General features: G+C 40.5%; 2 long non-coding RNA genes across 2 annotated transcripts; both read left to right on the top strand.

The window, feature by feature from the left end:
• Nucleotides 1-46,162: 46,162 nt before the first annotated feature.
• On the top strand, nucleotides 46,163-74,414 carry LOC309842199. Its single transcript, XR_014299553.1, has 4 exons — nucleotides 46,163-46,386; nucleotides 47,702-47,776; nucleotides 70,399-70,503; nucleotides 74,068-74,414. It is a non-coding gene; the product is annotated as an uncharacterized lncRNA (long non-coding RNA).
• A 6,850-nt stretch (nucleotides 74,415-81,264) lies between these two features.
• On the top strand, nucleotides 81,265-100,957 carry LOC309841801. The gene is made up of 2 exons (XR_014299318.1): nucleotides 81,265-81,451; nucleotides 99,120-100,957. It is a non-coding gene; the product is annotated as an uncharacterized lncRNA (long non-coding RNA).
• Nucleotides 100,958-144,179: the final 43,222 nt, after the last annotated feature.

The raw sequence follows: 144,179 nt of genomic DNA, 5'->3' as shown, positions 1-144,179 counted from the left end.
GAACCTCTATGCAGAGCTGGTAGAAATGTAGAGTGGTGTAGCTACTGTGGAAAATGGTATGGCTATTCCTCAAATAATTATAGAATTACACATGATCCAACATTTCCATTTCTGGATATATGCCTAAAACAATTGTCATCAGGTAATTAAACAGATATTTGTACTCATGTGTTCATAGCAGTGTTATTTATAATAGCCAAAAAGTGGAAGCAACCCAAATGTCTATTGACAGATAGACATTTGTGTACATACAATGGAATGGTACTCAGATTTAAAAGGAAATGAAATTTTGATGCATGCCATAAAATGAATGAAATCTGAAGATATTTTCGTAAGTGAAATAAATGAGACAGAAAAGGAAAAATACTGAATGATTCACCTTATATGAGGTGTCTAGAGTAGTCAACATCATAGGGACAGAAAGTAAAATGGTGGTTACTGGGGGCAGAGTGGTGGTAGTCGTGAAATTAGAAGTTATTGTTTAATGTGTATAAATTATTTAGTTTGGAGAAATGAAAAAGTTCTTGAGATGAATGATGGTCCTGGTTGTATAACAATGTGAATGTACTCAATGCCACTGAACTGTATATCTTAAAGTGGTTAAATAGCAAATTTTATCTTATATACATTTTATCACAATAAAAAATGATTGTTATGTCTTCCTGATGAATCTACCCTTTTAATATTATAAAATGTCCTTCTCTATATATTGATAATCCTTCTTGTCTTAAAGTCTCTTTTCTGACATTAGTATACCTATACTAGGTTTCTTACGGTTACTGATTATATGTATTTTTTTCGCCATCCTGTTACTTTTAATCTTACTGAATCATTTTATTTAAAGATTCTTATAGACAGCTGTTTCTTACAGATAGCACATAGTTGAGTCTTGCTTTTAAACCAGACTGACAATTCTGATTTTTAATTGGTTTAGACCATATGTATTTAATGTAATTATTGATATGGTTGGATTACATCTTCCATCTTGCTATTTATTTTCTATTTGTTCCATCTGTTTACTTTTAATCTTTTTCCTGTATTCCTTTTCTACTTTCAGTATTCCATTTTATTTTACTCACTTCCCTACTTCACTCACTCTACTTTATCCACTACAACAAGCAAACCAAACAGTCCCACATCAAGGCTTTATTTTATTTTATCTGCCTATTAAGTTATACCCCCAGAAATCCTTATAACCCATTCCCTCACTGCCACTCTGCTCACATGTGACCTTGAGAGGCTTTCCTTCATCACCTTTATTTGTTCTCTCTCTTACATGACCTTATTTTTCATTACAGCACTTTCACTTTCACTTTATATTTATACTTGTTTGCTGATTTTTTTTCTCCTCAGACTAGAATGTAGGCTCCAAAGAACAGAACTTTGTCCTTGTTTTGTTCATAAATGTATCATCAGCTTACAAGAGGATCTGGCAAATAGAAGGCTCCCAGAAATATTTTTGGAATAAGTGAATTCAAAGAACATGGATATATTATTGAAAGAAGGCTATTTAATTATAATTAAAAGAAAGTGGACTCAACCTATACTAATCAACCAGATTAAAACACAAACTTTATTTAATTGTTAAGGACTGATGGCATAATATTTAAAGAAAAGAAAAAACAAATACTCTGTAACCCCTTGTTTTTGTTCGTTGTTTGTGAAGGAAACTAATCTTGAAACTAAATATTACAGAAATGAAATTATACAGGGAAAACAGAGCCAAGGAGACCAATTTTGAGAAAACCAAGATATTCTACATGATATTGAGTCTCCTAGCACAGAAGGTTATACTTTAAATGTCATTTTCCCCATGACATGTTAGGAACCCAAGGGTTCATGGAACATGTTAGGAACCCAGAGATTTGGTGAATGGGAGTTAAGGAAACTAAGCAGAATACACAAAAACTGGGGTGCCTGCGTGGCTCAGTTGTTTAAGCATCTGCCTTCTGCTCCGGTCATGATTCCAACATCCTGGGATGGAGCCCCTCATCAGACTCCCTGTTCAGCAGGGAGTCTGCTTCTCCTTCTCTCTCTGCACTCTTTCTGCTCATTCTCTCATCCTCTCTCTCAAATAAATAAATAAAATCTATAAAAAAATACACAAGAACTTACAGAAGAGCTACTCCTTTTTTATTATTAAGTTTTTCATGTTAATTCCTATGTAGTTAACATACAGTGTTCTATTAGTTTGAGGTGTACAATACAGTGATTCAACAATTCTATACATTACTTCACATTCATCATAATAAATGTACACTTTAATTGCATCCCCTATTTCATCCACTCCTCTCTACCCACCTCCCCTCTGGTAACTATCAGTTTATTCTCATAGCTAAGAGTCTGTTTCTTGGTCTGTCTCTCTCTCTCTCTCTCCCTCTTTGCTCATTTGTTTCTTAATTCTACATATGAGTGAAATTGTACGGTATTTGTCTTTCTTAGACTGACATATTTCACTTAGCCTTAGTCTCTAGCTCTATCCAAGTTGTTGTAAATCACTAGATACCATTATTTTTTGTAGCTGAATAATACTCCACTGTACATATATATCACATTTTCTTTCTATTCATTGGATGGACACTTGGGCAGCTTCCATAATTTGGAATTATAAATAATTCTGCAGTAATCCTAGGGTGCATGTTTTCCTTTGAGTTAGTGTTTTTGTATTTTTTTGGTAAATATCCAGTAGCACAGATACTGGATCATAGGGTACTTCTATTTTTAACTTTTTGAAGAACCAAGTCACTTTGATTTAGAGAACAAAATGACGAGTATGTCTGAAGATATTGACAAGCTGAAGGGATAAGCAGAACCTAAGAAGACAAATTTTTAAAGGAGTTAACAGTAAGGTCATGTATGTGGGTCCAAATAAAAAGTCAACAAACTACAATGATACAGTGTCAGGGAAAGAGGGAGGAAACTAACTTGGCAACAACTTCTGTTAAAAAAATGATTTGGGAGGCACCTGGGTGGCTCAGTGGGTTAAAGCCTCTGCCTTCAGCTCGGTCATGTTCCCAGGGTCCTGGGATTGAGCCCCACATTGGCCTCTCTGCTTGGTGGGGAGCCTGCTTCCTCCTCTCTCTCTGTGCCTGACTCTCCGTCTACTTGTGATCTCTGTCTGTCAAATAAATAAATAAAATTAAAAAAAAAATGATTTGGAGAGCTTAGCCAATGGACCCTGTATGATATGACCAAACATAAGCTAATGTGATCTTTGTTTGCAAAGATGGGTACATTGTCTGAATGAATCAAATATCTAAAACTTAAAGAATAACTTGAAGAGCATCAGAGAAAGACAACCTAGAAGATAAAGGGACTTAAACCTTGGCATGAGAGGAAAGGTTAGAAACGCTGAAAATCACAGGCCTTGAGATAGTTTGAGAGTGGAGGAGGACATGTAGGACAAAGTAGTTGCCTTTATGTATCTGAAAGTTGTTGAGGAAAAGAGGGAAGAATTATTAACCTTTTTACTCCAAGAATTAAAATTTGTGCTAATGAACATAAATCTACAGTTTAGTACACCTTGAGTCAATAAAAGGAAGAACTTTCTAGTCCTCAGCATAGTCTGAAGGTGGAATAGGATGTATCAGAGTCACCTAGAGAGGTTGCCTAAATACGCAGATTCCTAAGCCCACCTGAGAATTCCTTCCAGGCCTGGAAGGCTAGGAGTTGTATTGTTTTTAAACTTTGATACTTTTGATAGAAAACCAAGTTTGGAAACCATCAGGTCAAACAATCTTTTTCAGATATGATATGTAGTAGGATACCAATAATTGATGGGGAGGTCAAGATGGAGTTAGACTGGATTTTCTATAAAGTCTCTTCATTCCCAACTCATAAAGTGGCATTTGTCTTTGTGAATTCACTTTGGCTCAGGCCATGGCCCTGACCCTTGCAGGGTCTTAAGAACTTAAATTGGTCTTTGTCTCACATGTCCTGAGTCCTGTTAGAAAAAATCAGGACAAAATTAAATGCTGGTCAAGAAATGAGGAGAAAACCCACAATTATATATATTATATAATTATTATATTATATATAATACTCATATTATATATATAATACTCATATATAATTATATTATATATTATATATAATATTATATATAAAATATTTTATATATTATATATGAGTATTATATATAATATAATAATTATAATAATTATATAATATATTATATAATATATATAATTAATATATCCCAATATATTGGGTGATTATCATGTGTCTATATCAGTTGTAACAAAGGCATCACTCTATCAAGTGATGCAGATAATACAGGAGGCTATGTATATGTGGGGGTGGTAGGTATACGGGAAATCTCTATACCTTCCTCTCAATTGTTTTGTGAACCTAAAACATCTCTAAAACAAAACAAAACAAAAAAACCCAATGCCAGGGTGTCTAGGTGGCTCTATTGGTTAAACACCTGGCCCTAGATTTCAGCTCAGGTCATGATCTCAGGGTTGTGGGATTGAGCCATGAGTCAGGATCTACACTGAGCAGTGAGTCTGCTTGAGATTCTCTCCCTCTGCCCACCCCACCGACCTTGTGCACGCTTTCTCTCTCTAAATAAGTAAATAAATAGATAAATAAAATCTTAACAAAAGCCAATGTCTCTAAAAGCTGAAAAGAGTTAAAAGTTGTCTACCCTATACAAGTTTATCAAATCTATGTGTCATTATTTAGCAATATTTCTCAACACAATGTTAAAATTCACCAGTATTATTGATACACTGTATTGGACAAGATAAAATGAATAAATATAATTGTGGTTTCTTTAGGGTCAAGCTGGGTCAGATTAATTTTTTTTCTCTTGCAGAAGTATTTGCCTGGGAAACCAGTTGTGCTAGATCTAGTCTCACTAATGATTTTTTCCCACCACCTAATTGTCATGTAATTGATCTGTGTTTATTAGAGGATGTATGAGGTAGTGTCAAGTTGAGAATATTTACATAAGAACTATCATACTTATGAAATCTGGGCTCTCCTCACGTGACTATAGGATAAATTCTCACTTTTACCAAAACAATTAGAGTTAGAATATGAAGAATCAATTTACAAATGATTACTCCCTTGGATATAGAGAATCTAGCTGCAAGTTTAGGCTAATGTTCAAGTAACATCTACTTGAGATGCTATGCTTTTAGTAACAAATATTCATGCACATAAACCCATGGATACAGATTTAATCAGATAAGAGATTCACAATGAAGAGGACAAAATATGAGATACTAGTGACAGTATGACAAATAAGAAGTCAAACAGTTCAAGACAGAAGTGAGATACTTGTCTTCACCCCTTAGTTATTAGTTGTGTGGTCTTGGGCAAACTGCTTAATCTGAGTTCCACTTTGATTGTCCATAGAATGGGGATAAAAAAATAATATTTCTGTCATATATTGTATCAACAGAATGACAGTGACATTACCTTAATGAAGATTCAAGATTGCTCCTTTGAGTAGAAGCGTTTCTGCTACCTCATTTGATGTCTCTCTACTAAAGTGTCTACTGGATGTAACAGGATGTCAAACTGAAATGTTTCTGTGCCTCAGATATGCAGCTAAATACCCTAAAAGGAGAACAGCAGGTGTCCCATTCTAAAGGCAGCTTTCCAAATCCTTGCAGAACCTACTTAAAAAATGGCTAAACCAGCTCTGCTATATCTTCTCCATTTTATAAAGGCATCAAAAAGAATAATCAGAGAAATTGTCTGCTTAGTGCGTATTATATTCTTGGAGCATCTACCTCCTTCACCCACCAAATCAAGTGAGGGGAGATCTAAGAGAACCTCTTAAATTTGTAAGGGGGACTTTAATTTAAAAAAGGGGGAGACTGGCTTCTTTTCTACAAGTGGGCACCTGCATATAAAGTGGATTCGCTGAGTTGAAAAAAGGGTAAAGGGGCTGGTGAGAAATGGGAATGGAATATTGTCAGGAAGACAGGGAATGGAAATACTGCCCACAGTGACACTACTGTTTGTCCTAGTAGGGGTCTATGAGTTTCTTTTGGACCTTTAGGACCCTGGGAGATAGCTGGTCTCGTATCATGTGGCCAGGATGCTGACCAAGTGCCAGATGAAGGGACACCAGAAGCAGGGAGGTGCAGATAAAGAGAGGAGATTGGAAGAAATCAAGTCAGAGAGTATCTTCCTTATAAGAAGTATGCAACAGGACTGAGCCCTTTAGGGTTCAGATTGCTAAGTATACAATTTATACTAGCTTTCTATGGGATTCATATCTGCACCCCCAACAGGATCACAATAAAAGGTCGGGAAACAATCATCTCTGGTTTAGCACCCACCTGTGAAATTACTGGAACCCTACTTCCTCCAAATCCTTTCTATGGATGAAAGAAGTACCCTGAGGTCTCTTATCAAGTCTTTTGATACAGGTGACACCTACATGTCTGACCTTGTTATTTCTGCTCAGCTGCTCAGCAATGGCTTGGAGACTCCCAGGTGTCTGTGGTGTTCTCTTCTGCTATTTTCAAGTAGCTTGGTTCTGATTGTTGTTTGGTCCTGCTCCAGTGGTCTCCACAGGGAAGGGGGAAAACACTCCTCTTCTCTCCCTTGCTCTGTTCATTTCTCATATCTGACAGCTTGCCTATTCCCCGTGATTCAATATTTTTTATATGCATTTTCCTTTGAAGATAATTAGTGTCACCAAACCAAGAGATATTCGAAGTCACTCATCCCTTGTGACTACCCATAAGCTGCCTGCTCCCCTCACCCCAATTATGTCCCTTGGTCAAGTGTTGGGACTTCCACTTTTTCCTCTTCAGATGGCTTCTTTCTCCCATTGGGCCATCAACATCATCTTATTCATCCCTTCACAGTGTCTATTCAGGTGCCCTGCTTGGGCCTGTGGGAAGCCTCACAGGCCCTGGAAGTCATGTGTCATGTGTCAGCCCCAGAATTTCTATGGCTTTCCCGACTCCTTGAGTTTCTTGCAAATAAGATCTGACTGGTCTTCCTAACCAGCCTCTGGGACAATCAAACCCCACTGGATTTTTACAGTAGTATATATTCAGTTGAAAACTTGGTTTTGGTAACCCTTTATAGGGCAAACAGTTCTTGCACATGATGCTAATGGGGGAAAAGATCTGAAGAAGAGGGTGTGTGTTCACAGCATTTCAAAAAAAATTGCCTCTGTTTATTTTCTATGATGAATCATATCTTCATAATCCAGCATTACCATAAGAGCAGTCTTAAGGCTTTGCTTTCAGAAGCACCAGTAGCTGCAGGTGATTGCTAACAACCATACCCGTTATGTTGCAATATAATGAATAGTAACAGAGCTTAATAAAAGGGAAAGGGCCAAGCAAAAATTTGTGACAAGAACAGGGAAATGGAGCATTTAACAGGATTTGTTTTCAAGCTGTTATTCGGCAGATTTAAATAAATCCTCTTAAGTGCTTCAAATTTTGAGCCCTAAGTGTGCTTTAGTTGGCTTAAGACTTTTTTTTTTTTTTTTTTTGAACTTGGTACATGGGACCATCCCAGTTGCTGGGTGTGAGGAAGTCTCTCAGGCTCATGGAATGTTATGCTTCCCCACTAATTATACTACTTAAAAAGCTGTCTCCAGTTCTTGGGGCTTTTAAAGACAATGACAGTATTTTCAGGATTCAACCATTCTGAGATCAAAGTCCACATCCTGGGTCAGGCTCATTTGGGCAGTATTTCAGTGCTTAACAATCATAGATGCACTTCTCAACTATAAATTTCAGTTTCCTGTCATAGAAACCCCAAGAGTATATCTGTCAAAATGGAATATTTAGATTAATTGGGGCTTTGCAATGGCATCTGGCCCAGAAGGACCTCGTCACCCTGGGTGGGTTTGGAAGACCTCCAAGCACAAAGGTTCCAAAACCTTCTTCAGTTAGTCTCATCCTTTAAATGTCCTGTGCATTCGAGGGCTTCCTTTCCTAATTTAATTTTCCCCCTTCTAATGAAGATCAAGGACAGCTGGTCCATATCTGTATATAATTCCTTTATTCATGATAAAAAATGATTAAAAAATGAAATCCTGATTTCTTTATTTGAAATATTCCTTAATTAATGAAAACAAATGAAATCCCAGTTTCTTATAAGTTCAGTAAAAATTGCTACTTATTGAAACCACAGAGAACACGTTGTTTTGAAAAATGTCATTTGCCACTAAATCAAATTTCAAGTCTCATTGTAATATTTATTGAGCAGAGCAGTTTTCTTACAGGAAGACTGTCTTTATGGAAATTTAGGTAATTGGATGTGAACCATGGGGTAGTTTTCAGAAGAGTGGTTTTCCCTTATTTTCCAAGGAGTCCTCAGAGACCTTAGATGACACTGTTCCCTATAGTCATCCATAGAATCCCAAATTAACCCAACAACATACATGGTATGGTCCTGGTCATTTTATTAATGCTTTTAACTGGTCAAGGCTGACCTGTGAGAATTAATTAAAATAACAGTAGTGTTCTGAAACACCAGTTAAGAGAACAGCCAAATTATGTCTAACATTCCTAAACTATCCCATATTTTAATGATTTTGTAGTTTTATACATGGATAAGGTATTTAAAAGTCAACTTTTGCTTTACAATAAGTAGATGTTCACAGCTGTGCCAACTGGCTTTCTTCATACTTCTCAATTTATGACCATTCAATGAGAATAAGTTATTTCATATCTAGAGAAATTTTAATAAAAGCCTTCAGCATTTATGTCCTTTCCTCCAATGTTTAACAGATGACAGTGTATCACTCTGGATTCTTAAAGAGACAACTTGCTTTAAGCAGTATGAAAAACACAAACTTAATGTAAAAGACTAAAGTATATTTCTTGGCCAGAGGCTGAAGACAGAAAAAGATGACAACCATGTAAATGGAGGATTCATGTCCTTTTACAGAAATTTCCTGCATCTAACAATGCAGTCGAAGGCAGTGACATAAATAATTGAGTGGTTCTTACATGTTGATTGTGGTGTTAAGCTCTTTACAATATTTCATGACCCTAAGAGATAGTTATTACCTTCTCTACTTATGGCTCTACTAAATAACTGAACTTCCAGAGCATTAGTGATTTGACCAAGGTCATTCATTTAAGAAGTGGCTGAGCTAAGATTTGAACCCAAGGTATCTGACTCCAAAGGCATACTCCTAAGCCATCTGATGGCACTTCATTTTCCACTAGAGAACTCTATCAGTTATTCACTCCTTCAGGTCTTTAAAGGTTTTCCATTTTAAAACCACAAAGTCATATGCAAGCAGTTTAAAGGATGTTGAGCTCAGCCATCCTGAATGTCAAGACCTTGTCTTTCCTGGGAGATTTAGTCTGGTCACCAGTGTTTCAGAGACACGTATTAGTTGCAGCAATTATATTTCTCCATTAGCAGAATTCAGGGAACAATACCTTATGCTAAAGCTGTTTTTTTTTTTTTTAATTGCTTAGAAGGAGACTGACTTTTCCACTTATTAAAAAAAAAGCTAATGGGGCGCCTGGGTGGCTCAGTGGGTTAAGCCACTGCCTTTGGCTCAGGTCATGATCTCAGAGTCCTGGGTTCGAGCCCCGCATTGGGCTCTCTGCTCAGCAGGGAGCCTGCTTCCTCCTCTCTCTCTCTGCCTGCCTCTCTGCCTGCTTGTGATCTCTGACTGTCAAATAAATAAATAAAATATTAAAAAAAAAAAGAAAAAGCTAAGCCTTTCCCTAATATATGGGGGATTGCCCACACCCAGTCTATCTCCTACTGACCTTTGCTCATTAACAGCATTTCTTTTTATCCCAGAGGGACTGCTCCTTGTTTAAACAACTCAAATGGGGATGATGACCGAAGAGCATCTCACATAACACCAGTCTGCTAGGAAATGACTTGTAGATGGGGGTACTTAAATATATTGCCTATTTAAGGATTTTGACCATTTCTCTTTTATTTTCTGTTTGATTTTTTTGTGACCAAAAAACACTCAAGTCGTAGGATTCGTATCAACTGTAACCTAGTTCTAGAACCATTTTCAGCTTATCCTATCTATAGTTTGCTAACCTGAAAGTTCTCTGGCTCTTTCTAAATAATGCAATCCAAACAAAAATAGATCAGTGAGAAGTTACTTTATAATATCCATTAGTACCATTATTAGAGATTCTCTATATTGAAAACCACCCTCATTATTTATAAAATTTGAGGATTTCAAAATCCAGTATATTATACAATCAGGCTTACCTATAATTTCAATTAATATTGAATTCTTTAAATAAGACCCTGTAGTCTTTCCTAAATTTTGAAGTTCAACTTACAAATATGGTTGTTGTTAAAAGTACAAACTTTTTAGTAACTAAGAATCATAACTTTAAGGAATTAATTATGTGTCTGATTGACTTAACAAACTATGATCTCTTTAAACAATCAGTCTCATTTACAAGCGTGGGCATTTTAAATTGCAGCTATAAATGTAACATATTCAGTTTTCTTTTTAAGCACTTTAGGTACTTGACCAGACAAGACAAGTTTATATCTCTAATGAGCAAAACTGTCTTCCAGTCTAATAAATTATTAAACATATAAATTTAGTAAATCTAATTCTCTTAAGCATTCTTATTCTGTTTACAAACTTAGTCAAAAATCTTACACCTTCAACTTGAATCACAAGTCAATTACGTATTCTAAATTGAAATCACAAGGTTAATCTGTCAGAATCTCTATTACACCAATTCTAAATCATTACAAACACTTTAAATACTGAATATACACAGATTGTCCTGATGATTAAAAACCTATTCTTGAACTAGACACTAAAGTATTAATACTTCATCATCTGTATAATTAATACTCAACCATCCTGGATTTGGAAAGATACTCATGAAAGTTTTTTCATCTCAGATGTGGAATCTGAGGCTTTGTATGTTCAGGGTTATTCTTTTGATCTCGAATATGGACACCTGGAGCCCTTTTTAGTAGTTGTTATGAAAACGAAGACTCTAAGTTATATCCTTTAGATGAGGTTTGTGTAGCAACTCCTATCTTCTGGGTTCAAGATACGTTTTTACCTAATTGCTTCAGCTAATTTGGTTAGGTGCCAGTCTCTGCCCCCAACCAAGATATAATGAACTGCCAACAGTTTGCTCTTTATTTTCTAAATTTCCTGATTAAATTCTGGATCTTTTTCATATTCTCTTTGCCCCTCAGGGCCATAGCACTTACAGATATTTTAATGACATCTAATTGTATTCTGCATATTTCTCATACCTGTCTGATTCTCCATATAACTACAAAGACATACTAATGACAGATACATATTTGGGGGAAATATATTACAAATTGGAAACTAATTTTAGTAAATTCTTGATCAAAGATAAATGGTGAAGATCACAGAAAACTGTTTTACTCTTCCTGAATCTCGATTAATAAATTAGTTTTTCTTTCCAATTAGTTTGTGAGTCAAACTTTAAAAATCAGATATCTTCTAAGAGGCTTTTTCAGATATACCAAAAGTAAAGTAGATAAATTGGATTTCATCAAAATTAAAAACTTTTGTTCATCAAAGGACACTATTAGGAAAGTGAAAATACAACCTGCAGAGTGGAAGAAAATATTTATAAATCATGTATAATAAGGGCTTAGTATCCAGAATACACAAAGACCTCTCTCAAGCCCACAACAAAATGACAAAAACCCAATTAAAAATTAGCACAGGACTTGAATAGATATTTCTCCAAGGATGATATACAAATGTCCAACAAGCACATAAAAAGACACTCAATATCATTAACATTAGAGAAATAAAAATCAAAACCACAATGAATTACCACTTCCTACCCACTAAGATGGCTGCAGTTTTTTTTTTTTTTAATTATTAACATATAATGTATTATTTGTTTCAGGGGCACAGGTCTGAGATTCATCAGTCTTACAAAATTTACAGTGCCCACTATAGCACATACCCTCCCTAATGTCCATCACCCAGCCACCTAACCCTCCCATCCCTCTCCATCCAGCAGCCCTCAGTTTGTTTCCTGAGATTAGGAGTCTCTTATGGTTTGTCTCCCTCTCTGGTTTCATCCAGTTTCATTTTCTCCTCTCTTACCCCATGAGCCTCTACCTTGTTTCTCAAATTCCACATAACAGTGAGATCATATGATAATCGTCTTACTCTGCTTGACTAATTTTGCTTAGCATAATAACCTCTTGTTCCATCCATGTCATTGTAAATGGCAAGATTTCATTTTTGATGGCTGCATAATATTCCACTGTAGATATATACTCCCTCTTCTTTATCCATTCATCTGTTGATTGACATCTAGGCTCTTTCTATAGTTTGGCTATTGTGGACATTGCTGCTATAAACATTGGGGTGCATGTGAGGATGGCTACAATTTTTTAAAAAAATATAGAAAATGTTATGTTGATGAGGGTGTGGAGAAATTGAACAGTGGCATGTTGCTAGTGGGAATATAAAATGGTGCAGTCACCATGGGGAACAGTTTGGTAGTTCTCAAAAAGTTAAATATAGAATTGCCATATGACCTAGAAATTCCACTCCTAGATATATACCTAACATAACTGAAAACAGGTATTTTTAAAAACCCAGCTTATACCTGAATGTTCATGACTGCACTATTCACAATCTCCGAAAGATGGAAACAACTCAAAAGTCCATTTACTAATGATCTCAGGACTGAGATCAATAAAATTTTCAAAATATTTCCTATGCGACCCTCTCCCACTTTTTTGTTTAAGATATGTATTATCTTCTGCAAATGAAATGGCTCAATTCTTGTGATATCATGTCCCAGAAATACTTACATTCAAAACTCATAACACACTGAATCTTTAGAACAAGCTTATTAGATAGGAAGTATTACTATCCTCCTTTTATAAGGAGAATGAGGGACAAAGAGATGAAGTGACTTGGTCAATATATTTAGCTGCTACGTGGTGAGCTAGCATTCAAATCCAGTCCTGCTTCAAACTCCAGGTTTTAAACTAACGCTTTTCTATTCTACCTCCTAGAATCACTTATCAAACCTATGATGTTCTAGGTGAAGGAAAATATAGCCAGGGTAGTTTGTGCTCACCAAACACCCATGTGCTTTTCTATATTTTCCAGCCCGTTTTGCAGTTGAGTTGAGATCACATGACTAAGCCTGGTCTATTCACTTAGAGTAGAAATGGTATGTGTCACTTCTAATCTAAAGCAGTTGAGAACAAGGGTGAGTTCTCCATGCTCTTTCTTGCCCATCTGAAAGGCTGGAAAGGAAGAACTTTGAGCTGTTGAGATCACATGACTAAGCCTGGTCTATTCACTTAGAGTAGAAATGGTATGTGTCTCTTCTAATCTAAAGCAGTTGAGAACAAGGGTGAGTTCTCCATGCTCTTTCTTGCCCATCTGAAAGGCTGGAAAGGAAGAACTTTGAGCTGTTGGAGATGCAAGGTGAAAGCAGCTTGGAGGACCCAAGATACTGTTTTTTTTTTTTTTTTAATTTTATTTATTTATCAGAGAGAGAGGGGGGAGAGCGAGCACAGGCAGACAGAATGGCAGGCAGAGGCAGAGGGAGAAGCAGGCTCCCCACGGAGCAAGGAGCCTGATGTGGGACTCGATCCCAGGACGCTGGGATCATGACCTGAGCCGAAGGCAGCTGCTCAACCAACTGAGCCACCCAGGCATCCCCCAAGATACTGTTAAAGGAAAGTGTCTCTCTCTCCTATCCTTGAAAAGGCTACCAGACCCACATCAGACTTAGACATGAGTGAGAAATCAACCTTTAGTATGTTAAGCCATGAGTTATTTTTTACCAAAACATATCCTAGTCTCTTTTGACTAGTACAGGATTATCATTGATAAATGACATAAAAAGTCTTGACTCATGGCGCTGGGTTTTTGCAAGAGCCTCCCGGCCTCTTCTTAGTAATTGTTATGGTTTAAGTTGTGTCTCCATCCCTAAAATCGTGTGTGAAGTCCAAAGCCCAAATACCTCCGAATGTGGCTTTCCCCGCCACCCAAATAGAGTCACTACAGATTTAACTAGTTAAGATGAGGTCATTAGTGTGGGCTTTAATCCAATATAACTGGTACCATTACAAAAGGAAGAAATTTGGTCACAGAGGCACTCATGCAGGAAGAACCCGACGTGAGGATGAAGGCAGGGAGGAGAGGCCTGGAATCGAATCCAACCCGGCCCTTTCCACTGGCAGAAGGCACCCTGCCGACACATTTTTCTGTCTTCCAGCCTCCAGAACTGTCAGACAGCAAGTTCCTGTTGTTTTAAGCCACCCAGGCTGTGGCTTTCTCCTGGGGCAGCTCTAGCAAAGGAAGCAAAGGAAGATGGATACGCCCTCTCCACATGGGCGGGTGGGCACCCCACCCTCGGAGCTCTGCGGGCTGAGTAGCGCATGGCACTGCGCATGTGCAGCTTTCTTTCCTGGCTAAGTCCGTTAAGAACTACCGTGAGCCTGTTAAGAATCTTTTGGGAGACCGGATAAAACTGCTCAAATGAAGTAATAATTCCTGTTTTAAAACAAAAGCCCTTTAAAAACAAACATGGAAAGGATTACAGGGTGAACAAAGATGTTCAAACAATGATAGGAAGTGTATTAAAAATACACGGTAGGGACAGAACTGGAGACCAAGCAAGGCAATTCGAAGGTCTGAAATTGAAATATTTCACTAATAAATTCTTTACCCTGTGACAAAGGGGAGCCTGGAATGGGAGAGCTCACTAACCTCTGGGAGCTTGTTCAGACACGGATAACAAATTCAATCTTCCTGGACCAGGCAGAGGTCGAGCCCAAAATGGAATCTTTTTTTCTTTTTCCCGTTCGCCTGGGGATTCTAGCTACTCTCCTGACTGAGCTACTCTCTCTGCATCGTAAGTGAGATACCTGGGGCTGGTAGGAAAGAAGGACGTCTTCCTTATCTTGGCAGCCCGAGCTTGCAAAAGGAACAGGCTTCAGATTCCAGCCTTACAAGGGAAATATTCTGGTGCAAACAGCGAGCGGCCTTGTAACAAGTCCATACAACACGGGAAAGACCCTGCCATGTAGATCTGAACCTAAACATTGCACAAAGAACAATTTTTCTTTGAACAAAAACTAAGAAGATGGTTAACAATCACCCCCAGGTAACCCCAAGCAATATGCCTTGAATCTGAACTGAGCAATTTAGGCTCCTGTGCAATTTGCAATCTTCCGTGTTTTCCTCTCACATACCCTGAGTAGATGCGGATTAACCACTACGAAACGTGATTGGTCTTGATATTTATTTATGTAGATGGCTTTTATTGCCTCAACAGAGGGTTTGGAAAAGTGGTTTTGCTTTGGCCGTCTACCCCTCAGGGTCCCTGGCTATGCCTTTCTTCAGATACCCTCCAGCGAGGCTTGTTTAGTGAAAGTTGTAAGGAGGGAAGATATTGATTGCCAGCGGATATCACAAACCAATAACCCTGGCTAGGCAGGGCCTCTCAGGAGCAAAGGAGTTAGAACTGTGGGCTGGGACTGTGAGGGGGAGGGAAATTGTTTAAACAGCACTTCCGTTTCCACTCCGGATAGTACAAGACAGCTGTGCCGTTTTCCCGCCATGCACTTCCTTGTGCTGAGGGAGGAAGATCCGAAAAATGGAAAGAAGTCATTGCCTTTATGTCGGCATACCAGGCCACTAAGCCCAGGATATAGATGCCAAAATAGAAATCCTGTAGTCAATCAGCAACTATTTAATGAGCACATCTGTTCAATTCAGTTTGGTTATTTGTTGAGCTCTCATTTTGTGCAAAGCCGCGACAGGGGCTGTAGAGATGTAAACTTGAAGCAAATAGAGTCTCAACCTTCAGAAGTTCATGAAGATGAAAAAAATGGACATGCAGGTAACTAATGCAAGGCCTATTGCGATGGGTACCCTAACCTAATCCAATTTCATTAAGCAAATATTCATCATTTTCTACAAGGAGTGTGGAAAGACAGTAAAATTAAAATTCGGGATCACATCATGGAGAAGGTGGGGTTTTTGCAGGGCCTGAAGGGTTGTTCCTCGGCTGACCCTGCACTTGATCCCAGGTGGAAGAAATGTGCAGAGACTAAGCTGGAGAGAGCAGGACCTTGGAGGAGTGATGCAGTGGGGAGGATGGAACCCGGGATGCACGTGGGCAGAAGGGTCGTGAGCAACAGGGCTGGGCTGGGACATATACCAGAGGGGATTTCGAAGAGTGATAACACGTAGAGCTCAGCTTTGAAATAGTAGCCTGTCATTTATATGATTTGAGGGCCTGTCATTTATATGATTTGAGGGGCCCTCTTTAGGAAAAAGAATAGAAAATTGTAAATGTAAATTTACATATATAACTTAGAAATTATTTAGAATTAAAACAAAAAAACTCACCAAATTATTGGAATCTTAGAGATTTAGGTTTCCATCCCCTGAGATTTTTTTTTTTTTTTTTTGAGACAACAATGCCTACATCAAAATGCACATGACTGAAAAGTTCCCTCCCTCCCCACTAGGACACTCCCAGCATGTCCAAGACTCCCAGGAGCCTGTTCTAGCAATGGGTCCAAAGGAGTCAACCTCTTTAGCTTCACAGCAAATCCATCTGTGCAGAAGTCTCAAATTTTGCTGATTTCTTACCAGTAAAAATTTTGAGCATGTTTCCTAACCAACTGCGGCAAAGGCAATGGAGAGGCATGATTAATCCTTTCCAGGTAAGGCTCTTATCTCAGAGGGGATACTTAGATTAGCAGCATCTTTCCCTCAGCCTGAAACATGGGGTTTAAGAGGGAATCAACAGTTCCCTGAAGGAACGGAAGTGGGTGATGTTTGTGCTACCCAAATAGTATTTAAGGTCTAGACAACGGAGGTTAGGTTGGAACAAAGAGACTGGAAGGGGGAAAGTCTTCAGGTAGGAGCCCCGCTAATTAGGTCTGAAAGAATAATGTCTTGGATGAAGCTCTTGACCGTGGAAAAAGCCACTAAGGAACAGAAGGGATTAAGAACACCTGGACATTGCTATGTTCACCACCATTTTTATATCTGTAGCAGCTCAGCCAAGAGCTGAATGTGAGCCAGTCTTTAGCACACATTGGGCTGTTTGGAGTTTTATTTTGTATCTATTCAGTAACCTCAGAATGGGCCCCAGATGCTAGCTGTGACTTTTTTCCAACTCTGTGTTTGCCCACTTACCAATTCTCAGGGTAGAGCTCCTTTCCTTTTTCTTTCTCTTCCAGTGGGGTCAGTGCACTATTGTCCCTGCACATCGAGGTGGCAGAAAACTAGTGCCCTGATTTCTCAAAATGATCTCCTAGGACAATCTTATTCTCTCTTTGCAACAGTCACATTATTATTTTTTTGAATACCAGTCTCTGGTCCCCCGGTAAGTAACAGTCAGGTCAGCTTCCATAGGCAATGGCTCCCACTCAGGCCATAAAGCTTTGATATACTTAACCTAGTCTTTCACCAAAAGTTAGCAGTAAACAACTGGCCTATAAAGCTTTCGAAGAGGCAAGAGAACACCCGCTCTGTTGCTATAATTATGACTTCTCTCCTCGTGATGACCCTTGAGGAATGTAGTTAAAAAGCAGACATCCCACCTTTCTATTTTTCTCCATCTGTTTATTTTGCACAGTAAATTGCCAGCCCTGTGTTTGACGTAGGGGTAAAACACTATTGGGCCTCTTCTCTGGAACTCCTGAGAATGCAGCAAAGCACATACCCTTTAATTCCAACATCATCAAGAATTTACTTCCCACAAACTACATTCCGTCTTTTTCCCCCTCTCACGTGGCTGTTGGTATTTGGAGTAGTTTCAAGTTGTTTGAGAATGTGCTTGCATCAACAGAACCAGCAATTTATTTCTGCACACAGGGCAGAGACAGATAAATGGGAATTCTGGCGAAGTTAACCGGGAAGCCTACCTGTGGCAGAATTGTTCTTCTGGTCCGGGACGTGGTTACTTGAAGTGTACTTAATGAGGCATCATGTCCTAACAACGGAGGCCAAGAGACGAGGATCCTAGCATCATTTTGTGTGGGCCAGAACCTTCCCAGCTGAGGGCATGGAGCTTTTCTCATCACTTGAGGCCCCGTTTGGCAGTATCAGTTAAGCTGTTGTGCCTCTGAATGGCATTGAGTGGGGCAAGTTCCTTCCTCAGGGGAATTTAGAAAATGGAATAATTGATTGTGCTCAGGCACTCAGAGATTGTTGAGATGCTAATTAATTCACACATCTGCAACCATCAGTTCAGTTTTATTCAACAAATATTGTTTTTTTTTGTTTTTTTTTTTTTTTTTTTATCCTCTGTACCAAAGACCAGCATTGTGGGCTGAATACCAGAAGCCGAAGCAAGTACAGTCTTAGTCCTCTCTCAGTGCCGTCTGTGGGAGGAGGAACTGCTTACAGATTATGTGAAGGCTGCGTGGCAAACTCCCTGATAGCCTTGGGCATCGAAAAGGGGAACTCAGGATCAGGGGTGCCTGCCCCAGTCTACAGAGGGTCGGGAGAGGTCAGGAAGGCCTCAGGGCAGGAGTGGCTGCTGGAACTGGATCTTTGAAAGGAAGTGGGGTTTAGGTAAACAAGGAAGGCAAAGACTGGGAGGCATGAAACAGCATGGAGTCCCAAGCAGCCTGAATTGCTAGTGATTAGAGAGTGGGATAAAGAATGAAGCAAGGACACCTGCCTTCTGGCTTAGGTCATGATCCCAGGGTCTTGGGACCCAGTCCTCCATCAAGCTTCTTGCTCAACAGGAAACTTGCTTCTTCCTCTGCCCACCCCTCCCCCTGCTGGTGCTCTGTCTCTCTGTCTCTCTCTCTTACAAATAGATAAAATTAAAAAAAAAAAAAAAAGAACGGAACAGAGGAGGGTAGTAAAGTAAACAGAGACACGTGGTTGCCACACAAGAAGGGTGAAGTGGTCCGCCATAGGCGGTGGTTGGGGTGGGGGATTCAACTTGAGGCGAGTGACTAGTACGGTTTAGTTTGTGTTTAGCAGCTTGGGTGGAATGGATTTGAGAAGAAAGACTGAGGGAGAGGACGAGTGACACTGTAGTAGTCCAGAAGAGAGCTGATGAGGATGTGGAGAAGCGGCAGGAGAGGACAGAGAAAATATGTGGACACAGGAGGCTCAGGGGAGAGTCTAGGCTAGAGATGGAAACATGGGGTCATTACCATGTAAGCTGGGGTTAAGACCAGATTAGGCACACACATGGAATGTGTGCAGTAGAATGAGAAGCTAAATTCATTCCCTGGGGCATGCAGTGTCTTTGCATATACAGAGGAAGGGAATGCCAATGAAGGAGACACTGGGTGAGAAGAAGAATGAGAATCAGCAAAGCATGGCATGACAGAAGTCAGGTGAGTGGAGCTGGCGATGTTGTCACAGTGATGCTGAATCTTCACATCTGGCATGGTTCTGCTAAAGCTGGGAGAAATGTAGTAATTCGACTCATATTCATTGAGTACCAATCACATGTCACGCACGTGACTGTTTACAGTATTTTTAACTTGTAGCTTTCCTAGATCAACTTGCCAATGACTAGGAAAATATAAACTACCAAATTAGTTTGTTAGTTTCCACTTGGTCAAGTATTTCTCTGCTCTTTTGTTTTGCCCCATTGTTGTTTTGCTTTTCCTTCCACTTCTGCCTTACAATTTTTTTATACAATGCAAAAGAGGGCAGAGACTTCCACCTGAGCATGGCATTCGGAAGGGCGACGGCAGAGATATTGACAGCTTGTAGAGTAAATGTGATCGAATGAGAAAAGCTTTTGTTTTTTTCCATTCCTCAAAGTGAGTGGGCTGGGAAGAGATGTGAGCATTCCTCACCGTTAAACGCAACAATGGCTGTTTGTTAGCGAGCTCTTCTCTCTCTGTGTGTGCGTCTCGTTCCCATAACGCTCAGCGTAGACGTGTCCTATTCTTTCCATGTTGGTATGCGCACACCTATGCTTAATACCTGCTGACCTGACCTGAGAGGCTGAGACCCAACATACTTAGCCCACCCGTTGCGTCAGACGAGTGAACTTTGTTTCTGGTAATCGTCTCCTAATATGACAGGGAAGAACTGAGCTGTATACGGGCAGTTAGGGATGTTAGATGATTTCAGTAGTTGGATTTTATCCCTTGGCATGTCCAAGCTGTTCTTGACAGTCAAAGAGTCATCACTGGCGTGTTGATGATGAGACCAGTCCTTCTTTTGTCAACAGACTTTTGCTGAGCACCTTGTTAGGCTCACACCCGGAGCTGGGGTAACAAAGACAGATTAGCTTTACCTACAGCCTTTGAATTATTCATCGTCCAGTAAGATAATTCATACATGTCAGAGTTCTCTGTCAACTCTTAAGTTCCTTCCCTGTCCCACCTGGCTCTTTCCGTCTTGTACCTCCCGATGTGCAGATAAAAGCAAGAGGCAAGATGGTTCACGTAAAAAGCACAGCATCTGTTTAGGCGCTTGCTGGTCTCTGCCATGGTATCCTTGTTCTGGGGACTGATTTCAGCTCCCTTCAGACTTCTTTTTCTAGCACGGCTCCTGGCTCTGTTCTCTGAGTTGGCGGGCCCCAAACTGTCACGGATGAGACATTCTCGGCTTCTGTCGTGGCCTCGCAGGACCCTCCGCTGGGAGAAGTGAGTGGGAAGATTCATATTCCTGCACAAACATTAACATCAGTAATCGTACATCATATGCCAATATCACCGCATTTGAGCACTTGTAATTTCATGATGACCAATATCTTATTAATTAGTAAAAGACTTGTTTAATGTAATATTCTCAGCAATATGCCCCGTTCTCCTTCTAGCTAAGTGTTTATGTATATGGATTTGTTTTTATGGTAAAAAATCTTATAATTACATTCTTTTCATACTCTCAAAATACCATTTGGCTTAAAGAACTGATGTTTTCTCTGGTAGCTTCCACATGGCATCTGCTCAAACTACCCTTCAAATTACTGCATTAATTTGCTAAATGTTTATCTCTTTGCACTTGCCTTGTGGAAACCGATCTTTTACTAGTTCCCTTTCCCCTAAATCAGCAAAACCTCAGCCTGTTCCATCTGGCGTTATCATTGTTTTCCACTTGGCAATATGGTGTAGTGGTTATGAGCATTGGCATTAGAGTCCATAAGGCCTGTGTTTGAGTCCTAGTTCTAGAACCTTCTAGACATGTGCTCATGAACAATTTACTTCAACTCTCTTTGCTAGGCTTCTATATGTAAAACAGTAAACTAATGTTCACCTTCTTATATGGTTCTTGTAATGTGAGGAGCACAGTGTCTAGTCCAGAATAAATGTTCAGTAAAATCTTTTTTTTTTTTCCTGGTTATGTTAAAATTTTCTTGGCATAGCGATAAGCACACAGGCATTGAAGCTGGAAGCACTTGTTTGAACTATGTCACAGAAAGGCAAACCAGTTGCCTTTTTTGAGCCTCAGTTTCCTCTTCCATTAGATAGAAATAGCTATACTTTACAGTGAAATCATGCTTTTACAAAAATTGGGATAAAATATATAAAAAATAAATTTGACATGCTAAAGTGATAAATATGGCGTGTCAAATCTTGTCACAGTTTTCTGCTATGACTCAATTCCCACACCTAAAACATTCCTCCTTATCATCAATCACCACAATCTATGAGACTATTAGTACCAAAGAAAGTTTTAGTACATGTAAAAAATATGGTCTCCTTGACTGGTGTTATGTGCTGTTTACTGATCATGGATTCCTTTTCTAGTTACTTCTACCTATTTACATGTGTAAATGTTTTGATAGAAAGTATTTCATCTCTTAGTACCCTAGAGAGCTTCTGCTATCTCAACTGCTTACGTTAAAGCACTGCCGGATGTGAGTCAACGCACACATGCATTCATTTATTCAGTAATATTTGTTGTGCATCTACTATGTCTTAGGCTCTGCTCTAAGTGTTGGCAATAATCAGTAAACAAAACAAACTTTTTAAAATAAAAATATTTTATTTATTCATTTGCGAGAAAGAGAGAGAGAGGGAGAGCATGGCCAGGAACAGGGAGGGGCAAAGGGAGAGGGAGAGAGAATCTGAAGCAAATTCCACACTGAGCACAGAGATGGGCACGGGGCTGGATCCGACAAACCTGAGATCAGGACCTGAGCCAAAACCAAGATTTGGATGCTTGCAGCCACCTAGGCACTCTCAAACATGTCTCTCTCTATGAAACTTATATTCCAGTGAGGGAAGACAGACAAAAACACCAAAAAACAATAAACAATTACAAAAGTAAATTATATGGACTGTTAGCAGTTATATTGATAAGTTTTATGAAAGAAAAGAGTAAGGCAGATTGGGGATCAGGAGTCTGAGGTGAAGATGCAATTTTAACTAGGTGGTTAGCAGTGACCTCATTGAGAAGATGACATTTAGACAAACATTTAAGGTAAAAGTTACTCAGAAGCAATTTGAAGAGCGTACTATAATTTTTCCGAGTAAAACCTCAGCACTTTTTTTTTTTTTTTTAAAGATTTTATTTATTTATTTTTAAGAGAGATAGAACCAACAAGGGAAGAGGGAGAGAAACACACTCTGCACTAAATGCAGAGCCCAACTTGAGCCTCCATCCTGGGACTCTGAGATCATGACCCAAGCCAAAATCAACTGTCAGATATTTAATGGGGCCTGAGCCACCCAGGTGCCTAAAACCTCAGTAATTTGGATCCTTCCATGAACCCTGTTCTGTCCTTGCCTTACTTGGACATCATCGTAGTCCCCTTGCCTCCTTCTGGTCTCCTTCCTCCCAGCGCTGGTTCTAATTGGCAGTCCTACACTGCCATGGTGATGTTCCAAAGGATTTTTGATATTTTCCACAAGTAATATTCCCAAACCATATATCGAACTGTGTAACCTTCCTCCTCAAAGGATCCAGTTGCTCTCTATCTCACTTTGGGGCCACACTTCATGTACTCTGGGCCTACAGCTCTTTATATTTCTTTGCCTTTGCCATTATTCCTATCAGAAATACTTTTTCCTACATCTCATGCTTATTAGAAATTGTACTCATCTTTCAAGTCCCAGCTCTAAATGCTGTCTTGTTTCTGGAGCCTTCTTATGCCAAGTGAAGTCTGTTGTTTCACGCATTTCTCTATTTCCTATGCCCTGAATGCTATATGGTTAGTGGGTTAGATGGCTGCCTTCTCTTGAAATTGTCAATTCTACAGAAGATGGTTCTTACTTACTGTGGGATCTTCTCAGTGTAGTGCACTGCTTGGTCCACTGGAGACAATGCTGCTTTCTTGAATTAATCGAATTGGACAAACCACCTACCAACTTTGATCCCCAATTTCCTCAACTTAAAATAGGTTAATAACACATTTACATGAGGAATAAATAAGGATTAAATAAGATGGCATGAGATACTGTCTCATTATTTGAATGCTTCTTGTGATGGTTGGCATGTAACCTGCCTCCAATAAATATTCTATGATTCTGGTTTTGTTTTCTAGATTGTCTTTTAGTAATAACAGGGCTCCATCACCTACCTTTATACTACTTTTCATTGCATAATGGTGTCATAATTGTTCCCATTCTTTCTTTTTTGAGTTTTAGAGGAAATTACTCCTTTAGTTTTTTTGTTTCTAGATGACTTTCATATGTCCCCTCTTTAAAAAAATGAATAGCTTTTACTTTTTTAAAGCAGCGTTGGGTTCATGGAAAAATTGTGTGGAAAGTACAGAGAGTTCCTATATACTCCTGATACACACAACCTCTCCCACTCCCAATATCGTGTACCAGAGTAGTATAGTTGACGAATCTACAATGACACACCAGGATCACCCAAAGTCCACAGTTGACATTAGTGTTCACTCGTGGTGTTGTACTTTCTGTGGAATTCAGACGAATGCATTGTAACATCATACAAAAGAATTTCCTTGCCCTAAAACTCCTCTGCATTCTGCCTGATTATGCCACCCTCCTTATTAATCCCTGGCAACCACTGATTGATCTTTTCACTGTCTTCACTGTTTTACCTTTTCCACAGTGTTCGATAATGGGAATGGTACAGTATATAGACTTTCTAGATTGGCTTCTTTCATTTAGCAGTGTGCATTTAAGATTCCTCCATATCTTTTCATGGCTTGATAGCTCATTTCTTTTTAGCACAATAAGTTTTAATATAATACATTTCTAAAAAATACTGTCTTGACCCAGTTTTGAGGCCATGGTTGGAGAGACCATTCTATTCCCATTATTGAACAGTCGATTAAATCCACATCCCCTGTCATCTCACTTATTAGGCTCTCACATTCTGGACCAGGTACCAGACAACCACAGATAGCCCCTATGTCCTAGAGCCAGCTGAAATTATTAAAACATAGTAGTATGTATGTAGGTTAAAGGGTATTGACTACTAAAATTACTATTGTCACTTACCAGATGTTAATCAATGAACCAATCAATCAATCAAATATTTATTAGGCACTTAATATTTTTCTCATACTGCAGGAAATAAGGAAGTAAAAAGATGGTCACTACTTCCAACGTATTTATAGCATATTTTGAGAGATAATTTGAATAAAAATGCAGTGCTGGCTTTTTGGTACTGACTGTAAGTGCAATAGAGATTCAGGCAATAGGAGTTCATCTGGATTACAGACTTTCAGAAAAGATTCATGGTTGGATGGCATAAGAGGTGATCTAGGCCTGGAAGGTCAAGTAACTTATGGACTGGTAGAAAAGAAGAAGCGTGAAGCATCAAGTAGAACATCTTTATATTAAGTGCTTCAAGCACTGTAAACAGTATTTATTACATTTATTATTACATGGCTAATTCCTCAAGATGGCAAAGCAAGGAGCTCCTGTAGAATAGTTGATTTGAAAGATCCAAAATACCCCAATCCCTGTATAAAAATATCATTCCCACTTCTATAGACTGAGTATCATTCCTATGTTGAAATCCCAGTTCCCATTGTGATCATATTAGGAAGCTTGGCCTTTGTGAGGTGGTTATGTCATGAGGCTAGAGACCTCCTGTGTGATATTAGTGCCCTTATAAAAGAGACTCCAGAGAGCAACCTTGCCCCTTCTGCCATGTGAAGACACAGCAAGAAGACAGCCATCTATGAACCAGAAAGTGGAGTTTCAGCAGACATTGACTCTGCTTGCAACTTGGTCTTGAATTTTCAAGTCTCTAGAATTATGAGAAGTAAGTTTCTGTTTGTTTAAAAGCCACCCAGTTTATGGTATTTTGTTATGGCAGCCCAAATGGGCTCATGGATTAAGACACCTACTATCTATCTACTCCTACTAAACCAAACTATTTCATTCATTTGGCTCTAGAAAACATTTCATTTTTAAGAGACATTAGTTAAAAGGAAAATGCTTCTAAGGAGCGAATAGATGGTAATAACTTAACTACATTCTTTTATGTAGTATTTAATTTATTTACTTGACAGGTACATATTGTGTCACTACTCTGTGTCAAATATTATGCTGGATTATGGGTATAAGAAATGAGTAGGCTATACTCCTTGCCTCAGGTAGGTCAGAGTCAGTGAGAAGAAAAGACATGTGTACAAGTGATCATGATACAATGGGATTCATGCCAGTTTACACGTAAGAAAGGAGTGATGGGGGTTCTGGAGACCATAGAATAGTATTAGGCTGGACCTGAGTATGGGAGTTGGTCATGTGGAAAGTTGGTCATTTTTCCCCTTTGCTTCCCCTCCTGAACAATTCTCCACAAAGGTTTTAGGGAGGACTGAATCTACCAACCAGTTGTCTTTTTTTCTTTCTTTCTTTCTTTTTTTTTTTTTTTTAATGAGAGATAGAGCAGAGGGGTGGGGCAGAGAAAGAGAATCTTTTTTTATTTTTTAATTAATTTATTTTTTAAAAGATTTTATTTATTTATTTGACAGACTGCAATCACAAGTAGACAGAGAGGCAGGCAGAGAGAGAGGGGAAGCAGGACTCGATCCCAGGACTCCAAGATCATGACCTGAGTGGAAGGCAGAGGCTTTAACCCACGGAGCCACCCAGGTGCCCTGAAAGACAGAGAATTTTAAGCAGGCTCCCAGCATGGAGCCACAGGGAGCCCAACACAGGGTTTAATCTCATGACCCTGAGATCAGGACCTGAGCCGAAATCAAGAGTCAGATGCTTAACTGACTGAACCTCCCAGGCACTCACTATTACTTGTCTCCAGGAAGTGAGAAGAAGCCTCTGTGGTCCTTTCAAACAAGGAGAAAAAGTGTCCACACAGTGTCACAGCCCAGTTTGGGATGCTGGAGTCAAAGTGGGGCAAGCAGGGCTGCCTACAGAAGTGTCTCCATGTGATATCAGAGTTCAAGCACAGGGGGAATGTATCTGCAGGAGAAGACTGCAGCAGCCACAGTAGAGATTGATTAGATAAGTAAATATATTCAGTATAATGTGAAGCAGATTTTTTACCTCTGGAGAAGGGAATTCCACATATGGGATTGGGAAAATGAGATCGATCACTGTAGTGTTGTATTAGAATTAGGGGTTTTCAGTGTGAACTCATGATTTTCAATATGTGGAGAGAGATTCAGGAACAAATATAAGAGTATGCCTTGTTTTCATTTGTTTATTTGTTTATTTTTTTTGTTTTTGTTTTTGTTTTTGGTGTGTGTATCTATACTTCCCAAGCCTGTTAAGCCAAGGGTCACAGACCTACAGCAACAAGCACACCAAACATCCAGGTCTTTGTCTGATTCAATTGCTGGGCAGGGGAAGAACAAGATGAGTCGGCAAAATCTTGTTTTTTGGAAGCGATGAGTTCAAAGAATGAGGAGAACATGCCAAAAGGAAACAGGTTCCAGCCCGATGGGACTCTCACTGACCAATCGTGGGACAACGTGAGCATCAAAATGAATAACACTGGTAACAGATTATTTATAACCTTTTGAATAAACTAGAAATCTGTGTACTCGCGCTGATATATGTAACTGAATGAATACTTTGAAAATTTGATGAGGGAATGGGACAACTATGTATGTTGACTCATTCCTCACAAAATACTTATTAATTACAAAAGGAAGAAAAAGCACTTTTCAGTGGAGAAGCCTGGCAGAAACCACTTTAGTTAAGTAATCAATGCTAACATCACGAGAAAGAAAAACCGAAATCATGTGCAGCCTGATTATATGCAATGAGACTCGCGGCATCATTTCTCTGATATTCTGGCCCAAAGTGTAAACACCTGACTATTACCAGACAGAGATAAAGGAAGTCCATTCTACAAATCTGCCCTGGAAACTTTGAAAGTGTCAAGGTGACAGAAGTCAAGGAAATACCCAGAAACCATTCCATGTTAAAAAAGGCAATAAAAACTACATGTATTTAATGATTCCAACAGGACTCCTCTGCTGTAAAGTATGTTTTTGGGAAACTGAGGAAACTTAGATGGATATGTGGATTAGATGGTAGTAATGTATCAGTGTTGATTTCCTAATTTTGATGATTGTTTTTGATGATATAAGAGAAATATATTGAGAGCTTTAAAAATAATATGAGAGACTTGTCTGTGTTTATAGGATGTATAAACTCAAGTACTTAGGGATTCAGGAGAATATGTTAGCCCATATTCTCAAATGGTGTAGGGAAAACAGCTCTTTGTACTCTGTGTACAACTTTTCTCCAACTCTGAGATTATTTAAAAAAAAAGAGTTGGGGGAGAGAAGTGCCTATGGAGAGGCTGTACATGTTCTCAGCTACCATGTTAATGGGGGTTACTTGGATAGCCCATTGCAAACACATCTCTGGAAAATACAGCACAGATTTGCTCACAATGGCTTCATGTGCACAGCTGGGGTGGGAGTTCTGGCACTGTGGAGTCCAGGCCTGGCTTTGCCATTTAACATGGAATGTCTTTAGAGAAAGCACCTAATTTCTCTGGATGGCTCTTTCCTCATTTGTAAAATGAGGGGTTGATGTAGCTCTCTTTCAGCTCTCAACGTCAACACCCTGATTCCTGTTTTTCATGTACTATAGCTCACCACCAGCTCTGCGGTGGTCTTTGTTCCAAAGCTCTCTGTTCTCTGTATCGAGCTATCCCAGGGAGGTCTCTGACTAATGTGGGGCTGCCTGGTCTGGCAGTTTGGTCACCTTGGCCTGATTTAATTCTCCTCAGGCAGGAGAATTAGTGTCTCTGACATGCGGAACTCTAGGAAGGGAGCACACCCTGGTCTAATAGCACAGAGATGGCCTTCGAGATAAATCTATGCTCTTTTCTGGCGTGAATAATTCCAGCAGCGTGACTCGAGGCTCAATTGGGAACTGGCCACAGAGAACATTTCCTTGGAGGGCCTCCAAATATCAATTCTGGAGATGCTGGTGGAGCCAGAAGGTCGCGAGCCAGAGAAGCAACACTGGCACACGAAGGAATTCTCATCTCCTCACACTCAGGCCTGTCTGAGTTTCAGAACTCACGAGGAAGCTTTAGCAACCTCTGTCCACGCACATGCCAACCACACATAAAAATCAGTCATTTCAGTTGACAGTTTGCCAAAGGAAATTAATATGCCGTAGTGTTCTGAGAATGCTCTCTACTTAATAATAACCAGACTTAAGAGAATGAGAACAAGATGTAAGACTACTGAAAAATAAAGGGCAATAAATGGTACTTCCTATTTTTTCTTATCGTGTAAATTTCCAAATTCCAAAGGCAGAAGATTTTATATATACAATTTTACTGGGGGTCTTTCTGGTGGGTATTTGTTGTTAAGAATTAGTGATATAGGAGCACCTGGGTGGCTCAATGGGTTAAGCCTCTGCCTTCGGCTCAGGTCATGATCTCAGGGTCCTGGGATCGAGCCCCGCATCGGGCTCTCTGCTCAGCAGGGAGCCTGCTTCCCCGCCTCTCTCTGTCTGCCTCTCTGCCTACTTGTGATCTCTGTCTATCACATAAATAAATAAAATCTGGAAAAAAAAAAAAGAATTAGTATGTATGTACATCTGGGTGGCTCAGTGGGTTGGGCTTCTGCCTTCGACTTGGGTTGTGGTCTTGGGGTCCTGGGTTTGGGCCCCGCATCAGGGTCTCTGCTCAGCGGGGAGTCTGCTTCTCCCTCTCCCTCTGCCTGCCGCTCTGCCTGCCTGTGATTTCTCTCTCTGTCAAATGAATGAATAAAATATTAAAAAAAAAAAAAAGAATTAGTGATGTGTCAGGGGGGACTTGGTTTCTTTAGCATTAATACCAACAGAATTTAGAAATTTCTTGGCCAAATTACCCCAGTGCCTGGCACAAAATCGATGCTCAATAAACCTTTTTTGAACGAAGGCATAAAAGAAAGCATTAGCCAATGATGCTGATGTTCATGGAGGTGGACTCAGTCCGCTGACTATGTTTTAAAAACATTTTATAATTCGCGTTCTCCATGGGAATTCCAAAGCAGATAGAGATTTAATAAGAATTGGTTAAAACTAACAATGAATGTTTCCTGCATGAAAGGGAGAGCTTGATGTGAGAGATCTTTTTCTATTAGCTGGAATTCTGTTTCCCTTTTTATTTACTGGGCTCCAGGTAAAAGAGTTTTGGGGGTATTTCCTCCTCCAGACCCCACCCCTGTCATCCAGCAAGTAAGGGCACTGTAAATTAAATGATGCTTCTTTATGTGTGCATTGAGATTTCTTGAGTTCAGCTCAGTCCTGCCACGGGGAAGATGGCTTTTTTTTTTTTTTTTTTTTTTTTTTTTTTATAAAGCTTGGGTGATGAATAGCCCAGGATTTATTTTTACATTTATTTAGGACAATCTTCTCACTGTCACTGTGCCAATGCCATCAGTATAACTAGATGTTGCATAAAAAAGCACACACTTTGGGGAAAAAGAAAAAAGCCTGAGCTTAAATGTCTGCTCTGTCATTCACCAATTGCATGACCTTGGACTGGCGATTGAATATATCTGAGCCTTATTTTCTTCACAGGGGTGTTGTGCCAGTTAAACAAGATCATATTCGTACAGTGCCCAGCACCTAGTAGGCCTGCAGTGTTAATTTCCTCCTAGTTAATTTCCTGCAGGGCCACTTTGCTTCCCATCACCCTGGCTTTCTTGTTTCATGCCTATCCTTCCCTGTTCCCCTTTTCTCCTGGCTCTAACCTGAGACTAATAAATAATCACCAGCTTACTCCACAGTTGGACCATTCCTGTGTTATTCCATCAGGGTCTCCTTCTCCAACTCACAGGGGAGGTTAAGAGTTTGGAATTCCCAGAGGTACCCTAGGTCACCTTATGCCAGAACAGAAGTCTGTTACTTTGTACTATAATGGCTTCAGGAGAAACATGTAAACTTCCTGGGGCACCTGGGTGGCTCAGTGGGTTAAGCATCTGCTTTTGTCTCAGGTTATGATCTTGGGGTCCTGGGACAGAGTGCTGTGTTGGGCTCCCTGCCCAGCAGGGAGGCGGCTTCTTCCCCTTCCTCAGTCCCTCCCCCTGGCTTGTATGCATGCATGCTCTCTCTCAAATAAACAAATTTTAAAAATCTTAAAAAAAATAAACATGTACATTTTTAAAGTTCATATTTATGACATAAGTTCACATTCCCGCTCAGTTCACACACACCCACCTTAAGGTTTCCCCCAGGGGCAGGTTTGAATTGCCTTGGCTGGGTTTCTGTGTGTGCCGAGGGTGGAGACACCAGCAGTCAGTGCTGCTGACGTTTAGTACCATGGTCACCTCCGAACCACTAAGTGGCTGTCGCCTAGCATTAGTATCATTATATATGACTGTCTGTTTAGTTATTTATTATTATTGTTTTTTGCTGAAGTATAGTTGGCACACAGTGTTGCATCAGGTGTACAGCCCAGTGATTGGACACGTCTATACGTTATGTTACGTTCACTGCAAGTTATTATGGTCTATTTCTGAAACAGCAGTCAGAGTGCAGGGATTCTTTAAAATTTGTCAGATAATAAGTATTGTCCAGCTCGGTGTCGTCCAGGGGCTTCCCCTCTTACCTAGAACAGAAGTCAGTGCCTTACATGGCCTCGGTGCCCCTAAGGGACCTGGCTCTGCCCACTCTGTAATTCATCTCCTCATTTTCTTGCTTAGTCACTATGTTCCAACCCCATGGGCCTCTCTCCGGCTTTCCCATTACACAGAGCTCAGGTCCCAACTTAAGACTTTCCCTCTCATTGCTTCCCACGCCTGGATGCTCATCTCCCCACATAGCCAGGACATTCCAGTCTCTGCTTAAATATCACCTCTTCAAGGAGGAATTCCCCAACTACCCTGTTTATATTAAGGCCAGCTAATGAGCACTACCACTTTCTGCCTTAATCAGCTTACTTTTTCGATACATACTATTGGCTATTGTACTATTGTACTATAGTACTATTGTACTATTGGCACTGTACGAATATGATCTTGTTTAACTGGCACAACACCCCTGTGAAGAAAATGAGGCTCAGATATATTCAATAGCCAATAGTATGTATGTATCAAACATGTATTTGTTATTTGTTCAAAGCTTGTCTTTTGCTCTGGAGTGGAGGATCCCTGGAATGCAGGGATTTTATTTCCTTCCCTGCAGTAGCTCCAGAGCCTAGAATAGTGCCGGGCCTAGAGAAGGCCCTCAGTACATGTTTGGTGATTGAATGAAAAGACAAATTCATTTAGGATTAGGCCTGATATGTTCTGTGGTTTGGTTAGAGATGCACTGCGGAAATGCATTTGCTCTAAAGACATCAAGATACTACATCTTCTATAGTAAGAACAAAAACAACAACAATGTAATAGTTTCAATTTATTGAGCATTGTGATGCCTTGCTTAGTAGGAATCTACAAATTGTTTGTGAACATTCATGAGCTTATAATTTTATCACTTTGGTCTATGGAAAAATGTGCAATAGTGTATTATAAGGTTATTACAAAGAGAGTGTACATCTTTAAACTATTATACTAAGATAGTGCATCATGAAAATTATGCTCTCAGTTACTGATGTCCACAGAATGTTGTATCACAGAAGGGCCTCCTACAATTTCGGTCTTTTTCCCTGGTACGTATCCCACCAGTCTGCACTGATACCTTCTTTGCCCATCTCCTGCTGAACAAATTTAGACAAAGCATCTGGGAGCATAAGTTCGGGTTCCCAAACTTGAGTGGTAGAATGGGACAGGTCTGGCTCAAACGTATATGGCCTTGATAGGTTACTTAGTCTCTATGCCTCAGCTTCTTTATCCCTTAAAAGGGGAGAAAAATAATACCAATATCAGGTATGTAGTATGTGATGAGTAAATGAAATAATAAATAATGTGACTAGCATAAAGTCATCCTTTAACAATTGTTAAATTTTTTTTTTAAAAAGGGACCTAAGTATTTCAAATTAGGAAAGTCAGTTCTTATTCCCCCCGCCAAAATTCTTTTCTAACATGAGACAAAGAAATGCTTTTCCCTAGGATATGTATTTGTTTTTTAAAATATTTTATTTATTTATTTGACGGAGAGAGAGCATAGGCAGGGGGAGCCGCAGTCAGAGGGAGAGGGAGAAGCAGACTCCCTGCCCAGCATGGAGCCAGACCGGGGGCTCCATCCTAGGACCTTGGAACCATGACCTGAGCTGAAGGCAGATGCTTAACCAACTGAGCCACCTAGGCACTCCTAGGATGTATGTTTAAAAATCATACGAATCTGTAGAAATTCATACAAATTTGCCAATATGCAAATGTAAGATGGTGGCAGATCTCTGTTCTATAAAATGCTTTTTAATTCTAATGTACACTCTGTTCTATAAAATGCTTTTTAATTCTAATGTACACTTGTCCTCACAGCTTTCACTACAGCCAGCTGCATGACCCTAGCACCTCAGGTCTCAACCGTCGGGCGGAGTGAATGACTTCAGAATTTGTTTTTGTAAGCCATTTTTCCTGATTTTCCCCTCTTGTTTGTTTTATCTTTGTTTTTATTTTTATTTTTAGCACAATTTGTGCTAGTTACCCATGGGAAACCTGTTTCTCCCCTCTGACTGGTGTGGTGGAAGTAGTTCCAGGAGCAGTCCTAAGGAATGGCTGCTTTGCCTGTGCATGGGGTCAGTGGGAGAGCTCACTGGGAATGGATTCAGCCCAGGGCCTTTTGTGTCACTCAGAGGGAGATACTAGCAGTTCATGTCCTTTTCAACCACATGTGAAAACATGCATTACTGATCTCACCTAGGTACTAGGCCAATTACATTAGTATTCTCTTTATTTAGGATTGGCTTTTATTTGGAGGAAGAAATATATATTGTTTCAAATTGTTACACACACATACACACACACACACACATACGAATGCCCACTCACATTCACACACACACACACACACACACACACACACACACACACACACTTGAGGCTAAAGAAGATGCTGAGAGAATAAAAAAGCAAGATAATCCAAGGACATAGCCACAAAATGATCTCGAGTCAACTTTTTGAGGCAAAAATTGCTCCGTAACAAAACCTGGTCTCTCCAGGGGATATTTTATAGTCCTAGAGGAGATGTTAGTGCAGAGGTCGGCAGAAGCCCAGGTGTATGTGTGTGTGGTTGCTGGGGCATTAGGATAAAGTGAGGACAGAGCAGATATCACTCCAACAGAAATATTTTCCTATTTCTTACATATCCTCCCACTCACAATAAAATACACATCTCCAAATTACACATCAGCTGTTTTCAGTGTTTGAGACCGAATGCCTAGCTGTGATATTTTTTTTTCCCCAGCAGGAAACTAGGAAATGAGTCATAAAACATGAATACTGCCTTAAAATAACTTAGGATATGGTGATCCCAAGATGAACTGAAGTTGAGCACCAGAGGGAAGGAAGCTACGGCTCCACAGGAGAAATTTCACTAAAGAGGACTCGCCCTTTTCCACAGAGGGTTTGGGGTCTGGCTTCTTGATGCTGGGTGGGCTGTGTCATGCTGAGTCGGAATCCTGGCTGCTTCACACATCTGTGGAGTGTTCCTCTTCTCAGAAGCAGAAAGAACTGTAGAAGGGAGGCAACCTCTTTTTCTAAACCACAGGAGTCTCACACATTAGCAGGGCCTGTCATAAAGGGTTTTCAGGATTCCACCAAGCTTGAACTTGACCAAATTTAGGACTTCACTAACTTGCACACGCAAGAACGTAGGTGCAGCCTGGCCAACGTACTGAGTGGTGGTGACATGCGTAGGTCTGGAAGCTGGACAGATGGAGGCTGGAGTCCTGCCTTTGCCTTTGATTAGCTGTATTCTTGGACAACTTATTTACTTCCAGGTTGTTTTCTCTTCGGTAAAACTGAGACAATGAAATTATAAAGTCGTTTTGAGGATTAAATGAGGTAATAAATGCACAATAGTCCATGGTTAAAATAAAGTCACACTCCCTTTCAGTAACTAACCTTTGGCCAGTATCTTAACGATTGCAGGAAGGCCAGTTTTCCATTGAATCCTCTCTCCCCAAGTTATTTCTGGGAATACTGGAAAAAAAATACAAATCCTGCAAATTAAGATGATAGTTATTTCTCTGAGAGATGTCTGCTCTAGGTACTCCCTATAACCCCATGCCATTGTATACCTCATTTTTCTGGACTTGAATCAGCTAGAAAGAAACCTCAGCTAGCCCATGTAGTACAAAAAGGTGTCCCCTCGGGCGCCTGGGTGGCTCAGTGGGTTAAGCCGCTGCCTTCGGCTCAGGTCATGATCTCAGGGTCCTGGGATCGAGTCCCACATTGGGCTCTCTGCTCAGCAGGGGGCCTGCTTCCCTTCCTCTCTCTCTCTGATCTCTTCCCTTCCTCTCTCCTATTGTGATCTCTCTCTGTCAAATAAATAAATAAAATCTTAAAAAAAAAAAAAAAAAGTTCTCCCCTCTGATAGTGTCATGGCCTTCAGGAGAAGATTAGTCCTTTGGATGCATGAGAAAAGAGTGTCCTCTCTCTCTTTCTTTTTTTTTTTAAATAAAGATTTTATTTATTTATTTATTTTGACAGAGAGAGAGATCACAAGTAGGCAGAGAGGCAGACAGAGAGAGAGAGAGATGAAGAAGCAGGCTCCCTGCTGAGCAGAGAGCCTGACGTGGGGCTCGATCCCAGGACCCTGAGATCATGACCTGAGCCGAAGGCAGAGGCTTTAACCCCAAGAGTGTCCTTTTTATCCAAATGCACTCAGCTCCATCTCAGGATTCATGGTTTGTATTTCAGGGGGTACAGGTTGGATTTCAAACTCCATCACTCTTATTCTGGAGATATTTTCAGGCAATTAAAAAAAAAACAAACCCAATACACCCATGATAAACAGGATAGTCCCTTGCTACATGTAATGGAAAAATCCTGAAGTAATACTGGCTTAAACAAAATAATAGTTTACTTCCTGAAGTGGGTTTTCTAGGACTGATTTGACCACGTGTTAGTGTCAAGAGGTTCCTGTTTTTCTGTTCTGCTGTCTTCATCATATGGCTTCTATCATTGGGGCCATCTGATGGCTCATGATAGCCATGGAGCTCATGCTATTTTATCCAAATTCTAAGTAGTAGGAAGGAGGAGGGATGGAGTGAGCATGCCCCTGTGCTTATAAGGATCATTTTGCATAAATCAAATTGACCAAGAAATAATCATATGACACACGTGCCTGAAAAGGAACAGAAATATTATCTTATTAGCTGGGTACATGGTTATATGGTGATCCTATTATTAAGGAAGAGGGGAAAAGGGATCTTGGAAGTTAGCAACTAGTAATTTCTCAGACGGTTTTTCTGGCTCCCAGTTCTACTTTGCTCCAAACGTGGACCCAGTCATTCCCTTACCATTACCCCATCTCCCTGCTCAAAACTACTTGAGTCTTACTTGATGAAGTCTAATCGAGCACAGAGAAGAATAAGAAAATAATAGTACAGAGAGCCTTCAGCTTGCTTTAGATGACCCATTGAAGTGGTTCATTAAGTGGTGACCCATTAAGTGGTTCTAGAGTAGGATTTCTTGTGTCCAAACACTGGCTGTATAATAATTTGTAGCTGGAAACATTCAGTAGCTTTTTCCAAAGCTTTCTGCGATTCTAGTTGCCCAATCTGCAAAAAAATAGGGTTGATATGAATTAACATTCTAAAGGGTACAAGAGCAGACAGGCCATGACATGCTTTGGGCTGTTAGTTTCTTGTAGATACCATTCATAAAAATGTTGGTATATCCTTCCATTCTGCAGTGATAGTTACGAAGCCCTTCTTAATGTCAAAAGACCATCCCTTCTGGAGCGTCTGGGTGGCTCAGATGGTTAAGCCTCTGCTTTGGGCTCAGGTCATGATCCCAGGGTCCTGGGATCAAGTCCTGTATGGGGCTCCCTCTGCTGTGCCCCCTGCTTATGCTCTCTCTCTCTCTGTCAAAAAACAAAACAAAACAAAACAAAACAAAACAAAACATCCCTTCTACTTGTTGATCTTTATCCTTGGTTTGCTCTATTGTATCCTTGACCAGCCAGAAAACTTACATTTGAACCATTGAGTATAATTCTCATTCTTTGTGGCAAATAGAACACTTCATTTGCTTACCTTTATCAGCTATTATGCATCAGAACTATTTGCCAAAAATGAATGGCCGGAAGAGGAACAACAGAGGAGTGAAGATTCCAGAATGTGTTCTACTCTATGAGAGTGTCTGTGGCATCCAAACTCCTTGTTCCTTGGCACCCCCAGCTCTGACGTATTATCCGCAGGCAGTAAGTAGACTCTGGTGGATGGCCAATTAAATGTGTATGTTCTAAATTGTTTTATTGTGAGGAAAATATCTTAGAGAAAAACAAATATGAGTCAGTATTGTGGTCAATAACATGAAGTGAGTTAGAAGTATATAGAAAAATCACACTATTTAAGAGAAAGTCTTCAATAAATGTTCAGTGAAGACATAAAAGTGATGATATACTCTACTACCAATGGTAATTACTTTTGGGGCTTATAGGCTCTGACCCTCATGTGAAGATCTTTGCTTTGATCCCCACTGGCTTCCATGCAGGAGAGGTCACAGTGCTTTTCATATCAGACCCCCACCTGTCTCAGTCCTCAGCACGAGATCGGTGGGGATCCAAGGCCAGCATGTTGTTTCCCGGCTGACAATGGAGACTTTTATTTTCTTCAGGGCAGTTCCTAACCCCACCCAGACGTATGGTCTAAACTCTATTGTCGTGACAAGACAATCAAAAAGCTAAGAGTATATTGTTGAAAAAGTAGGCTTTTCCCAACTTAAGCAATGTTATGTGTGGGTTCTAAAATCCAGTCTAAATCTATATTTTGGAAATACATTTCTCAACAGCTGCCAAGATATAGCATAGTTAAAGCTCAATCTAGTTTATATTGTAGAAATAAACAAGACATTCACTATCTTAGTTTCATGATCATTAAAATTTATGGCAACATCCAGTTTTTTCCTCCCAAAAAAACTATGGATAGGAACTTGCTTTGCATTATTGATAGCACATTTTCCTGGTAATAATTTCAACCTTCTATTACCAAAAGGATGGTCCAAAGGTCTCTATCTGGAGAATGGAAAACTGTAAACCACTCCCAAATAGTACTTCTATTGCTTAAAAGGAAAATAAAAGTTCCTCCTTTACTGGAAACCTCACTACATATATACAGATCTAGCTTGTGGTAAACATGATAAGCACTAAAATAGTAGCTATGGTTCCTACATGCTTTTTTTTTCTAAAAGCTTTTTTTTTTTCCTAAATAAAAACAAACAAAAAACAAATAAAAAACTTTTCATGGCTTTGAATAAAGGGCTGATGCAAAATAAGTTCACAGTATTGTAATATCAACATAATGGAAAAGAAGAGACCTATGTTAATTGCAAAAGACAGTACATTACTATGAGTTTCCTTGTAGCCAGAACAAAGAAAGAAAATGTCAAGCTTTATAACTCAGAGATCTCTAAGCACACTAACTCTTCACAGGAGCAATTTTTTCCTGGCAGTGCCTTCTAGAAAATATTTCTCCAATGGAATCTTTTATAAATGACACTGAAAGGTATAGTATTTAATGTCCTTGAAAACAGATTTACAAAATTTATACTAACAGGTTTCAGATGGCTATTTCTTGTAAGAACTGAGAAAATCTGAAGGCACAGAGCTTTCGTACAACTTAAGACTATTCTAAAGGCAGCTAGGCTGATGCACTGGCCTGGACTGATGGATAGACACAAGAATGCCTAGGGAGTAGACAGATGTGGGTTCTGTGCTTTAGGTTTGCTCCCCCAAATCTTCCCTCCTCTCCAAGTATGGTGACCATTTGAGGATGAATTGTCTGTCGTGTGTATTATTTTCAGAGGGTGTGATAAAGACAAAAGGAATAATTGACAGAGTTGAATTTGACCTTTGGAGATGTCTTTATTAAAAAAAGTTTTCTGAGTGCATTGAGATACAGAGATAATGTTTATAATGAAATACAAGTTTATCTTTTCAAGTTTTTTTACTGTAAAAATACAATTAATACAATACAGAAAATTTGTTTAATCAAGAAAAACTTACTGACACTCTTATAACCCTAATATGCTTACTGTGGTGATTTTTAAAGTATATCCATAAATTCTTTGATAATCCTCCTTTCAAAAGATATAAGCTAATCCCTCTCCCCTTATGTGAAGGCTGGACCTCGTGACTTGATTCTAACAAACAGAATATGGTGGTTGTGATAATGTGGGGCTTCCAGGCCTTCATCATTGGACACATGTGGCTTCCTCCTTGCTCTTGAATCATTTGCTCTGGGGAAAGACAGCTGCCATTTTGAAAGATCATTCAGGGAGCCCTATGGAGAGGCCCGCTTGGTAAGGAATTGACACTTCCTGCCAATAGACACAGAGGACCTGAGGCCACCCACCAGCCATGTGATTGAATCCTCTTGGAAGCAAATCCTTGAATCTCAGTCAAGCTTTCAGATGGCTGCAGTACTAGCTGACAGCTTGACTGTGATCTCATGAACCACTGTGTGATTTGTATTTTTACTGTTTATTAGTGTCTTTTTGCATACAGAAGTTTTTAATTTTCATAAAGTCCAATTTGTTTATGTTTTCTTTTGTTATTTTCATCTTTGGTTATATATATAAAAAAAATCATTGCAAGATCCAGTTCCATGAAGCTTTTAACCTTGTATTTTCTCCTAAGAATTTTATAAGTTTCAGGTCTTACATTTAAGTCATGGCCCATTTTGAGTTATTTTCTGTGTGTGGTACAATGTAAGGGTCTAACTTCATTCTTCTGCAGGTGGATAGCCAGTTTTTCCAGCACCATTTGTTGAAAAGACTGTCTTCTCACCATTGAACGGTTGTGGCACCCTTGTTGAACATCATTTTATTAAAGATTTTATTTTAGAGAGAGAGAGAGAGCATGTGTGAATTGGGGGAAGGGAGGAGGGAAAGAATTTCAAGCAGGCTCCCTGCTGGTCATGGGGCTCTATGTCATGACCCTGAGATCATGACCTGAGCCAAAATCAAGGGTTGGATGCTTAACCAACTAAGCCACCCAGGTTCCCCTGAACATCATTTGACCATATATGTGAGGATGCATTTCTGGACTGTTCTATTTCTTTGGTCTGCATGTATGTCTTCATGCTAGTACCATCCTATTTTGATTACTGTAGTTTTATGGTGAGTTTTGAAATCAGGAAGTATGAGTTCTCTAGCTTTTTCCCTTCTAGGATGATGAGATACCATATGAATTTTAGGATGAATTTTCTATTTCTAAAAAAATACATCATTGGGATTTTGATAAGGATTACATTATGTCTGGAGACTGCTTTAAGACTTAACATTGTTAAGTCTTCCAATTTATAAACATGAGATAGCTTTCCATTTAACTGTCTTCTTTAATTTCTTTCAAAAATGTTTTATAGTTGTCATTGTACAAGTCTTTCACTTCCTTTGTTAATTCCTAAGTATTATTCTTTTTGATGCTATTGCAAATGAAATTGTTTTCTTGATTTCATTTTCTAGATTGTGCATTGTTAGTGTATAAAAATGCAATGTATCCTGCTTCTTTGCTTAATTTATATAATTAGTTCTAACAGGGTTTTTTTTGTGTGGAATCTTTAATTTTCTATACATAAGATCAATAATCTGTGAAGAGAATCATTTTACTTCTTTTCCAATTTAGGTGTCTTTTACTTCTTTTTCTTGCCTAATTGCTCTGGCTAAGACTTCCAGTGCTATGTTGAATGGAAGTGATGAAAGCAGGCATCTTGCTTTGTTCCCAATCTAGTCTAGCTTCTAGTCTTACACCACTGGGTGTATTTGCTTTTTTTTTTTTTTAATAGATTGCTTTTATTATATTGAGGAAGTTTCTTTCTCTTACTGGTTTTCTGAATGCTTTTATCGTGAAAGGGTATTGGGTTTTTGTATCAACTGAGATAATCATATTTTTTTCCCTCCATTCTATTAATGTGGTGTTTTATATTGATCAGTGCTCCTATATTGAACAATCCTTGCAAGCCAGGAATAAATAAATTCCACTTGCTCTTGGTGTATAATCCTTTTAATATGTTGCTGAATTTCATTTGCTGATATTTTGTTGAGCATTTTTGCACCAATGTTGACCTACAGTTTTCTTTTCTTGTACCTTTGTCTGCCTTTGGTATTAAGGTAATGCTGGTCTTACAAAATATATTATGGAGTGGCCCCTTCACTTTAATTAAAAAAAAATTTGAGAAAACTGGTGTTAATTCTTTTTAAAATTATTAGTAGAATTCACCAGTGAAGTCACCAGTTCCAAGGGCTTTTTGTTGTTATTGTTGAGAGATTTTTGACTCCTGATTAAATCTCTCTACTAGCTAGAAGTCTATTCAGATTTTCTATTTGTTTTGTGGTTGAGTCTTGGGAGGTTTTGTGTTTCCCAGAACTTTACTATTTCATCTAAGTTATTCAATTTATTGTATATAGTTGCTCAGGGTGCTGTCTTACCATCTTTCTCATTTCTGTAAAATAAGCAGAAATGTTCACATTTTCATTTTTAATTTTAATAATTTGAGTATTCTTTTTTGGCTAGTTCATTCACCTAGCTAAAGTTTTGTCAATTCTGTTGATCTTTTTGAAGAACCCACTTTTGGTGGTATTAATTTTCTCTATTGGTTTTCTATTTAATTTATCTCTGTTGTAATCTTTATAATTTCCTTCCTTCCACTAGCTCTGGGTTTAGTTTGTTCTTCTTTTTCTAATTCCCTAAGTTGTAAAGTTAAGTTATAGATTTGAGATCTTTCATATCTTTTTTGTGTCTCTTCTTACATCTTTGTAGTAGTGGTCTGGCATAGTGGTCTGGCACACATCTTTGAGTGTGGACAGCTTCCAGTTGGGGAGTGGAGATTAATTTCAATTGAGTTTCATTCCACCAAAACTTACAAGTGTTCCAAGGCCCAGACAGCTGGGATGGTGGTCCCAGACACCTGGGAATCAAGACACCTGAGTTCAAGTTTTGGTGCCGCTGCTTCCTAACTATGTGACCTTGAGCAAGGTTAAGGCTCATTTTCCTCAGTTATAAATTTATGGGATAATACTCTTTACCTTATATGGGGTATAATGAGGATACACTAAAATAGCTTTTGTCACAGTACAAAGTAAAGATATAAGGATAGTTATTATTTCTAGAAATATGAGCTTCCGAGAAGTGGGAAACTATTTCTTTTCCATCCTTTAGTAAATGAGTTCCATAGTAGCTATGATTGTGTTTAAATTACGTATATGGACCATGTATCTCTACCATCGAGCACATAATGGGCACTCAGCAAATTTCCACTGAATGGATGAACTAATTATTCTTACCTTGAATGGCAACTTGTGTGACCTTTGCCAAGTCATTCACCATCTGGATTTCTTAGCTCTGCCCCCAAGGAGTGCTCCACGGCCAGGATTCCCTTCAGGGGTCAGTTCTTTTCATAGCCAGAGCCAGTCACAACACTGATGTTGGTCCTCATCATGGGAGAGGCCCCAGGATTTCCCCGGATGCTATCCCACTGGGAGGACTGAGAACAAGTAGAAGAAAAACAAGCAAAAGGAGGCGGTGTTAGCTTGTCTCTGAATTTCTTCATCTGCTTCTTTTCATCTTTCTTGCTTCTCTAACACACACACACACACACATACACACACCCATCTGCTCTCCTCCACACAGAAAGACACGCATGCACCTCCCAAGTACCACTCTAGGGCTGGAGTCCAAAGTCTTCTCTTATCTGAAATTCACTGTGCACTTGCCCCTTGGCAGAGCCGGTGGACAGCTCAATGGGCTTCTCTAGGGCCAGTGCACACATTGCACATAATTGCCACACCATTAATACAGTTTTCCTTATTGTTATAACTGTTGGCAAAGGCAAAAGTCTGAGGAGACTGACTGCCTGAAAATCTTCGTTATGCTGCAAGAATATATATTTTTTCAAATGCAAGAATTTTTTGGATGGAATTTCAACAGGTCCTTTTGTCAACTTCACTGTGGTCAACTTCATGGCACATTTTTTTTTGAAGTCATCCCCCCCTCACCTCCCTAATGGGCCCTCAAACTCACAAAAACATTCAGGTCCATTGTTGAGTATCTGAATCTTTCTAAGTAACTAGCAGGTAGAATTACCAGGTAGTGGGCATGTTTGCTTGCAATCTGTCGGTCAGGACTGCAGTGGAGGTAGTTTTCATCTTGAGTGGCCTTGAAACCACATTTAATTTAAAGTGTCAACACAGAGTTTCTGTCTGTCTTTTGTCCTCACACCCAGGTTGTGAGTTCTCTGTTTCGGATTCAGGCTCAAAGTAAGACAGATATTTGGAACATGTGAATTTCAAGGAAAAAAATTCCCCAGAAACCCAAAATATGTAAAAGCATTTAGGCGTCATCCCTCTATCCGCATGATTTGGCTAGGTTATATCAACTTACATATTCAAGCCAGATACACAGTGTCTGATAAATGCAAGAGGAGCATTCGGCCTTTTTACCAAGCAGAGAAGTTAAACTTTGACAACTGGGTTGGGGGCAGGCAGTTATGCCGATGAGGGTCTTTTAATGCTTGCTAACACTTGCCTAGTGATCTCAGTGGCTGCTACCACTGCTAGGCTTCTTGTTTTTAACTCATATCCATTCTCGCTTAATTCCTTACTAAACTGCTTTCCAGTTCAAGACAGATTTGCCAAAGCAACAGAGCCTATATTGCATTCAGAACGTGCCTAGATTTACAGAGCCCCGGTTCAGGAACACATTTTTCCATTCGCAGAATCTGGTCTTGGCTCGCTTAAAAGTTTTGCGACTGCTCTTGGGACCAGTCTTGGGGCAAGCTGCTGTGAGGTCCAGCTGATTGCTGCATTGTCATAAATGCCTGCCCTCTTCGAAGTCCCCTTGATTGGAGAAAATTATTCCATGTTTCATATTTAAAGACAGGATCACGTTTTCTTCCTTTCCTTCTTTCTTTTCTTTTTCTTCTTTTTTTTTCTTCTGACTCACATACAGAACCAAGATGTTGGGTTCCAGAAGCCCATATGCTAATTCACAGATGGCTTTTAGGAATGATTTTTTTTTTTTTTTTGTCATTTGAATCATTTAGGTAATGTGGTTTATTTTCCATTACAGGATTAAAAAAAAAAATTCTAAACAGACATCAGTGTCATATGGTTCTGAACGATTTCTTCAGGTACTGCAATCAATGTGGTGTAGTAATGTTAGTGAGTGAGACCTAAATTTTACTATGAAGTTTTTCTTGGACTTGCTTTAAGATTTCATCTAAAGTTGAATTTTAAAATGCTGCTGATACAACAGCCGGTATTCAGCATTCGATTTGAATTTGTATCTAGTCAAGATTTAATAGATTCTCTTCCTAGGAAAAAGAAAAACAAGTATGGGGGAGAAAAAAGAGTGATGTACTTGTAACCAGTACATTCGATTAACAATTTTAAACTTGAAGTAAGTATCATCACTTTTTTATTAGGGAGGAAATACAAGAGCATGCAGAGAAAAGTGTTTTCACGTGGCTTGTCATAAGCATTCAATATCTATGTGGTTCTCATAGGTCATCATAGAAAGGACCAGACTTGAGCGGGGAGAAAAAACCCCCAACAATACTGGCAACTTACCTCTATAACATTCAGATGATTAAAAACCCTATCTTCCCACCCCACCCCTCTTATTAAGCAGCCGTCAGCAAATACAAGGTGATCCCTCTAATATTTGGTATCAAGAACAGAAAAAGTATTAGAAGCCTCACGGAGATATAAGTAAGCCTCATTGCCTAAGTCCCACTCTGATGGGGATTTCTGATAAATTCTGAGGCAGCCTGACAGATGTGTCATGATGTCTAATCCCTGTAAACACCCAGAGCTCTTGGAAAGTGGATGTTTTAAAAGAGCAAATTGGAAAACACGCTGTTTTTGTCCTGAGCTTTTTCCTTCAGGGTCCACCCTGCCCCCAGATCCCTTCTTCTGCAAAATGGTAGGAGACGGGCAAGATGTGAATCTAGACATTTAAACAGGAATAGAAGAACAGGCACTAGGTGGATTCTCTGCTGCCGAAATAAAAATATAAAGAGCATAACCTACCCAAGCTTGCCTTTCCCCTACTGAAACCCCGCAGCTCTAGCATTTTCCTAAGAAGCCCTCCTTCCGCAGAACCGGACCACAGTCCCATGCCTGTCTGCCAGAGTCAAGGAAATGCGCTCTGGATTGGAGTTGGGGAGGGCCAGAGAATCAAAGTGGGGATATTGTCATAACGAAAGGATAAAGAGCTGCCCCCTAAAGCGCCTCCCAAACCTGCTCGATGCTTCTGAGTTCTGGCCCCCATTTCTGGATTGTATAAATCTGTTCTCAGAGCGCGGCGCAGCGCCAGGCTCCGTGGAGGCCAGGAGGTGCTCTCACGGCGCCCTGCGACACCCTTGGAATTGCTCGCAGTTGTGAGGTCTGCGTCTCAGACATTTGGACAACTGCCATGGGGAAGGGAGGGAGGAAATTGGGCCAGTTTGCATTTTGTTACAGACCAGTCTTTTGGATGACAGAATTCTTTCCAATCAAAATGCCACGGATTACTCCCTGCTGTGAACTAATAGGGTGCTAATTAGCATATTTCATTTATTTACTTAACTGGGATAGAAACCATTGGGCACCTGGCCCACTTAGAATGGTTTCCTGGGGAAGCCATGAACCGCCGTTAAGTGCTACCTCAGTGCATTAAGGAAACCAGTTCACAGAAGCATAATACCACCCTTCCTGCCCCCCCCCCTTGTCTTTCTGTCCCTGGGGCGCCCCTCCCTCCTAACGCACAAAGAGCATAGACTGGGGCTTGAGTCTAATCTGGTCTGACTTCACTAAGACTCTGGAACAAGAACTACAATCTCACGACCATTTCCAAAAGCTCATCTCGGTGGATGCTTTTTGGCAACCACACAGATCCTTGCGGACTCTCTCCTGCACCCATAATGACTCTTGAGCGTTCGCGGAATCTGAGGTCTCCCCTGATCTGTTTATCATTCCCTCGGATCGAGAGCTAAACTCACAAGCCAGTGAAGATGGCTGCTGGAGTCCAGGGCCCTCTCTGGACTATTACTTGTAAAATCTTAAAACACCTGTTAACGTTTTCTTCCTTACTTTGGAAGAACTCCCTTAATAGTTCTCCTGCTGCCCTAACGTGCTTTTACATTCCATGTCTGCCAGTCTCCCTACTGGTCTATTTTCAGTTTATTCAGGGTCAAGCCATGAGCAATGTGAAACGAAAACAAAGCAGCCCAGACCCATGAAGCAAAGAGAGGTGGATCCCAATCTAGAATGACTCCAAAAAGCAATCTCACACAGTAGGAGCATCTCTCAGTAACGCGGTAGAAGTGAGTATGCATAAAACACATATATGGAAAGGTCTTGGGGTGTTTCTGCACAGACCTTTATTTACTAAGGACTCAGTTAATAGCCCTATGACCTGCCCTATTGTCCAGGCCTAAAAATCTTGGAGTTATAATGTTTCCTCTTTCCCTAATCAGTCTCTGAGTCTTGTCTTTTCTATTTCTGACTGCTTCTCAGCCACATCCCTTCTGCGTTTCCATTGTCACTGCCTTGTTCAAGTTTAGGTCACTGGTCACTTAGACACTTGCTACTCAAAACACGCTCCGTGGACTGAAGCATCAGCCTCAGTGACACCCTCAGGACCAGGAAAAACCCGAATATGCGTTTCAACAAGCCCCCTAGGTGAGCTGTGCGCACATCACCATTTAAGGATCACTTCGGTCCTGGGGACTGCTCTGCAGCGTGCTTCTGCCACCCACTTCCTTCTGTCAACATCCTCTTACTCCTTTCCGATGATGCCACTCGTCTGCTTCAAATTTTCCCATACCTCACTTCTATGTCAGGTTTTCTATACTCGCTCATGGTGGAAAATGTTTCCAGTTCATTCTAGATGACCCCAGTCACTTCATGTTTTTCTTAGTCATTTCACGTTGGAACTCAGTTGCTCGTGATTTTGCAGGCTTTACTGTTCACCTCACTTTTCCTGGCAGCAAGATTCCGAGGGAATGACACAGCTGATGGCATCACCTGGGAGGTAAGCGGCCGTTCAGGGGTGTCTGTCCCTGCTGGAGCAGGTCTTTGGACATGTTCATTGCTCCATGCTGAGCAGCCACATCCCCGTGTTTCTATACTGTTCCTGATTTTATGGTCTTTATTGCTTTCTCTTGTGGTACTTCTCTGTGACAACCAAGGAGTCTCATTTGGGCCAGCTGGCTTTCTCTCTTTTTCAGTTAATTTATGAATCCATCTTGTGGGATTGGAAAGACTTCAGTGCTTTTTTTCATAGTTGAGAGAGATGCAGTGGGGCTGCCCAGATCCTCTGTAATCTAGATGCTTCCACAGCTGTCTCTATTATCCTCTAGCATTTGTGCCTGGGCACCTGAGGCTTTTTGTATCTATCTCTCAACTCTTCTCACTTCTTCTGCCACCCAAAGCTTAACACTATGCCTACTGGCAGGCTTACCAACTAGAATAGCAGATTCCTCCAAATGGTCAGTCTTTAGGGGACACTTTCTTCACTTTTCACCTACAATCAATCAATCAATCAATCAATCAATATTGATATTTTACCAGACACTTACAAAATGCTTTGTGGATCACGAAGCTCTTTAAAATTCCCCACCCCCTCCCTCAGGTAATTCAATTCACACAGGACCCCTGTGAGGTAGATAAGATAGATATCCCAGGGTATCATCCCCAGAGGGAGAAACCTTATTTCAGAAATAACTTTCCTGGAATCACCTGATACCTTAAAAGTAGAGGGAAAAATAACCTTGAGGACTTTTGCCTCTGGACCTACCAATATTCTTGGCAAAATACCATACAGAAAACTAATTTCTAGTTCTCCCGTTCAGCTCGCAAGGTTTTTATACAGATCGCTTAGACTCTCTGCATCCCTGCCAATCACGTTGCAAAATGCTTATGAGAATGATACTTTCTGCCAGGTAATTATGATGTGCTGCGAGCCCCCTGGGAGAGAGAAAAACTGTAGGTAGCATTTGAATTTCTCAATTTCTCATATTTTGTCCAGAAATATTCTCCCACTTTATTTTTACACATTTTATTTCACCTCTTAGATATTAGGCAACCTGTCGGGAGAGGACTCTCTCCATGCTTTCTTTTACATCTTCCTGGTAGTTAGGGCAATATGGGGTAGACAGTTGGTACCTAATGAATGCATATCAAATTAATAAATAAAGAGAATCATGCTCCTGTATTTGCTGAACCATATGAAAGGCTCTATAGCTCTGTGAAGTTTGTGATATATCTTGTTGCTTTATTCAAAAGTGTCTTAATTTTAATATCACAAGCTGTTTCTTAATTTAAACCACTGGCACTCAACTTCACAGTTCCAGCTGTATCATGCCAGAGGGTAACATCAAGTGCTCTTGTTGAGGACAACATCCTTCCAGATGAAACGACTGGTAAGTTTCATGTATTTATTACTTGTGCATATACTATTTACTTATTTATTATCTGCAACAATGTATTATGCTCTCATTCGGGAGCTTCTTAGTTCTGTCCTTAAAACATAACTTAATTAATCAATGAATTTACTTATTTCCTCACTGATTTACTTCAGTCTTTCCCAGAATGCTCTTTCTGGAAATCATACCTAATTTCTCCAGACCTGATTTGAAGTTTCCATCTCCATAAAGCTTAAAACCTTTTTTGTCGGTCTTAAAAAATGTGCCTCTGTATTTTAAAGAGAAATGACTATATTCTAACATTTATAAACATTTACTATTTTTCTAACCAGGTTTTTGTGCTTTTAAGATCAGAAATGGTATGTTGCTTCTTTTCGTGGCCTACAAAATACCATACATAATTGTCTACTAACTATTTGAATTTGGTTACCTGAAACAATAAGATATCCTAATTTTACTTTTGAATATGAGAAAGATTATTTCTTGCAGGAAATACGTTAACTATCAATTAATATTTCAATCTTATAGCCTACTTCTCCTTCTAAGATTTCATCCAAGTAACTGAACTCTCCAAAAACATCAGTGAATATGTTATTTGCAAGAGAATTATAGGAAGAAGGAAAAGAAGAGTCTCTGATTTTTTTTTCCCTAGTGCCAGTGTGTTCTGGGCTTTAAGTGATAGAAAGAATTTATGCCTCACTCAAAGCTGTTGTTCACATATTAATACAATTATTTATATACCTTTCATTAATGTGTCAATGTCTGATATTCATTCTGCCCCTCTGAGAGTGTACCTACTTTCTAGAAAAAGAGTCCTGGGGATCTTATGAAGTGGTAAGACATAGCCTGACTGAATCCCCAAGTCAAGAAAATGTTCCCTATAGATAGAAAGCTACCCTTTAAACTAGACACTAGCAGTTATGAAATACATAACCCTAATGAGTATACTTAAAAATTAGACATTTTCAGTGTTAGGAATTGAAAACATTGAAAACAGGTGAAACTATCTTCTATATATTATAGAAATAAGATCCTGTTTGGCAAACAGGTACCTAATGAAACAGGGCAAACAGGATGCAAAATATTATAGCTATTGAGAGTACTGGACTAGCTCAAAGGTATAAATGGGCTGGAATTTTTCTGATTTACTCAGAGTTATTATTTGATGAAAAAAGGTATGAAGTTAGCGTCATATTCCTACATCTAGCAATCTGGGCTCCACACTTTCCAAAGGATAGAATATTTAAGCTGGTCAAGATATCTCAGTGTATCTTGGTGTTATAGACTGAATGTGTCCCTCCAAATTTGTATGTTGAACCCCTTCCACCCATCCCCTGCGCACACACAGTATATAATGGTATTTGGAGGTGGGATCTTTGAGAGGTAATTAGGATGAGATAAAATCATGAGGATGAAGCCCTCCAATTAGAATTAGTGCCCTTTTAACAATCATGAAAACTTGCATCCCTCTGCTCTCTGCTATGTGAGGATAGCATGAGAAGTCAGCAGTCTGTGACCCACAAAAGGGCTCTCACTAGAACTTGAACCATGCTGGCATCCTGATCTGACTTCCAGTCTCCAGAACCATGAGACATAAATTGCTACTGTCTAACAACCAGCCAGTCTATAGTGCTTTGTTATAGCGGCCTGACTGGACTAATACACTAGCACTTCCTTCCCGAGTACTCCCACTGTAGAATATGGTAAGCAGAGTATGAGGGGGATGCTCAGGGAAAAAAAGAAATTGGAAGACCAAAAGCATTAGTGAAAACCCACATATATCCCTCCTCAGCTTCTTTCTGGGGTTTAGTGTTCCATATGGGTTTAGAGAAAAACCAGACTATCTCCCATGAAACATCCTATCCAAGAATTTCTGTTAAATGATGATCTGCGTCCTCGGCTAACCCAAGGATTTCCTAAGGGTCTTTTGAAGGACATGTTATTTCCTACTGTATGTAATATGAGGAAAGGGAGGGGTCATACAATTGTAAGCTATAGTACTGTTAAAGGAAGTGTTGTGGTTTGAGGAGTGTGGTGAGTTCTAGAAGCCAAGGATGTGGTGGGGTTGGCTGTCTACAGGAACTGGGAAGTGGAGTTATTTTTCAAGGATCAAATTTATAATAATTGATTGTTAGTCTTAGGATGGGTAAATTAAAACTTGGGCAATTTTAAACAGTCCTCTTATGAGCTTCGAGACCTTCTAGGAACTGCAGTTGAATTTTCTGTAGCACGACAAACCACAGAAGCAGGCAGTCTCTCCATTAAGCAAGGGTGGAAGTAGCAGTTTGGTGGAGAAGAAATTTCTCTTGTAATCTTGTTTCCAACGTAGGGCTTTTCTCTAGTATTTTGAGGTACCTGATGCTTGTGAAAGTAAAAAGGAAAAGTGTTCAAAAAATGATAGCTATTATCCCATCAGTTGCTCCATCTGGAGGCACCCGTTTTCCTTAGGCTTTGATAGTTAAGGGTAAGACTGAGTAGCAACGTTTTTTCTGTCTCTAGATCATGAGGCCTGATCTACTAGCATCTAGAGTTTTAGCTTTTGGTCGCTGATATACTAGCTCCTGAAGGCCTTCATAGCAAAGCTTGCATATTCTGCAGCTTTTATGTTCCTGGACCATTGGGCAAGTGAAGAAGACTCTCCAGGAAAGTGGGCAGCATTCCCACACATCTTGGGGCTTGCCAGTGTATCATTGGCTATCTCCTGTGGGCGGGCCACAAGATATATTGCTTAGTAGTGCCACGTGTCACTTGTCCATGTGGCCAGAGAAAGACCTCTTCCCTCTCTCTGTTTCCTCTGCCTCATGGAAGGGCCAGCGTCAACTGCCTGCTACACACGCAAACACACACTGACACTGCATACACTGCATTTAAACTGGGAAGTTTAGAATGACTAAAAAATTAAGGGCATTTATTGGCTCGAGTCACTTAAAGTGAGTAAATAGGATATGTTTTAAACAAGGCTGTTACATTGTGCATCAATCATTTCACCAAACTCCTGGTTTTGTTGTTGATGTTTTCCAAACTGCCAGTGTTGGCTTTCGCCCAAGACTGCTGACTCAAAGTGCTTTGATCAGCTCCTGAGGCACTGTGCCTTTTCTTCCACAACCAGCCGGAAGTGAAAACATCTCTCCTTTCCCAGAAGCCTTCGGAGCCATCTCCTGTTGTCTCACTGGTCCAGACTGGGTCATGTGCCTATCATTGAACCAATCGCAATAGCCTGAGAGATGCAGTTCACTGATAAGATTAGGTTAATCAGGACCTTTTATAAGTATTTAAACCACCAACCATTTTTGTTATTTTAAAATAAAATACATATTGAAACTCAAACATTCTCTTCAGTTTAGAATAGTTGAATTTTTCTGAATTAGAATACAAAAGAAATCTTAATTTTCTACAAGTTCCATAAAATATTAAGTAAAGCATAAAAGACCAATTTGGTCAAATTATTTTGTAAAAAACATATTGTGAATGATGTTGGTTGAGACTACTTTCCCTGGGGACTTTGAAAAACACTTTATCAAATAGATGCCTGGTTCACCAGATATGACCTATGTGAAATCCTGCTTTGATGCTGGAGGATAAAACAGATCAAGTCTCAGAGATCCTTCCATCTCTACAATTTGAGGAAAATACATAAGAAATATTTTGTATTCTTCCTACCACAAAACAAAAAGCCAAACTCTTGAAACACCGTGTCTTAATCTTACAAGCTCCTGTCACAAAATACTACAGACTGGGTAGCTTGTAAGCAATAGACATTTAGTTCTCACTGTTTTGGGAAGTCTTAGATGGAGGCGCCAACATGACCACGTTCTAGTGAAGGCCCTTCTCCTGGTTCATAGCCAGTGCCTCTTGCTGTGTCCTTACATGGTGGAGAAGCTCAGGTTCTCTCCTTAGCCTCTTTTATTGAGCACCAATCCCATTCCTGAAGGCTTCCCCTGTATGGCCTGAGTGCCTTCCAAAGCTTCCACTTCCTAATACCATCGTCTTTGGGAGTTAGGATTTTGACACATGAATTTTGAGGGTACACATTCAGACTATAATAACACACAGCTTTTCTTTTATTTGATGACTTGACACTATAGTCTAAGATAGTAGATAAAAGCAGGAGACAGGAATCTAGGTGAACAGATTTCTGATCTCTGCTCTGCTAGGCACTTGCTGGGTTATTTCGGTTAAATCATGTCACCACTCTTAGCCCGTTTCTGTGGCTATGAAATGTAGATAATAATACTTCTTTTTGTTTTGATACCTCAAGTTGCCATGAGGATCAAATACAATAGTGTAAATGTCCTCTCAAAACTGTAAAGAAGTTTCTGCACAAGATACTTTTATTACCATCATTAATAATTGACTTCTAAATTTACCCCAAATAAATTTATAGTGTTGGTCAAGTTATTTAACATCTTTTACTATCATTTTTCCTTACCCAGATTAATCTCTAATAGCTCTTCCCACTTAGCTTTGGGATCTTTGAATTCTATTTTTTTTTTCCTAGTAGCTATTGACTACTTGTCCACTGGACAGAATGAAGGGGGCCTGGCTGGTTTATAATAGCCAGATTTGGCCAGTACTGCTGAAGGACAACTACAGCCATATCTCTGGTGGAGTTTCTTGGAATTTTAATGATAGTAATTACAACCAATGTAGAGTATTTGTTTGGTGCCCTGAGTTGGTTTATTTTTCACATGCAGGCTTGGGTGTGCCTAAGCTTATAGGTTAATTTGTGGACATACTTGCTGAGAAGCAATGGATACAACTCAGAGAACTGATGAGTAAGCCAACGGCATTTAATTTGTGGCAATTTCAGGAACAAAACTCACATGTCTTAGTCTTTATGGGACAGGATTTGTAGTTATCATTTTTTTAGTTTTAAAGAAATAGCGACTTGTTGTGAAAATGGCCTCTAAATCTAATGTGGAAGGGTTGCCTTTTTTGGTGGGAAATTTTGAACTATTTAGATGGACAAGAAAGTGAAAAAAACAGCTACGAGATTTCGGACCTTGAAACTGTGAACCATTAGGTTTGGGAATGAAAGAAATGTTACATGAGAATCTTGACTGTGTGTTCATTCGAGACAGAGCTCTTACCTGTTAATGCCTTCGACCGTAAGTACGGATTCCTTTGGCAGAGATGATGGTGATGATGACAGCTACTCCCTCACAATACCAGCAAACCCTTGTTACTTGCTTGTTTTCCTCGGGGCCTTAATCTAATTATGTGCATTCTCTCCATTGATCCTAACTCTAATTTCATGCGATGGGTACTGTGATTATTTTCTCTTTGAGCATGAGGAAGAGGAGGCACAGGGTGGTTAATTAACTGGCTCAAAAACACAGAGCAAAGAGATGGGCAGAGCTGGGATTCAAACCCAGATGACACTGAGAGCACACTTACCCAGATGGACATATACTATCACTTCATGTCACCAACAGGAACAACTTTTTACAGTTCTAGGCACGTCACTTGTTCACTTATTTGATCCTCCTTGCAGCCCTGTGCAGTAGGTACCATCACCATTACCAGTAATCATATAGATGTGAAAACTAATGGCCAGAGAGGGTGAGCTCCAGAGCTTGTGCTGGTGCTATCAGTCATAACAAAATAATACAAAACAGTGATGGAAACAACTTAAAAATAATAATAACAAGTACGTGTTGAGAGATTTTTACAAGCCAGCTGCAAAATGCTTTGTAAGCATTATATGATACTAGGTGTGTGAATAGTTCCTTTTTTTTTTTTTTTTTTTATAGGCTCTACACCCATTGTGGGGCTCAAACTCATGACCGTTGAGTCTTTGAGTTGAGACCAGGAGTTGGATGCTCAACTGACTAAGTCATTCAGGTATCCAAGGTATAAATAGTTTTTAATTCCCATTTACACAGGATGAAATCAAGACTAAAAAAAAAAAAATTAAGAAATTGCCTATAATCTCATAATTTTGAAAACTGGGAATCAAGATTTTGCAGACTGACCCCAAAGCCCATAATTTGAACAGTATTTTGAACCATGTTTGGTTCTGGATTTGGAACAGGGCATTATGAAATGTTGGTTATAACCATGACATTTGTTCATTTATTCAGGCAACAAATATTTGTCAGAACTCATGTATTGTGTACCAAGTGGTATGTCCATGGCTTCTAGGAGGCTTATAAAATAGTGCACAATATTTCCTTAACCACGGAAGGATGAAGAAATGGTGGCAAAGATGTTTAATCAAAGGCAGGTAGATTGTTCTAAGACTTGATCCCAGAAAACATTTAAATTAACTGATTTCATTTTAAAATGTTTAACAGCAGCAAAAAACTCACAAAAACACAAATAAAAACGGATCAGGGTAACTTAAGTTTAAATCCTTCTGTAAAGAGTCTCCCTTACCCCCTTATTGCAATAACTAAGTTGCTAAATCAAATGAAATTACCTAGTGCAGCATTTTGAAGCACGTGGAATAGGTTCTCCCACTATCTTGCTCGCAAAGTGAGAGCTGATTGGATAAGGCCTTGGTCTTTGCGGTGAGAAACTCGGTGGGAGCCATGAGCGATAACAAAGATAGAGCCAGTCACTTGGGGACTAGAAGTCACAGGCATCCTAGCAAAAGGGACTTTGCGTGATCAACCTTATCCTCCCTTCTCCTGTTGACCTTTTATTTACTTCTGATGTTTTCTACCTGTTTGAATGCCCTGGATTTTTCATTTCAAGGAAACTGACTTCTTGGCAGTTATTTTTCCATTTAGTCTGGATGAATGAGTCTAACTGTCTTTTTCTTCTGAATTTTAAGAACAAAAATATTCCCTGATTGTGTACCTGGTGTGAATACACAGGTTCGATTAAACTTTTGTTAACTAACTGGCTGGCAGAGTTGGGCTACCTGGTTAAGGGTGTGTATCTATCTACCTTCCTCTTAATTTCTAAGAATGTGGCATTTTCACAAGTACAATAGTGTCTTCATAATAGTAGGTTTTCAATATACACTTGCTGATTTGGAATTTAAAATTTTTAACTGGCATATAATTAACATACAATGAAATTCACACATCTCAGTTATGCATTTGATGAAGTCTGCTGATTCTTTCTAACCTATAAGTGCTGCTCCCCCCCAAAACAGAACATTTTCATCACCATGAAAGTTTGCTCATGTCTTTTCATCAAGTCCATTCCCATGTTTGAATTCAACCACTTCCTACTTCCATTGCTCGTTATTAGAATTCTAGGTCAATGAGGACATGCAGTATATTTCTGCATGGGGATTGTTTTCCGCATCTTAATGTTTTTGAGTTTCCTTTGTGTTGTTGCTTGAATTTGTACTTCACTATTTTATTACTGAGTAGCATTCCATTCTAGGGATATAATACCATTTGTTTTACTGATGGATAGCCAACGGTTGTTTCCAGGTTTTGACCCATTGGCAGTCTAGTACAATTGTTTGCGTGGATAATTTTTATTTCCTCTTGGCAAAAACCTAGGATGGAATTTCAGGTTTGCAAAGAATGTATATTTAACTTTACAGGAACTTGCCACATGGTTCCTCAAAGCCGTTGCACCACTTTACATGTCCACCACTGTGAGAGTTCCAGTTGCTCCACATCCTCACCCATATTTGGCATTTTTAATACTTTAAATTTTCTTCATTATGGTGGGTGTGAAGTGGCATCGTATTGTGGATTTAATTTGCATTTTCCCAATATTGAACACTGAATGGTGCTTTAGCCACTTGCTTATATTCTTTTGTAAAGTATCCCAGGCTTTTGGTCTTTTAAAATTTAATTGTACCTTTTTTTTTTTTTTAAGATTTTATTTATTTATTTGAGAGAGAGATAGAGATAGTGAGCGAGAGAGAGAGAGAGCATATGAGCAGGGAAGAGAGGAAAAAGCAGGCTGCCTACTGAGCAGGGAGCCCGACGCAGGTTTATCCAAGGACGCTGGGATCATGACCTGAGCCAAAGGCAGACACTTAACCGACTGAGCCACACAGGTGCCCAAATTTAGTTGTCTTTTTATTCTTGAGTTGTAGGACATGTTTATGTGTTCTTAATATATGTGCATATTTACATGGCCTTTCAAATATACAGACAATATACATACATGTTTAAAGATATTTCTCCTAGTTTGTGGTTTGCCCATTCATTTCCTTAACAGCATCTTTTGATAAGCAGCAAAGTGTCATTTTGATGAAGTCTAATTTATCAAATTTTTCTTTTATGGTTATTGCTTTTTGTGTCCTGGCCAAGATATCTTTGCCTAGCTCAAGGTTGCAAAAACACGCTCTTGCGTCTATGTTTTCTTTTAGAAGTGTCATGGTTCTGGGTTTTTGTTTGTTTGTTTAGGTCTATGATCTGTTTAGATTAACTTTTGTGTGTGGAGTGAAATAGGGACTCAAGTTTGTTATTAATTTTTCACATAGCTATCTGTTGTTTCAGCACCATTTGTTAGAAGGATTTCTTTTCCCCATTAATTTGGCACTGTGGTGCAAAATTGATTGACCTATATGAGGGTCTATTTCTTGACTGACTTTTCCATTGCTTTAATATCCTATGCTAAGTAGCACAGTGTCTTGATTATTGTGGTTCATAATAATTCTTGGAATTGGGTAATACAGGTCCTCCAGGTTATTCTTCTTTTCAAAATATATTTTGTTATTCTAGATCTATCATATCCCATCTAAGGTTTAGGATTAACTTGCCAATTGCTCAAAAAAGCTTGCTGGAATTTTGATAGGGATTGCATTGGGTAGACAATATAGGCAAACATGGGAGAATGGACAAAGAAACACTATTGAGTCTTCCAATCCATGAATATGATATATCTCTCCATCTATGTACATCTTTAATAACTTTTCTCCGCTGTGTTTCATAGTATCTGGTATAACATTTTTGCACATTTTAATTAAACTTTTCCCTAGATATTTTATATTTTTGGTAGTATTGTACATTGCATTTTCATGCTCCGATCGCTATTGTTAGTATATAGAAATGAAATTGATTTTTAATATTGACCTTGTATTCTGTAACCATACCAAATTCACTTATCAGTTGTCATTTTTTCTGGATTCATGGGGTTCTATAGGTACACAATCATATTGTCTATAACTAATTACAGTTTTACTATTTTTTTCAATAGTTATGTCTTTTACGTATTTGTCTTCCTTTATTGCACTAGTTAGAGCTTCTCATGTAATGTTAAAAAGTAGTAGTGAGAACAGTCATATTTGCCTTGTCTTCAGTCTTAACCTTTAACCATTAAATAATGACATTAGCTATGGATTTTTCTTACATACCTTTATCAGGGTGAGGAATTTCCCTATTATTCTTAGCTTGCTGAGAGTTTTTATCATAGATCAGCATTGCCAATTTTTTTTTTTCTGCTTCTACTTAGATGGTCTTTCCCCACCATTTCTTCTGCTGTGAATTACATTGATTGATTTTCAAATGTTGACCCAAACTTTCATTCTTGGAATAAACCCATTTGGTCACGGTGTGTTTTCTCTTTTATGTATTTCTGGATTTAATTTGCTTGTATTTTGTTAAAGATTTTTATATCCATCTTCAAGAAATGTATTTGTAATTTTCTTCTCTTATAAAAACTTCATCAGATCTTGATTTCAAGGTTATGTTGGCCTCATGAAATCCTCTTCTGTATGCTGAAATAAGATTTTGGTGGATTAGTATTATTTCTGCCTTAGTTATTTGGTAAAATGCATCACTGAAGTCTTCTGAGCCTGAAGTTTTGAAGTGAGAACATTATTGCACATTCAATAAAAAGTGAATTGTATTTATTTATTGCTGGGATAGCTTTCTAAGAGATGGAACAGGACATCTTGGGCATGTCTCTCCTTCCCCTGCCCTGTGCTGCCTCCAAGGAGAATTTTAACACCGCCTATATCCCTGAAGTACCCTGACTCCAGCTGATCCCTTGTCCTCCTCATGAATTGTTTTCATCCTCCTCCATACTGGAGAAGTCGCCCTGTGGCCTGAGTAAATGGATCGATCAGACTGAGAAAGGACAGGGTTTGCTGTTACAACAGGGTCAGGTGAGAAGCACCTGGGTGGCTCCATCGGTTAAGCATCAGACTCTTGGTTTCGGTTCAGGTTATGATCTCAGGGTTGCAGGATCAAGCCCCCAGTCGGGCTCTGGCCTCAGTGTGGAGTCTGCTTGAGATTCTCTCTCCTCCTCCCACTGCCCTTCCCGCTCATTCTCTCTCTCTGAAATAAATAAACCTTTCAAAATAAATAAATAAATAAATAAAATGGAAATAGGTGGGAAAAGGTGGCCAGTGTGAGGAATTGCAGGGACAATGTACCTTATTCTCATGGAGGCCTTTCCTCCAGGTAACTAATTACCAGACTTAGCAGCTTTACAACAGATAATACCTCACACCTTCTGTGAGTCAGGAAGGCAGGCATGGCTTAGCCGAATTCTCTACCTCAGAGTTTCTCAAAAGGGTGCAGTTGAGGTGTTAAACAGGGCTGAGGTCTCATCTGGGGCTCAACCGGAGCAAGATCTACTTCCAAGCTTATGTGGGTATGGATGGGATTTAGTTCCTTTCAGGAAATATGGGCCTCAGTTCTTTGCTGACTGTTGGTTGGAGGCTCTTCTCAGTTTCTTGTCATGTGGGCCTCTCTACGCGGCAGTTTCACGAAGTCAGCAAAGGAGAATGTGTGTAGAGAGTCTGTTGGCACAACAGGGGTCGCAATCGCATGTGACATAGTCGTGGAAGTGACATCCCCTCTACTTTGCCTTACATTATTATGAGAAGCAAGTCAGGTCCAACCCACTGTGAAGGGAAGGCAACTACACAAGGACATGAATACTAGGAGGTGGGGATAATTGTTAGGTAATTACTAGAATCTGTCTACTACACATGGAGCCATTTCAGATTTTCCTATATCAATTTTGTTAAGTTGTGATTTTCAAGGAATTTTTCATTTCGTCTAAATTGTCAAATTTATTGGTATAGCGTTAGTCATAGTATCCTCTTATCTTTTTAAATACCTGTCAAGTGATGTCCTTTTTTAATTTTTTATATTAACTATTTGCCTTTTCTCACATTTCTTTTCTTGATTGGTCTTCTGAAGGATTTATCAATTTTACAAATCCTTTCCAGGAACCAACTTTTGACTTTGTTGATTTTTTTTAATATTTTATCTGATTTCCTAACTGTATTGTTTTCTCTATTTACTTTCTCTATTCTCTATTTCTCTATTTACTTTCTTCTTCTTCTTTTTTTTTTTTCTATTTACTTTTGGTTTAATATGATTTTGTTTTTCTAGCTTCTTTAAGTAGAAGCTTGGATCCCTGATTTTTAATTATTTTTTATTTTTTAATAGATAAGATTTTCAAAACAATGTAATTATGTCAGTACATTCCTAGGGCTCCCGGCAGGGCTTTGGAAAAGGCCTATGATTGAGAAGCTGAAGCTTCCTCAGGCTTGCAATAATCCACTCCTTCTATTACTGCCTTTCATTTATTTTGAGAGGCACATCCCACCCCATCCCCCAACTTGTTTTAACATCTCTGGAAATGGAACATGTGCTATAAGCTGAGGCATCTTGTAATTGCTGTCAGCCAGGCAGAAGTCACGGCACAGTCATTGTTGCCTACGTGTGTGCATGACTTTGGGGAGGGCTGGCTGTTCCCACTGTCATCATTTCCGCTGAGCTGTATGCAGTTTTGTACCTACGTTGAGTTTCAGTGGTAAACACTGTAAAAAGGATTACGTTATGATTCAGCGCTGAAACCAAAAGATAGCATATGTTCAGAAAAGCAAGAAAAGCCAGTAAAGTGTAGTGTTAGTGAAGCAAATGTTGTAGGAGGACTGCTCATAATTTGGATGTTTTCCTGTAAAGCAACAACCAATTTATTTATTGTGTTTTCCCCTTTATGTATGCATAATAGTAATATTGGAGAAAAGCTATGTCTAACTCATAATTAAAACAAAAATTTTAAGTGATAAGAAGGCAATGAGCCATTGTTTAATTGGTAGTGCTTTCTTTTGTCTGCTGTGTCTTACAGTTGATGGTGACTCCAACTGATGAAATATTAGGTCATCATTTAATTCCCACATAAATGTCCATGAAGGGACCAACTATTATTATCCATTTTTAGAGGTGAGTAAATTCAAGCATGGGGTGTTAACTTGTTCAAGGTTACAGCTAGTAAGTGGCAGATCTGGGATTAGAATTTTGGAGTATGGGGCTTAGGTCTGTGCTCTTTACTGTGCATTATATTGTCGTGGTACATGAGGGAAAGGGAGAAGCAGTTTCTCTTTTGCGTTTCTCATCAATTAAAAATATTAGATTTTCCAGACAACTGTGGCCTTGTCCTTCTCTTCATTAGTTCACCACCCATGGAGAAAACCTAAACTTCTGAAAATTCAAAGCCTTCCCTGATCTAGCCTCAGCCAACTCTTGCTTGACTCACGCCCTCTAGCCACATGGAACTATTGCTTCGTGTGTCCATACCAAGGGCGTTTTTCATCCGGCCTAGCATTTAATTGATCTTCCTTTTACTATTACAAGCCTTTATCTAGTTTTTGCTTATCTGAAGTTATTCACGTTAACCCCTTGTGTAAAAAAAAGTTGATCCAGGAGGCCTAACAGCTCTAGTTTGAAAGGCCTGGTGGCAAATGGTCCCTGGTTTGCCTCTGGAAATGTGGATTTCAGGAGGGCTCCAACCATTCCTGGAGCTGATAACTATACCAATAATATGGTTTATGCTGAGCACCTGCTCTCCTTCTGAGAGTCTGGAATGCTGGTATGTTCTAGGTAAAGGATGTCTCTGTGACTACCCCCAGGAAAAATCCTGGGTCCTATGTCTCTAACAAGCTTCCCTGGTTGGCAACATTTCACACTTGCTGGCACAACTCTTCTGGGAGATTTAGGTGGATCCTGTGTAACTCGGCTGGGAGAAGACTCTTGGAATCTTATTTATGGTTTCCCCTAACCACTATGCACATTTCCCCCTTGTCAATTTCTCTTTGTATCCTTTCCCTGCAAGAGATCATAGCTGTGAGTATATGCTGAGTCCATATGTCCTCCTAGAGAACCATAAAGCCTGAGGGTAGCCTTGGGGACCCCAGGGCAACCCCTTTGCTCGAAATCCCTGCCCATGTCCTTCCCCTTCCCTCTTTACCTGGATAACTTTTTCCAGAATCTCCCCCTCATCTCCCTGCTGTATTTTTATTCTTCCTTGGAACTACTGTAGTATCCTGTGGCAGTGTCTATTACCATACTTATCATATCATTTTATAACTATAGGGACACTGCCTTGCAGTCCTTTGGGGTTTTTGAGAGCACAAACCGAGTTATATTCATCTTTGTATCTGCACATCTGTCACACCGTGTTGGTTGATTAATATTTATTGAATAAATGAATGCTGTGGCCAAGCTGGGATGTCTTCTGATTGCAGGTAACATCTGTAATAAAAATAATTGAGACAGAAGTTTGGAATGTGCTTCAAGAATTTTTTTTTTCTTTTTGCACATCTTTACCTACAGAATTAGTTATTAAATTGTTTCCTCATTCAATAGACACTTAGAAAACTTGTGTCTTTTTAAAAATTTTTAAATTTTTTTATAAACATATAATGTATTATGAGCTCCAGAGGTACAGGTCTGTGAATTGCCAGGTTTACACACTTTACAGCATTCACCATATCACACACCCTCCCCAGTGTCCATAACTCCACCTCTCTCTCCCTACCCACCTCCCCCCAGCAGCCCTCAGTTTGTTTGATTCTCTTATGGAAAAAAAGTGTTTTTATGTTAGATGGGGTTCAGGGTATTTAAAAAGAAAAGAAAAAGACTAAAGCTTGAGTTGATGTTAAGAAAATTAGGAGAGGAGTGCCTGGGTGGCTCCATTGGTTAAGCCACTGCCTTCGGCTCAGGTCATGATCCTGGAGTCCCGGGATTGAGTCCCACATCAGGCTCCCAGCTTCATGGGGAGTCTGCTTCTCCCTCTGACCTTCTCCCCTCTCATGCTCTCTCTTTCACTCTCTCTCTCTCATTCTCTCTCAAATAAATACATAAATAAAATCATTTAAAAAAAAAAAAGAAAATTAGGAGAATTAAATGTAGGCCATAGCTGTGTCCTCTGCAAAATGGTGTTAAGGATACTGTTCTAAACCCACGGTCACGACAAAAAAGGAGTCTGGCGTGATGTTTTGAGAGAAGGTACAAGGCCATTCCACATATTTATCAGTAACTGGTGCTTCATTAGTTCCAATGAAAATACATCTATCTTCTTGCGTGGATTCCCCATTGGCTAGAAACTTACACTTTTATTCTGGGACAGTTCATTTCCTGATACCTTCATAAAGGTGGTATTTAGATTTATTTTTTCCCTTCATTCATTGTTTGCTAATGCCTTACTTTTCCCTCCCACAGTTATATAATCACCTTGCTATTTTTAATACTGCTTTTCTGACAAAGCCAAGTCTAAGCTTTAACAGATACATTTCATATCTTGGAAGTTGCCCCAATGATTCACTCTGCTATGAACTGAATATATTATACATTTTTTGATTGTTCTTACTCTTAAAAAAGATATTGGGTTTCCTGAGATGTGATTTTTCAAGTTAAAATTAGAACTAGGAAAAGACACCCTCCTTGGGGGGTTTGGGAGGTAGGGCATGTGTAGCCAGGAGTGGAAGTGGTTGGTAACTCAGGACAGAAATAGTGTCAGCTAAGCTCAGCCAAAGTTGTAATTACATCTTGTATTTTCCATTCACAATATGGATGGATATGTGGTAACGCCGGGTGCGGAATTCATCAATTTCTGCATGGTTCAGTTTGTTAGGATTTAAACTGATGGCGGTCTGTCCAAAACATCCCCACGCATACTCTTCCCGGATGTTAGTGATCGTTATCCCGTGAAGGAGAAAATAGTGCTTGGGACCCTGCTTTTGGCCATATGAGGCTCAGGAATTAAATCCCTCTAGATAAGCCCTTCGTCCTTCTCTTCCTTTTGGCTTCTATACCAGAGTTGCCTAAATCATATACCATTAAAAAATTATGTCACGTGATGCACGAGTATATTATGGATTATTTATTTCAGCATAAGGAAAAGCAGATTATTTCATAATAGCCCAAATCACGGCCAAATAATTCAGATGTAAACTTGTAGAAACTCCTGAGAAAATCTTTTAAAAAACATTATTTGAATTTTGGTATTGCTCGAGCCTTCATTAATTTTTACCAAGATAAAGAGTTTATGTCTAAGTCAAGTCTATCATCCACAGGACACAGGAAAACCCACAGAGGCTAAGTAATAAAACTGCGATTGGCCATGAATCGGCAGCCTCACTCCCAAATGTGTTTGCTCTGCGCCCTGTCCTCCTCTCTCTCGCTGAAATAGACCATAGAATCTTGAAATGATCGATTTTCTAATCAGAGGCTTTTTCCCCTCTTTAAACATATCAAGTCAGCAGACTTTTGGTGACGCTTCGATTTTAAATTTTTAAATGTAAGGTTTTCTTTTTTCGCTGGATTCATGCACTGGCCCGCATTTTAGTTTTGTGATTCTATTTACCGCTACTGAAAGATCTCTAAGTGGTATATAGCTTAGTATAATCCTTCTCAGAGATATTTCTTCTGATAGAGTTTTCACTGCTTACCTTTGTACTCTTTCATAATTCCTGTCTTCAAGATGTTTCCTTTATAAAAGAAACAACTTCCTAAAATTCCGATATGGCCACATAAAATTACAGTTTCACATGGGAACAAGAGCTGAGCCAGACTTAGCAATTGAATGGTGACGCTAATACAGCATAATAGACGAGTGATGCCATCAGTCTGCTTCCTCACTTCTACTGTTTCTTTTCACTTGTTATTGCTCAACTCGGTCAAGAAGCAGGAACAAAGCCCTATTGTATTAGCATAGTTTCTCTCCTGCAGGAAAACGGCTAAACGTTCAACATCTTAGTGCAAAAAATAACTATTGGAAGAACAAAAGAATCAAAATGAGAATCTCTAACTCATGCTTGAAGAAATATTCCAGCAATGAAGTTCAAGCTGCATTATTAGTAGGAAGCCGATTTCTTTCCGACCCTAAATGCTGGTCTGTGAATTAGAAGAGGTAAAGACTATTCTAATTATTATTGCCCCCCTGCCCCAAGATTTCTTATCCCTGCCTTTACATTTCTGATTTCTTATGAGAATTCCAGCCCTCTGAGGTAGGCAGGCTGTGGGCACTGACAGCCCTGGGAAACTGAGCAGCGTCTGAACACACAATGATTGATCCTTGCTCTAATTGAGATGGCTTGGAATGAAAAGTTACCGTATGCGAAAGATGACTTATTTTCAAACAACAACCCGAACAGTCATATTTTCAAGAAGACTCGGGCTTGGTAATCATCATTTTTCTACGATTGCAATATATTCGTAAGTGTTGAAAAAAAAAAAAAAAAAAAGCCCGCACTGGCAAAAGCCTAATTGAAATGTAAAGATATGCGTCTGTTATTAGTGTAGTCAAGTTATTATTTTTCACCGCTTGTTTTATTAACATACATCTTGGGTTACATGTTGCTTTAATCTTCTTTATTAAGATGAGCTGAAAGGTCCTGTCGTTATTTGTCGTTTCGATGCCTCAGGTTCCATGTTTTGTTCTGAATTTTCTATGCCAACTTCTTTTGACGTGAAAGTGAAATATTGTTGTTTGGGTAGATGTGCGAATGGGTCTAGGGTGGGTGTTTTGTATAAAAACAATCACAGAAAATCAGTTGTGTGAGCAAATTCTGTCTTCAGGCAAAATAACACTTTTGCTGCAAATGCCATCCCACGGCAAATGTTCTCTGATCATCGCTTTCTCTGGGCTAATGTGATCCTTTCTCATCGCTTCCCCTCCCTGCCATGCCCCCCAACTCCAATAAAACTGGAAATACTATGGTGCAAATGGAGAAACGCACATACTTCTCCTTTCCAGAGGCGCTTTTATCGAAAAGGGAATACACCACAAACTGTTTTACCACTTTGACTCGGCTTCGGTAAAGAAGAAAGAGTAACTTCTCGGTTTGCAGCTGATCTGTGCTTTGGCGGTTCACGGGGCATCATGGTTATAAATGTGTTAGAAGATCCCGGGAGCCTTGCATGATTTTATTCTCTTTTTCATAAATAAGTAAAAACGCATCGGAAGGCATTCGTACTTCCCAAGGAAGGCACAATTAAAGAAAGCGGAGAAAAAAAACGAGACCTAGGATATGGACTCCGCTTTCTGCCCTGGGAAGGCAAACACATTCACTTTTCCTTGTTGTTGTTGTTTGCTTTTTGCTTTTCTCAGTCCTCTGATTGAGTAATGACAATAGTTCAGTAGGAAAGCGCACAGAAAGGAAATAATGCCCCAGAGCACATCAGTAGTAAAAGTAATTAGTTCATTGTTAACATCAGGGTGCAGTTAACAAGCACACAGGCCCTGCTTTCTGGCTAAGCTGCCACATACTAGGGGAGTCAACTCCAAAGTAAAAATGATTTTGTGCGGAAGGAAGGAGAGCGGGGGATTATAAGCTTGGAAAAGACTGAATTTGGGGGTCGGGGGTGTTTTTCAAAAGCATAATCGGAATCTGCAAATGCAGCCTCGCCTCCCGGATCTGGTCATTATGCCTCACATGTGTATTCAGAGCATGTCCGCTCAGGAGAAACACAGAGACGCCGAGAGAAAGAGAGGCAGTGAGCGAGCGCAAGCCAGCGAGCGCGGGAGACGGAGCGAAAACCATTATTATACACAGCACCTAGGGAACACGAGATCTAATTGGAGAATCAATAACTGAAACCCCATTTTAAATATTCTGCTCTATTAATTCTTTAGGTTAATAAAAACTGCCCGCATGATGATATTTTAGGATATAGATATTCAGAGTTGGATTACTTTTGACAAGAGCGTAAGGAATCTATTCAAAGCTGATTTTCCCCCCTTTTGTTCACTGAGGACCTGCAGAATCTAAGATAAAAATGGCAGTTGTCCTGAGGGCACCCTGAGGCATGTCATTAAAATCGGAATTTGATCCTCTTTTCATGGTTACTTGGGACAATCAAGCACAGGAAACCTGAAAACTCATCAGTTTTCCAAAATATGACATGCCCTTGACTTTGTCAGGATTGCTGGCATTGAGCAGCCCCGGCTATTTCAAAATCCCTTTAGATGTCACTCTGTCTTCAAGAATGCACGCCGCAGAGCTGGTGCGAGAGATGAGTCGCCGTGCCTCCTCTTGGCGCCTTCGTCCCGTGGAAGCTCTTGCTTCCCTGCTTCCCATCAAAGACAAATTCCATCTCAGTCTTCCAGCAAAAGGCCTGGGCTTTGAAAGAAACGGAGTAATTTACTAATCGCAGTTAAGGTCAATCTGAGAAGTGTTTTCAGTGTACCCACCCGTTCGGGCATTCCAGGGAATGGGTAACTTTGACTTTTACAGTTGCAGCGTGTGGTAGATCACGGGACCACGGAGAATCTCCGAGAGGACTCCTTGCCATGGAAGATTTACATGGCTTGTTGTTGGCCATTTGGTTTTGTTTCTTTGCTCTGCTTTTTTATTTTAATTTGCACTGATTAGGCTTCTTTCATTTTTTTGGTTTGAATTACGCCAAGCTGGAGACTCCACAAAACTAGAAATCTAGCCAACTTGAGTTGTGAGGAAAACGAAATGTGTATTTCACGAGGAATTCTTCAGGCACTAAAGTTCTCCTTTAACTAAGAAAGTTTCTTTTCTTTTCCTTTTTTTTTTTTTCCCTTTTTTTAACTCACAAATTCTTAAATGGGTCTGTGAACCAAGGCCTCTTCCCACCTTCTACCCTAACACTTTTTCCAGGATGAATGGTGAAGAGAGACCCCATTTCTGAGCCATATGCATTGCCTCCACCTGGGAGACATTTGAATATTCCCAGCCCTGAGGACAGCATTTTCATGCAGAAAGGCTAAAAAACTAACCCCAGGACAAACAGGAGGCTTTTCCAAGTGGGGAGCATATGGGTTAGCTATTTTGTCCCTTGCCTTAAAAATGACCTTTGCTTTCTATGAAGGTGAAAATAAAAAAGAGATTTGGCTACGGAGGTTTGCCTGCCCACTAGAGCCAGCTGCATTTTGATAGCTGTGGTCTGTTGCAAGTATTGTCAGTTCAAGACCGTAAAGGGGACAGTACGTGACAAGCTATACTATACCTTACGTGTACCATAGAATGAAGGTAGTTCAGCTTCCCTGGCAAGTCCAGAAAATTCTTGTTGTGCTTAGGTCTCACACTTGGGGTACCCTGTTGCTTGGGTAGAATTTCACTTGATGGAATTTTGATGGGTCAAAGCTGGTGTAGCAACAGGAAGTTTTTCATGAATTTCACTTTTTTGTTGTCATTCATCTGCTACCCATCATACTAAAACATTCACCTTTGGCAGATGTGCATAGGAAGAACGATTTCCACAAATCATATCATTCCACACGGCCAGTTTTTTAGAACTTTTTGTTAGACTATAGTTCCAGTTCTCAAGATAAATAAAGTGTACAAAGAAGAGGGACTCCTAGGGAGCGAGGTCTTGTGCAAATCTTTGATATTGTGTCTTATTTACCAACCGTTTCATGTAAACGAACCTACTTCTCTTTTACTTGGCTTTGGTCTATAGCTTTGCATATGTTTTCCTTCACACCTGGAATGCCTTTATCTTTCTCTTCCTCTCTACATGCTCTGCCCCCAAAATCCAGTTCTGAAATCAGCTCCTGCTAAGACCTTTTGTTGATGTGTTCAACTTGACAAAGACACACAGATGTGTTTCTCATTTTGTCATTGGTGTGATATTATAGCTCATAGTTTATCATTGCAGAAACTTTAATATATTGTAGGTGAACGAATGTGCCCCAAACCTAAAAGGAACATCTTATTCTAACACCTTCTTTTGTCTGTGTTAACATCATCAAGGAAGGGACTGCATGGACCAGTTAGACCTCCTGTGTATCTTGATGAACTCTTTTCCCGGGTGTGCCATTGGACATAAGCAATCAAGGCTACCATCTTATGGCAGCTCCGTTAACTCGCTCCGTTATGTCCTGTAGGGTGCACAATATGGTGGCTAGCGCAACTCAAAAAGTTCTTTTAGCTCCTCAAAGTAGTACTGAGCACTAATTCCCTACAAAGCACCTGTGATAACATGATAATGATAGACACGGTACTCTCTGGTGGTCACTTAGAGACTAGACCAGAGCTTGGCAAACCATACAGCCCCAAACCTGGCCTGCTATCTATTTTTTAAAATAAACCTTTGTTGGCACCCAGCTCAGCCCATTCACTTGTCTAGATATTGTCTGGTTGATTTTGTGCTCCAATGGCTGAGTTGAGTAGTTTAACAGAGACCATATGGCCCACGAGGCTAAAATATTTATTATCTGGCCATTTACAGAAAAAGTTTGTTGACCTCTGACCTAAATCTTTGCATTGTGTAGTAGGAAGACAATTACTGGCTTAAAGCATAATAAAGACTAATATAAAAACCAGACCAAATGAACTATTAAAAGATAAATTACACAAATGTACCCTCTTGGACAATTTTAAAAGGCAGCTGCTTGCTATAAATAAATATTTAGGAACTTGTATTTTCAACAGGAAAAAAAAAAAAGCACAAAAAACCAAGGCCTAGAGATGTGGGGTTATCACTCCTCAACTCTACTGAGAACAAGCACTGTTCCTGCAACTTCTTGTAAGGCAATCATTTCATGTATTTATTCAAATAAGTACTTGTTGAGGGCTTGATTCGTTCCAGGTACTGATGCCTGGAATGCTGCACGGTAAGCCAAATGGAAGGAAATACTTTACTCTCCAATTCTGTATGAGAAAGCTGAGTATCTACAATAAATGGTAAGCTAGGACCAGAACCAAATCTCCTGACCTTGCACTGTGGTCAAGTATGCTCAGGTCAATAATCATGCCTATGAGATATGCAGATTGGGAAAAACAAAAACAAAAACAAAAACATTATACAGATTCATGAAAAACATGACTTTTCTCTCTGGTGGTAAATTTATTGGTTGGTGGTACCATGTCTGATTTTCTTCATCAACATCCATATATGAGCTCACGGAAAGGGCAATCCCAGTGTGAGGCTGTATTGACATTAACTAGCTGTATGACTGTATTCTCTGAACTTCAATTTCCTCAGCTGTACAATGGGGTAAATCATCTCTAACTTGTCGATGATGGAAGGTAATGGGGGAGGGCGCTGTGCACGGAAACTGAAGATTCAACACAATCCTGAGCAGCAGAGGTATCTGGATACGGATTCTTACACAGACTAACAAATATTCATGGAGTATCTCCCGTATGCAGTCTCGCCTGATACTGTTCCTTTCCAGCTTGTGACCTGCTTGCTTTATTCCTAATTTGCTTAGTACTTTTCTTCATTGTGAAAAATCGGGAGCAGTAAGATTGGCCTAACCGAGCTGTGGTGAGAATTGTCATGAGAAGCTCGAAGCCATCCAGCTGGGCGCCTGCTCCGTGTAAGGGGTTCAAGAGATGTGAGTGTCCTTTCTTCTGTCTGTATCCTCTTGACCATTAAGGTGGTGTTACCACAGTATCAGAAGGCACATCAAGTTGTAGAAACACGAGAGGGAAGAGAATGACTGCATATCTTACAGGTACCCAGTGGAAGTGGTCCTACTTCGCAAGGTGATGGCCTTGGTGAACAGGGCATGAAACTCCATCATGATGAAAATCCGTTGGCTTGTCCCTTCCAAAAATCTTGTTTCTTTGTCCTGGTTTGAAATTTGAAGGCAGAAGAAAATCCCTCTTATCACCTTAGTCGCCAGGAGTGATGGGACAAATTGGGTATACAAACACTATGTGAAGGTCGGGTAATTATTCTAGCAAGGTGGGGGAAATATCTCAGTAGGGAAGGAAACACTCCCTTTACCTCTTCTTGATTCTGAAGCTGAAACTTCTTCTGTGCCAGTCTGCTTTAAAATCCAATGGCACTGCTGCCGGCTGTCGTCGCGTGATGTCAGAGAAGGTGCTGAACACTTAACGAATTCAGGGGTGTGTTTCCAGTGATGAGAAGTGCTGTCTAGTGTTAACAGTGTCAGTCTGAGAGAGACTTGAAGGCACAAAAACCTATGTTTATGTAGGTTCTCATTCATGTCGGGTGTTACACGTATTGCTTTTGATGAAGATGTATGATTGAGTTACTGGTTATGACATCTGTTGAGAGATGGAAGATTACCACGGGTGAAATGCGGCAGAGTAAAGGATGGAGTGTGAATGAAAGGTTACATGCACTGATGTCTTGTTTATTTGATTTAGGAGTCTGAGATAGAATTAATCTATTTCAGTTTTTAGCATGTTAGGAGAACTATCTTAAAGATATGTTTTCCCGTACATAACCGAAAGGTATCAAAAGAGGCTTCAGAAGGAAGATTTAATTCAGTTTAGTTGCACAGAAGTGTGTGCTGGGGGGTGGGGATGAGAGCCGGGACTCTGTTCTTAGAAAAAAGCCTAAACTGCTTTCACGTGTCTTATTCTGTTTCTATTCATGATACTACAGTGCAACAGGGAAAGCCAGGTTTGGTTTTTTTGTTGTTGCTGTTGCTTTTTTTTTTTTTTTTTTTTCATGAAGTTTAAATGTTTTCAGTGAAAACCCATTTTATCTGTTATTTTTCTGGAACAGTGTGACTGCAAACCAAAACCATCATCTCTGAACACAGAAATTAAAGAATGAAAGGGGCTATAAACTGAAGCTGAACAGTCTAATTTCACTGTTGCAGTTAATATGGTGAGAAAACCCTCAAAATCACGGGTATTTAAAGGGCAGAAAATAAATGCAATGTTTGACTTTGAATTCTCTGAATAGCACCTGGGTTTTGGCAGCTGAAAACGATGCTAGAATTCACAAGGAAGAACCGAAATTCTCTCAGAACGAATCATGCTCTGAATGTACGCACTTTCTTTCCCACACTGTTTGCTAATTCTACTGTGCTAAAGGGTAAGCTGGGCACATTACTGCCTCCATTTTACAGATGGAGAAAGAGAGCGGAGTTCTAGACGGTCCCAATTTACAAAGTGGGTCAGGGACAAGGTCACAAATAGAAACTTGAACCTCCTCACTCCCAGACTGCAGCTCTAGTCACTGAACCAAATTCCCTCTCTCTGGCCCATTCTAAATGCATTCGTTTATTTGCATCTGCAAAATGGAACACAAGTGGCCCCAAATAAGTGCTCCTGCTCTGGCCTGGGTTGGCTTCCCACTCCTGACCGTTCTGGAAGAGACCTCAAGACTCCTTTCTGGTTTCTTCTAGCAGGACTGTCTGCCGCAAAGTGGTCTCCCCGACCCTGAAGCCTAAGTGCTCCCTTTTATTTTGGACTGTATTATAAAATGACTAAATATTCCTTGCTAAATTAAAAAAGAATTTTTTTTTTAAAGTGGAAACAATTTTTTTTCAACTATGCATGTCTTCACTGCAGAAAATTTTGAAAGTAGAAACAAAGTAGAAGCAAAACAAAATGTCATAGTTTACTAGGACATAACTCTTATGAAAAATAAAAACATCTTGATTTTCATTTTTAACTAATTCAGATGCTTTCCCTTTTTGATTTAAAATGGAAAGCTTTTACTGTATATACGCCTGTGTGGATATGCGTGCATCTGTCTTTATAGACGTATATACATATACACATACACATACACAGAATCAAAGAAAATCTTTATTCTTTCCTACTCTCTGTTACTATGACTTTTTCTCAAATTTTCTATCCATTGATGGGAAAGAGAGGATGGTACTGCTATAAATGCCAGCCGGAGGACAGTTAAGTCAGGCAACCAACTATCCTCTTTTGAATTCCAGGGCACATGAAACCAGCCCTAATAAAAACTCCATTTTTCTTTCTTCCCCTCACAAAGTAATTTAAAATTGCATTCATTTTAGGATTTCTGTTGAAACACACAGAACCAAAGGCCTGAAACTGTCTATCGGAACAGCCTGGAATTTAGCGATGCCAGCCTTGCTCAGTTGAGTGCCTGACTCACTGGGACCACCCCCCCCATCCCCCACCACCAAGTGATATGCCAGAGGGCATAGACGAAATTTGATATTAAGGCAGACTATTGATTCTTTAGATTACCTCCTAGGGAAAATAATTATCATTTAATCTTTGTATGGGTGGATTTTTGTATTTTAAGGTCTACTTTTTTGGGGGGGCAATAAGAGAAATATTAGTTTTGATCCTCAAAGTTCTTGTCTCTGATTTTAAAGGGATATTGCTTTAGTTCTCTATCCTTTATGGTATCAATACGCTAGTGGAAATGGTGACGAATAAATCCCACAGAAAGTAGTTAGAGAAGATCAAACATAACCTTCACTGCAGACATAGACTTGCCTATTCTTTTTTACTCAAAAAAAGATCCTGACTTGGAGATGCCCTCTTCTTTCAGAACAGAAAGCCAGCATCGTCTTCTCTTCTTTCACTACTATTTACGCGAAAATAAACTTTTACTGTGTTCTATAATGGAATGCAAACTTTGATAAAGAGGGGCAGATTTAAATCACAGACCTAACTGCTTTATTAAGTATATTCTTAACCAAGTATCATTATAAAAGCATAAATAATACGTATGTTTGGTCACTGGAGAAAGAATATTAATAAATTATTAACTTCTAATAAATGAGACTGCTAAGAATTTTAACATAATTTAATCTCACTGCTGTGCATTCAGCTGTACCGTGTGAATAGATTAGTCCCCCGCTTCAGTAGTTGGGGGGGGGGGGGTCAGTTCATTTCTCAATGCCACGAGCAGAGATTCAAAGATATTTAAGAAAGATTACTCTTTGAAGTATATTTCATTTACCCTCCTTAAAACACATAAAACATGAATTTTTCACTTAACTTTTTGGTGTCTTTGAAACTTCTGAATGCTACCATTTTACCTGCAATATCCTATTATTATTATTATTATTCCAGCTCGAGTTTTCCTGACAGAAATAACTTAGTACCTCGGCTAGAAATGTTATCAGGGAAAACTTGATGCTAACGTGGCAATTGGGTAATGAGGGGTTTGTAAACCGAGTCAGAGTATGTAATTCTCCTCATAGGTTGCTCTCTCTCTAGATTTTATGACTTTAAGTACTTCATGATCAGTAAATAATAAATTCAATTTACCGGATAGAAGTTTTGTCACTTAGAAATACTCACTTGGAATATATATTTCTTAATTGGCATCAATGGCACATTTCCCAGGAAGCATAACAAAATGGATCATTTAATAGATGCCCAATCTCTCCATCCATCTATCTATCAGTGCGGCACACGATGTTTTGACTTTAATATGGTAATTATCTCAGGCTGACTTCAGAGCAGGAAGCTGCCTCCCACACAGCAGTGCTTAATTACTTTAGACTTCAGCTTGCCAAGTGAAAAATTGACTGTTTTTTTGCACATTGCATGGAATTGAAATGATTTCATTGTCATTTTGGTTGAAATACAGCCTGACATCAGCATAGAATCATGGGAAAGATAATGCAAAATTTCTCTGAAATTCTAAAATGGTCTGAAAGCTGCCTTATTTTTTTATGAAGCGGCATTTCATTTCCAGAATGTTAATGAAGATCCACTTCATCTTGAGAGAAGCAAACTTTTAGGAATTCACTTCTGTGAATAATTCCAGCGGCAACTCCATAAAGGGCAAGGCTCCTAGGTAGCTACAATTGAATGTGCACTTTGACAATTAGGGGGCAGAAGAGCAATTGGAATTGGTGTTGACATGATCAGTGGTAAAAATTGTCAGTTTGGGCATGCAGCTAATAAAACTAAAGCAGTAATAACTGCCTTATCCAGAGAATTTAAGAAAGTGCACCCTTATGCAGATTCTGCATAATACTTTTAATGTGCTGTTGCACTAAACATCGGTACAATAGAGCAGCAAAGTGAACGCAGGCTATGTTTGGGTTGAAATTTATTAGAATTTCTTTTTTTCTTCAGATTGCAGCTGCCAATCACATGCTGCTAATTGAATAATTTTCAAGATACCAAAGGCAGATTTCATGAATAAAATGTCCACAAAAATGTTGGATAGAGGGAGAAAGTAAAATTAGGAGGGGAGGCATTGGTATAATGGAGCAAATCATACCCAAGCTTTTACTTTGGCCAGAAGCGCTCGGCAAGTAGCACTGACACCTTTGCCATGTAAACCGCAGGGGAAAGTAATTAAATTTAACAGAAGCTGCCCTTGATTTAAAGCCACAGGGGAAGTAATTAAATTTAATAGAAGCCACTACTTCTAAACAAAGATATATGGTATTTCTCTCACCAAATGTTACCTTATTTTTTTCAAATGTGCCTATAGCTTCTGGTAGCCAGCTTGTAGAAACCAGTTCCAGAACACCTAATGGACAATACATGATCGGAATATTAGCGGCCATACTGGTCAATCATCTGATGTGAGCGCATTGACATTGCAGTTCCCGAAGTGGCGGAGTGCTGCGCTCTGCCCAGCCTGCTCAAAACCAACCCCTGGCCTTGCGATGGAGACAAGACATTTTGGGAAAAACATCGGCTTGCAGCATTAGGGGCAGCTTTGACGGTGCATCTGCTTCAACTGTCTCCCAACCTCCACCCCTGGGGCTGCCGTTATCTGGTTGAGCTGATTTAGTGTGCTAGCTTTGGAAGAAATAAAGTTCTCCTTTCCTGAAATGCATGCTTTGGTTATCAGGGTTCTCCGGGCCAGGCCCCAGAGGCCGGCATATTTTCTTCCACCTTAGACCAGCCCAGCTCTGTGTGAGATGCTCACTGAAAATGGTGGGGCCTCTCACCAAGCCATCTTCTCCCCAAGCCTTCTACCTGGGCTCTGACAGCCTCAAGGAAAAGGTAACTTGTAATATTTTGTGCAAGGATGCCCTGCTTCTCAAGTCATGCATCTTTGGGCTTTATCCTGAACTCATGAGGCCCATAATGGCCAGAGCCTGGGCTGCTCCTGTGTTCCTTTCAGCTTTGCATTAAAAAAAAAAAAAAAAAAAAAAAAACCATAACAAATAGATATATATATATTTGTTTTATATATATATATATATTTTTTTTTAACTCTTTTTACTTAATGGGATTGGAAGGAGTAGTATTGATGGAGGGTAAGAGGATTCGTTTCCCTTCCTAAACTTAAGATTAAGAAAACCAGAGATACCCTGCTTGCTTAGGGCCTGTGGGTGACAAAGCGGTGGAACGGGTGTGATCCATAGGAGAGGCCTCAATGAAAACTAGTTGTTGAAACAGTCTTGATCTGAATACCATGTAGTTTAGAGAGGCAGAGTGATGGACAGCGGGACCCTCTGCCTAGACTTCTTGAGTTTGAATCTTGTGCTGTCCTTCTAACTGCATGACATTGGCAAGTCGCCTTCTTGCATCTTAGCTTCATTATCTATCAGGTAGGGACAGTAATGGTATCTGCCATCCAGGAGCGTGGGAAGGATCAAGTAGGCTCCATACACGTAAAGTGCCCAGAACAGTGCCTGACACACCATAAACACGGTCTAAATGTTGACCCTTATTACATACAATATATGCTGGATTTCATTGCCCATTGATAGTAACAGTTCCGCGTCATACCCAGCAGCATAAAAGAATATCCCCCATGGTTTTATTTGAATTCCATACTCCAAACTACATTGTAAACACGGATCCTTGTATATTATGTTTTCAGTGGACTCTCTCTGCAGCCACAGTCCCTACTGCTTGAGTAGAAGAGTGATGGTGGTCTAGTTGGGAAACCGGGGTGGGAAAATGCGGGTTGGAGGTATTGAGGAGATGGAAGAGAAGACAGGGTTATCTGGGAGGTATGGCGGTGTGAGAGGTAGGCCAGTATATCTTGTTAAATCACGAACAAAAGCCCCAATAGTGCTTCCCTTTACTGTAGTGGATTATGTCAGTTTCCCTGGTTAGCTCAGAACCAGCACCACATAAGTGAAATCCGTCACTCTTCCTTCCAGGACTGAATGCAATAGTCACAACCCATTTGTCAACCATATATTTTCCTGTCATGGAGTTGTTGGGTGGAAAACCACTGGAAAAGAATTTTTCTTTGTCAGATAAACTTTTCACAACAGAAGAATGTAGTGAAGGCTTCTGAAATAAATCTAGCGGCACTGGGGAGTTTACAAATACTAGCATATTAATATACAGCTAAAATAATAATAAAAAACACCATGCTGCTAAAGATGTTTAGTATTATCAGCTCACTGCAGGAGTTTATTAGAAACTCCTGCTTTCTTTTATTAAAATTTCAATTGGCTTGGTGAATGAGATCCTATGTTAGTGTCATAAAGTGAGAAGCCAGAAGGAGAGGATATTGGCATTTAAGTGCAAATTTCATTTTAAAAACACTTTACATTATAAAAGAAGATTGCATATTGTAAATATTACATATAATGGTAGTGGTGTTAAAAGAAGTGTTAGTAATTTTTAAAAATTCATCAAATCGTCTTTGTTTATGATGATATCTGGCAGATTTTACATTTCTATAGTGAAGCAAAGTTTTAAATTTATCCCAAGATGTTTTTAGTTATGTGCACCAAACATGGTTTTAAAAAAGTTTTCGTGAAATGATGCATAAGTGTAATTTAATGGCAATTGTCGTTGGCAGTAGAACATGACAATTGCTTGATTTTATAATTAGCTGATGATTTTCCCTCCGCATTTTGGAAGCTTTTGTTAAACTAACTCGGTTTATCTGGGCAGCCGGACAGATTGCAAACCCTCATCTACGGTGGGATGCTGGGCTGGCAATGTCGTCCTAAATGATACGGAACACTTTCTGAAGGAAGCCCCGGAGTTGCTTTCCCGGCAGGAACTAACTGGTCGCTGCTCCTTTACCTGGGGGAAAAACTGGCGGTGAGGACAGAGGCAGACCAAGTCCGAGGTGCAACAGCTGGGAAGCCAAGACGAAAACCTCACTTCCTCGTCTCAACATCTGGAGCCTTCATGGAAGTGGGAAGTCTGCAGGTTTGCAGCTGCAGCCCTTTCATGACAAGTTCAGTAAATTTTACACATGGTTGCTTGCCTCGCAAATATTTTCCAGATTTAACATGTTTACAGCATTGACATTTGAAGCTGAAGCCCCTTCCTTCTTGATTAGAGCGTGGAGTACTCACAGACCGCGTTCTAACTTTATGGGGTTGGAAATCTGGGAATGGGTCATTTACAATTTTCAAACAAATCAAAATGCACTTTGATCGCTGGTCCAAGTTTCTTTAAATGCAATGAGTAATAATAACAAATTAGCCCAACATAGTTATTTTCCCCTTAAAGACGGTCATCTTTAATGTAATTATTTTATTGCACTCTAAAATCCAACCAACATATTTAATCCATCTTATTCAAAGTATATATTTTCTGAGAAGGAACATTAACTCAGCAAATTAGGTAGAGGAGAGGCTCTGTGCCGGTGTGTGTTTATGTATGTTTTTACATTCACCTACATGTTCTGGGAGACCATGCATTTATAATAAAGGCAACATTTATCTTTACCTGTATTTTCTAATTGGAATCGCTCACTTTTTAAACAAATCTTTAGGTGCATTGTATGTTGTCAAAGCAATATATGGAATATTCAGCAATATAATACTTTCAAAACAAAGAGAATGTTCTCTTGAATTTTTCAGTATTTAAGATCCCTAGTTTCAATTTTTTTAGCAGATTAATTTTACATTAACAACATCAGTTGTGTTTAACATTGATTTTGATCTGGCATCTGAAATAAGATGAGAAGTAATTTTTATTGACACAGTCTACTTTTTTTAAGAGCCATAAACATTCAGTTGACTGTCACAATGCTCCTAAGTTGCTAACAGGCATGAGAAAGGCACTCATTTAATATGATACATTTTATCATCCTCATCTCCACAAATGTAAACTCTGTTGCTTTAAACTGGATTTACTGGTGTTCAGATATATAATTCTAAGAATTTTCTTTAACACTAGTTACATTGTTGAATACAATATTTCTCCTCCACTGAAGATAAACCATGGTACATACTACATGAAAAACCCTGTCATAGAATAAACTTTAGGTTATGGTATTTCAAATACAAAACAAAAGCTACCTTTATCCCTCCAACAAAACAAATAAAAACCAGTCGCCTTGCCACTGTGGAAAAATGCATTAAGCATGTATCAATATTGCTTCTATAATTTGGAAGGGATGAGGGTGGTTTTTTTCTTTTTTGTGTGCTAAGTTTATATCGCCTCTCCCCACTCCCAAGAAATAGATATTTGCCTTGAGTAACGTTTAACACAGTCCCAGGATGACTCATATGATCAGTCAAATGGTTTGTATTGATTTTGAAATTCGTATTTGTAGAAAGATATTTTAACAAGATTTTTGAAAGGAGACAGTACCTCAAAATCAAATGCATTTGGGATTAATTGCAGAGTCAAACATCTTAATTTTAAAGAGGAGAAAGACAAGAACAAATAAAAAAAATGAAGATCTGTAATGAAAAACAGTAAAATAATTTAAGTGAATCATTTTATTAAAATGGCTGTTTCCCTATAAATAAGGAACCATAAAAAATACAATTTGTATATTCTGTTACAAAAAGCCGCACTCTAGGCAGCCAACTACTAAAATTTTATATAGGGAAAAAAAAAATGCTCCCCTAAGGAAAATGTGCATATCTGCTGTTTCTTTTTAACAAAGATTGAGATGCTTATAAAGAACTTAGCAAAATCTTCTAAAAATAAAACCCATTTCACCATCCCTCACCCCCTCCACTGTGCACAGTGTATGTGAGGGTTTTCTTTTTTCCCCATTCATGCTGAATTGTCTGATTCCAATTTAAATTGCCAGTCAGTGTTTCACAGCTTTGCACAGCACTTTCTAATTTTTTCCTCTTGGGCATATCTATTTGAAATGAAGCTTTACTGTCTCACGTAGATCTGCAACAAACAAGTGTACCTACTCGATGGTTTAATCATAACTGGCTAAGCTCAAAATAAGAAAAAATGAGCAATAAGTTCAGGAAAAATGCACGGGACACCACCAGCCGACAAAATCAAAACCCTCAGCCGAGATGCAAATGATATTTTATTATTTGAAACAGCTGCCATGTAGCGTCAGACAGTTACTCTTTTTTCACGGATTTTTCCTGAATACCTTCATGAAGGTGTGGTATATCCTTTCATGCTTTCCCTGGTGACCAAAGCTCTCCTGCCATTTACCTTGCTCCAGGTGATTTTGGGGAAATACCACAGCCGGGCATCATTACAGAGCCGGGGTAGTTGTTTAGTTGCTAATTGATTCTCAGAGGAAGCAGAATGATTCTGTGGAATGGACTCCTTGTGTGAAATCCACAGACTTCTTTTGTTGTCCCCCCACTTTTTTTCCCTACAGTGCGTCCTTAAAAATTCTTCAGTTTAAGCAGGCCTGTATTTGTGAAATTAAAACTGCCACATTTTCTGGACATTTGACTGTGAAAAACCTTTATGCAGGAGGTCATAATACATTCTGCCTTTCTTAGCCAAAAAAAGAAAAGCTGTGTCAGTTCTCAAAACTAAGATGCTTTTCTACTTAAAAAAAATAAAAAATAAAAATAAAAAAAATAATTTTTTTTTTTTTTTTACTCTGGTTTTAACGGTGGAAGAACTTGATGTATGTCATGATAAAAATTTAATCTGGGTGTTTTTGACCTGTGGTTCAAGAGGACTCACTCATGCCCTGCCACCAGAATCTCACAGGGCAGTGCAATAAATATTTGTTTTAAAATACGGTTTCATCTGTCTCAAGTCTTTACTGGGTAATCCTGTTGTTAGCATCTGTGCTGTAATGAATGCTGTGATATAATGGAAACTTTCATAAATAAGGCGTCCTTGCTTTAAAAACCGTGTGTGGTGTCGATTTTTTTACAGGTACATTATTTCTGCGAATGGGTTTATCAGCAGTACAACAACATTACAAGACAAGCTAAGCCGTAAAAAGGATTAAGTGGCGCTGTATAATACTGATTAAGTAACGGAGCGATACAGGCGAGCTGTGAGTAACCCGCGCTGCCAAGTCTTCTGAAACAACAAAGTCATAAAAGTTTACTTTCCTTGCAGACCCAACTCTTTCCTCTGGGACCCTCTCTAACTGTTCAAACATAAGCTATTCTCCAGTCACTAAATTCTGCCTAGGTTCAAAACAGTCATCAACAACAAACACCCTTTTTTGGGTCTTCCGGTTTTCATAATGCTTCTGTGATATGCAGTTTGGGTCAGCAACTGCCCCTTACCCCCAGCGTGATTCTTAACCTCTTCAGTTTCCTTACCTGTAAAAGGAGGTTAAGAAGACTACCTTACAAAATTAATTGTGAGGATCAAAGAGATGATGCTGATTAAGTCCTAAGAACAGTACCCTGCACATTTTAAGCACTAAAAATATTAACTGTTATTAAGGGAAATAATTGAGAGTTATTTTCCCCACTAATGAATACATTATGGGCAATTTTTTGTTTTGTTTTGTTTTTTAAATCTACTGAGATGGGCTTCAAGTTTTGTTATGATTACAACACAAAACAGTGGCAGGTACCCTGAGAATGTTTTCTAATGCTGCACCCTGAAATTTAAGATCAGCGCAAAAGCAAGCTTCACATACACACACGCACACATTCAAAATGCTATTTATAAATGACTTGGTGTATTTGCCCAAATAATATGTTTAATGTGAAGAATATTCCAAAACTGAGATTGACTCACTGAAGATTCTTTATCTGTCAGCTGCTTATGAGAAAGGTTCAGTTAGTTCAATTTTCACGTGAGAAATTAGTTTTAGGAGATAATTTCAGCCATATCACTTGGAATGCTTTTCACATGGGCTACAGAGGGTTATAAATTCTAATTTAATACAAGGCAAAGAAAAAAGAGGGGGCAAAAAAAGAAGTCTGTGGATTTCACACAAGGAATCCATTCCACATTGTTTTCACTAGTTTTTTCCAAGACCCCTGGGGGGATCCAACAATAGGTTATATCAAGTGCAATTAGACTCCTAAATCAGAAGCAAGTAAATTAAGACAGATGTTTATATTTCAAAAATAGTCAGCTTTCCTCATATTTGGGCACAGCTCATCAGATGTGTTAGGGAATAACAAGTCTCCCCTTCAGTGCATCACAGTTCTTTTCAGAAAACAGGGAAAAACACCTATCTGAGTGCGACTCCAAAACCTGAACACAAACTGGGTTATTCCACAATGTGATGAATGTAGATTGTGTAATTGCACCCAAACTTGGAACCCTAGATTTAAGTGTTTAAAACTTAATTTTGCATGTTGCCTTTCTGGGCTGTGCTGCAAACAGGTATAAATTGGAGTGGGGTGCCGCGGGGGCGGGATAGCAGGGGTAACAGGCTGAGGGGCACTGAGCAAGGCTTTGTTATTAGACATCAGTGTTAGCAGCAGAGCGAAACTTCTTTTGCTTGGGAAGGGCTTCTCTGCTGGGGCTGGAGAGGACTAAAGAAGGAGAAACCACGGTGGGAGTGGACAGGGGCTGGTGAGGGGGGCAGGGTGTCAGCAGAGGAACCGGTTTCTGCAGAGGAAGCAAGCTGGTGGCAGGCAGGCAGCCTGGGGAGGCAAAGCCGAGGGCGAGCAGAGGCACGCGTCCCTGAGCGTTTTCTGGAAAACTACTCTCCAGTTTCCTGTCAAAACAGAGAATAGCAGTGGAGGGACCAACCCCCGAGGACCTCTTCAGCCGAAGAGACTCCGACTTTGGAGGTATATTTTATTTTTATTTATTATCACAACACAGACTATAAATTTAAGAATCTATTGGAGTAATTTCCCCGAGGAAGAAAGCTGACCCCATTCCTACCGCCGCCCTCCTCTCCAAGTGCTAAGTGTGCCGCGAAGCATTTGGAATGCTTTCTTAGAAGTTCCAGATCATTCGACCACTCCCACTGCAGCCGGTCCCTCAGTCTGCTAATCCTGGGGCTTATTTATGAGGACAGGCGAGCAGTGGGCACGCCTTGGCAGCAGCTGTGAGGCCTGCCCCCCACCCCAGGAGACTTGGGGTAGTGGAGGTGGAGCGGGAGATAATGACTGTTTGGAGACAACCTATTGAAGCCACTGTTTGTTCTATAATAAAAATGACTCGGTGGCTCTGAGCATGAACTCTCAAAGGGAGGGTGCTGCGGGAGGCAGTCGGAGACTTTGTTTTAACCAAATGAACCAACAGAAGCTTGGGGCTTTGTTGTGAGAGCCGGCTTCATGGCAGGCCTTCCTCAGGCTTCATTTGCTCCTGAGGCACCGGCCCTGCCCCGCGGGACTCTGTGGGTGAGGCAGCTGCAGCAGAGACTGGGAAGGGCTAAGCAGAGCTCAGAAACTTCAGGGAGGGGCGGACCAGAACACAGCTCCCGGAGCCACCTTCCAGAACACACAGGCCCAAGGCACACTGTCTCTACACACGCTTTCACAAAAACAGGAGCAAAATAAGATTCACACCACACCCTAAAGGTCCAGAGTCTGAACTGTGGCAATTGTCAGAATCTGTGATTTCCCCCGAGAGACGAGTCTCATGGGGCTCTGGAGAGGAGAGGCAGAGTGGCCCCACTGAACTTGGCCCCCAGGGAGCCTCCTGGTTGCTGCACTGGAGATACCCACCTTCTCTGAGATTCCACATGCATCGAGATGTGTCTGGATGCTGCAGGGGAATGTTGGCGTCATAAACCCTGGTGCTCACCCCACAAGCCCCCACCCCCCAACTCCCCAACCTGGAATGATTTTAGAATGTATGCTGTTTGCTTACTTCAGGGAAAAGGGTCAGTCTAGGAGCAAGAGGAGGGCAAGGATAGTCCAGAACATGAGAGCAATAAAAGTGAGGTCAGACAGAATGGTAGAGTCACACAGCTTTCCTACAGGCAGGTTTCCGTGTGGGTTTTTAATACCAAACAAAAGACAAATGGCCAGTCACCCACTGGGTCACAGGGATTGCAGGCATGGCAGCTCCTTCTCCATCGGGTCTGGGGCTGGGGGTGACGTCCATCTCCTCCGTCTCCGTGCACAGAAGGCTTGTGAGTCGAGGACCCCGCCTCCCGTAGCCCATCTCCCTGAAGCCGATTCCTGGCTCGGAGAAGCTCCCTGCTGTAGAGACAGGGAGTCTTCCCCAGGTCTCCCCGGCAAGCTGCTTGGCTTGCTTTGTGTTATCTCCTGGCATCTGTGCACGCCCTGCTTGCATCTAATGTATATTTATTCTCGAGGACTAGGAGCCTCGGCAGGCCCTGGAGTTTGAGTGAATGGCACAGCAGTACTGGGGAAGATTCATTAACTGTACATTTCTAGGTTATTTGACGTGGGAGATTTTAAGCAGTTTACATGGTGAGGAGAAGGCAAAGTGACAATGTGCGAGCCTCTCATGACATGCAAATACATGCAGCCAACACAGTATTGCCGTTTATTAGATAATCAATGTGATGCCAGATTTTTCTAAAGAGCACTAGGGAAAATAAATACACAAGATAGAGGCCAAAGTCCAAGGGCCAGCACTGAGTTTTGCCCATGGCTCTGTCCTCTCCTAGGGACTCCACTCCTCTGGATGACATGTAGCTCTCTTCACGGCGACATGATGAGGCAGGGACACCGATACGACTCCTCTGAATATGAAAAATAGAAAGAAACCCCTTTTTAATCTTTGTTTTTATGGCTGCAGACATGATTACATAGAGGAAAATCAATCCCAATGGAGCACAATAGATAATACAAAGTAATTGATTGGCCTTTATCATTTTCCGTTACGATATTAAAATAACACCATAATATCAAGCGGCAGCCACTGAGACATAAAGGAAAAAAGAGGAGCTGATTATGTCTAAGGGTAATCAGGTCAGGGAAGTGTGAAGGTAAGATAAATAAGGTAAATACGCAAATGGAAAAAGCCTTGAAAGAAGCAGAAGGGAGTTGGTGGCAAAGTGTCTACATAATAGAAGGGGATCTGATGTTGGGAATATCATCACGCGGGAAGCCACGAGAGACAGCGGATTGCAGCTGTGTGATTGCGCTACGTCTCGGTTGGTGTCCCAAGCCATAGGGGCCAAAAGCTGAGTGACTTAACTTCTCTGGAAGTGCAATAATCCTTTCAGAATACAATGCCTGCAGCCTGACTGCTATCAGGCTATGAAATTTAGAAAATGAAATACGGGAAGCATTTAGCTCTCGGTGTCTCCCAGGCTCTGAGGCTACCCGCACGCCATTGTCGGCAGCCACTGAGAAAGCCTCCATTGGCAGCCAGTGTTCCAGACTGCCAGAGACCAGTGTTGCTTTGTCAAAACCCCAAACGCCATGGTTTGTGTTCTAATGGAGAGCAGCTGACCAGAGTTGTTGAGAAACATGGCATCGACAGGATGCCTAGGTACATTATTCTGTGTTCTTGCCTGTTTCATCTTTCCATACATATTTATTCTTTCCACATATATTCATACTGATTAACGCAGGCATAATTGGTATTAATTATACCATCTTACATAAAAATATGACTAAATTTTCCCAGCAACATTTTTCTTCTTTGAAAATACTTATACATAAAAATATATATACATATTTAAAATATATAAACACACATAATATATAAATATATATGAATATATTATATATAGTGTATATATATGTATATATATATATATATATATGCTTTCTGTCTGATCAATAGATAAATATATTTAAGAGCTAGTTCATTGAAAATGTACAAGATCTTTGTTTTGGTCCCAGGGTCGCTACATGACATGCTTCTAATTTAGATTTCTTAACACAGTGCCATACATGTGTTAAGCCACCGTTGCAAATAGCCCTGTAGAAGTCAGGTTTTCACATTCACACAAAACACGGTATAAAAATGTCGTGCCCACCAGAGTGGTCCAGCCCTTTGGATAAACAGTAATCAGGAATGTAGCTTACAGTGGTAGAATAAATCACTGTACAGCCTGTGAGTATTAGAGAACTGGTTAGCTGTGATACCCTCAAGAGATGTGGGAAGTAGTTGTTTACTCAGCAGAAGGACTCCAGTTACTACAGAATTTGTTCTTAACTCTCCTAAGTCCTGGGGAGTTGAACTCATTTGTTCATTCATTCACTTATTCATCCCCTAATTGAAAGCCTGTTATGGGTCCAGAACTGAACCTGGTGCTGAGGTGGCAGAGACGGTCTCAAGGGGACACAGGCAATTAGGGAGCACAGGTACATTTAAGCAAATATATGAAAAGGTCCCAGTTGATAAGACACAGGTGCTATGAAATACAGAGGAAATGGAAAATCAGGGAAAGGATTCACAGGTAGATATGAATGGGAAGGGCATTTCTAGACCGAAAAGATGAGGAAGGGCATCTCAGGCAGCATGACATTCATACAAATGGTCCCAAAGACACAGAGTGGTAATGTCTTGGGGAAAACAGGAATGGCCTGAATGGAATGCTGAGTGCGTGGGATGGAGTCGTGGAAGACTTGACAGTTTCCCCCCTACAAAACAGAAAGGCCGTAGGTGTGTTTAGGCAGGGATAGAGTCTGATTGGATTGTTTTAGAGTGATGGCACTTTGACAAAGTGTGAAGAATGGGCAGAAGTGGGGACAAGAGGAACCATCACACTGTGGAGTGAAACACTGTCTTGGGCAAAGCCTAATGAACTTACTGTGCTAAGTGCAGGGTGATCCTATTGAAACAGTCATATCACGTACATCAAAGGCTTTGGGCAGCAAGTGGCAGAAAACAAGGAACAGCATCTCATCTCCAGGAGGTTCAGAAGGTCGGGATACAGCTCTGTTTCTCAGCCATTCTCTTAGGTGTGGCTCCTGTGTGTGTTGACTGTCCTTGGCTTGGTGGCAAGATGGCCACAGCCATTCCAGAAGACTTATCTAAATGTACAACGTCCAGAGAAGGGCCAACCCTCTCTCTCTCTCTCTCTCTTGCTCTCTTTTTAATGTCTCTTTCTTTGGAATGAATAATCCTTTCCAGAAATTTCCATCAGGTCTCCCTTCATTTCATTAGTCCTATTAAGTCAAATGCTTATTCCTAATCCAATTACTGATAAAGTTTTATAACAGACTTTGGAGAGTCAACTACTATTCACGCCATGCTTTCTTTTCACTCCCTTTCCTTTTGATCTTCTTTCTCCCCTACTGAAATAACTTCTAGGTGGCTCTGTAATAAGCATGGGATGACGCCATGCCATCCTGTGTACAAACACTGCTTCATTTCTTTGTGAAGATCAAACTAAATCTGGTTGATCCCTATTCATGAGGACTGGTGAGGTGTCACCTATCCATTATTGTTCATGGTTTCCTTTCCTTCCTCATTCTGATGGATGGGAATCCTGCTATTCACACAGATCCAGAGGGTGCAGGGAACTCCTGGTCCTGAGTCCACAGTGCTTCACTGTGGTGCTCCCAGCCCAACTCTGTGACGTCTTCTCACATGTGATTTAAGGTCCCCACATTCTCTCAAAACCTGCAAATCTCATTCTCAGGGCCTGTGGAACCAAGTCCTACCTGGTACCGGAAGTTACCTTCTTCAGACAAATTCAGCGTAATTGTCTTAGTGGTTATGCAGAGTCTGTTAGTGATTGTTGGCTGGGGTCCATCTCTACCTGAAAAATTCCCTCCAAACCTTTAGGACCCAGATACCTGGTACTTTAGCTAGGGAGACAGGGGGTGTGCTGGGGCCAATGCACTTCATTTCTTCCTGATGAGCTTAGAGCCAGCCAAAAAAGACATCATTACTCAATTGTCCAACCTATAGCAGTTAAGAATTCCTAAAATGTCCTCATAGAATGCATGAGTGTATTGAAGGAGTAAACACAGCTATCTAGGGCCACCTTGAGACTTAACTGGTCTCTCAGAGGAAGTCTGGTTATCAGGGTTTTCTAGTCCTGCATATCCAATATTTCCTTCTTTCATTATCTTTGCTCTTCAAGCACAAACCCTCCCATCCCAAAACCCAAAACCAACTTCCCGAATTTATTGATTTGAGGTACTTATTAGCAGGAATGATCTGATTGATTAATTCACACGAAGCATGAACAACTGAAGATCCTGATTAAGTGATATTCTTACCTGGGCTATTGAAAATTTAAAAGAGCTATCTTCTACCCCAGATGAATCCACTTCTGATGGTGGATTTCAGGCAACATGGAGGAACGTAATTATTGGAAGAGTTGCAGGTGTGACCTCTTAAATTCACACTACATGTTAGAATAGCACCTTTTACAAACTTCTATGTAGAACATTGTATTTTAATAGTCTACTGAAGGGGCTTTCCTTCCCACAAAACAATGACTCCCTTGAGGACAAGACAATGCCTCAGCCCCTAGCACAATTCATATCACAGAGCAGCTTTGTGTTTTTGATGGCTGCTAAAAGCGTCTTTTTACAATTAATCTATCCCGTGGGCTCTGGGGAAATCAAAAAGAGAATGAAGGAATCACTTTCTTGTTTTTCATCTGTTAAATAATCCATATTTTTCTAATCTTTGACAGTATTTAAATTCTGTAAATCACCATTGTCCAATTTGGAACTGTCTTAACTTGCTCACAATTGCTTTAAAATGTAGACTTCCCATCAAGGCTTAGTATCTGGTTATTTAAGTGACCAGTTGAGAAATTCCCACAAATGCATTGGGTTTTTGTGTCAGAGCACTTAATTTGCCTCTTAGCTCCACTCCATGCCCATGTGTGTTCTTAGTGATGTTTTCCAAGTGAGATTTCTCTGAATTTTCTGTCATTTTTCTAGAGAGTTAAAGTTTTCTATTTCACCACAAGCTTGTGGTTTGGGTTTAACTTTTGAGGGGTTCATTCCCTTTGAGCTGAATAAAATTGTAAGTATAGATAGGTTCTAGGGATAATTCTCACTCATTCTTTAGCAGAGGTGATGCTCTTGCAAGGCGAACCAGCAATATCGCCTCACCCACTCACTCTCCTTGCTTAGGTCAAAAACGCTGTGTGCTTGATTATTTCATGTTATTATAGATCATTATGTTGTCTGTTCAGCATCTTTTTTTTTTTTTTTTCACCAGTTGTCCCTTCCAACCTGGTGAAAATATTGATCGCTCGCTGTTGCCTCCTCTGCCATGATCATGGGCATGTGACTCAATCTGGGTTAATCAGGTTACTCCTCTCTGCTCTTGTGATTGGTCCAGAAGTGGGAACATGACCCATACTTAGCCAACCACAGTCATCCTCACAAAGGGCTGAATTTTTAGGGAAGAAGCCAGTCTCTTTGCAATAAGCCTTAAAGATGACAGGAGCTTTGATTTAATTTTCTGGGGACTATTTTTGCTACCGGGTACAAAGAACTTGCCAAGTACAAAAAGAAATTAGAACCAAGAGATGGGTGGATGAAAGGAGGAAGAGAAAGAGAAGGATCATTGACGACCATGTCTGGGGACCTGACTCTACCAATCTTTGAAAATTTGAAAAATTCTCTTTTTTTCTGTTTAAGCTAATTTGAATTAGGTTTCTATAAATTCTATCAAAAAGACTCCAGATAAACAAACAAACATGTTTTCTTTTTCTCTATAGAAGTACGAATGATATAAGCGTTACAAGATAGAGGTGCACATATTTTTGAACAAATTAAAAATGACATGTGCTTGATGCTATAAAACATACACGATGTTATGTTACCATAATAGCAGCTTCTATAGCCTACACTCAGATGAATGTGAACTCAGGATCCAAGGACTCCTGAAGAATTCAACTAAATAACTAGTAGTTAATAACTAATTTCACATGCAATTGAGAAAGATTGAGAAAGTAAATAAACTGTGGTTCAGAACTAAAAATAAGATTATATGCAGCATAAAATTATCTAAGGGAGAGAAAGAGAATATGACAGCAGCATAAATCTTAAATCCAATTATACAGAAAACAAGGTAGGTGATTATCTCATGTATGAACTGGCATTGGTGGCTTTAGGAATATCCCTGTTCTGCAGGATGGGTACCGCTTCCTCTGAGAGCCCCTCCTTCATGGCACCCAGTCCTTACCCTTTGACCAGCAGTTACTATGCCAAACTAGAATTGCAGGCTTCCTGATCCCCAACTTGAAGATAAGCAGTTTGAGTGCAAGGGCTGTCTTGTTCATCGCTATATCCATCTTATCTAGCTGAGTGCTCAACATTTGCTCCGTTTACAAGGCAAACTGAGCACAAGGGCATGTCTGTTGATAGTGTCACAGGGGTGACAGTGCAGAGCACCCGTGTTCCAGTAGCTTTGTCCTTTGGGGTCGGCTTTTGGTTTTTCTTTATCATCTACCATCCTTTTTATGTTGACTCTTATGCTATGATACTTATAATGTTTATTATATAAGTGACTCAGCTCAAGTCCAAGGAAGAAACACAATCATGCAGCAGGACCTGGAGGAAAATTTCTTTATCTGGCTGTGGCTTTTCTCCCCGCTAGATATATGTTAAACTGCTGATGTTAGATTTGGTTTTCAAATAGAGAGAAAGAGTGTTCTAAACATGACAAGAAAGGCCTGTTAGTTACTACAGCTTAATTTCACTTAGTCCTCTTAATCTTCCTGTGAGTAGTATTATTTCCATGATAGAGTAGTATTATTTCCATTATAAGGCTGAAAATAACTTCTCCTAAAATAGAAAGTTCACAGTGAGTCAGGGTTTGAAACTAGTTCTAACTTCCCAAATCATGGCTTTTTGTACACTACTTAGAAGAGTAACTTTAATCCCAGGATTTTTCTAGCAAAGTTTAGAATAAAATAATTTATTTAGAATTATATATTCCTGACCAAAAAAAAAATAAAAAATTAATGCCTGAATCAATAAAGTTTAATTCAATTACACTTCATGTCTCAATTATCAGCAATAGAAAGGTTATGAGGAAAGCAGATTACCTGCAAATTTTATGTGGATAAAACTCATAAATAATATGTGAATAGCTAAAAGCTGCCAACACACTACACTCTTGGCTATAAAAAGAGATTGGTTATAAGTGAGGTGTGATGATTACCATGTTAGGTCAACTTACTCCTCCAGAGTTTATGGCAAATAATTATTTACCAGATGGACTTTCCCCTAAGAAATTTCATCTACTTGACTTCCTCTTTACTTGCCTTCTTTCATCATAAGGTTGAGTCTATTTCAAAATAACTTCTGGGATACTATTTGGGAGAGAAACATAGAGTTACTTTATTCCAGAGGGAAAACAAAAGATTGTTCAAACATCAGCTTAATCCATAGAATGGAGCAGAAGCACTATGTCTATTTTCCATGAGGAAGTCTGAAAGAGCAGAATAAATATTGTGTGGAAAATCCAGAAGGGACCTCTGTCACAGAGTCTAAATTATGAGGTGTTTTCAGGAAACATGCATTTTATCCCAGGTCAGGGCCAGCTGGGGTTGGAAAGGCAGTCTCAAATGATTTGACATTTCCCTGATACCTCCTGGAGGAAATATTCAGGTTCCTAGAGGGGAATGTGTTTTGGGCTGACAGCTCATGTCTATTTTCAAAGCACCATTACCTATGGCAGGTGATGAAATACTCTGTAAGTTCTGACATGGTGAAGGTTGGAATAATTCAAAAGGGTCTTGCCCTCATAGGCTGTGATTACTGCATTCCCTATGAGTCTTTACAGACCCATTCCTCATGTTGTATATACTCACACATGGAAGACCATTCACACCCACATGCATGTGCATATACACTTTTTCACACATACAGATAGTGCTAATTTCTTAATTGCACCTTTAAAAAAAAGTCTTCCAATTTTGCTCCTTTGTAATAGGGTAATATTGCAAAAATATTAGACTACGTGTTTTATTGCCTCTTAAATCTTGTTCCCTTGAAGTCTTCCACTGCCAAGGCTGAGCATGAATCAGATGATCCCTGGGAATGTGTGGGTTCGGATGTACGACCCAGAACAAAAAAATCAAACTATGATTGCTAAGGATAGAATGCATATGCTGCCCCACCCCCAACCCAGTTCCTATGTTGAAACCCTAATCCCTAATGTGGTGGTATTTGGAGAAGAGAAGAGGCCTTTGAGAGGCCTTGATGATGGAATGAGTGTCCTTATAAGAAGCCATGAGAGAGTTTGCTTCCTCTCTCTCTCTCTGCCATATGAAGACACAATGAGACAATGGCTGTCTGCAAACCAGGAAGAGGGCTCTCACCAGGAACCAGATCAGCCATCACCATGCTATTGGACTTCCTAGCCTTCAGAGCTGTGTGAAATAAATATTTGTTGTCTTAGCCACCAGTCAATGATAATTTGTTATAGCAGCCTGAGCTTACTAAATCAATGATGAGAGGGATGTGCTAGTTAAGGAGGAAGAGAAAATAGATTGTGCCTACTGCCCTATGAGGTGGCAGAAGGAGAAAAGTTGGGGGTAATGAAACAAATGGTAAAACCTATTCTGAGTGACTGGTCTGGATCCAGGAGATCACCAAATGTATGTCACAGACCTCAGTGTAGCTTCAAGTTTGGCTAGTGAGACTCAATTTGGGAATCAGTCATCAAGGAAGATGTCCTAGGTCTCCAAGAATTTTGCAGCTCACAGCTGTTCATTTCAAAGGTGAACCCAATAGGATATCCAACCATGACACACTCAAATGCTAGGTTAGTCAGCCTATTGTTGATATCTGCCATGAAACCCAGGGCTTCTCCATCCTCAGACCACGAGGGCTGGAACTTGTCCCCTATATGCCAACACCATTTGATGAAGGAAGAGAGGAAAGAGTGAAACAGTTTCATTAGGGAGTGAACTTAGAGTCAGCTGAAAAATTATCCCAAAGAAACTATGGAACCGAAGGAGCTGAAACATCTTTAATAAGCAAATTTAAAGTCAAAGCCTATTGCTTCCCACCCTTCACCCCCATCATCTTCCCAGAAGGGTAAGAGGTTATAAAAAGATTCTATTACTTGTAGAAAATAAAGAAGTTTCTTTTTCTTTGCTCATCTGGTATGTTAATTGTGACCCTCCCAACATAAGTAATACCTGCAGGACAGTTTTTGAATCGCTGCTAGGACAAATGTCATTTTCTGGGTCTGTCATTCTCTGTGTCCAGGAAAAGCATCACCAAGTGAACCTTATCACTGCACCCTGTGTCTTTCTCCTTTAGCTTCAACGGACTTCCAAGTTTGGTTAGTACTTGTTCAGAAAATGAAAAATGCCTTTTGGCCTACGTTCCCCTGCACAGATAAAGATCCTAATTGTGCCACTACAAGCTAGTACATAAATCTGTGTCAAGTTTCTCATAATATTATATCTGCAAATGAGATCTTGAAGGTATTGTTCTCCCTTTCACCTAATGACAGAACAGAACCCTTCATTGAGAGATGGTAAAGAAGGATGATTGAGTTCAATTCAGCCTGAGCATCTGAGTTTGTATATTTTAGGGGAAATGGACTCAATGAACAGACCAGCATTTTCAAACACACCAACAAAACTGGTTGAAACATCTGGAAAGATCCCTTTGAGATTGAAAACATGTGATACACAACAAAGGCAACAAGTCCATGTTTTTATAGTGTTTTCATTGCAGTGGAGAAACTGAGTTGCCAGCAATCCACAGTCCTTCTTAATACCTGGTATTATTTGCCAAGCTATGGGGTAGGGGGAAGTCTGAACAATGAGAAAATATGATGTTAAATACATAATATACACTCCTTACCCATTTAAGGGAGTCAGAAAAAATGATCAAAACATCAGAAATAATTGGATTAGGAGTTAGTAGATTTCACCCAAATCCCACTTTTATTGTGGGCTTTTTTTTCCCCCCTCCTAGAATGATATTTACTAGAATTAATAAGAAGACCGTGTATTTACTAGCCTCTTTATTCCAGGTAGCTCATAGCCTCCACAGACATTCTTTTATTATTTCTCACAACATCTTCTGTGAGATTTTCAGCAAGAGGATAGGTATTATCCTTGTTAAACCTGGTGCAGGAAAAGCAACTGTTTTCAAATGTAATTTACAAAAAGCACCTCTTAGGCTGAAATCTACATTGCTGTTAAGGAATTCTCTCTTGGGGATGTTTTCTCCCTTTCCTCTTTAATTTAAAGTATGAGACTGTCATTTCTGTCGTTAGTTATTGCAGTAACTTTTCTCTCTTCAGACCAAGGTCAAAAGTCCCCCGCTGTTAGTCTATCCATGAAAGTGCTTGAACATACACAGCCGCGTATCATGCATATTTATGCTGCAGAAGTAATAGAGTAAACATAAGAGGGATGAATTATTAAGGGCAAAGTAAGACTGATGAAATGCTGTTAGTTTAGATATTTGACTGATTTGTACATTTATGAGCTGACATGAAGCAGTTGAAGGCAAAGGAAACAAACTTGGTCTTCCTGCTAAGCCTACTCCTTAAGAATGATAACTCTCCGGGATTGAGAATGGAATAAAATCTATCTTCTATCATCTATCTATTTATCATCTGTCTATCTATCTGCACATACGTCCATTTCTATAGTTACATATTAGTGGATTATTTCAAGAACTGCTCAAAAGCCTTTTTTCCATATTAATCAGGGTTCCTTAGGTCTTGTGGATTCTGGGGCTCCCATTGGCCCTGGGTTCTTCTGTAGATCTTTAGTTGCCTTGGACTTTTTTAAAATGAAGAGTTAGTATTTACTTTTAAGGCCGTTCATACTTAATTATAAGAAACCCTGTCAGGAATGAAGGTCCATTTCCAGATCTTTGGTTCTGATGTGGATGGGAAACTATTCGGCAATTTCCATATGGCCTCGTGGAGACCATTCTTTCATGATCATCAGCTCCAACTGTTCGGTGCTTAAGGGTCATCACGTGTTACAACAAAGCCTCAAGTCAACTCTATTGGGGGCTAAAAGTCTGGTCAACAAGACTCAGTAGGTTCCACGAGAAAATAGTCCAGTCCTTGGATCTGCTATACCGGTTCTGCCTGTTTTTGCTGGGACTCCTCTCTGCTTCAGGTCGGCTGGACAGAGGTTGCTGATAGCTTCTGCCTGCTCCAACAGCTTCTTCGAACTGGTGCAAAGCTGGTGGTGGGGGTTGGGGGGCAAAGCTGGAAAGACATATCAAGAGAAAGAGATGATTTTTTCTCATCCTATTTGTAGGTGTTCTGTAGGTGCTGAAAGGAAATCGTGGGCTGGGATGGGTAGATGAGAGGAGCCAGTTCAAAGGCAGGATTCTGAATGTTATGCTCAGGAAGAGAAGGCCAGGTTCTAATTTCCAAGGCTGCCAGAGTCCTGTTCGTGATGCTATCTCTTGCTTCTTTTCTCTTTCTGTAATAGAAGAGGTTGTAAGTTATCAAAAAGAAAAATAAAATCACAAACTAAAACATGCCACTGAAAGTCATGAGGTGGAAAAGGCTTTCCTCTTTAGTTTTGCATAAAGGGAATAAGAATCATTTAAAAAAGATTGTTGATGTTATTGTCCTCCAAAGAGAGCCAAGTGGTCCTTCCATCACACTCTTTGGGAAAATGAGAGCAGCAACCAACAGCTTCTTGCTTGATGTGTTTTGACTCTTAAAATTATTTTTCCCACTGGCAGACTCAAGGCATCCAGAGCAGGAGACCCGTGTCCCCACCAAATAGCCATATTTCACAAGGTTGCATTTACATAGAAGATTGTCACATTGTCCAGGTAGCGCTTATCATTTAAGAAATAATTATTTCTTCCCTATTGCTTATAATAACTACTTTAAAGCTCAAAAATGAAATCTATTTCCTCGCCTCAATTTTCTCTCCTCTGTCAGGTCTGCATACTCTGTGGGGCTTCTGGCCACTGCTGTGTTGCTGGCACAGATCTTTTCTTTCCCTGGGAGTGGAAAAAGGGGTCTTGAAATGTTTCCTTGGGGGGGGGGGCACGGGGGAGTATCACACCTTTTACCAGACAACCAGGTTTTCTCTTCTTTCTTCTGATTTAGGTTATTTTGTGTTATTAAACAGTCTTGTGCTGGCTTAGCAGTCATTTACATATTCATTCATGTATTATACACTTAAATATTGATCTGTGTGTTCCTGGTGGATTTTGATGGCTCTCCAGCGCCAGGCCGTGTGCAAAGTGTCTGAGATGATGCCGTGACTGTAGCAGACGCCGCACTTACCTTCATGGAGCTTTAGGCCCATTAACTTCCATTAAATTGGGGAGAAAATTATACCCACAATTTATTTGTGTGGTTGGTTGTCCTCATTTCCATATAAAATGATAAGAATATTTTTTGCCAAAGAAGATAGCTGTGATAAGGAGCTTACCTTTGGATTCACTAATCTTGACAATAATCTACTAATTACTTTGTTCAGTTCTCCCACGGTGTAATGGGCTTTTAGAGATATTAGAGCAATTCTCAAAGGTGGGGGGGAGAAAAGAAGTCATGGTATATTTAGATTTTCCGAAGTTACGCGCAAGACTAGGAATTAATATACTATATTGATTTCTCAGTCAGCTCACCTGATTAAGGAAGAGAATTTCTGTCGCTTCGTTATGTATCTTAAAGCTGGAACAGGCCTGGGTGGTTTTTAAGCATGGTGGGTAGAAAGTTAAGTTTTGTTAACAGCAATCTAAAATGCACCGTTATGGATCCCAGGGGCTGCTTGCCCTCCTCAAACACTTCCATTTGTGTGCATCAAGTCAGGGCCACGCAGGATGGTGGCGGCCTCCGCTTCCCACGGGTGAGATCTGGTGAGCATGATTTGACTTTGGTCTGTGGTCTTCCTGAATGCAAATTTTCTCTTGGACTCTGAACTGTGGACCAGCAAAAGGTTCCCCTGCCAAGAGAGTGAAGGGCAAAAGGAGACAAGTGCTTTTTTGACCTCTCGCTTTAAAGCCACTCACCCCTGTTTTATTGCACTTTCAACAGTGCATCAAAGCAGGAAACTTTAAAGTCTCAGTGAAGCAGGAGGACACAGCTTTTCCAGGGACCAGGGTAGCTTTAATTAAAATTGGGTTGTATTGGGGAATGTTTTGCTTTGTGTTTGAACCAAAAAAGAGGTGAAGGAGACAGAGAGGAAAGTGGAGCAGTTGATTATCTCCCTAATGACCAAAAAAAAAAAAAAAAAAAAAAGATCAATTAATTTACAATGAGAGGGAAGAAAAAGAACTACACCTACAGATTTACAGAATGTTCATTATCTATGGACTTTGGATATGAACCACCATCGGCCTCAGATCCAAGGCAGAGATCTGACAGTTCCAACCCTGAATTCAGGGGCCAGTTGATAAATTAAAAATCATTTTAAAATTTAATATTAAAATTGATAATTGCTCTGTGGGAAATAGATTTTTCTGAACTTATACCCTTTTCCTGCAGTGATGAGCAAATGCAAGGCGATAAACTGTCCATTTGTCACAATGATAGATAGACAAATCCTACTTTTACCCTTGTTCCACAGTACTCATACATTTCAATTAAGGAGAATAAGTGCTACCATTTGTAACATGTGCTCATATTGTCTTATATAGCTTTTTAGGCCTTAGAGAATTCTCTGTAGGGATAGGAAAAAGTCTCCCAACATACCCATACAGTGTACTCCCCATCTCCTCAAGAGACATGGAGAGGGGGCTAGAGAAGAAGGTTGGTGATCAAACATCATGGGGGACAGAAGACATTGATAGACATTGAGGGTGATCAGTGGAGGATGGGGGATTCTGATTAAACTGACTCAGCAGGATTCTTGCAAAATGGGAGAAGGCAGAGATGAACACGGAAGCTCACGAGTTAGGGTCTAATTGACGAGAGAGTTCAGAGGACCCTGGCTTATGTTTGCTCAAGGAGAGACTCTTTGTCAAGATCACTAGAGTAGGGGAGGTGTTTTTCCCATTCTATCCATGTTAGGCTTGGTTGTATGACTTGCTTTATGCCATTGGACTATTAGAGGCTATGACCCTAGCAGAAGCCTTAAATATGCTTGTGAGTTTGGGCTTGATTCCTTGGGCTCCTCTCCTCATCCCAAGGAGAGCAAGTTCTATGACGTTGTTGTTTCTTCACCATGGGCCCCAGAATGAGACACACAGAGCAGACAGGCATCTGACCAGAGGCTTATAGCTGGTCCCAGCTGACCGAGTCTGAAGCAGAACTGTCACAGACCTGTAACTGAGAGGAGGAAGTGCTTGTTGTTGAAAGTCAGTAAGTTTGGAGGTTCGTTTATTATGCAGCATTAATTACAACCATAGTTGCCTAATATATCATTCCGCAAGGAGAACCTCCTATGGCCTCAAGACGATGACGCATTGCAAGCATTTATCACAATGGTAATGAATCTATATCTTGTTTACCACTCTGTCTTAGCACATGGCATACGTAAGTTCTTGACAAGTGTGTGCTGAAGAATAAAGGAAGGCTCTTCCAGGTCAAGTTTCTCTCTATTTCATATCATCCCTTACTGCCTTGCCTCATAGATAATATTGTTAGTAAGCCATCTTGAAAGATGCGACTTTGTTTTCAGCTCTGTCTGTCCCCAATATTTATGATCTTGAACAGGATATGAGACAGATTAATAAGTACTGTGAGATTGTCATACAGTTTCACTTATTTGTGGAGCATAACAAATAGCATGGAGGACATGGGGAGTTAGAGAGGAGAAGGGAGTTGGGGGGAAATTGGAAGGAGAGGTGAACCATGAGAGACTATGGACTCTGAAAAACAATCTGAGAAGTTTGAAGTGGTGGGGGGGGCAGAAGGTTGGGGGAACCAGGTGGTGGGTATTAGAGAGGGCACAGATTGCATGGGGCATTGGGTGTGGTAAAAAAATAATGAATACTGTTATGCTGAAAATAAATTAAAAATAAATAAATAAATTTAAAAAAATACTGTAAGAAAGAAGTGTTTGGAGAGCACAAACACTCTCTTGGGACCTGGACTCAGATGGACAACAAGGTCATTAGGGGATGGGGAATGTAGAATGTTCCAGTAGACCCCAGGGAGGAAATGTTTGAATCACTTTAGAGATGTTGATGCCAAATTTTGAAACTAATAGGAATACTTAGGCATTTGCATCAAGCTCTTCACATTAAGTGTCTCATTTGAGACATGTATTTTGATTACTCTTAGTTTATCGGTGCGGGAAGTAAGGTTTAGAGACATCAGGTAACTTGCCTGAGCTGCTGAGTGGTAGAGATGGGCTGCTTAACCCTAACATCAACTTACAAATTCAACCAAAATATCATCAATATAGTTATTGATCCTGGACCACTGGCCCCAAGCTGCTGTTGTCCTTGATCCTTGATTTTATTTCTCTTATTTGGTTCATTATCTTCCTCCCTCTTTTCTTCAAATACATTCATTCATAACTGTAGTTACGCTCTTCTTCCGTGCCATAGAGAGAAGAGAATATGCAGGAAGGGGGCCACTAATTAGCTGGTCCCAGCCCTTCCCTAGGCTAGCGTGGTTTCTTTATTTTTAAGGCTTCAAGGCAGGGACCAGACTGGGCAAAGAACAATGAGTAAGTCATGGAGGTGATGCTTTTAATGATACATTCCCTAATGAAATGGCACTCCATGGGTTCACTTATTAGTAACTGAGCTCAAACAGCCATGTCCTACCGTCAGCTTGCCATTGACGACTCAGTGTGACCTCAGAATTGTCAACTCCACCTGAAAAAGAGCAAATGTTGCATAAAATACAGGAACAGCAGCATAATTTCGCATGGAAAGATTAGCAACAACTGGGAAAGCTCTTGAATCTCTGTATTTCTAGGTTGCTGTGAAATTATGCCAGAAGTGTAGCTATTTGAAGAACAGGCTAACCTTGCAGTATTTGGGATTGCAGCTGATTTGTAAACAATAGGATGACTTGATTGAATGTTTTTAGCGGTTGGATGACAGTGTTGGCGCTGGAGGAGTGACCAGCACAACTCCACTGTCAACTAATTATATAGCGTGGCTCTTCCTTACGCTTCCTAGGGCATTGGGGTTTTTATCTTTATGTTCAGAAAATGATTTATGGGAAAAATACTTCTGTAGAGACCTTGCTTAATGATTGGGGGATCGTGAATGATACACGGATATGAAAGTTCATGAGACTTCCCCTTCATATTACCTCATTGATTCGAGTAACTCAATGTCCCTCATGTCAATTATTGAATTAAACCTTTTAATACTTATCTGCCAAATGGGAAACGTGTATTTATTTACTCTTTATTTTACAGTGGGGTGGACAGGGCCATGATGATATGACATGTCTTCCATGGGGGATGAACCAGATCTCACCTTCAGGCTTTGCATCCCTGGTCAAAGGCTACTCCCTAAATGGGGCCTTCATACATGAAATGTCCACACTTAAGGCTCTATACACCCTCATTAACAATTCATGATTCCTTTGTGTTTGGTGCTTTCTTTGGGAAAGCTAAACGAGCATAGTTTTATTTTGTTTGTTTCTGAGCTCTGATGTAAAACTAGAGATGCTCCAAGGTGAAATGAATTCCTGAGAATATTACTGCATGAAATCTAATGGTTTTCGTTCTCACAGGTGATGCAGTTGGGTTTGTTAGTGAGGAAGTCACGGAAAGGACAGAGCGTCGGAGGCTTCCTCAGCAACGTGACTCAGAACAGCTTCTATCCAGGTGTCACACGGACGGCGGACACCTGTTGTGGCCCATCCCTTTCTCACGTTGTCTTCTCAGAGTTCCTCTTCACAGCTCTGCAGGTCCTGTGCTCTCACACGTCATGCCGCCAGCTTCTCACTTTGTCTCCTGTGACTTCAGGGTGATCAGTCCCCTTTCTCTCAGCCTCTAGAACAGCTCTGTTCACCCCCAGTGCCTGCATCCTCCCTGCCTTCGGCTATCTAGTCACGAAGACCGGCAGTAATGAAAATGGGTTTCATTAAACAGGAATCCTACTTATTTTCTCAAACCACTATGCTAATAATCTCCCTTCTCAATATAAAGGCTTAAACACATACCAATATAACTAGTTTTTTTTTTTCCAGCTATTTTTTTTTTTTTTCTGAAGAAGATTATTTCCTGGGGATAAAAATACCTCCATTCAAAATCCAGGACTTTGTTGTTAAAAATGAAGATCTAAAGTATATAGAACTCTTTTTTTTTTTTTTTCTCCAGAAGCGAATGGAGCTTGAAACTCCTACCTTTTAGTCATTTGGTTTTGAAAATGACCACAAAATAGATATGAAGAGCTAAAACATTTCCTCACCAAAGCATGAATTTTGCAGGCCCTTATAAATAAATCAAGATGAATATTAGAATACAGATATAGTTTATAGCCATATGAATATGGATAATAGAAATATAATTTTCTTCCTGGAACAACTGAAACATGTGTCAGGACAGACATTAGATCATATTGAAAGAATGGCAAGTCCACGGATGCTGTGATGGGCATTGTGTCTTTTTTAAAGAAAGCTGCCCATACAAGACAGTGTCATCCTTCTCTGTTGACAGGCAGCTGGCGCCGGTACCATCTTGATTGGGGTGGAAGTTCTTTGGCCTCTACACCCTCTATCTAATGCCTGTGGTTTCCAGTCGAGTATATAACTTCCTATTTATCTGGAGGCTTGTTTTGAAATCGTCCTCCTTGTAGTTATCCTGACATTCTGTACTGTGGCCTCAATCTCCCCCACTCCTTCTTTTTTCCCTTTCCCCTGTCATGAAGTTTGTGATCATCAGCAAGAAGTCAATTTTGACTCGTTCACTCTCTGGAGCTTTTAGAGCTCTTTGCAAATACCAGGAGCATGACCCTGGAAATTTCTTTTCCCCCAGAAAAGGAAAAAGCTCCACTTGTCAATCAGTCATCCTGAGCATAAATTCTTACAAAGGAACTCGGAGCGGCCCCTGTCTAAATCCATCAGGATGGCAGGGAGCGGGGGAAGAGGGGGTCAAGTTACTAAATAAATGTGATCAGCTTTAAAGTCTAGCTTCAGGGTTACTGCTTACATGGCCATTTAAACATAGCATAGATGCACAAAAAATACAAAAGAATGCCAGGTCCTTTGTTACTGGACAAGTTTGAGGAGTAAGGCATTCTGATTAATGGAAATTCTGGTTAATTGAATGTTAACCTACTTATGGACAGAACTTACCTAGGGCAGGGGCTTGGCCGAGGATCACAGAAAGATGCATGTCTCTTTTCAGGTGTGCATAATTTAACAAGTCATCCCATACTGCTTCGTAACTTTCTCCGTACTTGTTTTTTTTTTTTTTTTTTTTTTTATAGCACCTTTTCCATATATTTCTCTCACCCAGGAGGTTACAGGCAATTTTGGAGTGGAAGTGTTTTTTTTTTTTCCCCACCTTTGTAAAACCTGTAAAAATATTTCACATTGTAGACATTCATTAAATATTTGCTGAGTTATATTGATTTTTTTCCTCTCTAATATGCGTTGAGATATATTGCTCTACCAATGATAAATACCCACTATGTACATCAATGCCTTAAGTAGAAAAAAAGGTGCAGAAAACATGAAGCTAGTATATACTTGGATGGCTTCTATAAAAAAGCAAAACGTTTCCTTAATACTTAACATGTTCATAAAATCCTGATATATACACACCCTCTCTCGCACAAGCACACAACCTGTTTGAAATATATTCTACCAGAAATGTAAAAAGATACAAGTGGATCATAGAACAATGAAGAAAATACTAGACACAGGATTTAAAGAGACTAAACATGATTCAATGACAAGTACATATTGAACACCTCCTAGCTGTACCGTGATGTACTAGGTACTCCGAGGAAGCCAAATATTGGTCCCTACTTTGTTTCACACACTGTTCTAGCTTCATAAATACATGGGGAATAACAAACGATAATCCTGGCTCCTTGTCCTCTGAGCTAGAGAGGAGAGTCCAATAGTTAGCAATTAACATAGTAAGTGACATATATAGTGGCTGGAAGGGGATATATGCAATAGACAAAGGAGAGACTGATCACAAGTGAGAGGGCCAGGCAGCCAAGTAAACAGGGAGATCAGAGTTGGTTTCTATGGGGAGTAATATTTGAGTGAGGACTTAGAAGTTACCCAAGCAGATATTTGGGGAAGAGCATTCCAGGCAAAGGGAGTGGTCAGTGCCAAGGGTGAGAGCACACTTGGTAGGTTGAGGGACAAGAGGCAGGTCAGGGTGTCTGGAGAGCAGCAGGTGGTGAAAGCAGGAGGGGTTCTTAGGGTCGGGTGGCATGGGGTCTCTCAGGCCCTTGCACATGAAAACTGAGTCAAATGGAGATCCACAGCAGGGTGAGGAGCAGAGAAGCAATGTGATCAGATGTACATTTCAGAAGGCTCACGCTAGCAGTTGTGCTGAGGACAGACTGTGGAGGTGCTAGAAACAAGGAGACATAGTGAGCGACTGCTGTATGCTCCGGGGGCAACAGGAATATGTCTGATTCATTGTCCACTTCCCCTGTTTGACTGCAAGCTGTCTTAGCAAAGGCACATCTTTTCCAAAGTATCCTTTCCAACATAGGCTTTCCCACAAAGTAGGTGCTTAACACATTTATTTTGAATGAATGGATGTAACTTCAATATATCACAGAAAGTTGCCGAAATCCCTGCAAAAGTTTAGGATACAGTGCTCGAGGCATGCAGAGGAAAACAAAATCATCTGTAACTCAGAAGGTTCCTAGTGGAGGAAACATTTCAGTTAGACCAGTGGTGATGGTAGTAGTAGTAGTAAGAACAGTAGCAGGTACCATTTACTGAGAACACACTACATCCTAGGCTCTGTGCTAATGCTTTGCACACACCAGCAATTGCCAAGACCAGAGAAGAGGATCCCCTGCGCAGGACTTGCAAAGTTTAGGGTTTAAATAGGTGGCCGACTAATCATTTTGCTTTGTCGAAAACCTTCTGCAGAATACATAATGGAAAATAAAGCTGGAAAGTGAGGTTGAGGCTAGATTGTGGAAGACCAAAAATTCACACATTAGGCAGGTATTTGGGATATTACTCTGGTTTTTGAGATTTATTTGTTTATTCAGCAGGGGGGTGATAGGTTTAAAGCTGAGCTTGGGAATGATTAATATAACTCCTAGATTACCTCTGGATCATTTAGCTAGAGAATAAAACTAGATGAGCAGTTGTTGCTAAGGTCAAAATCACAGCTTTATCATTTGGAAGCACTGATGTGGAAAACAGAAAAATGACCCACCCTGATCTTTGTACGAGCCTGTGCGGTTTGCAGAGCCCTTGTTCGTGCATTGTCCCACTTGATCGTCGCAGCAGCTCTGCTAGGTGGCATTGTTATCACATTTTACAAATTGAGATGATTTATGCGAAAGCGATCAGTGCACAGACTGGCCTATAGTAGATACTCAAGAAATGTTAGCTGAAGTGGAAAAATAAGGAAGTACGGGCTTAGAAAGCCTAAGCATATTGCTCAAGGTCATAGAGCTGAAAATAAATGATGGAGCCAAAACTTCAAGCCAGTTTGTCTGAGTCTAATTCTCTTTGCTCACTCCCTAACTGCTTCTCTGCCACCCACCACCAGAGAGCCTCAGGAGTTCTTGGAAAATGACAGGTAAAGAATCTAGCATAATATACTTAGTGAGCTCACCGAATGCAAATCCCAATACGGAGATTGTTATTTAGTATTTAATATAAAATTCTATTTTAAGGGTTTCAGACATATACATATGCATTTATATTATATGCATGCTTTTGTATGTTGTATTTTCATATGTTAGTATATTTGCATATACTTATGAAAGTGTGTGCATATGTGTAGGTATATACAACTCTCTCTTTATATATATGTAAAATAGTAGTTTGCTAGAGTTGTCATAACAAAAAACTATAGACTGTGTAGCTTAAACAGCAAACATTTATTTTCTCATAGTTCTGGAAGCCAGAGGTCCAAGACTAAGGCATGGGAAGGTTTAATTTCTACCGAGGCCTCTCTCCTTAGCTTGCTGGCAGCTGTCTTTTCTCTGGGTCCTCGCATGGTCTTATCTCTGTATGTTTACATTTCTTGTGTCTCTCCACTGTTTCCCTCTTCTTCTTCTTCTTCTTCTTTTTTTTTTTTTTAAGATTTTATTTATTTATTTGACAGACAGAGATCACAAGTAGGCAGAGAGGCAGGCAAAGAGAGAGAGAGGGAAGCAGGCTCCCCACTGAGCAGAGAGCCTGATGCAGTGCTAGATCCCAGGACCCCGGGATCATGACCTGAGCCGAAGGCAGCGGCTCAACCGACTGAGCCACCCAGGTGCCCCTGGTCCCCTCTTCTTGTAGGGAAACCGTTAGATTGGATTAGGACCAGTCCTAACAATCTCATTTTGACTTAATTACCTTTTTAAAGGACCTATCTCCAAATGCAGTCATATTCTGAGGTACTGGAGGCTAGAACTCCAACACATGAATTAGGAGGGACTATAACTCAAGCATAACATATATGTTATTATTAATTTATTTATTATTGATTTATTGTTTGCTCACAAGCCTTTTAGAATTAGTGATGTCTCTGATCTCCTCTTTCAAATTTCCAAAATGCCACATTTCATTAATGCCACAGTTCATTAAGCATTTCCTGAGGAAAATTAAGGCCCTTGGCACAATGACATGGGCACAGTGTGGTTTATCAGTAGATAAGTCGTGGTCTTTGGACCCCTGTAACCCTGCTTTTAATTCCAATTCCATTGCCTTTTTTTTTTTTTTTTCTTCTTTAACCTGTGTAGCTGTGGGCTAGTTACTTAACCTTAGTTTCTTCATCCATAAATTGTGGGTAAGAGGGCCTTCTTAGTAGATTTGGATGAAGATTAAAAATAATTTATGTAAACATGTCTAGCACAGGGCCTTCCTAGAGCATAGGAGCTCAGCAAATGTTAGCTCCCTTGTCCATCACCGCCCTGGGGGAGCTCACAAGGCCATGCTCCCTCAGACAGAGGGAGATAAGCACACAGATAATTCCACTGGAACTTGATATGTGCCACAAGGGCTATATATAACAAAAGACTGACTGTGCTTGAATGTTTCTGGTATTAGCTTAACCAGGATATTTCTGTAATAAATAAAATAGGCACCGCGTTCACGATTCTGTTGAACTGTCATTAGCTAAGCTAAAAAAAAAAATTAAAATTAAAAAAAGTTACATTATAACTAAACTATCAGGGCAAAGAAAAAATGAATAATTGTAAGCCTCGTGTATCCCACTGCACTAGGCAGCCTAGAAAACTTCCCTCAGTGGTCCCCCCGTCTTGGTGCTCTCGGTCTTGGGTAATTCCTGCCTCCCTTGAACCTGGGCAGAATGCAGTGCTTCCCTCTTAATGAACATAATGTGGCTGACGTGGGGGGATGGGACTCCTGGGGTGGAAGTACAAAAAGACTATGGCTTTTGTCTTGACTACTCCCAGGCATGTCTCTCCTCTTCACTCTCATCTCCCTCTCTCTGCTCTCTGTCTCTTTCGGTCATTGCCACTGACCATGGTGGGAGGGCACCTAGGCAAGTCTGTGGAGATTCCCCTACCGGCGAGCTGATATGGAAGCTTCTCCATCCTGCCGGCAGCTACACAGGCAGGATCAGAAGGAACTTCTTCTCTGCCACTTGAATCTTGACATGACTGCAGCCCTAGTCAAAGGCTTGACTGCACCTTGAGCCAGAGGCCCTCAGTTACACCACACCTAGATTCCCAGCCCCCAGGAATTCTGAGACAAGAAATGGCGCGTGATTTAAGCTGCTATGTTTGGGGCTAATTTGCCACATGCAATAGATAAGTACTAATCCCAACAATTGTGTGTTTCTATAAGTAGAGAGATATTTGCATAAATATATATGGTATATATATATATATACCATCAGAAAAAGAAGAGGAAATCTAATCAAGGGAAGACTTTATATTAATTTTTTGTTTTACTTAATAGGTTCATTGGGTGAAATATTAGACTTAATAGAAGAGAAATAAGCAAATATATTTTATTTTTACTCACTAGTAAAAGTATCAGGCATGGGGGCGCCTAGATGGCGCACTGGATTAAGTGTCTGACTCTGGGCTTCAGCTCATGTGTGATCTCAGGGTTGTGAGACCTCAGGTTGCACTCAGTGGGGAGTCTGCTTGAGATTCGCTCTCCCTCTCCCTCTCCCCCACCCCTCCCCACTCTCTCTCTCTCAAACAAATAAATAAATCTGAAAAAAAAAAAAGTCAGGCATGGCATGGCATTGCTAAAAAACACCTTGAGTACCACATAAATAAATCACAACACGATTTAGCATCAGGGCTCACAGATGGGATCTGTGTGTGGAACTCTGCTTAGATTAGCAACGTGTTGGAAGCAAGCATAGCAGTGGGATCTCACGAAAACAAGGAACCGTATAACTGAGAGCCAATGTGCTTAATATTTACTCTACTAGATAAAAATGCAAGGAGTTCATCTTCCACCTTTTAAAAGATAGGTGTAAAATACATAATAGCATCAGCAAGTTGTATTTAGGGGACTTTCATGTCTGTTTTTCATATCTTTCCTATTTGTTCTATGCTCATAGTTTAGTTATGAAATAAGTCAGGTTAAATGTGGGGTTTTTTTGCCCCATTTTACAGATGAAAAATAGAGATATGATTTCATCATGCTGGGGATGTAGTTTGATTGAACCATCTTCCATTTCCACAATTTGAAAATTTGAGTTCATATGTTGTAAGATAGGTGTCTATGTATCTATCTGTCTCCAGCCATCTATCCGTCTATCTATCCACCCACCCACCCATCTCTCCTCTGTACTTATCTAAAGGTCAGTTATCTGACAATTGTCACCTTGTGAAAGATAGTCATAAGCCAGGAGATAGGCAAAATTTTCTTGGCATTGGCTAAAATATGTGCCAAAGACACATGAACTAAACCCTAGGCTCTGAAATGATAATATTTAATTTAAGAGTTTTTCAGACTTTCTCTGAAGACCCCATGGGCACTTATTTTAAGCACAGTGTTAACAAGTTTGGTTTTGCTCATTTGTTTCCAGAGCCAGAGCAAACTGAGTGAGGAGGCCAAGAAATGGAAGTGAGAAAGCCTGGCACTCAGACAGAATTATGCGACAGCAAGGAGGGATAAAGAAGAAATTAAAAAGCAAACATAAAATCTGAAAAAGCAGTTTGGGACACTTTTAAAGTTATGATAAACATTGTGACTTGTTTCAAAGTGCTCTGCACTAGTAAATGCTCATCATTATCAAACCCCAAATCATTAAAATGTCAAACGTTTAAGGAGACAAACTCATTGTAGCTGGCATACTCTGAGCATTTACTGTGTAGCAAAAACCATGCTAGGTGCTTTACATACATTATCTCTAATCCTCTCAACCCTTGAGGTTTTGGAGATAGAAAAATGAGACTTGAGAATTTAAACCATTTCCTTAAGGTCATTCAGACAAGTGCTAGTAAGTGAGCCAGGATTCAAACTTAGATTTCTCTGATTGAAAACCTTCCACGATTTGACACAACCTGAAAGATGCCGATCAAAAACAGTTTAAGATTTAAAAAAAAAATAAATAAATAAAAAGTACCTTAATGCCTATATAGTTGGCTAATCTGGAAACTGAATCAATCCAGATCTAGCCATAATTCCCCCAACATATCACAAAAGTGAAATGTTAATTTTGGTGTACTTTTTGGTGGGGAGAGGAATAGAGTTTCTGCTTGACATGAACAGGGTGGTTTTTTTGTTTTTGCTTTTGTTTTTTTTAATTAGACTTGGGTAGCAGCAGAATAGGCTGCTTTGTGAGATAGCTGGTTTCCCATTTCTGAGAATCTTATAGCCATCACTAACATTTTCCAGGGATGCTGAAGCTGTTATTTCTATACAGAGAAGGGAATACATTGCCGAAGAGCTGCTTCATTCCTAAGAATCCATGTCTCAAAAATCCTATTTCATCCTAATATGCAGTATTTCTAACAACTCATAAATGGGGAAGAAAGATTTGCAGCTAGATGAATTATCCTTCTTTAGAGCACAAAAATAGTGAGTTCAACCCTCTTGGCGGTTGCATTTAGCTCACCAATTTTTTGTGCCTGTAATTCTTTGGTGTCAAATGGATTACTGCATGTTCAATGCTTAATTACCGAATCTTCATCATCCCCAAATACTTCTGTGCTTAATATTTATTAAAACCCTTTTTTCAGTGAGACAAACTTCATCTACCATCTGAAATCTAATTTTCTTGACATTTTGTAGATAGTCGTTATGAACTAATAATATACAGTGCTGTTTGAAATCATCATTCCTTATGTTATACTATGAAATTAATTTTTCCCTTTTGATTTTTAATACATTTCTCTTGTTCTATTCAAAGACTGGTAGGGTGCCCTCTTAGTGATAATTTTGACCAGTCATTTTAAATTGCTATTCAAAACAGACTGAGTAGTGTTTCACATGAGCATTTTTATTAAATTTCCCATGATGTTACTTATGATTAAAAAATAACTACTGTGGCAAAAAAAAAAAAAAAAGAAAGAAAGAAAAAGAAAAAAAAAAGAAAAAGAAAATAAAGCCAAAGGAATATATAATCAAACACTTTATATCTTACTCAGAACAGATGAAATAAATCTAAATCAGTTTATGTAAGTAAAGATAAATATTTGTAAGATAAGTTTCATTGATTAATACATTTAGCCATTCATTTCAGGTTTGGCTTATCCATTATGCTCAGCAGGGAGAGCGTAGGGGAGACACAGTTCTCTCAGGGGCATACAAAACTGTGTTCATTTAAAGTCAGAAGGAAAAAAATGAACTTTTAGGTAAAAGGAAATGTTTTAATAGATAGTATTAATATATTTATCTTTGTACCCACATGATTATAAAATAGAATTAAAAAAAAAAACTTTATAAGTGGAAAAAGTGGCCCAAAAAGGCAAAAAAAATGTCCAGGGCCCATGCAAGATATGGGCATGATGCACTGTTCCAGATTCACTCATTCGAACAGGGTTTACTGAGCTCCCTGCTACTTGGCAGGGACCACACTAGAACTGATATATGTGTGGGGTGGGGAGAAAGTGGGGTGAAATGGTAGATTAGATAAAATGAAGAGGATCCAGCTTTTGTCTTCAAGGAGCATGTGAATTCCCAAGAAGTGAAGAAAGTATGTGAATTGCTCTCTTCTTCTCCCTCTGCCTACCCCTCTCCCCTCAAGTGGGTGCTCTTGCTCTCAAAAAAAAATGTATGTGTGTGTGTGAATGAATCATCACAATACAATGTGGGAAGTGGTGTTATAGATACAGACAAAGTGTAAGGGCAGCACTGAGAAGGCAGTAGCCAGCTTTGCCTTGTGGGTATGGTGGAGGGCAAGTTTCATATAGCACGTGGTAGTTACACTGAGGCTTAAGAAGTGAGCTGGCTTAATAAGGGGGGAATGTGGGGGCGGTGTTCCTGGGAAATGGATGGCATGTGCAAAGGCCCTGGAGTGTGATAGGCTCTGGTATTTTCCAGAAACTGCAGATAGTACATTATTCCTGCACAGAGTATATGCACGTACACGGTGGAGGGGGGGTTGTAGGAAAGGTAGGTAGGGTGCCATCCTGGCCTTGCCAATGAGATTACATTGCATTGTACAGCACAGGGTCTATGTTTCTTCTCCTTGGCATTAAATACTTTTACCATTTGGCTCCCAGTGACAGTACAACCTCCTGAGACACTCTAAGAAATGCTCTAATGCCAGCCATCCAAGTAGACTTGCTTTCCTACTTCTACTCCTTGGCACCTGTTCTCACACTGTCTGCAAAGGACTCTGTCCATCTCTGACATCGTAGACTTCTGCCTGGAAGCCCGCTCTGCCCCAGGCAGCACATTCACCAGGCCAACACCGAGAAGTATCTTTGGGATTATCTAGTCATTCACCTTCATTTGCTGATAAAACTGAGGCCCAGAGAAATCAAGTGACTTGTGCGCATTCCCTCAGGAAGCAAAATGAAATGAAATTTGTCTGACTTTTGGTGGTACCAATTTCTGGAGCAACTATCTTCACCATACATTTGGTAATTAATCGTGTGCCATCTTGACAGAGCTGGTGCCATCTTCAATGATTTAATTTTACCATTTGATTTGTTTATACTTTGTTATATATTCCCATCTAAATGCTATTCCCCTGTGGCCAGGAACTGCCTCTTGTTATTTCTCTCAGGACTTAAAAGCAGTAAGCCCTTAAATAGTTAACAGTCTGATTTAGGTTTCTCATCATCATGATTTGCCTGTATTGTAGAGATTATTAAATCTATGGCAAGAAAGAAAGAAAAAAAATACCCAGCACCTGTCTTAATTTAGGTTTTCAAGGAGCAGAGCCTGTGACATAGTTCCTGTGCCCTTGATTTATCGAGTGTGCACTTCAGGGGAAAAAAAAAACAAAACCTGTGAGAGGGTGAGAATAGAGACAGGGTAAGAACAAGGCCAGCCTTGGCCTCTTGATCTACTGGAAGGAGAGAGTTCTGAAGCATTAATCATTCCATGAGAGTTGTCCAGCAAGGGGCCGGACAAGCCTTTCCCATCTCCTTGCTCCAAGGAAGTCATTGTGGGCTGCCCCTGGGCTAGGGCCAAGAAGCGTTATGTGAGTGTGATTTCTTTAGAGAGGGGGCTCTTGTCTGTTAAGGACGATTCTCAAAGTTGGGAGGTGGGCCGTTGTGAATCACTGTACACAGTAATCACAGCAGCCTGGGACTGATAGACCCACTCCATAAAGGGAATCTGGACAGAGCACCCGCACCTTCTAGCCCCACTCTCACCTGGGGGACAAAAATTCCCAACAAACAAAGACAACCCAAGAAAACAAAACAGAGAGTCCACATGATAGAGCCAAAGAACGGATCTTCTCCATCTGAAGGCTGGCCTCTTCTGATTAGATCATGAATTTTCTCAACTTATTCCCATGCAGCTTTACCTGCCCTGATGTCCATGTTGACTCTTATTCTTATAAAAAACAGATTTAATGTACAAACAAATTATTCAATTCTTCTAATGGAGTGGCTTGCTATCTCAGAAGAATACAATCACCTCTGGGGGGAAAAAAATGCCACAGATCATCAGAAATGAGATCACTTCCAAGGTTTTGAAGAAGAGATACTATAGCTTTTTTTATTCTGCCTTCAAATAGCTACAGTGACTGAGGAAAGTGCCAAGCCTCCAAATTAATCCTCTTCATAACCCCCAGAAGAAAAACACCAAATAATGTGCCTTATGGAGAATAAATGCAACAAAAAACACAAAAACAAACAAAAAAGCAAACAAAAACAAAACAGTTAAAAAAAAAAACAAAAAAAACAAAAAACGAAGGCCCATATAAATGGAGATTTTTCTTTAAGATCTCATCGGGCATAAAAATGTCTGTTGGGTGCAGAGGCACAATTCTGAAATCAAAACACGATCTGCCTAGCAGTGTGGGGTCTGGCTCTGTGTGGCAATTCCTAAAGACACCCTCCTTTTGAACCTGGAAAGTAATTTTGCTAGTGCTAATCTTAGTTTGAGCCTGGGAATTCGGATTCCATCAGGTCTCCGCTCTTGCAAAGGAACGTTCAGTCCCATCGTTCTCAAAACTGGAAGCCCATATTTTACTCAAGCCCTGGGTACCTCCGTTTACTCCAGTAAATTTGCATTGCCTCCAAGGGAGTCCGTGGCTCTGCATCTGACTTTGGGATTTTAGTAACCAAAGGGGGCTTTGTGCTTCCAAAAGCTGAGCCCAGTGACGTCAAGCAGCTAGAAAGCTGCCTAGACCAGTGATATGGTTTCTTTATCTATGGTCACCTGTACCTGTTGCTCTTGGATTGATTCATGAGCTTTTGTTAGCTTGTATACCTTTCACACTGTGAGATTTCGAATAATTCAGCATTCTGTTGGAAAGACAGAAGGAGAGTTTCTCACAGATTTCCTTGCGCACCCTGAAGCTTAGCTGGGATCCCAGCTCGTCCGCTATTTCCTTTATCAGCCCCCAATCAGACCAGACGACAGCAATCCCTGTGGCTTTGCACATGAGGTTATGAAGATAAATTCAGAGGTAATACCTACTAATAATAGTTTCTAAGAAAACTAGGGTCAAAACTGCCATAATGTCTACTTTTCTCTGGCATTTATACCGGCTACATTTTACTTAAAATGCAACGAGCTCTTAATGCATTTGGCATAGATAGAAAAAATGATGCACAAATGAACACTTGAAAATGTTTCTCTGAAAAACCATTTTGTCATGCAACCTCTGTAACTATAATTCCTTAACCCTCAGGTTATGTTAGAACCCATGAAAAGTTAAATCAGCAGTCAAAATGTATACCAGCCCCTCAAAACATTCCTAGCTTTCACTTGGCTTTGCACAACTAAAAAAAAAAAAAAAAAAAAGAAAGAAAGAAACATTTAAAGTGGGTGAATTTTTCCATAACCGATTACCAATAATAAATTATTCCCAATAACAAATTAATTTTTACCAATATCATAAATATTACCAATCAGATTACCAAAATCAATGAGCTTTAACTAGAAGGTATGGAGGAAAGTTCTTGGCTGACCCCAGTCAAGGAGGGTGAGGACAGGAACAATATAAACGGGCGTTTAGGGAAAGCAAACTATTTTGGTAGGAAGGTAATACTGATTTCATATAAGTTATATTTGAAGTGATGTAGGACATCCAAGTGGAGACTTGGTTCGGAACTATGAGGAGCTGATGGGAAATCAGACGTGATGAAAAATCTGGGAGTCATTACCATCTTTTGAACCTGTGGATCTCTCATAAGTGTCATGGGTTCACTTGTCCCCGCACCTGTGTTTAAGAGAAAGACTGCTGGGAATCTAGAGATTGCACGGGAGGAGCCAAGTGAAGACAGGCCCGTCTGGATCATTGAATGACAGCCCCATCAGTACGTCCTTGAGGGCCGGGGGACCGCAGCTGAGTGACTCCTGCAAGCCCCACTCTATATGCTAATGCTTTTAATGGGTTTGTCCTGATGAGAATTCAGAAGTTAGAAATTGGCCAATTTTCATTCCCATTCAACTGATAAGGGTGGTCAGTGAGATACTTCAAGCCCCAGGAGATTATGGGTTTTGGCTTCGCTGCCCACGTGTCAAAAGGAGACCACAATTTCTGATAATTTCTTCTCCTGGAGAAAGGGAATGGGGAAACTGTTAGTCTGGACCTAATTCTGAACCACAAGGGGGAATTGGTTGATGAAGTGGAAGTGATTGAAACTGAGGGGGAGAGTGTCCATGGCATGTCATCCGAAAGTGACAACCACGAGGGAGGGGGGCGGGCCTTGGCAGATGTGTTTCCTGGCTCTCAGGAGACTGGTTTCTTTAAAGGACAAGAGAACGTATAGGCTTCATTCCACAGCAAAATTCTGAAAGGGAAGGAATGTTAGGGAGAACTGGAAGACATAGGAATAGGACTCTGTCTTTGCAGTTTCTGTTTCTTCCCTCAGCTTCTCTGAGGTATAATTGACAAATAAACTGTGAGCTGTGTAAAGTGGACAGTGTGATGATCTGATACACGTGTACATTGTGAAAGGGTTTCCCCCATCAGGTTAATTAGTGCATCCATCACCTCACATATTTACCTTCCCTCCCCCTCTTTTTTTTTGACAGAGAATACTTAAGCTCTATTCTCTTGCCAAATTTCAATTACGCAACACGATACTATCAACTGTACTCACCGTGTTAGACCCTCTGACCTTACTCATCTCTCTGAAAGTTATACCAGCCTCTCCCCGTTTCCCCCACCATCCAGACCTTGACTACTGCTTTTCTACTGTTTCTATGAGCTCAACTTTTGTTCTTTTAGATTCCGTATATAAGAAATACCATGCGGGATGTGTCTTCCTCTGTCTGGCTTATTTCACTGAGCAAAATGCCCTTCAGATTTGTCCATGTTGTCATAAATGACAGGTAATAAAAAAAGAAATGACAGGTAATATTTCATTATGTATGTGTACACACACACACGTGTAAATATATGTGTATATCTCACATTGTGAATAAAACTATGCAGTTTCAGATGATCTTAGAGTATAAAAAAAGAGAAGACTTTATTAATCAGAGAACAGAAAATTTCTGAGAAGTCCAAATTTTTGTGTACCAGCTTTTCATAAAAGAGGCATAGTTTATCCAAATAAATGAAACTTTGGTTCTCAGGATACTAAGATTTGTTTAGTTAGAATGAGGCTTCTGAATTATTTGTTCTACTCTTGTTGTTTCACTTGAGGAAGACTGAGCCCAGCGCTGCTCCAGGAGTAGTTCAGGTCAGTTTCTCAGGGACCCACCATGACTGCAACCTGATTTTTGTCATTCTTAGTCCAGGCCTCTCTCTACCACATGTGGGTTTCTGAATGATGGCCTGAGAACTCCAAGGGATCCAAAAGCTTTGCTGGAGTGAAAGGGCCCCTGGGTGAGCAACTTTCTTGTTGGTTCCCACTTCCCTCCTCCCCAGTCCTGCTTTCAACAAAAGAGTTTATTCCCCTTTCTGTTTTATAAATATGTGACAAGTATGATTTAATTTTTTTTAAAGATTTTATTTATTTATTTGACAGAGAGAGATCACAAGTAGGCAGAGAGGCAGGTAGAGAGAGAAAGGAGGAAGCAGGCTCCCTGCTGAGCAGAGAGACCAATGCGGGACTCAATCCCAGGACCCTGAGATCATGACCTGAACTGAAGGGAACGGCTTAACCCACTGAGCTACCCAGGCGCCCGTATGATTTAATTTTTAAAGGCAGTTCTTCTAAAATCTTTGAAAACCTCTACCACCCTCCGGTCATTTCATTGGTTATGATTCCGCAAATGAAATACTGAACCAGAATCTGTGTGTTCAAACAATGATTAGGATGGAGGCTCAAATAAATGTACGTTTAAAATTTTAAATACAAATATTTCTTAAAACAAAGCTAGGGCATATAAGCAAAGAGGAGAGAGAGCAAGCCGGATCTATAAGAAAGCTCCTGAAGCCTGGAGCTAGGAATTGATTGGAGTTTCTAAAAATGGCAGAAAAATGCGTTTCTTAAAGTTATATTTGGAAGATGATGATCAAGGACCCCAGCTTTGCTAAATTTTGTTTTGTTTTGTTTTGACTCGATTCTGATAACGGAGTTAATCTCCCTGGAAGTTCTACCGCGTGTCTAGGCGTCTAATTATAATCGCAAATTTAAAAAATTTTAAAAATATTTAACCACGATTCACCCTAAATGTAATGGATTATAATCTGGAAGCCATTTAGCCAAACCCTTTTGAAAAAATAAGAATCAGTTTTGATATGCACGGTCAAGCATTTGGCTAGAAAATGCACGAAGCTTGGCATGTCTGCTCAGGTGTTCTATTTCTGTCCTTCCCCTTCCTCTACCTTCCCTGGTTTCTCTTGTGTGCAAGGCTAATGGAGTTGATGACAGCCTTCAGATTTGGGGCTGCTGCGTCCGGCTCATGACAGCCTGTTTGAGTTTTCTTTGGTTCCTGCTGCATAGAATGCTTCCCGGGCACTTCATGACCGGCCGCTTTCTTGTTTTCTGCTGAATCGGCTTTGTGCAGAGGTTGGATCGTGTCAAGCCCTTTTGTTACCCGGGTGCCTCCAAGCTTCTTGCTCAGCACCTCCTGAATCTGCTTATGTTTATTTAGAAAATAATTTAGGTTCCGCCAAAGAGAAAAGATTGTCTTCTGCGACATTGGCCAGAGGAGTCTTCCCAGAGAAGAGGGTTGGATTCCTCCGAAAGAAAAGGGGCGTGGGCCCTCCAGGCCGTCTGCAGCTAGGCGTCTGGGCCAGGGGGTTCCATGTCATTTTTTCCAAGATTGTCCTTCTGCCCCTTGCTTGGAAGTGGTGCCTGATGGACTCAGAGGCTTGCCTTGCGTGAAATGAGGGCTGTGGCATCTGTGGATGCGTGTGCGCTTTTCATGCTTTTGTGTATTTCGCTCCTCTGGCTCTGACTCTGCCCGTGACCTCATTCATTTGACTCCCAGTTTTCTCCTCTGAAATGTTTAATTCATGCAGCTCATGACCCTAACCTGATCTAATATCTGCAGCCTCATCACCCTATGCTCTGGCCACACTGAATTAACAACTGATCACTAAACCTGCTAGACCTTGGTGTAATTGGGCATCCTTGAGTGCTTTCTCCTTCCCTCAAATACCCTGCTCCCTGCCCTGCCGGGCGGGGGGGACTCTCAGTTGGCTGCCAAGAGCTGTTCCAACTCTCTCCCTTTGTGAGGCCTTTCTGAGTCCCTCAGGCAGCACCCTTTCCCATTTTGATCTGTTCCAACGTTGGACACATTTCTTCTGTTTGTTTATTCAGTCACTGATCCAACAGGTTTTATTAATCACCTGCTGTGTGCCAGCCAGGCTAAGGCACCAGGAACAGAGTGGCGAATAAGGCAGATACGGTCTCCAAGAACAATGGTGATCACAGGTACGGATGATTTTAAAAGTATCAACAGTTGACTTAGTATGAAGGAGTGTATTGCATATGGGAATCTCTCTCAGAGGGGCCATGTGATTTGGGGCTTTGAGAAGGCCTCCTTTGGGAACAAATGTTTAAGCTGAGAGTTGAACCCAGGGTGTAGGCAGAACAGCGTACGCACCTGGATACATCCATATGTAGCACCTGACGCTCACTCTGTTAAAGCTCGTGCAGCCGATAAAGGGCGGAATATGCTAAATGCCCGGAGTGGCAGTTGGGGACTTCCTTCAAGTTTAATTTCTAGTGACTCATTTTTAACTGCTTAAGGGTTCTATGATAGTGACATAAGCTGAATGTGTGTTTCTGTGTATATATGCCTATTCAGAAAGAATTTCATTAATATACAAACACAGATGCCACATGACCTTGAAAACTGCCACATGTTAGTTAGGCCAGTCGAAAGAACCTACAACCCAAGGAAACTGGGTTTGTAACAGACCCTGCTAAATCCAGATCCTCTTTTCACACCGAAGGGCTGACTCTCCCCAAGCTTCTGGGAAATCTGCTCCCGGAAGGCTTCAGTGGTCAGCCCTCTCTGTGCAGTGTCCTTGGCTGAAGAGAGCAGTCTCACTCAAGGTCTCCACCCCACCCCCCCTTAGCATACAACAATTGGTCTATGGTGGGAAGCAGGGGTATAAAGGCCCAGACCCCTCATCCCAACTAAGTTTAACTCTGAAGGGACCATGTGAGGGCCAGAGCTCCCCATTTAGTTGCTTGACTGCTTCGTTTCCTCCTCTGCCCGATGTGGCTTCCTTCTCTTCTGTCACAGATGATATTCTAACAGCATTCCTGAATAAACTTCTTGGACCCTAGTCTACCGCAAAGGCAGCTTCCCCGAGAAACTGGCAGCATACTCAGGGGACCCAATAAATAATATCTTTATTGCCTGCATAGATTCGGAGCATATCCAAAAATAAGACAAAAGAATAAAAGAGATTGGAAACCAAAATACCATTATTATTACTGATAAAACTGATGTTGAAAATGGGGTGTATAACCATGGGCTGGATTGCCTCATCCTGAATAATAGATTTAGACCCATTTATTCCCCCTACTGCACAAGGCTGGGTGAGACAGAGCCCACAGAGCCAGAACCCGCTCCTGTAACCTCGCGACAAGGAGGAGCACTGAGATGGAAGGAAGAGGCAGGACAATGCCTGCTCAGATGCTGTCCCATGCTTGCCCTTGGGGAGGAGTGAGATGTGCAGAAAGGGGCCAGAATGGTTACCCTGGTGGCATTCCCTCCCCGTGAGAAGAACACTGGGAGGGCAGCGGTTCCCCAGCCCTTTCCTCCCATAACCCAACCAGAGAATCAAGCTCCTGGTTTCAGGAGCAGGAGAGGTCAGAGTTCTCGAGTGCCTGGGAAACCAAACCGTCAGTACGGGGCAACAGATGTGCATTTTGACATTTGCCTCTGTTGTTGTTCAAAAGAAATGGTGGAATTATCTACTGCATTCTTAAGAACGGAAAGCACAAAGTCAAAGAGAATTTTCAGTGCCAAGTCCAAGGCTCCAGGATGAATTCCTCTGCTACTTGTCCTGAGCTGGACTGCTCCTGTGTCCATTTTGATAGGGACTATTTTCAGTGGAGGAGAACTGACATACATGAACACATATTCACACAGGAAAAAAAAATAGTGCTTATTTTATGTAGGTATCAATACACACTGGCAGTGTATATGGGAACAGAGAAAGAAATAAGAAAGACTAGCTTCTATTTTTTTCTCCTAAATTTCGATTTATTATAAAATAGTAAATTTATTTTATTATAAAAATAATAACATTAAAGGAAATTTTCGGAGAAAACAGTTTTGCTTTACTATAATTTTATCACTGCAACATGTTTTGCATTTTCATCATGTTTTGTCCATAAATATTAGTATTTTTGCATACACACAATTTGGAACATTTTCCATTTTGCTACTTGGTCTTTTTAATGATCACTTTTAATGCTACATTAGTATTCCATCTCGTTAATTTACTATAATTTATTTAACTATTCCCTTCCTACTGGATATTTCAAGTGTTTCTAAATTTTGCAATGATAAATACCTCTGCTTTTAAAATTAGCAGACACAAATATAATGCAACAAGTAATTTTAAAAACTACTCACTTCCATAATTTTTACAAATGCACGAGCCATAAATACATCTGAAATCTCAGAATAATGAAGTTTTGAGCTCTGCTTGGAAAGAGGGGAGAGGCCTGTGGCAGCTGCTTCTCCTCACACTTTGATCTCTCTACACCATGTTGAGAATGTGGACTCCTTCATGGAAACTTTTTATCTGGAAGGCTTGGTAGAGTGTCACCTCATAGTAGGCATTCAAGAAATGTTGCTGCATAACATAATTTAATAATAATAATAATAATAGAATATTGGGAGACAGGAACAATGACGGACAAATCTAGATGGTCCTGGAGGCACATTTTCTTCCTGTTTAGGTAGCTTAGCAGAGAGCTGTTTCGACTTAATCAGAGAAAAAACATTTGTTTGTTAGTGATCCTGCCAGCCAAAGCTGTTCCCAGGGACCTCAGAATAAAGTATATGACCTCGGTCCATGTACTTCTAAACAATGTTTCTGAGCCTGAAGATCCTTCCCCACCCTTCTTAGAGATCTTATTTAGAGAAGCTAGGTGTTCTTTAGCTCTTCCTAGGCTAACCTATAAACATATACCACAGTGTGGGGCAAAGCTTGTTCTGTCTTGCTATGCTGCTGGGAGAAAGCCCAGCCTGCTGGCTGAGGCAGGCCCTGCTTCCCTGGAACCTTGTTGTTTTCATACAAATGTATTTATGGACTAGACATGGATTCAGGGGAGTATGCACTCTGCTGCTTATCTGCTTCTAAGTATTTTCCAGATAAACCCAATATATTATCTGTACACTGGGTGCCATTAGAGACCCCCTTGTATTACAGAGAGAGAGAGAAATAAAGTCATAGAAGAGAAATAGTTGCACTTGAGAGATAGGTTCAGACAAGAATCAGATCTAGAGACAAAAAAGAAAAACCAACAAAATCACGGAAAGGAGAAAGATAATCCTATGAAGATATTAAAATTAGTGAGGGTTGAAGTTATACCAATAGGTAGCAAGACTTGGGGGGTGGTATTTGTGCCAAGCTGGACAAATAGAGAAATAAAATGGAATAAAAAAATGCAGAAACATACCATACCAATGTATGGCCACCTACTCTATAACCAAGGGGCCATTGTGGGTCGGTAGAGGAAGGATGGATCTATCAGTAAAGGATGAAATGGGATATCAGTATGGAAAAATAATCTATGTGAGACAGAGAGACCTAAATGTGAAAGATAAAGCAATAAAGTTTCTAGAAGAAAACACAGAAGCATGTCATGACCTTGGAATAGGCTCTCGTCTCTTAAAGAGGACACAAAACTCACTAACCATAAAAATGATGGATACATTGAACTTCAATAAATTTAAGACTCTTTTAATCAAAAACACCATTAAGAAAGTGAAAATGCAGGCCACAGAGAGAAGAAATTGTCAATATATAGCTGAGTGTTCAGTTAGAACTTGTATCCATGATGCATTATAAATTCCTTCTAATTCAATTTAAAAACAGGGACAGACAACCCAGTGAAGGGTTGGACAGAAAAATTAAACAGGCACTTCACAAATGAGAATACTGGAAAGGTCAAGAGGGCTACAAAACCTTTTGCAATATCATCTGGGAAATGCCAGTCAAAACTACAGTGAGATGCCGCTACACGCCATGACCGGTACAGCTAAACAGACTGATGATACCACGTGTTGACAAGGATGTGGTGTAATTGGAACACATTCATTTTTTAATGGGAATGTAACTTAGTACAACCACTTAGGAAAATTGCTTGGCAATATATTTTGAGTCTAAAGATCTGTCTATTTCATGACTCAACAATTCCAGTCTTCATTAAAGGCCCAGAGACTTTACTGAGTTAATAGGACATGTACTGTCATGAACTATGTTGTTTATAGCAGCTCTAGCATTCTCATATCATCTTCCTCCTCCTCATCAAATCAAAAAACAACCCCAAGTCCATCAACCACAGAATGGATAAATGCAATATATTCCTACAATATAATACTACACAGCAATCAAACTATACGCAATTGCTACCTGCAACACCATGAATAAGTAACACGGATACAATAATGAGCAGAAGAAGCCAGATACACAAGAATATGTATCTTTGTATATCATCGTATACATTGTGTATCATTGTATATCAACTGAGGTTCGAGAACAGCAAGACTGACTTACGGTGACAGAAATCAGAATGGTGACTATCTCTGGGGGTAGACTATTGACTGTGAAAGGGCATGAGGGAGACTTTGGTGATGAGGGAAATGTTCCATATGTTCATCTTGGTGATGATTATGTAATGTATAAGTAAAAATGTATTGTCCTATTACTTAAGATTTTTGTGTTTACTGTATATATGTTATACCTCAACAACAATAACAAAAGTTGTAGGTTTTTCTTAATCACATATTATAAATGTTCATTAATGAAGAACACCAAAGATGGAAATTGCTTGCCTTGTTCTGATCACCATCTAAAGATACCACTGCAGAACATAGCAGCTACCTGGGTGTGCAGGTGAAGTAGCAGGTGATTCAGGGAAGATAACTAGCGGCTTAGTAAAAAACTTGCCCATTAAAAAACAAAAAACCAAAAACCCAGAACAACACAACAACAACAACAACAACAGAGGAAACAAAACTTGGCTGTGCCTATAATGAACTCCTGATCCAGACAAGGTCCCAACAAATCCAGAGGGTGGGGAGTTACTGGGTACATCATTTTAGTTAATGTTTGACTGTGACCTCTTCTCCCTCTGTCATTAGGACTATGCCGTCTGCTGACCTTTGCCAGATTCCTGCTACCTCCAACTCCAGCCCCAAGTTCACGAATTCAACTGATAGTTCTACCGACAGATTCCTCAGTGAATTCCACATACTGTCTTCCTTGCAGCCCCCATGTACAGTATGGGTGTTGTATTCTCTTCTTTTAATATTGTTTAACCATCTGTTAACCCAGCCTTCTGCCCAAGGGGATTTGTGGGGCAGAATGATTTGAAGTTTCTGCCGAAGTGCTTTACAGTTGGGGATAGTCCATTAATTGTTGATTTTGTTTGTATTCAGCATTCTGCTTCTATCTGTGGTCTTAATTGATGTGAATGTGCCCAGGGGGTTGCGCTGGACCCAGCTGTATAAATCAAACAAATAAATAAATAAATGAATGAGTGAATAAATAAATAAACAAATAAAAAAATGAAGTAAATCTCCCCTGGAATAAATAGTTAACGCAGCTTTCTCAATCTCCCCCCCACCCCCAACAGTGCTTGTGAATGAGCCCTGGGGCTTATTTGTGAGAAATGTATCCAAAGTTTAAAGACATAAATAATAAGCATGCAGAGCTAAAGATGCAATCACAAAACCGTCTACACCCATTCATTGTAGCATGGATGCTATGGGGAGATTTGGAACATTTCCTTTTACTTTGTTTCGCTTGCCCCTTTATTTCAGATTGTCCCGAGATTGCCATTTCCTCTGATAGTTTCTTTCACAGGTAAAACAAAAGCGAAACAAAATGAACAGGAGAATAGTTAAAGGAAATAAAATCTCGGTGGAGCAGCCCCATCCATGGGGCAATGGAAAATTTGTAGGAAGTGATTTTTTTTCTCTACCAGTGGAATGGCTGAAATCTATCGCCATTCAAGTGTAGGCTGCTGAGTGGGCCCAGCTCGGAGTGTGAGCAAATACAATAAAACAGAGGCTTTCCACACACTTTGGGGCTTCTGGCCCCACCCGAACAACACGCCCGGCCAGCGGCTCCTCCCTGAACTTGCACCCCAGAATGAGAGGCGAGGTGAGGCCATCAGATCCTTCTGGTCCTCAGACCCCGGGGTGAGAAATAAAGGTTTGCTGTTGTGAACCACAGATGTGCAGGGGTGTGTTTGCAGGAAAAGCCACCTGATGTGGAGACCCTGGCTTCTGCAATTTTCCAGAGATGGACTCATGAAGCCTCAGAATAAGTAGTTTCGCTTATGGCATCTGATATCCACTGTCCCTCCCTGGGGTTCGTCACGCTTTGTTTCTGGAGGAAATTTCTGACTGTTAGAATCCTCTTTAAGTTGATGGCCGTATGTTGGGGAGGCAGTTTCTTTGTAAAGCACCTGAGCTTCAAAATCGGACAGGACTTTGAAGAGTGGGCTATCACTAACTAGCTGTGAGACCTTGGACACTGAACCCCAACTTCCTGATGTGGTAGAATAGAAACACTACTATACTTCAGCCGAGTCAGTGGGGTGCCTGACACCCAGTAAGGACTCAAGGAATGGCTCTCACTCTTCTTCCCTTGGACTTCATAATCTAACCCATCTTCTATAGCATGAACATCCAACTATCAGCACACCCTTTTTCAGCCACTGTTTTTGTACAATTGGTTCTTTGTGCCTTTGTTTAATTTTGTCCAGATTAAATCTGTTCTGGCTAGGTGTGGCTCACCAGGCCAGCCGGTGACTAGCTTTTTGGATCCTAATTCTACCACCTCTTGTATTCCCTGTAACTCTTGGCTTTGCCTCAGCCACAAATTTGATCAGTATGTTGTCCATTTCCTCATCTTAATTGTTAATAAATATACTGCAGGTGTTTCATTAGACAGGCTCTCGGAGTCCTTTGGAGTTGTAAGCTCACATGCGTTCACGCAACACTCAGATGTTCAAAGAAAATGTGGTTTCTTTGTTTCCAATAACTGATCTAATCTTGCTTATGAGCTTCTCATCCCAGTGTGTTACAGGTAAAAATAGCTTTATTTTAAACTTTTTCAGTTTTTGTGAGTGTAAGTGGTCATGTTCTGAGCTCAGTCTGGAGGCTGTGAATGCTCAGACTTTCAGATTTGTGGCTCTTCATTCAGGTGGCACCTGGGTAGCTTATGTGGCCTTGCAGAATTGGGTTAAAGGGCTTGGAGCCTCCAAACCTCATGCTGGTCCTTGGGCTGGTCTCTCCAGTGGTGGTAGTTGGGGGTGGCTGTCCTCTGAGGTGTGCGTTGGTGTCCACACTGAAGTTAATGGCTGATGGAATTCAATGTCTCTTCTCCAGCATGGTTAAGATTCCCAGAGAGCTTGGTCACCTCCCTTGTCAACTTGGACCCATTTTACTTCACTTCAGCTCTATGTACCCTCTAAGCTCTGGCTCTGACTCCCACTGGGTCTCAACTTTGGAGACCTGTACACTATGGTCACAGGGTCACCATGTCCCTATTGCTCAATCCCCAGCCAGATTTTCAGCTAAGGTCTAAATCTCTTACCAGAGAAATTAAAGAAATGTTCATTAACAGCCAACTAGAGTAGATTTGATGTCCAGCTGTGTCATTTACCAGCTTAGTGAGATAAGAAAAACTACATACACTATTTGCTCCTCCGTCAAATGGGGTTGTTAATAATACCTACCTTCTGGTTAGGAGCCTGATGAGGGTTCCAGGAGTTACTGCATGGAAAGCGCTTAGAATTGTGCTCGGCAAGCACAGGGTACATGCTTGGTGAGTATTTCCTAGTAGAAAATGAGGAAAGAGGATGTGGCAAGTTACTTAACCTCTCTATGCCTAAGTGTTCCCATATGTAAAACAAAGATCATAATAACTCCCTCATAGCTTTCTGTGAAAATTAAATGACTTAATATGTAAAGAAATTAGAACACAGTTTAGTACAACACAAGCCTTATCGCTGTTACTTTGCTGTCTTTCCTAGGCCACAGAAGAGCCCATGGCAACTCACTTCACTCTCCAGCTCAGCCTCACTGTCTGTGCACCCATGCTACAGCTGGCCGGCTCTTGAGAACAGGACAAAAGCCCCTTCTCTGTGTGGATTCAGCTTTCCCTTCCATCTGCCAGGCGTCACTCCCCTCCGAGACATCCTCCTCAGTCTCCCGGGCCACTTCTACTTTCTGCCTCCTGGTTCCCTTTTCCACCGACCAGACGGGATAAGCTCTCCTCTTCATTCTCTTTCTGGAAGGCACCTACCTTGTGTCATACTCTATTGTCAAGTTGTTCGTGTCTGTCTCTGTTTGTTGGTTAATTAAAACTTAATAAGATTACAATTTCCCCTTTCTCTATATACAAATTTGATTCTCAGGTCTTTTTCCAGCCTGCTGACTCAAAACGGAAACCAGCTTTGAAATGATCGCCCTCAGGTGGATAAATATCATTGATTCAATGAGGGGGATTTCTAAGACAACAGGATAAATGGAAGATATAATATATGTGAAAGTATTTTTAAAATATCCCAGTATGACTGACCACAGTGTCACTTAAGGAGCCTTCTGACATCTACTTTCTGGCTGCTGCTGATCACTACTTGGGAAATGTGCCCTAGAATGGCTGACCAAGGAGAGGGGTGAGGTTTATAGTGAGGGTATCTGGGGATCAGGATTTATTTCCTGTTCCTGCCATAAAGAAACTGAAACTAATATTGGGCATCTGATTGGTGTCAGGCACTATACTTGGGGTTTTACACATATTCAGTAATTCAGGATCATGCATTGAGTCCCCTATACATCCCACGTGAGTTATAAAGTAGAAGGGATGTAGTGATGAGAAAAATACGTTCCCATAGAACTAACAATAGCTCAAATGATTGTCTTTGTTTACAGAGTGGAGAGATGAATGAACATTAAGTGAAGTTCATTGACTTGGTTAATTTCACGGCGTCCATCTAACTGCCAGGTCCGTGCTCTTTCCACAAGGTGTAGCAGTAAGCTTGACTATTGCACCAGGTTGACACAGACTCCAGGGACTTCTGTTCTGGAATCTATGGAAGGGTTGACTAAGAATTGGGGAAAAAAAAAAAAAAAAAACCTCCAAAATTGAATGCAAAATTATGCTTCTGTGATGATATATATATATATTATATATATAATATATATATATATATATATATAATTTTTTTTTTTTTCCTGAAGAGAGGGTCTCTAGCTTTCATCAGATTCTCAAGGAAGCTCTGTTAACACAGAGCTGCACTTCTCTGGGCTGTTTGTGGATAACTTCCCCTTGGCCTTACCACTGTTCTAAATGGGTTTTTTCCCAGGCTCAGCTCTAAGCACAGCTCCAAGCAAATGAGGTTGCTGGACAATAATGGAGAAGAGCAGAAGTGGGGAGAAAGTGGCTTCAGAAGTTGATGCCGAGATGAAGCCCTGAGTCTTTCATACAGTTGATTGCCCCCCAGCGAAAGGGCAGGGCAGTCCCTTGTCTTCCACGTGCCACTTACTTGAATGCTGCCTCGATGCTCACTGGAGCCCTGTCCCCCTCCGTAGACAACTGCCGACGTGTGTGGTAATTTGCAGTGATGATGAAAAGAACAACAGTTGCACTCCCTTTCTGTCCTCTACAGGCTGGCTCTGCCCTATATCCTAGCAACTTCACGACACGCGCGAATGAGGCTCGTCGGAAAAAAGAAAGAGGGTATGTCTGGGGCAAATGACCAGGGGCAGCCGGCTGCTGGTTCTGGTCATGTTGCCAACACCTGCCTACTCAGCATGTGAAAGAGATTACCCATGCTCTCTGCAGTACTATTCTGTCTGTGGACTGGCATCAGGGGCTACTCAGGGAGGTGGAGGGAATAATCATTTCTGTTCTGAGGTGGGGCAGCCATGTCTGTAAGGTTCCAGGTGGAAAGAAAACAGTAGAGCTGATTATATACCCCTGGGTGCCCTGCCAGGAGCGCTATAGTGACTCGTTTATTATTATCATTAGACTTTACATTTTCCTATTTCTTCCTTTCTCAGAAGCCTAAATATTCGTGGGTCATCTTCATGCATTGCCAACTGACTTGTGACATTGTCTATAATATTTTTTAATCCAGATATTATATCCCTTGAATGCTGAATATATTAGTTTAGTTGGATAACTTTTAAAAACGATATTTCTGTAGTCTTCTCCAAGCACCTCTAAATATAGAGGACAGCAACAACAAAACCTTCATCTCTTTTATTCTTGGAAATAGGTTTTAACCAAGCCAATGTTTATTGTAGCATAAGATCTAGAAACAATTAGAGATGTCACATATATTTGCATTTTTGATGACATTTGCAATGTAAATGATAGAATAATGGAAGACTTTGGGAGAGACATTTGTTCCCCTCTGTGCCCCGTGTACATCTTTCCCACAGAGGACACTGATTTAAGGAAAGCAGCTCCAAAAACAGAATAGATAATAGAGGTGAGAATGTTATTTTAATTTTAGATTTATGCATTTCTCTTTTATTGGATGAGGTAGAAAGGCATAGAATAAATGTCACCCAAATGACAGGTGTTAAATGCTCTTAACGTGTGTGTGTGTGTGTGTGTATTTGTCTGAGCATGTGTCAGTGGTGGGGGGTGTTTTTAGGGGTATGTTCAAGTCTCAGGGTGTCTATGGCTGTTCTGTGTGTGTCTTTGGATGCATGTCTGTGGCTGTGCAGGTGGTAAGGGGATGGTTCTTGGGGAGCATCTGGGGGAATTATTTTCTGGGGTATCTGTGTGCACTGATGGTGGTAGCATTTTATGTATATGTATTTTTTTTTTCTATGGGTGCATGAGTGGTTGCTTTTTTGGGAATGAGAATTTAAAATCAGAATCTCTTATAATTAGAGGGAGCTTTACAGGTCATCGAATGCAACAACTGATGTAGAAATCTCCTGTCTGTTGGGAAGATAAAAGATTAAGCTGGAATAAATGACCAAAAGGTCAGCACTACTCAGTGAATGGACATTTGATAAACACCAACCGTATATCAGGCACAATTCTTGACAAGGCTGATGCAATGATGAATGGAGTAGTCCCGGGCATCAGGAAAGTTTATAATCTAGGGAAGAAGACAGTTATTCAACAACAAAAAAAAAATCAATTATTTAATTTTGTGTCTGAAGAGCCATGGAGGAAAAGTAAGATATTCTAAGGATGCATATAAGAGGAGACCCAACTAGCGTGGGATTAGGAAAGCTTAACCAAAGGACGTGATGTTTAAATCAAGAAATCTCCAGTCACGCCACATGGCAGTGTTGTTCAATGTCCGCCCCCTCTCTCTCTCTCTCTCACACACACACACACATACACACACACACACACGCACACACACACACACACCCGTGGGAGTGGTGACCAATGCCGCTCTCTAGCCCCTGCCCCTGATAGTGGGAATCAATGCCCCCCGCCCCGCTTGCCCTCTGCATTATGGTCGTAGTCTTCCTTGCCAAGTCCTCAGTTACCTTCTGCCCCCCACACCCGAGCATCCATCTTCTTTCATCGTCTAAGTGAAGAGCTTAAGTGTCTTCAGGGTACGCTGAATGCCAAAGCAAATGACAAGCTAAAAATTCACAATGGAAGTTGATTTCTTGTTTATGCAACAATTCAAAATAGGCGTTCCTGCTTTGGCGCTCCCTTGAATGGCTCTCCGTTCACAGGAATGCAGGCTCGGGTTCCTTCCATATTAAGCTCCTGCCCCCTCACAATTCTCCGCTTTACTTGTAGGCAGAAGACAAGGACCGAGAACGGTGTATGCCTGCAGGAGGTTTTGTGGGCTGAGCCTTGGAGGGGAGCACATGCTGTTGGCTCAGGACTCCTCGGCCAGAATTCAGTCACATGCCCTAGACAACTTCAGGGAAGTGTGCCGATAGAGCCGAGCTGCTTGCATAGTAGGAAGAGAGTTTGGGTGACTACTTGGCAGTCTTCACCACACTATGGCTGTTTCTGTGCAATGCCCCAGGGAGACCGTAGCAGCGCCATCAGTCTGGAATGGAGAGCCGGGGGTCCACTTTTTAGCAGGGGGAAGTGGATGACACAGGAAATCACAGGTAGATAAAATGACTTTTGGTGCACTAAGACCTGAACTAATTGCTGTGACAGTATAGACATTATCTTATCTTTCAAAGCACTTTTATTCTGTTCTGTACCTTGTAGATATTAAAATCTTTGGAGAAGAAAACATAATCATTTGTGTTTCAAAATTGTGATACATCTGAGAATCTGCTGGGGAAAAAATCCACTACAGATAAAGTTTCTTCTTCTTCTTCTTTTTTTTTTAAGATTTTATTTATTTATTAGAGAGAGAGAGTATAAGCGAAGGGAGTATAGGCGAAGGGAGCAGTAGGGAGAGGGAGAAGCAGGCTCCCACTGAGCAGAGAGGATGGGGGGCGGGGGGGCTGGATCTCAGGACCCTGGGGTCATGACCTGAGCTGAAGGCAGATGCTTAACCGACTGAGCCACCTACATGCACCCAGATAAAGTTCCTATATTAATATTCCACGAGTTATGTTATAAATCCTATTATCAATTCACATCCTACCCATTTCTCATCTCTCCCTCTCTTTCTTTTTTCCCTGTTTATCAGGATTTTGGCATACACACAAACCATTCCTTCATACGTCTGGTTTAAAAGTATTTCAAAGAAATATTGAAATGTTGATAAATAGCCATGACCCTCAGAAGGAAGATGCCTTGTTCTGATAAGCAGCAGAATTTCCATGCACTCAACTATTAGGTGGCACAGTATTTAATAAACTATTTATAAACTATGGTTAATAAACCATAGTTTATTGTTTAACATGATAATGTCACTGCTAAGAGAGAAAACAAGTTCCTCCCAAAGCACCTGGAAAGCAACATTCATTATGCAAGTATCAGTTCATTGTCTCTTTGTCAAACCTCTTTTGATCCATTTGGGCCAAGGTGAGCATTCCCTCCTTTGTGCTTGCATTGTTTCTGGAACATGTGGGATTGTAATGATTTATATCTGTATTCACAATCAACACCAGAGCTCTCTGACAACAGGGAAAGTGTTCTTATTCCCCATTTAATATTTCAAATTCCTCCTTTGAGGATTGAGTCCCCTTTCAGATGACTATTACAGCAGGGGCTCAGGAGATATTTGAGGAATAAAGGAGCGAGCTGGTGAATGCAATAGACCGGTTTACGTGTAGCTTTAATTAGAGGAAATAAGAGCATCTCAAATGTTCAGCCCTGCACCTGCCTTCTCCAGGCTCCCTTGTTTCTTTGGGTGCTGGAGCTGAGATGGGAGCATCTGCAGGTTTCCCCAGCCAGCTGGTAGACCTGCATTCCTGGCCTGCCTCACCTGTGCAAACAAACACACTTACAGCAGCTCTGTGGCCGCTTACATGGCCCTACCTGGGAAACCACGTTCTAGAAGTTTGGCTTCACTGGGAGGACACCGCGGCAAAGAAAAATGCAGGGAGTGTGGCCTCTGGTCTGAAGATTTTTCTTTCAAGACAGTCAGTGAGGTCTTGTCAGATTTGCATGGCTTCTACCATGAAAATAGTAACCCCCAGCATAGGGTAACGTGAGAATGAATCCATGTAAAAGTTTAGCATAAAACTTGGCGTAAGGCGCTCATTCTGTCAATGCTGGCCGTTCTCCTTCTGACGCTGTCACCACTGCTTGCTTTATCAGAGTCAGGTCAACATCATTCCATCCAGCACACCCTGATTCTGGAGAATGGGGAGAGGGCAGTCAGTTTCCTCCACCGTGGTCCATCAGGTTTTGTGAGCATTGGTTATTGACCACACTGGTGTTCTTTATGTACTACAGAGAGGTTCTCTCGATAACGGGAGGAAGATCTCAGCTTCCCGATAGCCATCCATTGGACGATCTCAGCTTCCTGATAGCCATCCATTGGACCTCCCATTTAACATGCTGAAACAAGAAGTTGGCCATTCAGAATCCCATAAAGTGGTTGTCCCTGGGTAGTCTGTGATTGTGTTGAAATATAGAAACTCTAGCAAGACCCAAAGTTAATAAAATTGTGGGACACATAAAGCTCTATGATGGATGGCAACCAATAGTCCAATACTGTTTTATTCTCTCTAATATACTGTTTCTCTGCAAAGGCCAAGAAATTAAAGAACAGTTTTATTCTCCCCTTCCAGCCTGTGCAGGGTAATTATGTATTATTAATAATGCAGCAGCACAAATGATATTAAATGAACTACATTTGTTAATGCAGATCTTATCTAACTGCTTTTTCCATCAGTGGACTGTTTCTCATCAGGGGGCACTAATTAGCTGTAATATGTAGAAAGATGGGACAGAAATCCAATCAGATAAATGGGATCTATTTGGAGAGATCCAGGAAGGAGGAAGAAAGGCATATTCATGATTCTGTGAGAATTACTACAAGTGGAAAAGATGAAACTTTCTGCTGTTTCAACTTCATTTACATTTTGTGGCCACAGAAGTTAAAACGCGGGGCCGCTGGGTTACTCACGCTGCAAAGGCCTGCAAATAATTTCATTTATCATGACTGTAACGGTGTTGTCTTTTGCAGTAATAAAAGGGCATATGGCTCTATAAAAATCCAGCATGGTTTACATGGCCCTTGCAAACATTAAACCTAATGTATTAGGGTAAACACTGATGTTCTCCAGCTTTCCTTAACTAATGTGAGCTTACAGGAAACACTCGGGCTCTAAACTTTTTTTCTTAGAGAAGGATCACCTGAAGCCCTCAGATGATATATTCTTGATAAGTCCCAGGCTACCTATAAACCTACCTGCCAGATTCTCACCCCCCATAAATCTCCCGGGTAAGTCCCCATGTTGAAGCGTTGAGAAGTTAGATCCTTTTCAGATTTCCCATCAGCTCAGTTGGGGGGACAGGTGGCCCATCTCAGATATTAGTGTAGCACAGTTCATCCTGTCTGCTTACCTGAGCCGGGTCCGTACTCACCAGTGTCTGGGCCCCATCAGTGATCCATTTACAAATGATGTGCCTTACCAACCCGACAACATATTTATCACTGCTCTTGGGGGATTGTGGTCTCTTTAGGCCACCTTGAGTGAGCTGGTGGGGACTCAGGGAGGGACACGTATTCTCACTGTGAAAACAGATGTAAATATGAATTATTTCATGTTGGCTAGCTGAATTCCTCAAATGTAGAGAAGTCTTGCCTGCTCAAAAGCTTGCTAAGAGGCAGGAAGGCTGATCATGGAAGGTAACTTTTATTTTATTTTATGTATTTTATTTTTTTAAAAGATTTTATTTGTTTATTTGATAGAACACAAGCAGGGGTAGTGTCAGGCAGAGGGAGAGAGAGAGAGAGAGAGAGAGAGAGAGGGGAGCAGGGAGCCTGATGCAGAATTCAATCTCAGGACCCTAGGATTATGACCTGAACCAAAGGCAGCTGCCCAACTGACTGAGCCACCCAGGTGCCCTGGAAGGTAATTTTTAGATGAAGCACCCCCCCAACATTTTTTGTTTTGTTTTGCCTGTTTTGCCTGCCCCTTTAAGACAATTAGAACTTTCTAAATCCTAACCCAATAGGCACCTCAACATTTGACTCCCATGTATTAAAAAAATATATTTCTGGGAACTGCTGTCTCATTATAGGAACCTCCTGATCCAAACCGCAGTGAGCACAACGAATGCCTAACGCTCCCGGGACAATAGTAATACACCGAGACCTCTGAGTAGCCGAACTTGCTTTATGAATCCTTAAAAATTATCAATTGAAAACATTGACTTTTTTCAGTTCTCAGTGGCTGTGCAAAAATGGCACGGCAACGTTTTGAAAAAAAGTAGGACTCATGCTTTAACCGCCTTTAAAATGTGACATCATCGTCATCAGTTGGAACAGAATCGGAATGGACATGGAAGATTTTACGAGGCGAGATCCCACTGATCATTGGAAATGAATGAAATGTGACCTGGTCAGACAGGATGAGACCCAATGTCTCAGCGATCTGCAAATATTCACCACCTTTTTAGCAAAGTAATCATGAAAATTCAGGAGGCGTCATTATAATATAAAATCATCCCAGCATCAAGGGAAATATATTTGTATACCTCATGACAAAAGTTGAGTGGAAGCTCAGGAGGACTATTTACATTTATATATACTTATATCATGTAATTAAAGCCAACAGATAAACACATCAATATGTTAAAACAGATGTAAAAATATATAGATAGACAAATTGCACCGAAACCTTGATATTGCATCCAAATGAAATCCTGTATTCCAAATATGCCCCGTAGGAGTTTTGCTCAAGGCTATGCTTAGGTATACTCAAAAATTCCCGATAGTGAGTCACCAGGGAAAACATGTTCTTTTACAGATAATTGCTACTGGCAGCCAGAGACCTAGAGAATTTGATGTGCAGTAATGTGACCTGACTATGTATTAAACTTTTTTGAAGGACATGTGTAAAGTAATTTTTATGTCTCTCACACACCTTGGGTTTTTTTTTTTTCCCCACTTGCTAGCACATTTTTAAACAACTTTCCTATTTTTAATATATCTGTTAGATTTTTGTCCTAATAGTTTTCAAGCATAAAAGATGTGGGTATTGTTTTCTTCCTTAAAAAGAGAAAGCAATCTGGAGACAAGTTAAAAATCCCATCTGAGTTGTAAAGAATATGTAAACAAAGCGAGGTTATTTTATTGGTAATGAACTTCAGGAAAAACATGAGAAATAGTAGTTGCTTGTTCCCAGACAAGAGACATTAGAGATGAACTGATTTCTGTAAGGTTGGGAGGCATCTCTGCTGCTATTTAAGGCACTAATCACTAGCTTTTCATTAAGTCTAGGGACGTTTAGGAGATGGCTCTTGAGGTATTTTAAAAAGATACTGCTTAGAAGCTATAATTAATAACTCGAAAAAATTATATATTGGCAAATACACATATGTGCAATGATACAATTCAATGAACAAATATCACTGCTGCTAATTACTTCGGTTCTATTGTGTGTGTGTGTGTGTGTTATTACACTGTTCTCATTTTATCGTTCAGTATTAACATGTAAACCTTAATTAAGCATAGCGTCAGAAGGTTCCAGGAATATAGCTAAAGATTTCACAAGGTAGTTCAGAGGCTTGTTTGGAAGAAATCCTTGGATCAACCAGGGAGTGTTATCTGTAAATAATGTGCTTTTGTGTTGAGAGTTACATGAATCATTACGAGCTGACACTGGAAATTAGCTTTTAAGAACAAAAATCCAGAGGGGAGAAAAATGAATTCAAACCAGCATGTAGTACAAGAATCAGGTATGGGGACGGGCTGCAGAGGCTGGGAATGTCACATCAGTTCCTTTATGACAGGCGACGGCTCATAGATTTACATGCTTGTATTATGGTGCCAGGAAGATGAATATCCAAAATGACAACTTATCAGGAAAATGATGTATTTCTAGTTTCCATTAAGATCATTAAAAGCCACATTCCTTCTTCAGATATGCAAATGGATTTTCTATAGAAATCCATGAACAAGAGTAAGATTTGGCCTATGCTCACTAAAGTGCTGTAAAGAAAAAAATATAGATAGATAGAGAAAATTCTAGTTGATGGATTTTCTAGGCCACATCTTGATACCATTTTTTCTCTTGTGTTCTAGTTTTTTTAAGGTCAGTTCATATTAATGCAAAGGAAAACAGGATGAAACTAAGGTGAATAATTTCATCACATATTAGATTGTTGTAAAGGATGTGGTGGGATAAAATCAAGGGGAAAGCAAAATTTAGTCCCTCGAATTTCAGGTGACGCTCTAAGTGTAGCAGGGAAAACCAGGATGTAGTCGTCCTGATGAATCATCTGCATCCCCTCAGTGAAACAGCGTGGGGTGAAAAGTCCACCTTTGCGGCCAGAATGCTCACGTCCATCACAATTCCCTACTCCCGCGCTCCGTAGCTGTGTGACCCAGGACAATTTGCTTCGCCTCTCTATGCCTCAGGTTCCTGTAACATGAGCATAAATATTGTGTCTGCCTCACGGAATTCTTGTGTTGTTCGAGATCTTAAATACAAAGTATTTACTGGTACCCAGTACATAGTAGGTGCTGTAGAAATGCTTACTATTTCTTTTTTTTTTTTTTAATTTTTAAAAGATTTTATTTATTTATTTGACAGACAGAGATCACAAGTAGGCAGAGAGGTGGGCAGAGGGGGTGGGCAGCAGGCTCCCTACTGAGCAGAGAGCCGGATGCGGGGATCAATCCCAGGACCCTGGGATCATGACCCGAGCCAAAGGCAGAGGCTTTAACCCACTGAGCCACCCAGGTGCCCCTGCTTACTATTTCTATTTTTCGAATCCTGAAAAACGTCCTTCAGGACCTCACAAATTGGTGATTTGTGCTCATAGGTTTCATCTTCAGCGATGAAGTCACAGTGTTCTTTTTGGTTAAACTTTGTTAGGAAAAAATCTCTGTCAAAAAACATACAATATATGATGGGAATTTAATCTATGTCATACCCCTTTTTCCTTTTTAATGTTTAAAACTTGGTCTATTAAAATTCTATAAACAGAGGAAGTTTGACTTTGCCAGGTTTTGTTCATTAAGAGTATATCCTCCTTGAGGGCAGGGACTATATAATTTTATAAGTTCTTGTAAAACTGGGAGTGCCTCATAAATGTAAAACTGATCTCAAAACAGATTGTGTTGGATGAAGCAGTAGTATTTAAAGGAAAGACCAGTACATAAAAAGGGAAAGCAGCCTTTTTAAAAGAGGTTAACTGACTTCATTATAAATGTATCCAAATTTTATGAAAACTCCATTTCTAGTGACCCAACCATGTCAAATCTCTTGAAAAACGTCTGCAGAATAATCTATTCCTGAATTTGTGTTCTAAAATTGTTTTTTCAGAGTGGTGGAAAAGCAGAAATCTTAAGTGTCTTTTTTTTTTTTTTAAGATTGTATTTATTTATTTGAGAGAGAGAGAGGCAGGAGAGAGGCAGAGGAGGAGGGAGAGGAAGAAGGAGAGAATCCCAAGCAAACGCCTTGCTGAGCACAGAGCCTGAGGCAGGCCTTAATCCCAGGACCTGAGATCAAGACCTGAGTTGAAATCGAGAGTCGAACATTCACCAGCAGCTACCCAGGTGCCCCTCAGGTGTCATTTCTTACCCAAGTTCTAGAATAGCAATGTCCAATAGAAATATCAGTTCATTTTAAGTTCTCTATTACTGTATTGAAAAAAAGTAAAAAGAAACTAGAAGCTAGCAAAATTCATTTTAAGTAACATATTTTATTTAACTCAGTATGTCCCAAATGTTTCCATTTCACATGCAATCGAGGTAAGAAATTGTCCATGAGCTATTTATTCCATGTTCATCCTTTCCCATACTACATCTTTTTTTTTTTTTTTTAAGATTTTATTTATTTATTTGACAGACAGAGATCACAAGTAGGCAGAGAGGCAGTCAGAGAGAGAGAGAGAGGAGGAAGAAGCAGGCTCCCTGCAGAGCAGAGAGCCCGACATGAGGCTCGATCCCAGGACCCTGGGATCATGACCTGAGCTGAAGGCAGAGGCTTTAACCCACTGAGCCACCCAGGCGCCCCTCTCATACTACATCTTTGAGGTCTGGTGTGCATTTTTCAGTCACAGCGCCTCTCCACCTGCTCTGGCCACATTTCAAGTGCTCCTACTTTCCTGCGGTGAGAGGCTACCAGACTGCACATCCATGTTCTAGAACAAAGGATGCGGGGACTGTGCTTTAGAAAGGCAGCAAGATGGCATCTGTTGGCCTTGGTAAGAGCTGCGTTTCGAGTCTCTACTTACAAAGAAACATTCGTAGGGCCTTCGGCTTTTGGTGTCATTGGTATTGGACACATCAACGTTTCTGTTTGTTAATTTTTCTTTCAAGCATGTGCAGAGTACTTGTGTGTCTTTCTGATGTCTTGTGGCGAGGTCTGTTCTTATAGAACAAATGGAAATCGGCTTTGGAATTCATGTGCCTGAAGAAAACTCATCTCGACAGCTGCTGGGGCAGAGTCAAGCACACACAAGGTGAAAGAAAGCCACCTGGGATTTTTTTTTTTTTTATATATTGGAGGTGGAATAGGGAGATGGAGGGATGCCTCCTTGGAGTGCTGGATGAGACAAACAAGTGGCACAAGGATGCAGGGACAGCAGCAGGTTAAGGCCTCAGGCAGAGCAAATACAAGATTCAGCTGCTGCAGGTTCAAGCCTGAGGCAGGATAATAGAGCTGACTGTGGCAGAAAGAAAATCAGAGTGTCAACAGTGCAGTTCATCCAGGAATATAGACGGGTAGAAGAAGGTAGAAGGAATGAGCACCCTCTTAGCATCAGTGTTCAGCTTCACTGTCCATGAAAGCCACCTTCCCTCAGGAAGAAGTTCAAGACCCCTCCATTATGAATCAGGCCATACCTACCTCCGTCGTGTCAGGGGGTGGGGTGGGTGGGGCACAAAATCTGCCTGACAGTAACTAGTTGACTTCCCAATTCTACTGCACTTCTTTTCTCTGAGGCCTTCCCTTGTAAGAATGACCTCTGAGGAGTTTTCTCAGTTTAACTCATGAGCCCCAAGATGAGAGACTCTAAAGTCATCACACAGCCTTGCAAGAGAAGAGGCCCTTTTATCTGCAGGAATAGGGGGAGGGGTGGTTTTACTCCCACTCAGAGGCCTATCAGAAGAGAATGGGGGAAAACTGAGCAAAAGGTTTGCCTGCATCTCAGATGAGAGGGGCCAATATGTCACTGATGCCTTGTTGCTCCACCTCAGGACTCAGCCAGCATCTTTGCTTCCTACGTCTCCTTATGTAGAGCAATGAAGGTGTCTCACACCCTTTCCCTGTAATCCCAACATTTTACAGTTGGCTTCTATCGTTTGGATCAACCTTTCTTACAGGTAAGAAAATGGAAGTACAGTGACTGCTATAAAGTCACCGCATTCTTCGTTTCCAGGATCTGGATCATAGGACCTCTGTGTCTCCCATTGCCCCTTCAAAGTACATCGTGTCTAAGCAAAGTGAGCAAAACACTTGGCAGTGGGTAGAAGTGGGGAGTAATGTCAAATAAAAGAGAAGAAAGATCAGATGAAAGCTAGAAAGACCCAATATAGATAGAATAATGATCTGGGCATACCCTTAATCCTAGGAATTGTTCTCTTACTTTGCAAGAGGATTTGCAAATATGATTAAGGTTAAGGGCCTTGAGATGCGTTGATTCTGGATTATGTGGGTGGGCTGAATCTGAGCCACGTAAATCCTCACAGAGAACCTTTTCAGGCTGCACAGAACCAGAGAAATGGCAGCATAAGAGAGAGTTTTGACTCTGCTGACTTTGAAGATGGAAGAAGGGAATAGTCTCTAGAAGATGGAAAAGACCAGGAGATCCACCTCCCCTTGAGCTTCCAGAAGAGAACATAGCCTGCTCACACTTTCCTTTTAGCCCAGAGGAAACCCAGGTTAGAATTTTCCATACTACATGGCTAAAGAGAATTAATTTGTATTATTCAAAGGACCAAATTAGTGATAATTTGTTACAGCAGCAATAGGAGACTCATACAGATGGATCTTCTCATAGCAAATATCTTCTCACTGAGCAATTCTAACTTTTAATAGTGCCGTCGGACCAGTGCTGGCAAAGGAGATCCTGGGTGAGGGGATGGAGAGTGACAGGTGTGGAAAGGCCAGGAGGGAGGGGCCTGGGAATTTGGGAGGGTAGTAAGGGTAGTAAGAGCAAGCAAACATAGTAACTGCAGTTTAAATCTATTGCCCGCAGAGCTGGGAGAACAGAGTGTTGGGGTTACCAGAAACTAGAAGCTCAGCAGAGGGCCCATGGAGCTGGGACGCATGCCCTGGAAAATAGGGCTGCTTCCTTATAGGGATGTGACGGTCTGGTCCTGGGTGTTTTGGTGAAAGAGCTGGAGCCTGGGAGGCTGCTGTGATTAGGGGGCATTGGGTGGTAAGGGTCCTGCTGGGGTGGTCCTGAAGGAGCGGCAAGCACCCAGAGGAAGCAATTCCCCCCTCATGGCCCTTATCTGCAGCTTCTCTAATGCCGTTCAAGCTGCCACAATAAAAACTACCACAGACTGGGTGGTTTACACCACAGACATTTATTTTCCCATGGGTCTGGAGGCCAGGAAGACAAGATCAAGTGTAGGATGATCTGGCTTCTTCCTTGGTCTGTCTCCTTGGCTTGCAGACAGCTACCTCCTCACTGGTTCCTGAGAGGACCTTTCCTCTGTGTGCAAGAGAGAGACCCTGGGGTCTCTCTGTGTGTTCAAATTTCCTCCCTTTATTAGGGTAGCATGAAGACGCAATTGGAGCCCATTCTAAAGGCGTCATTTTGACATAATTACCTTTTAAAGGCCCTACCTCCAAATATAGTCACATTCTGAGATATAGGGCATTAGGACTTCAATGCACACATTTGGAAGGGGGCGGGAGAGGGGGACCAAATTCAGTCCAGAACAGTCTCCCTCTAGAAATTTCTGTTGGCGAAATTTAGCAGGGTGCCAGCTGACAAGTGAGAAATGTAGTTTCCAGAGTCCCAGCATCACAAAGGCAGAGTTATAAACAGGTGGGATTTGGAGATTAGCAACTGGCCAAGGAAGGGGCTGACAATGGAGAACAGTCTTGGGAAAACTGACCTTTGGATAGTGAGGTGGAAAAGCAACCATGCAGACCCAAGTGGGATCTATGCATATCTGGTGAATCATGGGACATATGTGACTATGGGGGACAGCTGGCTGTTTCTATCCTACCCTTTCCCCCGTTGGAGGCCAGGCTTGGAGAAGCAGGGGTAAGAGTAGCAGTGCTGGTCCCCTAACCATGGCTCTCTGTGGAGCCAGATGGTGATTGCTGAGGAAGAGTTCGAATGGTCATGGGCAGGAAAGTGGGCCATCAAAGCAAGGAGTCAGCATCTGAAGCTGGCCCAGCAGCCCAGCAGCATGTCAGCAGATGGGAGAGAGGAGTCTCCTCCAAGCCCTGGACAGATGTGGATGTCAGCAGTCACTGCTGAAGTGATTTCCATGGGCATCAGAAGAGGTCAGCCAGAGGAGGGAAGGCAGGCACTTTGAGGTTAAACACAGCAGACAGATAGAAGAAGCGAGAGGATATGCACCGAAATCCATGTTGGTCCACTTTGCTCACTGCTTCTTAAAGGTGCCCCAAATGAGAGAGGAAGGTGACCCTCTTCCTTTTCCTTTTTTTCCTTTCTTTTTCCTCCTTGCTTTCCTCCCTCCCTCCCCCTTTCTTTCTTTCTCTTTCTTTTCTCTCTTTCTTTCTTTCTTTCTTTTTCTTTTTCTCTCTCTCTTTCTCCTTCCTTCCTTCCTTTCCTTCTTCCTTCCTTCCTGAAGAGGAATCTAGAAGAGTTAAAGAAAAATCTAAAATAAATTGTAGCCCCTGAAAAATCTTTGAGGGACTCTAGGCTCTAGAATTCCATGGAAAATACACGACAGATATCAGTCTTGGGCATGAGACCACTTTTCCCAATGTCATGGCCACTGCTTCTGTGTGCAGACCTCACAAATGACTAGATATTGTAGAGAATATCAGGTATAAAGTTTTAGACTAAGCTTATTTTTAAAAAGATCGAGAAGGAGGAATACAAACTTTGGTTCAATAGGATAAGCCTCTCATTCTACAAAATAAATGCCCTCTTGCAGGCAAAAAAAATAAATGTTGAACTTTTATTCATTTATTCAACCAACCTTTACTGAGTGACTACTATGTGCCAGCTACAGTGCAGACAGCTTCTTTCTTCTCTGCTGTCTACTTAAGGAACAGTTACTCTGATGACAGAAGGCTAAAAATAATAGCAGCTAACATTTCTTGAAAATATGCTACGTGCATACGTGCCATGTGGTTATCATGCTAAGGACTTTGCATACATTACCTCATTTCATCCTCAGAATAACCCATGGAGATAGGTATAATTCCCACCCTTTTCCATTTGGCACTCTGAGAGTTTAATCTAACTGCTCAAAGTCACAGAGCAACTAAATATCAGAGTTAGAATCCAAAGTAGGTTTGTGTAATTCCAAAGTCCATGCTCTCAACTCAGCCCTTTTTCTTCCTATATTATGGTTTCCTGGGCAGTGGTCCCCATGGTTTTTCATGGTAATAACTACTACATTTAAACACCATACTTACATGTGAACTAGGGATGGCCAAGAATGGTCCACATGAAAGTTGCTAGACGTAGGCTGCCAAATGCAAAATACATTCTAGAGAACACAGTTTTCTGGAGATGGGGTAGAATCCAGGGAGGGGAGAAGGGCGGGAGGGAGAAATCCCAAGCTAGGAAGAAATGTTTAACAGTACTGGATATGTGCATGATCGTGATGGTGGTAATGATCTCGTGGGTCTATTCACATGTCAAAACTTATTAATTGTACATTTAAAATATGTGAAGGCCACAGTACTGCAAAAAGACTGTAAAAAAGATAACGGCTATGTAACAGTTGGCTATCATTGCCTAACATGTCACCCCTAACCTCAGTGGTTTGAAACAATAATCATTATTTTTATAGCTTATGTGACTGGGAGTTGTGTCTGGAGATTGACTGTTTGGGGCTGGGCTCAGTGGGGGCAGCTCTGTGTCGGTGTCTCATCCTACTTGCACCAACCACACTAGCTGGGTCTAGACTTCTCATGGTCATACAGAAGTACACAAGGTCAAGCAGCAACATAGGAGGTCTTTAAGGCCTTGGACCTGGCTTAGTGTTACTTCCACCTGCATGACAGTGGTCAAAACCAAATCCTGTGGCTGAGCTCGAAGTCAGAGGTGGGGGAAATGTCCTTCCCACAGTGAGGCCAAGACAGGAATGCAGATGCAGAAAGCGGTCAAGAATTGGGACCAATCATTCAATCTATCACGAAACATCAGAAACTTGCAGTGGTGGCTTGGAGATGGGAGTTTAGAGACAGTCATCTGCTTTTCTACCTGTCAGTGTTTGAGGATGTCTCTGGCCAGCGGGAAACAAGATTCAGAAATAATAACCGATTAGGGGACTGTTCATATAGGGCTTTGCTGTTTCCAAAGGAGTCACTGGTATCTCAGAAAAGTGATGGACTCCCCCGAGAGCCGAGCCCTCATACGGAACCAAGCGCTGGGGCAGAACACAAGTCCATTTGGAGAAAGAGCACTAAAGTGTTATTGTCTCAGAAATGTGATGAGTAAAATGCATTATCAAAGGTAATTAAAACAACATGAAGGAACCAACTTCCCTTGGTTAATTTATTCCAAGCAAAGAGAAAATCTCAGAACTAAATTTAGTGTTGGAGCCTTTTAAGTCAGCCTGCCTTTCTTCAACTGAAGCTAATTTGGAGAGTTTGGATTGTCCCGAAAGTTCTCATTGTCATCAGTGACTTAAAAATACTGCTACTGGGCAAAAGAAATCAATGATCTCTACATTGCAGGCTGAGTAATTACATAATAATGATTTGCATTAATGAAAAGACAAGTTGGTCCAGATCCAGATGTGCCAGTGACCATAGTTCCCTGCAACGTCTGAGCAGAATGCTGAGGTCGGAGAAATTTCAGCGTCAGTTGTGAGACAAAATGACTGGTTAAAAAGTCTCTCCTAATCAACATCACTTAATAGCGCTTTAATGACTGACTCATCATTTTTCTCCAAGTAAAAGTAAATTTAAATTTCAAAATAAAGCAAATTTTACTTATATCTTTGGCACAGGAGCAGATGTTTTCCTGACATGTGCACACAAGCTGTTGACTGTGACCTTGCAGGATAAAGCAGTTTTGAAAATTAGCTTTTATCTCCCAATCTGGGGAAAACAATGCTGCAGCGAAGATTTAATAAAAAGTCATAGCTTCTCGCAGCAGTTTATTTCAGCAAAGTAAACTATTAATTAAAATAACAAATGTCAGCTGTTTCGGAGGCTGACAGTTAACACAACGCAGCATTTGCTTACCTTGACATACAGGATGCATGGGACACTGGAAGGATCCATAATTCATCCTAGGTACGGCTCTCTCATGTCCTAATATAGTGATAACAGCGTGATAAATTAGCTCCCGTTCAGCAGTTTCGTTAGCAAAAGCACGCGGGGACTTGGGGAAAACCCACCTAGAGGGGGCCTTTTGGCAGGCTGAAGGAATGAGTGCTGGAACAGATTGAGTGAAAGTTTCGTGGCATTCCCAGAAAACTCGGGTACCAAGAAAAACAGGTGGGGAAAATGTAAAACTAGGTGAGAGAAAGAGCAAAAGCGGTGCATGACAATCTGCTCTCGGCCACAGTGGGGGGGTGGGGGGGTACTGCTAAGGGGAGGAGGGATTCTATCACCCCCAGGAGACCAGGTAAAGAGAGGTTAGAGGGAAAAGAGAGGGTGGGATTTCAGACTGAGGAGAGAACCCGGAGTGAAGTCAGGAAGGGGGATTGACAAACATCCTCCACTATCTCTAAGGTCAACAACTTAAACTCTAAGCTGTTTCCTAATATGATTACACAGGTGAGAATAATACATATAAAAAGCTATTCTGATTCTCATGAGGCACACTGGTAGGGAAGTCGGTTATAGGGCTTTTCTATTCCACCAGCTCAGCAATACATCTATTATAAAAGTAGAGAGAAGAAAAGCCCTTTTGGTTAGGGTGCCCTGTAAAAGTGTATATAGAGAAGCCTGAGGAGGTGCGACGTAGAAATGGTAAGGAAATGCCTGGGCAGAGCAGATTAATTGGGCGGTAGGAGTGGTGTGGGTGTGGTGGGTGGCGTTGAGGGAAAAGCAGTTGACAATTTAGGTAGCTGAATTTAGGGAAATGCAAATCGCTTCAAGTAAAAATAGTTCTGCTACTTCTCTCTGTGTTGCAGAAAACAGAACAAAAGCAGGGATTCAGGGAGTCCATGCTTCTCTTTTAAAAGAAAAGAAAAAAATAATGACTACACAGGAACCGATTAAATTAGGAGATGGCCACAAGAGGTACCTGCTATTTTCTCTTTTATAAATCCCATGATGGGCCAGTGAGGGTTTCATTTTCTCCCCCATTTCTGGGATTGTTTTACTATGTTGTTACAGTAGAGACATCTATATTTTAAAACTCACTTATTATCATTTCTACTGGAGTCAAAACTTAATGCATCGTTAAGCATGATCCAGTTCACTGGTCCAAAATGAACCAATAACAGTTAGAGTCCAGAACAACCCTTGTGCATCATTCCTGTTCCTCATTATTCTCTCTTTCCTCATTGGCTCAGGGACTTTAGCTAAGGTATGGGTTGTAGAGGAAAGGTATTTGGCATTCATAAAAATGAAGAACATCAGAGGCATATAAACAAGTCTTTTGGTCACGGACGTGGGCTTCAATCAAGCTAAAAGCCTGCCCCAAATTAATGACAGAAATCGACATGCAAGGCAGAAACGAGGGTGAGCCAGTTTGGATGAAATCCTATCTGACCCTTTGTGAAAAATACAAAGCAAGCAGAATCTTTTCAAATGATCCAAGACAGTCAGCAACCTTCAACTCAGATGTTTCTTCTTGACAGCCAGAATTCTTCGGTCCTGGGTCATGCCGTCTTGCTTAAGTGTGATAGAGCCGGCCCTGGGTGCTCTCTCCCAGGAGGTCTTCTCCAGTCACCGATCACGAGCAGGCTTTGCAGACCCACCTGCTAGCTTTGGCTTCCCCAGGCGGTGAGCTCAACTTTGCACCCACTGTGAATCTTACATGGGCTTCACGCCCACCTCCAAAAAGACCCCCAAAGAAGCCCCTTCAGTGCGAAGCTCTCGTTTCTCCCTTTCCTATTGCTAACACACCATGGAAGTTCCACACCATGGAAGAGTTGGGTCGGGATGGTGCTGTTACAAACTTCTCGAGCACCAGAGAAAATCGGCGTTCCCGTACGCATCTCCTGAAAGCCGCCTGAATCAAGGGTGGCCGGTATGGGATGATTTCTGCTTTCTCCCTTTCTTTTCCCCCTGCAAATGCTTCTGCAACACTAAGTTATCCCATTTGATGGGCAATTTGCTTCTGTGCTGTGCTGCCATTAGCACTTGTCTCTGAAGCGCTGCTTCTCCCTCAAGGGGCTTTTCCACCGGAGTTCAAATCCGTGGCAAAGTGCTGGCTGCAACCTTAAGTTTAATGCTTGTGTAAGATATGCAAGAAGGAAAAAAAAATAAATAAAGGCTGGAATACCATCGAAAAACTAGGACATGAATCTTTGTATTGCGTTTATTTAGGGAGGAAAACTGAATTCTGTCCCTGCTGCAGTTTGCAGATGCTTTCCCTCTGTGTAATCGCTGAGGAATTAATGTGATTTAATAGCCACAACAATAAATATAGCCTTGACAAGGTGATTATCCCATAAGACTAAACTCATGATATAGCATAAATCAATACCAGCCCTAAGTATGTCTCCAAAAGGGGTATATATGTCTACATTCACTGCTAGATGTTGAACTAATTTTGGAATTAGAAGCTGTATGAAATGCAAAAGCTATTTTTCTAAGTGA

The sequence above is a fragment of the Mustela nivalis genome, assembly GCF_964662115.1.
Source record: "Mustela nivalis genome assembly, chromosome: 10".
Lineage (NCBI taxonomy): Eukaryota > Metazoa > Chordata > Mammalia > Carnivora > Mustelidae > Mustela > Mustela nivalis.
This window is presented reverse-complemented; position numbering and strand designations above follow the sequence as displayed.